The 144,179-nt window shown below is 40.2% G+C and overlaps 2 protein-coding genes across 3 annotated transcripts in view; one reads left to right on the top strand and one right to left on the bottom strand.

Moving 5' to 3' along the window:
• Positions 1–47,106: 47,106 nt before the first annotated feature.
• LOC148014335 (uncharacterized) lies at positions 47,107–88,144 on the bottom strand. Of its 2 annotated transcripts, none has more exons than XM_087666206.1 (7): positions 86,883–88,144; positions 85,037–86,444; positions 48,864–50,460; positions 48,686–48,769; positions 48,235–48,610; positions 47,659–48,126; positions 47,107–47,473 (listed from the first exon to the last, which is right to left on the bottom strand). In XM_087666206.1, the coding sequence occupies exons 1-7, from the start codon at positions 87,853–87,855 to the stop codon at positions 47,361–47,363; spliced, it is 5,019 nt and encodes a 1,672-aa protein (XP_087522332.1). In that variant the 5' UTR covers positions 87,856–88,144; the 3' UTR covers positions 47,107–47,360. The 2 variants fall into 2 exon arrangements, with proteins under 2 accessions (XP_087522332.1, XP_087522331.1); XM_087666205.1 differs by having other exon boundaries at positions 47,109–47,473; positions 48,864–50,469; positions 86,883–88,143.
• Positions 88,145–140,832: 52,688 nt separating this feature from the next.
• LOC148014334 (uncharacterized) overlaps positions 140,833–144,179 on the top strand; it is a 3,876-nt gene continuing 529 nt past the window's right edge. The window contains exons 1-2 of the mRNA XM_087667104.1: positions 140,833–141,252; positions 141,871–144,179. The exon at positions 141,871–144,179 is cut by the window's right edge and continues 529 nt beyond it. Of these exons, the coding sequence (XP_087523230.1) occupies positions 141,178–141,252; positions 141,871–143,604 (1,809 nt within the window). The 5' untranslated portion in view covers positions 140,833–141,177 and the 3' untranslated portion in view covers positions 143,605–144,179. The remainder of the gene's footprint in view (positions 141,253–141,870) is intronic.

The raw sequence follows: 144,179 nt of genomic DNA, 5'->3' as shown, positions 1-144,179 counted from the left end.
CCCCTTCTTATGATAAGCATACAAGATGCACCCCAAAAAACTAATAATAGCACACAAGAATGCACCTAGCAACACTAATAACTCCACCTTCAATAACAATGAAACTACCACAATAAGTTTTCATAGACTAATCCCCATGATAATTCCCACATTATGAATCATGACAACATCATGAACTTCTACGAGGGAGGCGCCACATGCGTCGCTAGGTGTGGTTGGGGGCCACATCCCAACTGCACCTAACCAGGTATGTGGTGTTGCTAGACAAGAAGCTCATTTTGAACACTATAAGGAAAAACAAGGGAAAAGAGCCCTTTTCCCACATGGGAAAATGTCAAAAAGTTTGTATGTGCAAGCATAAAAGATGTACAGTAAAGCTGAGAACGATGCGAGGTGGACCCTAGAAATTAGAATTCACTTTGCTATGACATCAATGACACTTACCCTCACAATGAAGGAAAACCAAATATCCACGACCAACACAAGTGGGGATGATAACTCATAGACTACTAGACTTAAAAGTATTACAACTTTATGAACTCACTTTAATTGGCATTATCTCTTCATACAATAGAAACACAACCATGGAACCAAAAACACAACACAAGAAGGTGTGAAGCACAATGTATGTGGTCATGCTAATTTATAATGTTGCTTGGATATAAAACTCTCTTCAATTGCACCTTTGGGTTAGGTTTAGGCAAACTTGTTGCCTCAATGACTATAGAAAGGAATTGTTGCTTGGAATCCAACCTAGTACATCCTTTGTACTCGCACACCATGTCAAATATGTCTACTTTCTCAACCCATAGCTCACAAACTATAACATCAATATTACTTAAGTAAGAACTTAACAACCGAGCCTTACAACAAAGTGAAGTTCAATGGTTTCTCCCTTACCTCTCTATTCAAGGTATTAAACAAGCTCTTCTTTGACACAAAGGTATGCTCTCATTTTTTGTAAAAGTATGCACTCTTTTGTCTTCCCCTCTAAAACTTCATCCTCATGCCTCTCAAAAATCGACCTCCATGCTCCTCTTAGTCCATGCTCATCACACACATCACTATCCTCATGCTCCACCACCTTTGTCTTCTCTTTGTCACATTGGGGTTGTGTCTCTCTATGAGGGAACCCACCATTTGAACCTTAGAGGGTCCTCATTCTAATAGTTAACCAATACTTCATAGTTCCATGAGCAATATCATCCAATCCCCCCTATTAGAAACAATGGAAATGGTGGATAGTCAACCTAATAGTAATGTAACGCTCACTTACGAAAGGTATCTTTGCAATCAATCAAGGTGAGAGTAGCTACACTACTCTTGGTTCATAGAGAGTGGGAAATATTTTTAACTTCCACGATCTCAAAGACCAATACTCTACCATACTCAATTCCCTTACAATAATGTTGCCTAGGTTCTATCTAACAAGAGGCGATCATAAACACTTGGCTCTAATCCTAGCAATGTAGAAAGCACCCAACTAACTAGGTCTACCCATCTATAGAATGAGGTCATCAAGACCTCTACCCTCCCATTTTTCACCCACTCACATAGTGTTCTTTACTTATTTGATTACTACTATACTATATTTAACATACATATTCCTTCATTACATCCTTAGCACTAGTTTATTCAAGCAATCAAGGATGCACAAACACTCCATTTCTTAACCAACTAAATAAAATTTTATTGATATAACAATCTTTTTAAAAATTTCCAATCAACATAGCTATACAAAACATGTTGGTAACCTAGGACCTGGCCAATAGCCCACCAACAGTCTCCCAATCCACTGCTAGCTATATCCCTAAAGGGACTATATACCTCGTCCTAGGCAACTAGTAAGGTGATGAGTTCGCTAATAAAAATCCTCAAACCTAACGCTTGACCCGTTTGCTCCTTCAAGGGACTCACACACTAAGGTTGGTTACATACCTTGCATCCACTATGTGAGGTTTTCTCACAAAAATCATGATGGCATGGTCCATACCAATAGTGGGGCTATCCTACTCCAAGGCTAGATGAACGCCTCAAATATAATACAATTCATCATACTAATAGCCCTCTTGGACTTCACAAGCATAAAAAAGGAGTCAATATCTAGAATCAAATCAACACAATATTTCCATCACAAGTAAGCACGAAAACCAAGTGTCTTAATACACCTTTCTAGCATAGAAACAGACATTTCCAAACATTAAATTACTAAATTAATATGAAAGCAATAGAACTTGCACTATGATAAGCTAATTTTGGGGAGTAGGGATGTCATTGCCAGACGAAAATGATTGCATCAAGGACAGTGGATTTTGGTATAGTTTTAGTGGTGAGGGTAAGCTTGATGTCTTGCACTCCTCTCCTCAATAGTTCCTTCTTCAAACACTTCTCTTACTTGAGTGTGATTGGGATTAGTGTGCATTGAGTGTTGCGTTGGAAGTTGAGTGTGGAGGGTAGTTGTGTGCTAGGGGGTTCAAGGGTGTCTCTTGGGGAGTGAGGGAGATATGTTTTCCCCTAAATGCAAAAACATAAACACTATCTCAGAATTCAAAAGCATGCTCCAAATCTTATGGGGATATGAAGGTCAAAATGGCCCAAAAATCCCTAAATAATATGCTTTTCTACATTTGCATATAGCTCATGCAAAAACTCCTACACATGGGATAGACTTGTAGATGGTCATAACTTTCGATATAGAACTTGAAAGTTAGAATAGTTCAAAGCACTCAAATCATAGTGATGAGCTCTACAATTGTATCAAGTGTTCAAATTTGTGTCTATGGTCTCTTGTGGCCATGTATTCAAGGGCCTTTTCCCATTGCCTTTAGGATCCATTCTAGCATATCCATCAGTAGATGTCAACATATCTAAAAAGCTCAAGCTTATCACACTTCTCTTCTACATTCTTTTTAAGAGAGGTTTTTGAGAATTCATTCTACCTCACATCATTGGATGATGAAATGGGTTGTATAAGAGCAAAATCAAAAGATAAACTAGGTTTTGTGTCACTCAACCTTGGATTAAACCACATGAAGAAGTTAGGGTCGTATTGAAACAAAGCATAGCTATCGATTGTGAGTAAGGTATAAAACATAGGCATTGACATCAAGTACCATGCTTCCTTGTTCTAACTTGCTAGCCACATTTAACTCTTTCTAAATAAGAATTTTGTCATACAAGGGATGCTACTAGGCAGGTGTAGAAAGCTTGACACCATCGACAATTGATAGCACTCTCTAAGGAGACAGGAGCAACATATGTGGGATCATGCATTGAGGTCTAGAGAGCCTTTCTTTGCTCTACAATAGTCATTACTTGGCTAACAAGTTTAACTACCAAACTTTGACTAGAATACCATCTCTTTGAACACACTTCATTCTTTTCCATTTTGTTATAGTGCTTCTTGTCTTTACTTGTTTGTCTCACAATGCTTAAAGTATAGCTCTCTAGATTTAGCTTTTGGCATACCTTTTATGAGTTACTTGACAACAATTGTGTAACAAGAGTAGATGTGTTGTTGTTCATCCCATGTTGCTAGCTTTTCCAAGAGTTTTGTATACTCTTCATTTGGGTTTCTAGTGTTAGCATGTATGTATGCACATGTGAGCAATGTCAGATGGTTATCTAGCTATACAAGTCACTTCATGTCTGGTTTATTAGTTTATTGTTTCACTATCATCTATGTCATCTCTATGAGATTATTCTTAGTGTGTTTAGGCTTTAATTGCTTTAGAGGTCCTTGACGTGATGAGGATGCTTTGTGAGGCAACAATCTCATTGTGCTTCTAGTTGTAGAGTCAAGATTCAATTCTACTAGTGAACTAATAGGGGCTTATTCCTTTGTCGATGGGGAAAGTTTTATCACAACCAAAGGCTATGACTGTTGGGGTCTCATCTCAAGCTTGGAAATAGCAAGTAGCTAAGTCAATGTTGTGTACTTATGGCAGTCAAGAAGGACTGCTTGGTCAAATTAGTAGGTTGATCAGGAGTGGGCATATTCTTGGCTATCTTTTGTGGATTTAGTTGCTTAAATTGAGCAATTGTTGGATTTCTCGGTTTTATCAAGGCATTGAATGCTATTGACTATGATGTCATCTGTATTGGCAGCCATGTTTGTAGCAAGGTCCACTATTGAGAGTCTAAAGTACATGGGAAGCAACTTTGTAGGTGGTTCTAATTTAGTGTGGCATACCTAGTGCATACTTTTACTTGACCTTGTGAGAGGGTTTGTTTGGTTGTCATCCATCATTGCTACAGGCTTTGGTGTAGGGCATGTTGGTGGTACTAATTGGGGTTATGTCCTAGGATGGGCGTTAGTTAGAACTAAGTTTGCATGCAAGTCATGTCATTGCTAAGGGTGCAATTTCTTTGTATTTAGGCTCCCATTTTTTATCATATGGTTGCAAATGATGGTTTGAGGTACTCTTGTGCTTGATGACGATGAAGCACTCTTAGATGGGGCCAGACAAGTTGTCGCACCGTGTTGTTTTCTACTAGAGGAGAGTACAATTGTGAATACAACAATAGGTTTCAAGTGGTGCTAGATTGAGCAATTGTGCACTCCTTTTGCTTGGATGATATTGTGATGGAAGATGGTGTTACAACCTCTTGTGAGGATCGATCTATGTGGCTATGCCTATGAGTTTTGTGGGACTCTTTAGAAGCCAAATCTAGTGACTATCCTCGTAGTATCCATGTGCATGTAGTAGGGCCTTGGGAACCCATCATAGCTTTGCATGTGTGCATTTATCATAACACTGATCTTTTGTTTGGGTTTATGGTATGAGGTTTGAGCTCTAGTATTTCCCATGGACTAAGTTTTTAATGGGTACAAATTACCCTTGGGAACTCATTTGGTTTGGTGCTCTCTAGTTGTTCTCAACTTGCTTATTGGTTCCCTTTTTCTCTTTTAAGCATAGTTTATGTCATTTAATAGTTTTTTTACCCCTTGCATTAGAGTTGGTGCATGATGTGGGCATTGGTGGTGCCACAACTTTACAGAAGCTTGAGTACCCTTGCTGAAAGCTATTATCATCTTGACATTTGCTAGGTCAAGGTAGATGCATTGGTTCTCATAGTCAATGTTATAGCAAGTTTGTGAAGGCTATTCCCAATAATGTTTCCTTTTCCACCCCCTCAGCATTCATTAGCACATAGAAAATTATCAGGAGGTTCTCAATCTTGATGGTAACCATGACCATGCATTTTGCAAGACTCCTTCATCAATCATTGAGGAAATGGTCTTTTTGGGTAGTGATTCTCATCCACAAGTAGGTTGGTACTATGGGGTCTTGATCTTTAGGGTCAATCTCTATGGTGGAGACAACACGCATAGCTGTGGGTGGTAACAACATGGGAGGCTCATGTTGTGGGTGCACTGGTAGGTAGTACTTCTTAATTTAACTTCCATTAAAGAAGCCTATTCCTTTCCCATCTGAGGTTTTGAGCTCCATGTTGCTAGTTCTATTGATTTGAAAAAATCAAAAGGTCCAAGTCCTCAGAATTTCATTTTTTGTTTACAACCTTTAATGAATAAAGCAACAATAAGTCACCCTTTTTGAAATCACATTGTTTAACATGTTTGTCAAACCAGGTTTTTCTTTTTGGTTTCTCATAGATGAGTGCATGCATGGCTATGAGTTGAGTTTGGGATAGTCATTCCAACTCTACCAAGTAGTTTGTCTATGCCTCCTTTCCTTCCCATCTTTTTTGTACAACAATCCTCCGACTTGGAACAAAGAATTTGAATTGTAAAATTGCCTCTATCCCATAGGTAAACTTGAATGGTGTTTTTTTGGTTGCCATTTTATAGGCTATCAATAGGTCCACAAGACTACCATCAACTTGTTATCCCACTCACTATATGCGACTGAGATAGTCTTCATCAATACGCTTCCAAAGATTTTATTCATTGCTTAAGCTTGATTACGAGTTTGGAGATAATACAAGGATGATTTTTGATGGATTACTAGGAAGGTAGATAGAAGATGAGTAGTGACTTTAGTGATGAAATGTGTGCCTTGATTGCTTACTAGCTCAATGGGGTAGCCAAACATTGAGATCACTTTCTCCTAAAGAAACTTTGTTATCATCCTAGCATCATTTTTCCTAGTTGCTCAAGCTTCAACCCATTTCATGAGGTAGCCAGTGTGGTTGGCTACGATTATGTATTTAGCTTGTGAGTATTGGTTTGCAAGAATACTAGGCCAAATGAAGTTAATTCCCCATTTTTTGAATGGTTGTCATGCTATTACTAGTTCCATTTTTTCCTTTTGAATGGGTACCTTGGTATCTTGACACTCATTGCAATGCTTGACAAACTTGGCAACATCGTGAAAAAGCATAGGCCACCATAATTGAGAATGACTTTTTGTTTGGTTATGTCTCCATTGGAGTGTCCTCCTATGATTCCCCCATGTGCCTCTATGAGTACATCATGCATCTCATATTCATAGACACATCATCTCAATAAGCCATCTTGTCCTAACTAATAGAGCTAACTAGCAATTAACTAATAGTGTTGAACCTTCAAAATGAGTCACCTTCTAAATTGGATGGTCTAGAGTTCCTTTTTTTGGGATTTGAATTATATCATTTGTCCAATAGGGTGTAAGGTCTACTTTATAAAGCTCTTCTTGCTAGAGATCTTGAAGAGATGAGCATCATGTAAATCATCCATGATTCCTTACTCAACTACTTATCTAGTGGTTATGAGGGACATGTGGTTGGCCATGTAGTGCTATTTACCATTACACACTACCAACAAGAACTCAAACTCAAACTACAATGTAGCCATTTGGTAATTCACTTTGTTGCACATGGATTGTTTACAAGGTAAAGCAATACTTGATGATCTACAAAGAAGGTGAGTGGCATTCAGACCATTTAGAGACCAGTAATTTTATATCAATAAACTAATGACTCACTTTTCTTTAAGTGTTGATGATGATCTAACATGGTCATGGGACCATTTAGAGACCAGTATTCCAAGTGTATCACTTAATGGGGCGATCAAAGCATTGTGACAGGGATATCTGGTACAAGCAATACAAGTTATGAAGGGGGAAGGAAGTGTCTGCCAAGTGTAAGAGCATATACAAGAACTAAGGAGTTACACATAAATGAAGATGGATTGAGTTCTAAGAAGAGGAAGTGCATTAGCATTGTGTATATGTATTAATCTGTGCATCTGAGGATGCTTGGGAACGTTTACTTGTGTGTAATGAGCATTGCATTCATTTGGGGTCATCCTCTCCCTTACAAGTCAAGCTTTAAGGTCTTTTCTTTCATAAAGAAAGACAAGAGAGGTAATTCTCTCACTAAGAAAGGCGAGAGATGTGATCCTCTGGAAGTGAGGAGAGAAGTGATTTTTCCTTTTTAAGATCTAAAATGACACAAGCTTTTGTGTGGAAGTCAATCTTAAGGTTGAGGCCCAAGGTAATCTAATGAAGTCTCCTTATCTATGGCTCAAGGTGGTTGCATGGACCATAAGTTAAGAATAGATTTTAAAAAGTTGCTTTTCTTAAAAAAGATGCGGTGAATTCATTTTTAAAATATATTGCGATAGAAAGTTGATCTCTAAAAATGGCTTGCGAGGATTATCGGAAACGACGATATCTACAACTTTTGTGTTGGATGTTTTTCCATCCGAGCAACACACAAAGAGATATTTCAAAATTTGTGTTGTAGAGTAGGTCCTGGAATAGCCACATCTTCCATGAGGATCAACCTTTTCAATCTTGGCACTCAAGTCTCTCTCCAAGAAGAGAAGCTCTTGGAGCCTATAAAAGGGGAGGCTCTCCTTGGGTGTGGAGGAGGTGAAGGAAGAATCACTTTGCATGCATGCAAGAGGAGGAGAGAAGGCAGTTTGAGTCTCACAAAGTGCTGCAAAAGCTATGTTAAAATCAAGTTCCAAGAGGAGACCCCTACACATATTGTGTAGGAGAGAAGGTGCAAGTGCTATAGAAGCTCTGCTGAAATCAAGTTCCAAGAGGAGACCCCTACACATATTGTGTAGGAGAGAAGGTGCAAGTGCTGCAGAAGCTCTACTGAAATCAAGTTCCAAGAGGAGACCCTACACATATTGTGTAAGAGAGAAGGTGCAAGTGCTACGGAAGTTTTCGCAATTGTGCTGAAATCAAGTTCCAAGAGGAGACCCCTACACGTATTGTGTAAGAGAGAAGGTGTAAGTGCTGCGGAAGCTCTATTTAAATCAAGTTCCAAGAGGAAACCCCTACACATATTTTGTAGGAGAGAAGGTGCAAGTGCTACAGAAGCTTTGCTGAAATCAAGCTCCAAGAGGAGATCCCTACACATATTATGTACAAGAGAAGGAGAGACTCAAGAAGGATTAAAAGGTGCAAACTTCCAAGTTGTGCAAGTGTTAGCCAGTTGTATACTGTGCAAGGAACCGTGATCTTGTTCCCAAGATCTATAAGTTAAAAATTGGTTTATGTGTAATGGAGGAGTTTGCTCCTTGTCAATAATGTAACTCCACAAGGGGGGGGACTGGCCCATCTTCCAGTCCCTAGTGTGTTGTCAATCTCTCTCTCTATCTCTCTCCTTTTACATCTTTCTTTTCTCTCATCTGTTCTCTCTCTGCGCCAGCATAATATTCACTATATATCTTTTAAGTACATAAGAAGGTCAAGCGTGTATCTTGAATCTTATAACAATGGTATCAGAGCAGGTCTCTTTGCTTTTCTCAAAGTAAAGGTGATCATTGCAAGAAGAAGATAAAGATGGCAATTGATGAAGTGCCTAGAAGTGAGCAATTACAATCTCAATTGACAGAGTATCATAGCTTGTTGGAGATTCCCAAAGTATGGCAATTGATTGACAACTTAAGGGCAAGGGAAGAAGCTACTTATGAGGACCGAATCCTCCAAAAGATGGTGATATTGAAGGAAACACCATTGCATCAATTGATGGTGAAGGTGCAAAGCATCCAATTTTTGAGAAGCTTCTTGGAAGGAAGAAGGACTTTCGAGTCAAGAAGAGTAAAAAGACCTCACCTCAAGTGAGGCGGATAAGGAGGAAGTCATCTCCCTCAGCACAACCAGCTACTCCCTTGATTACTCAAGTTCCTCCTCCTGCTCATCGTCTTTTAGTTCCTACTCTCTTGGTTCTAAGTCTTGCAAGGTCTTGCAGACCCTAGATCAATGAGTTTTGATACTCTTTGATCCAGGGTCCATAGATAATTTTGTGTCAGTAGATACTGCTGAAAGGCTACAAATTCCACAGGATCTATTGGGAACACCAATTGAATCAGGTTTGGCATTTGAAGGACTTACAACCAATTCTACTCCTATCCAAGGGAAATTGAATCTTAGAATTGGGGATTACCGCGACCAAGAATCTTTTCTACTAGCACCCATTGGTAACTGTGATGTTATCTTAGGTATGCCTTGGCATTACAAGATTAGATCTCTTCCCGATTTTGTCAAGAAGACCGTGGCATTTCAATTCAAGGTCGGAACATAGTATGCATTACTGATGCTGGAGATGGCATGTGCCAATCATTAGTCATGTTAGCATTTCTAAAGAAATGAAGAAAGTTATTTCTATGTACATGATTTTTGCGAGAGAGTCAAAAGAAGCTAATTATTCAAGGGCACTTGATGCCTCTAATGAACACACAATACCAACTAATGCTTCTAAGTCTCAAACTTTAAAAGAACCCCTCTCTTTAATTGATCAAGCCAGACGTGATTTTGTTAAAAAATATGAAGATTGTTTTGGTGATTCACTCCCAGTAGAGTTACCTCCTAAGCACCCGGAAGATCACACAATTGATCTTATACCATGCAATTCACCACCTAACCAACTACCTTATAAAGTAAATGCAAGTCAACAAGAGGAGACCCCAAAACAAGTAATCGAGCTGTGGGTTAGTTCAACCTAGCTCTTCTCCATACTCCTCTCCAGTCTTACTTGTTCAAAGAAAGATGGTTCTTTTTGTATGTGCATAGACTACAGACCTTTGAATAAGATCACAATCTAGAATCGTTTTCCTATCCCAAGGATAGATGATATCTTGGATAAGTTGCAAGGGGCTAGTATCTTTAGTTGCAACCATATACGGATAGCACCTAAAGATGTTCATAAGATAGCTTTTTGTACAATGTTTGGACTATACGAGTTCTTGGTCATGCCATTTGGTTTGACTAATGCACCTGCCACATTCAAAAATTGAATGATGGAGAGGATTTTCAAACCTCACTCAAAGTTCATACGTGTCTTCTTTGATGACATTCTAATATTTTCACGGTCTAAAGAAGAGCACAAAAAACATCTATCTATTGTTTCTCAAGAGCTTCACAAGCATAGACTATAGGTCAATGCTAAGAAGAGTGAAATTTTCCTTTTGGAAATTCATTATTTGGGCCATATTATTTCTCACAATCTGGTGAGAATGGATCTTGAGAAGATTTGAGCCATTGTTGAATGGCCTACACCTACTTTTGTACATGAAGTCGGAAGTTTCTTGGGCCTATGTTCATACTATAGCAGGTTCATACGAGGTTTTGTGTATGCTGCATCTTCTCTACATGACCTTACTAAGAAGTAAATGCCTTTTCGCTGGGGATCAAGGCAACTACAAGCCTTTGAAAGAATTAAGTTTCTTGTGACTCAAGAACCGTTTCTCATAGTTTCGGATCTTCAAAAACCTTTTGAAGTTCACTGCGATGCTTCTGGGGATTGCATTGGAGCTGTGCTTAACCGTGAGCATCATGTAGTAGCATTTGAGAGCCGACGCCTCAAGGATCATGAGCTACATGCTCCAGTATATGAGAAAGAGCTTATGGCGGTGGTACATGCTCTTCAAGTATGAAAACACTATTTACTTGGTACAAATTTTGTTATTAAAATAGATCACCAAAGTCTAAGATACTTCCTCACTCAGAAGAAGCTCTCAAAGAAACAAATGCGTTGGGCAAATTTCTTATCTATGTTTCACTTCCAAATCCTTCACACATCTGTAACTAAGAATGTGGTAGAAAATGCTCTATCACGACGACCTCGAGTGAATGCAATCACAATTGTTTACCATAATGAGTTCATGGATTTACCCAAAATGTATGCAATTGATTCTGACTTCTCAACCATATGGGATTAGCTTAAGTCGATTACACCTTACTCGATTCAAGATGGTTATTTGTATCATCATCAAGAAATTTGTGTAGCATTACCATTGTGACACAAGGTAATGGATGAAGCACATGCATCCCCATATGCTGGACATAGGGGTATTCTATGAGTGCAAGATATGCCAAAAAGTAAAGTATGACATGCATAAACCACTTAGTCTACTGAAGCCATTACCTATTCCTACTGAGCCTTGGGAAAGTATAGCCATGGACTTTATCATGGAACTTACTCGGACACAAGTAGGCAACAATGCAATCTCAACTATCATTGATAGATTCAGTAAGCAAGCTCACTTTATACCTATGCGAAAGACAATCAAAGCCGATCATATGGCTAAGCTATTCATTGCTCATATTTTCAAGCATCATGGCATGCCTAAGTCCATTATAAGTGATCGAGATCCCTGCATGACCAGCCTCTTTTGGCAAGATCTCTTCGAGAACCTCGGGACTCAGTTAAAGATTTCATTCTATCATCCTCAAATGGATGGGTAGTCTGAAAGTGCTAATTCTACTATTTTGGATCTTTTGAAATCCTATGTCTCTGATAATCAAAGAGAATGGGAAAAGTATTTGCCTTTAGTAGAGTTTGCATACAATAACACAGTGCACTGTAGTACTGGTAAGGCACCCTTTGAGATCATCTATGGTAAGCCTCATTTACCACCCATTCTTCTTACCAAGGATAATATCTTTGCAGCAGATGAGTTTGTTAGAGACATTGATGCAGCTTTCACTCAAGTAAAAGTTGCTATCCAAAGGATACAAGAGAAGCATAAACGCGAAGCTGATAAGCATCGTCTCAAGTTGGGACAACATGTTATTCTTAAGTTTGAGAAGACTCGCTCGAAGAAGAAGAAATGTCAAAAGGGTAAAGTGGTTAAGCTTTCTAATAGCTATTATGGCCCTTTCAAGATCACAGATAAGATAAACGATGTGACTTTTTGTTTGGATCTACGAAGCCATTGGAACATTCATAATTCTTTCCATATAAGTTTGCTATGTCCCTATATTGGAGAACCTCCAATGGAACCAATCAAGGACGATTTACCTGACCTAGAAGAAATAGAAGAGTTCCTTGTGCCTGAAATAATTTTACACCATCAGGACAATACCCTAAGGTTAGGTAAGGTATTATAGAAGTATTCGGTTAAGTTTAAGAATTATCCCCCATTGGATGCTTAGTTTATGACTGAGAGAGAACTATAAGACTTTCCAGATCTTCTTAAGGACTATGTATCCCGTCTACAATTGAGGTCAACTATTTAGAAGCTAGAGGGATGTCACTAAATTGATTGCTTATTACACATTCTCTATTTAGTAATTTTATATCAATAAACTAATGACTCACTTTTTTTCAAGTGTTGATGATGATCTAACATGGTCATGGGACAATTTAGAGACCAGTATTCCAAGTGTATCACTTAATGGGGTGATCAAAGCATTATGACAGGGATATCTGGTACAAGCAATACAAGTTATGAAGGGGGAAGGAAGTGTCTGCTAAGTGTAAGAGTGTACACAAGAACCAAGGAGTTACACATAAATGAAGATGGATTGAGTTCTAAGAAGAGGAAGTGCATTAGCATTGTGTATATGTATTTATCTGTGCATCTGAGGATGCCTGGGAACGTTTACTTGTGTGTAATGAGCATTGCATTCATTTGGGGTCATCCTCTCCCTTACAAGTCAAGGTTTAAGGTCTTTTCTTTCATTAAGAAAGATGAGAGAGGTAATTCTCTCACTAAGAAAGACGAGAGATGTGATCCTCTAGAAGTGAGGAGAGAATTGATTTTCCCTTTCTAAGATCTAAATTGACACAAGCTTTTGTGTGGAAGTCAATCTTAAGGTTGAGGCCCAAGGCAATCTAATGAACTCTCCTTATCTATGGCTCAAGGTGGTTGCATGGACCATAAGTTAAGAATAGAGTTTAAAAAGCTGCTTTTCTTAAAAAATACATGGTGAATCCATTTTTAAAATATCTCACGATAGAAAGCGGATCTCTAAAAATGGCCCGCTAATGTTATTAGAAACGATGAATCTACAACTTTCGTGTTGGACATTTTTCCATTCGAGCAACGCACAGAGAGATATTTCAAAATTTGTGCCGCAAAGTAGGTCCTCGAACAACCACATCTTGCATAAAGATCAACCTTTCCAATCTTGGCACTCAAGTCTCTCTCCAAGAAGAGAAGCTCTTGGACCCTATAAAAAGGGAGGCTCTCCTTGGGTGTGGAGGAAGTGAAGGAAGCATCACTTTGCATGCATGCAAGAGGAGGAGAGAAGGCAGTTTGAGTCTCATAAAGTACTGAGGAAGCTCTACTAAAATCAAGTTCCAAGAGGAGACCCCTACACATATTGTGTAGGAGAGAAGGTGCAAGTGCTGCGGAAGCTCTGCTGAAATCAAGTTCCAAGAGGAGACCCCTACACATATTGTGTAAGGTGCAAGTGCTGCCGAAGCTCTGCTGAAATCAAGTTCCAAGAGGAGACCCCTACACATATTGTGTAAGAGAGAAGGTGCAGGTGCTATGGAAGCTCTGCTAAAATCAAGTTCCAAGAGGAGACTCCTACACAATATGTGTAGGAGAGGAGGTGCAAGTGCTGCAGAAGATCTACTGAAATCAAGTTCCAAGAGGAGATCTCTAATCTCTACACATATTGTGTAGGAGAGAAGGTGCAAGTGCTGCGGAAGCTCTGCTGAAACCAATCTCCAAGAGGAGATCCCTACACATAAAGAAGAAGAGACTCAAGAATGATCAAAAGGTGCCAACTTCCAAGTTATGCGAGTGTTAGCCAATTGTATACCATGCAAGGAACCGTGATCTTGTTCCCAAGATCTACAAGTTAAGAACTGGTTTATGTGTAATGGAGGAGCTTGCTCCTTGTCAATAAAAAAACTCCACAAGGGGGGGACTGGCCCATCTTTGAGTCCCTAGTGTGTTGTCAATCTCTTTCTCTCTCTCTCTCTCTCTCTCTCTCTCTCTCTCTCTCTCTCTCTCTCTCTCTCTCTCTCTCTCTCTCTCTCTCTCTCTCTCTCTCTCTCTCTCTCTCTCTCTCTCTCTCATTCTACATCTTTCTTTTCTCTCATCTGTTCTCTCTCTGTGCCATCATATTATTCACTATATATCTTTTAAGTATATAAGAAGGTCGAGCGTGTATCTCGGATCTTATAACACTTAACCAAAAACACCATATCTAATCCTTCTTGCTTTGTTGTTGATAATTCATTTCTGCATCCGTGATGTTCAGCTTGCAAAGCTGACTAAAAAATGCATAGTATGTTCACTAGGTTGGCATAACAATGCTCACATGGGAAATTTTGAAGCATCAATGTGCACGTGAGGGTGATTAACCAATTTGGGAATCTTAGATATCGATGCTAAAGTTAGAGATTGTTTAAGATTCTTGTTGGCCTTCCTCAGTCCACTCAAACACAATTAGCAATTTGTATAGGGGTTGAGGAATCAACACATAGTCCAGTATGGCCAAGGAAACATTACACTTCCTTGTAGTTGGTTGGAGGTGGAAGATCCTCAATTACCTTGATTTTTGAGAAGTTAGTAGCAATCCTACTCCTTGACACAATGTGCCCTAGTATGCAAGTGTGTTTGATCCAAAATTGGCACTTTAGGGGGTTTAATGAGAGACTATATTGTTTGCATTTCTCAAAGATGATGCAAAGTTTTTCCATGTGTTTATTTTAGTTGGTATGAATACATGGGTTGTCAATGAACACTTCTAACCACTTCTTAAGCATGTCTTTGAAGATAGTACACATGAGACATTGAAAGGTAGTTGAATCCAAATGCCATGACTGGTAGAAGAACATTCCCCATTTTATAGTGGATGTCATTTTGTGTTTGCTGTCACCTGGGTGAACTTGAAAACCCATCCAAGACACTATATGCTCTCTTCCTTGCCACTCTCTCAAGCATGTGCTCAATGTAAGGCAAAAGGTAGTTGTCTCTCTTTGTTGCTACATTCATTTTTTTGTCATTAATACACACTCCAACCTTTCCATTTTTTTAAAGCACCATCACAATGGGTGATACCCAGTTAGTGTGCTCAATCTCATTAATGAAACCCATACTCAAATGCTTGTCAAATTCTTCTTTTACTATGTGAGCATACTTAGGATTCATATTGTAAGGCCTTTGCTTCACTGGCATAGCATCTGAAACCATATGGATGTTACGAGAGTCGCAATGCTTAGATCAATAACTTTTAGCTCTTCCATGGACCACACAAACACATTGGAGAATTTCTTTAGGAGATAGATGAGGTTGATCTCCTTCTCCTCAGTTAGGTCATCATTTATCAACAGAGATAAGGGCTTGTCCCTTCCTCTGGCCAGGTTGATGACTTCCTTGACCTTGGCATGTCCCTCAATGGGTTCATTGGCATGTCCTTATCTCTTGGCTCCTATTAATACCACTATTCAATTGCCTTTCTTAAAACTCATGAACCATTTTGGAAGATCATGGGTTTTTTCTTGTCGTTCAACTTCTGAGTCCTTGGACAATTTCTTTTTCCCTTCTTTAACCTTTTGTGCCGTAGGTGGATTAGGAGGTTCCCTTTAGTATGTCAAGTCCTCGAGGGTTGTGGAATCTCAAGGTCACTATTGGAGCTAACCTTGGATTCAAAGTTAAATTTACATCCATTCACTGAATGAGGGAGTTCCATTAGGTAGCTGGAGCTCTAATGCAGTGCCTATTTTTATACAAAGTTGTCATAGTCAAATACCTCTAGGTGTTCTAGCCAAGATTGGTCACAATCTACCTTAATGACTCCTTTTTCAATCCATAGCACATTAGTCTCCTAGGGCTAAAAGTCCACAATGATATTCTCAATCATTTGCCTCTATGTCATAACCAATGGTATCACTTTGTCATTAGCCATTTCACTCTCAAAGTCACAATGTATGTATTCATTGTCAAAATTCTCTCATTCAAGGAGCTCGTCCTCCACTTTCTCATTGGTTTCTAATTTCTCATTGTCTTTGAGTAGGGCCCAATTGTATAAGAGGTTTAGGTCATGTAGCCGAGTCCATTTTCATTTTGGAGTTTCCATAATATCTTTGAGATGTTTTAGATTAGCCATGGGGTTGTTAGCTAGTTTCTTAGGCAAATACTCAATGATCCTATTCAAATTCTAATGTGTTCATTAGAACATATATGGCATAGGATGTGGCCTCTTGCATGAGCTTCTCACCATCATGCAAAGAGGCACTAAGGGTGGGCCATTGCTCTTAGGTGGACCATCATCGATAGTCTTGTTGTAGGTGCTTACTTTCTCAATAGCCTTCTTGTAATCATCCTCATCATTGGAGAACGACAAGTTGATGGTTGCAAGTATGTGCATCCAGTCACACTCATCCTCTAGATAGGGAATGTACTTGGCCAAGGGCTGTAGTTGGGTTTGCTATGTGATTCTCCCTTGAGCACTATAGAAGTGGCATCATCTAGGTTGATAAGTGAGGTCTTTCAAATGTCCATTTTCACTCAAACCACTTCCATTCTATTCTCAAAGAACATCAATCAATTGCCCCGATCTTATGTTTCTCTCACACTTCTCAACTAGGGTCTTCCTAGTAATATGTCATAATATTCACACCCTTCATTACAATGAAGTTCATTGATAATTGAACTCCATCTATCTTGATTGGCCAGTCGTTCAACACTCCAAATGGACATACTTTTATTCCATTAGTGAGTGTCATATTGAATTTGGCTATTTGGACACTCACTCTTGCCCTTGTATCCATGATTCCTTTTAGAGTTGTATACCCTAACACCACGACTGAAAGGACAACATACATTTTAGTTCTCTCCTAGAAGGCATTAATTTGTAAGGAACTTGGCATTATCACACTTGGAATATCATTGTTAGATTCTTGTGCTAATGTTGGTTGTCCTTACCCCTCAACTTCACTTGAATGTACTCCATATGCCACAATTTTGCCTCATTAGTTGTCCCAAGCATAATGACACCTAAGTGGACACAAGGGTTGCAAGAATTCCCATGCTGACATCATTGGCTTTGTCCCTTCTTGTTAGCTAAGCTTCCGTCCCCATGCCATGTTGGGGTATGGTAGGCTTTGTCCCTTCTTTGTTGTAAGTAGTCCCACATTGGCCATGTTGGGGTATAGTAGGCTTTGTCCCTTCTTTGTTGCAAGTAGTCTCGCATCGACCTCATTGGCTTTGTCCCTTCTTGGTAGCTGAGTTTCTATTTTCATGCCATGTTGGGGTATAGTAGGCTCACCTTGTTGTGGTTGGTCATGAGGCTCATGTCATTGGCTTGTTCACTCATCATATGTAAGTTGGAGAGGAGGGTGGCTTGGGTCAGGATACTCTCCTAGCTTAGCATTCCCCTTCTTCTCAGTTTTTGGAGCTAAGTTTTCGGCTCTACATCTAGTCCTTTTCTCCTTGATGTTAGGTGTAATGGCACTATTACTCTTCAAATTGATCTTTTCTTAAGATCCTTTCTTATTTTCCTTCATGTTATTCTTGTGAATAGACAAACCGTCTACATTGCTAGGCCTAGGAATTGATACTATTGCTTGTTTGGTAGGTACCCTAGTCATCACATTTACTAGAATAGTTATTGCTTCATTGCCTAGGGATTCGACACTAAAGAGTCCTAGGGGCACTGATGGCATGCACGTGCCACTCGTTGATGCTTTTGTCATAGGGCAGTCTACATACAGATGTGTAGCCCAACACTCAAGGCATCTCAACTTGGCCTTGTCCTTATTGGCATGTTGCTTTTTAGGGAATCAAGAATAAATGTGTCTAGGATGACCACAATTCCAACAAGTCATCGATTCTCATGACAACATTCCTCTTGATCCTCATCCTCTTCCTTTACCTAATGTCATCACTGGCCTATAGTCCATAAGAATTAGGCTCCCCTCTTTGCGGTATGAGAAATAAGGGTTTACATAGGGCTCTTCCTTGAGTGGCTATTTGATATAGAATAAGAGAGCATCGCTTTATGGTAGTGTTATGATTGGTGTAGGGGGTTTAGGTATGCTGGTTGGATTAATTTTTGCCCAATGGTCTTTGTTCATTAGGTCCTAGAAGAGCTAATGGATCTCCTCATCCAAATTGAAATTGTAAATTCATTGAATACTATTGCTTATATAGTTCATAGTAAGGAAAGCATTGTGGCAATTTGCAATGGACATATTCATGCCCATACTTTCCAAGTTGATACATGTCCTAAATTCTACATCCTGGACACTCTATTAGTAGGTGGTTACCTCCATAGTGCATACATTGGACTTTAGGTATAATAGGTCTCTACAAGGCATCTTGAAGCTTGAGTATTTCTAGGCTGATATTGGACATCTATTGAAAAAAGTCCACTCCCTTGTCCTTGTCATGATCTTCAAATGTTGCTTACTCACTATGAATAGTAGATCTCTCACAATGAATTTTGAGGATACTTGTCAGCTAGATAGTCTTACCGCTCCTGTTTTTTTACAAGTAATCAACCCTTATAGCTTCATCAAATATGTTTGCCAATATGTCTCTTTGCAAGCTAGAGTTGCTTACTAGGGCTTTCTACAAGTCCTCATTTTTTGATGCCATCACTAAAGATGGTGGATAGTGCCCTTGATGTAGGTCATTCAACAGGGCAAGGATATGTTTCTAGAGACTTTGCACCTAAGTGACATAGTCATGGATCTCCTCTTTGTCCTTTTGGCTCCATTCTGAGCTTAACAATTAGGTTATCCACATATCCTACCTTTGAGAAGCACTTGATGAACAAATTCTTTAGGGTGTTGAAATCATTCTTCTGAATGTTGTCTAGGCTAGTATACCATTATGCATCCTCTTTGTTAGTTGTTCCCCTAGCTAAATCCAAAATCTATTGGACTTGAATTAGGTTGTTCTCCTTTCTATGTCTATCCAACCTTTGGTTTTGTGTGAATCTAGCACTTGTCCAATGAGATCTTTTCCTAGTTTTCTCTTGACTTCTAGGTCAGCCAGGATCTACTATGTGGCTCTTCTTACATGTTCTATCTGGGAATGTTGGTCATAGAGTGTGATAAGTTGTTGGATGTTTGTGGGGAACTCCATGGCATCAAACTCTAGGGTATCCACATTAGAACTTAACCCAAACATGGTTGCCGGCTATTCTTGGTTCACTAAGCTCTCGATAAAGTTGATAAGCTTTGATAGGGAAGTGGGGGTTCCTAGTAGACTTCTTTAAAAAGAGATAATACTCCTATTGCTTAGCTCAAGAGTTCATGAGGTTGCAACATCTAAAGAACTAAGTTTGGTCTGCTTTGTAGCCCTTGATGGCTTTAGGTACATTCAATCCTTTCTATTTTTTTGTGTAAGGGGTGGTGTTTGTCTCTTTGATGTCTTTTAGTATGTCAATATATCTTTGTGGGTTTCTCATTCCTTTCCCTTGAAGTAGTTGTTTTTCTATGGTCTCAAGTTTATCAAAGTCTTCAACTTAGATCTCAATCAGTTCCCTCTTTGTGTCCCTTGCTTGTTTTGTTCCCCAAATTGCTCAATGTGATCAAATGGAGATGAAGTTTTGTCTCGAAAGGGGTATGACTTGGGTCTACTTGTGATGTATTGACTTGAAGCGAATTCTCTACTAAAGACAATGGTATTGCACTTGGTGTACTCCAAACAAATCTTGTTTTGTGATGAGGCACTTGATGTACTAGAGACAATAGGAGTCTCTAGGTATAGATAGACTTGCCTCTTGCGATTTTGTGGATGGAGACGGTGAGCCTAGGACACTTATGATCGCCTCAAGAATGTGCCTCTTAAGATGCTAAGATGATGATAGGTACTATGACTTGAAAGGACCTTATGGTGATGAATCATCTCAATATATTAGTGTCTTGGATTGAGAGTAATCATTCAATTTTTGAGCTTGAATATCCATATGGAAATGTGCATGACTCATGCTCAATGCCAAGAGGGAATTCCTCACCTTTGTGAAGTCCACCAACCTTGCTCTAGATGCAAATGGTCTATCTCATGTGAATGAAAAACCGAGGTGTTTAGCCAATCTTTTATGATGGTTTGTGAAGTGGCATTGCTCAAGGTCATAGTTTTCCTATGATTCTACAAGGTCGCAAGTTATCCCCTTCAACCTTTGAGTGGGTTCTAAAAAATGACTCAGTGATTTCTAGTGTCAAGAAGTAAATCATTAAGCCACTTGTAAGTCGCCCCCTCAATTATCAAAAAGGTAAGCTGAGTATTAGACTCAAAAAATTTCAATAAATATACTAACATGCACGCACAAACCACTTTCTTTGCAACTCAAATCTTACCTCCTCATACTATGCCCTTTCTGCACCCTAAGGGGGACTAATCAACACTGCATGAAACTATCTTTGTGTACCATGCAACCCCTTGAGATCCTATCATTGGAGACCCTTAATTTTCAAAAAATAAAAAGGTTTTTGGATTGCTTTATTTGTGTACATTGATGGTTAAGACAATTCCAAAAGGTTAGTCACACAGACAATTGATTCTACCAACTAATCATAATGCTATACTAGCTAGTTTGGTACCCTCGTTCCCTTAAATGAAACTTACGACACCAAACCAATTCTTAGAAAAATTTCAAAGATTTTCTTAGGAAATTCATAGTAAATGAAAAAGATCATGACTTTGAGCATTTCATAGATCAAATCTCTTGAAAATAGCCTAGAATCGTTATCATTGATGACTAGCTAGTCATACTACCAAACTAGTTCTCATGCATATTTTTTGCAACAACCATCAAAATTTTAAAATGTTAACACTTTCTCAGAGATTTTTGAGTTAAATTACATCAAGGCCTAAATAATTCTTGGTCTAAAATCAAGGCCTAAAATTACATCAATGCCTAAATCATTCTTGGTCCAAACAATCATGCTCAAATACACCCTTTTGTAACAAGACTATACTCACTATGACTAATGGTTGGTGCTTTATGTATCCTTGACCAACAATGGGTCACTTGATGCAACACAAGGTGATGAGTGCTTTCAACGCATGGATGCACTTACCTTATATGCATTTGAGAACAAAGATTTGAGCCTAAGGTGCTTGAGATGACCTCAAGTGGGTGAGTCTTAAGATAAGATAATGATGAGCACTATGCTTCGAAGAAGGGTTTGTGGTGATGTATCACCTCAATGTGGTCTTGTCTTGGCTAAGGAGTCAACACTCAAGTTTGAACTTGAGTAAGTAGGCAGTAAGTGTATGTCTCATACTCCATGTCAAGAGGGGAAAAGCCATACTTTTGCAAGGTTTAAGAGGGCTTCAATTCTTGCCCAAGTTACTAATGATCTATCTTGTGGAATTGGGAAAACATGGAAGTGATTTCCTAGCCCTCTAAGATGGTCTATGGAGCAGTGTAGCTCAAGGTTGTGATCACCCTATGATTCCTGCAAGGTCGAGATCACCCCCCAAATCTGCAACAGGGTCACAAGTTACCCTCTTTAACTCTAGAGAGGAATCCCACGAATACCTTAGTAATCTCCAACATGAATAAGTATATGGCTAAGTCATGCATATGTCATCCTATCCAAAGCTGAAAAGGCAGGCTATACACTAGACTATGTCTAGTCTCTTATTATTACCTTGGTGCCGATTAGTGCCAATCACATAGATGATCAACATGGATTCATGGCTGGTCAAAACCTACAATTTGTTATAAAAATCCACAAATTTAAGATCAAATAAGTACAAACTATGAGCTCTAGGTAGCCTCCACTAGCTCGCCAGTGCCTCAAAGAGCCCCGAACAAGCTAGCAAGTGGAGGAAAGTTCCCAATCAACCCAAATCACTCAAAAATTTGAGAATTTCAAATAATGAGATAAATTTGATATGTATGCAAAATTCCTCAACTCAAACAAACTCAACTCACTGACTATGCACCAAACTATGCCCTTGGGGAGCTAGTCAGCATCATCCAAAGCAAAATTCTTTATTAAACCTAGAAAGCACATAGATACATCACTTTGAAATATCCAAAAATCTAGTGATTTATAGGTTTTTGGCCTATTATGGCTGCAATTTTTTGATGGTCCAATCAATCTGCTAATCAAGAGTCTCTCAAACAATCGACATCACTAGCGAGTTAAGCTAGTCGGGGACCTTATCTTTGCCAAACCTTTGAATATCTATCAATTTATCAAATTTCTACATATATTCAATGAAAAATTGAGAAAATATTAGAGAATCCTAGCCATGATCCTATCACTTCAAGAGCAATTCAAATCACCTCTTTATGAGTCCGTTGGCACCATCAGTCATGGGTGAATCAACATCTGTGATTTGTTCAATAATACATAAAAAATTCCAATTTTTCTTAAAATTTCTCCCAAAAGAATTTTTAGATTTTTAACATTACTTGTGCCATTCTTACTCTTCCATAATTCGCCCAAACAATGTAGTTGTTTGTTAGTCAATGTTTGTAGTTGTTGTGGGCACTATCGCTTCTACAAGCTTTTCAAAAAGTCATTAAAAATATAGTAAAATTTGAGCTACTATGGAAAATTAACCATATTTTAATGCTTCATTCAAACTCTTTTTAGCTCAACACACTCATACACACAATATCTTTATTACGAGTTTGCTAATATTGACCGTACCTAACTAGTTGCAGCCAAACACCTCACCCAAGGCATGCTTGTAAAGTGCATGATAAAAGTGAATGAAAATCAGTAAATAACAATAAAAAAATTACAATTTTCTGATTTCCTACTCCATGATGCATGCCAAAACTCAAGAACACGTGCTAGTGCCTGTTATGTAAGAGATGATAGTTACTAGCCAATTGGTGATACATTGTTTTTGCATTTTCAATATTCTTTATGAAGTAAAAAAGAAAATTTTCCTAATCTACTCAATCTTTTGAAAATCCAATCCTACTAGAAGAAGGTGAAAAAGCAACATACAACCACAGATTGACTTTCCTTCCAATCTATCTTCCTAGCTATGCCATGCAAGGTTCGTCTCATGGCAAGAAAGCCATCTTGCTCGAGCTTGGCATATTCCACCCACAATCTATGGTCAAAGACTCAACTAAAGAGATTCTATCTGGTCATGGCAACAGAACCAAAATGTAGTTCCACTTTGCCTATGGGCCAAATCTAGATGGAAGTACGCATATCAAAGATATCCTATCAAGCAAGCAAAATGAATTGAATAAATGGTCGAAGTGAGAAAACTCACCAACTATTGTAGTCTAGGCATTTTTTAATGATCTCCCAAGCTTTGATGATCCCTTTGACCATGCGCTTATAAGCTCCACATCCTTTGATCCCACAAACTCTACATAATGTTGCAGCTCCTCGCTAGTTCCTCTAAGTTGAGCAAGCTACATATACACATACACATATGCTCTCTCGTTCACTCTCAAGCCCCCTCTAGCTCTCATGATCTTGTCATAGACTCGCTATCTCTCTACCTCTCAAATTGGGAAAACCCAAGAAGGAGAGAAGAGAGTTGGAAGAGTTGTAGACAAGAAACAAAAGAGAAAAGCTCACAATCCTGTTCAAGAAACACCCCCTATCTCATATAATAGCTTTCATGCACAAAGAAAGATCTTGAGATGATAGAGTTGACACAGAGAAGGAGAAAATAGATACATTGTTGTTTATTAGTTGTTGGAATGCTTACACTAAGGTTTTTTCAACCTTATATATCACTTTTTGGATTTTAAAATTTAGGTAGGGCCTAATTCTCATAGGTGCCCACTACTTATAGCTCCTCTCAAGCCCATCTTCAGGGTCCTAAGACTCATCACACTATCTAAATTTTAAGAAAAATCATAACTTGCTCTAGCCACATGCCATTGCATGGGAGGGACTTTAGGAAAAATTAATTTTACACCCTTGCCCTTTAGGTCATGTGATATTACAATGTTAGCACAATCCTAAGTGCTTTTCAAATTTTTAATTTTCTTGAAATTTCCTTGATGCCCATCTTTGATTTGCTTCTCTCTTTTCTCCTTTTTTTCTTTTCTTTGCCTCTTAGCCTTTTTTTTTTTTGCTTCAAACTTGTAATCAATTAACAAATAAATTTCCAATCCAAATGTGAGGGTGGAAACAAGCATTAAACCACAATTTCTACAATCACACACTGCACAATTTCTAGTAATACCCTTTTTAGTGAGCCAAATACTTGCAAATCTCTCATAGATTAATTAGGGAAAGATGACGATATTCTTAGGGCTTGTTGTTTCTTTAGATGTAGCAAAGTGTACCACTATGGTTGTCACTCTTGATTATCTAGGCACACAAGGCCCAAAGGCTTGACTATCACTACTAGTTAGCACCTCCACTCAAGTTGTCTCACCCTCTAGTCAAGTACTCACATGTTGATGTTGAAATGGAGAGAATATGATATTTAGGTGGTAAGGTGTCCAAATCTTACTCTAATGCCCTAGAAAATTGGCAAAAATGCATTTATGGCTTCCTTGCATAGTTGGGATCAAATTGAGTGGCAACTAGGGTTGTGCTTGGGCAAGCAGACCCTTGGCTTCTATTGGGGAGCTTATGATCTTTAGTTTAGTCACAATTTTCCACAACAGCCATGGGCATAAGAGAGTTCCTAATACTTGGCTAGATTGGGGCTTGATAATGAGATGGGGTTATGTGCTTTTATTACTTTGTGCTTGTTTGGCATTATGTTTAGTGATACATCCAAGTGGGGGATCTCCCTTCCTCTAAGGCTTCAAACTAGCCCTACTCAACATGCTATGGACTTGCACTCAATGCCCAACAAATTGTTTTGTATGGTTGTGCTAGTGTATAAGTCCCAAGATACTCATCCAAAATAGCGTTCCAAGTGGGCAGCCTTAATAGTCGTTTAGTGATGTGTCAAGCAACTCATTTCTATGTTACGAGTGGTATACATTGCTATTTTAGAATTTCCCGATTGGAAGAAGTAATATTATTGATATTTGTTCTTCCAAGGTATTTGAATTAAGCCTCTGAGTTTCCCCTCCCTTTTATAGCTCAATGAATGGGTATTATGAGTGATTGAAATCCTTCTTACATGCTAATTCATGGATGTGTTGTTCCTTGCTATATTTTCATTATGTGCACAATCCTAGGGCATAAAGGTGTGGGTCTTGTTTGGACACTTGTTAGCTAGACTTGCTACCCACAAGTGCTCGATTTGCTAATGTCCCAAGGGTACCTAATGCATGCACCAAAGGATTTTACAAGGGTGCTTAGCACTACTTTGAGTGGTCTAGTTCCAAGACTCTTGATAATGTAATCCTCTCACCCTTTTCTCAAGTTTTATTGCTCAAAGAGAAGCAAGAAAGCCAAAGTTTCAAGTTACTAAGGTTTCTTGCATAGGTTGGGCTATAAGAAAAGGGTTTCTTGCATATTTGATCAAGGTCAACAAGCTAAATTTGCCTCCCAAGGAAGAAGAGGCATCTTGGATGATGAAGGAAATTTGTAGATATATTCTTTGAAGAGTTGAAAGATCTACCACCAAAGAGGGAGGCCAAATAGGCCGGGGTCATGTGGCTAATTGGGGGCCAAAGCCGATAGGTTGGCAAGAAGCATTTGGGGCCAAATAGGCCAGGGTCGTGTGGCTAATTGGGGGCCAAGGCTGATAGGTTGGCTAGAAGCATTTGGGGCCAAATGGGTGGCCAAGTGAGGCCACCCACTTGGACCAGTTAGCCCTAAGGGTGAGATGAAAGTGGGTGTTTGAGCCTACAAGGAAGCAACCAAGGCTAAGAGACTATGATGAAGTAGTTGAGGTTGGCCAAACTTGGCCCACATTCAAGTGGTGAGCCTTATGTGGCTACATCCAAGCAATGAGCAAGTGGATATGTAGAGTAGGCTCATGTGATATGGGGTGGCCGAGTGACATTTAGGGTGGTGTAGCCTTGTTTGGATTGAGAGATATGATTGACATGATGACAAGCACGAGGTCAATATGATTTGGGGCGAGGATGGGGAGATATGGATAGAGAGAGATCATGAGCAAGGCACCATACACACATAAGAAAAAAAACAAGATGATCTCCCAATGAGAATCGTGGCTTCCATACTTGTTCATAGCAAGATATGGAGTAGAGGATGTCTTTGCCATAGCGGAGATATGCATTTGTCGCCTACTCCTCCCTCTACAAGTACTTGCACCACATCTTCTTCCCTTCTCCTTCTCCTTCGCTGCTCTTCAATCTAGAAGAGGCACTTTCTATTCCATTGTGACTAAGTTCTCAACTTTATGCCTCCACATAGATGTATACACATCATACTTGGTCTCTTCAACTTTAGCTGCAACCATTTTTTTGAAGATTCTTCAAGATCATTGGCATCTTGGTAATGCCAAAACAGAGTATCAATCAATATTACAAAATACTAAATGCCACAAAGAGATGCATTCTATGTAGGCTCCCAAACATTTCTCTTGTTTTCTTCCCAAATTGACATGCTTCACAAACTTTATGCAATATTATGACTTAAAATGTAGGCAAGCATGAAACCAAACCCTTTGAGATTGCATGGATTTTAGTCTTTGTACATTTGCACCAATATGTTTGTGCCAAATTTCAAAACCTACAACTAAACCTTTTCCTTACATAAAGCATTAATGGTAGGAATTCCACCATCCAAAGTAAATATATGGCCAACTCTTTTTCCTTTTGCAATTAATTTATGCTTACATTGAAGTCCTCTACCAAATAGTCCTTTATGTTGAATCTGATCTACAACCCTTCCACCAAATAGTCCTTTACATTGAATGTGATTTGCAACCCTTGCTCTACTATTTGACCAAGTAACCCTTTGTAATTAATGATACATGTAATAATTCAAATAAACATTTTTTCTAACTATCATGTAATAACAATAGAATTTTCCAATATGTGAAATTAGTTGGCATGAATCATTGCTCGTTTCTACATAACTTAGAAATATCTAAGTTCAACATGTCTAAAAATATGGTTTCATATGCCAAAGTCAATATAGTAAACATCATCACGTGTTTTTTTTTTTTGGTAGCAACATTCGTCATATACTACATGACAAATAACCACTTGTTTTGGTCATCATTTTTCTTTAATGATGATGTAGAATTTCCTTATTATAATCTACTACTTTTGATGCCCTCTTTCTTGTCATAACAATGGGCTATAATATGACTAGTTCATCCAGAATAATGATAGGCAACGCTAGAGTTATTAGAACCTCTACTCTGTGATTCTCCATTTTCTCTAAAGATCCCCTTGCCATTATAGTTCCCATGAACTCTTGAAGTCATCATATCACCAAATTGTTGAATCAATCTATTTTGTGGTTACGACCAATGCTTCGGCCTCTAAAGGAGGGCTGACCTTGTTTCCAATAGAATGGTTGGACTTGTTCACTAGTTTTTGAATATTCACCCTACATATTGCTCTTTTCAATATCATGAGAGATGCCAAGTCATCAAAATAAAGAAATAAACTCCATACATACATAAAAGCAACAAACCATTTCCAAGCCTTTTCATTGTTAAGGCAACCAAGCCATCATCATTCTACATTGCATCAATAACTATAAAAACATCTGCAATGCTCCTCATTTTTAGTACATCCTCATTTAGAAATAACTTCCTTCTTCAAAGTACTAAACTCTTGCTTGAGTTGGATCTTTCCCGCCTTTATGTTTATAGAACATATAATTTCAAAGATGGTCCAAGTTGCATCCGTAGTTCAATATTTTATATATGCTCAAACATGTTATTATCAAGTCTACATAGACAACCAATGCACCACTTTTTTATCCTTTGTATTTTATTATTTTCATGCCTTTAGTAAATTTGGATTTGGGTGCTCATTTAGCTTTGACTCCTTTTCTTCAGAGTAACAAATTGGTAAGAATCAATGCTATTGTTGTAGGCACTAAACAATACCTTATTTGGGATGTTGACTAATGATGAAGCCACATGGATATTGGATGTGCTCTTTTATTGAGCTAGATATTTATTTGGATGCTCTATGCATTGGAGTGGTTGATACTATTGTTATTGTATAAATTATTTGATGCAGTCATTTTCCCGATGTTGTTTGTAACAACAAGTGATCTAACAAGGACAAGACAATGATGTTTGCTATCATTGGACTATGCAGAATCTCCTCCTTTGCCTGTGCTACAACTTCGATTGATGCTAGCTCGGGTGATTTATTGCTAATTATGCAAGTCATGAGGTTGCCATGTGATCTTTGGGATATTGCAAAAAAGAAAATGTTTAACAATCACATGGGCCTTCTTTTTCTACTATTAAGGAAGAATCATATTGAATATATTTGCTATTTGAAGGACATGTATAAAAGGAGAAAGAAAGAAGAGGAAGCAAGGATTAACTTATTGGAGTAAAAAATGACAACTCAAGATATTGGGTCTAAGCCCAAGGAGTTTGAATCTAGCTTTGGTCCTAGAAAGTTCCCATCTTAAAGTTATAGAGAACCTCAGTCTCGTGGTGGTTAGCAATCAAAAGTTGAATGATATAGATGTGATGAAAAAGGTCACATTTCCTTGAAATATCAGTCCTAGGAGGTTCATGGGCTACAAATCATTGTGTAGAAGATGTAAAGAAAAGGGCCACCTTACAAAAGTTTATGCCAGTCCCAACCCCTACAAATGCCAGTGCTAGTAATAATTAGCTAGAAGTGCAAGAACCAATATCCAACTTAGTAGAACTAGCAATAGTTGCTATCATGCATGCTAAGAAGAAAGAATAAATAGCTCAGAATGTCCCAGAATAAATAGCTTAGAATGTCCTAGAATAAATAGCTCAGAATGTCCCATCAATAAAGACTCTGAAGTTGAGACTCCCAACAAAGCAATAAAATAGTACAGTATAGTGCAAAGCACACCAATGCTATAGAGGACTCCAAAGATAGTCCAAGAAGTGGACTAGGAGGTCCAAGAAATAAAAGAGTTGGAAGTGCCTCCACACTTGGGTGAAGAATGTGGTAGCCTATAATGGATAAAATGGGGATTGCCTCGTTCCCTAGCTTTTTGGAAAATCTAGTGGAACCTATTAAGGAGTATGATTTAATCAAGGAATTTGTCACATTCAACCCAACTTTATATTCTATCAATTATTGATGTTGTCCCTTATTTTTCCAAAAAGATTCAAAAGTGTTCTCATAAGAAGATGTGGATTGCAAATCTCCAATTCCATGATTGTACAAAAGACTAATAAAGCTCTAGACCTTGAGTTCTCACCTATGCCAACACGGGGTTTGATCCATTGATGCACCATCAAATGGATACAATGGCATACTCCCTCAATACCCCTAGAATTCGTTGATGTTCTAATGGGTGTGGATATGGGTTTTCAACCAATTGAGAGGTGAAGTTTGAGGGATGTTGTGACACTTGGAGTCAGATATATTCTCATTCCCATGTGCAACCATGGGACATGTCTCTTTTCGACACATCATGACACATTTTGTTCTGTGCACTACACCATAAGGCTCCCTTGCCTTCAGTTCATACATCTATGGCAACACGAGGTGGGATCCATTGATGTACCCTCAAATGCATACAATGGCATACTCCCATAATACCCCTAGAATTTGTTGATTTCTTGATGGGTGTGAATATGTGTTTTCAAAAAATTGCTAGTGGGTAGAGTGAGTGATTCTTTTATCATTCTAATTGAGTGACCTGTGAGATTGAGTGGCTCGCGTATCAATGACAACAATATGACTATTTTTTTATAGAAAGCATTTTTTCTCTTTCTTGCATTCCCAATCTAATTTTTCCTCTTTTTTTCCTTTGTCCCATGTGAGCATCCTTTTTGGCACTATTGGCATTTCTTTTACATTCCAATCCTCCTTTAGGTGTCTTCCTATCTATTTTGTTTTTACAATATCCCTAGTTGGACTTTCACTCCTTCCTAATTTAAATTTTACTTTTTTTTTCTTTAGTTCTATGATGTGAATGGTTGATTATCGCTTTAGACTCAAGTTTTGACCCTAAAGTCTTATTCATCCCTTTAAACTAGAATTGTTTTCTATATACGTCTCCTAGATTTGGATTCTAGATTTTAAATTATATTTTTCCTTTCTTCCACTTTGTAATGCAAGCAACAATTGGCATGCTAGGCCCATTTGTAGGATATGGCTCTCAGTGGCATGTGACCCTTGAGATGATGGTTCATGTGTGGATTTTTTATCTTTCATTTTTTTCCTTTGGAATCATGATGTCACATATATTTCCATTTCACCCCTATTGAGACATTCATGTGTATATTTGTTTTTCCATGCTCATCGATTGTCCTTGAACATTTAAATAATTGATTTAATTATCTTTAAAACAAAAAACCACCTTCACACATGTTAACAACAAAGACAACAACAATACAAGCACATGTATGAGGATCACAAGCCAACTTAACAAATTGCTTAATCATTAACCAAGAAAGGATGCTCTCTCTCCAAAATTATACATTCTATATGAAACACCCCTTCAAAAATGACTAACTCCCTAGACCCTCTTCACCCCTGTGCATGCCTAATGTACCTACCCTCCTCTCTTTCACCCCTATTGGAATCATGATGTCACATATATTTCCATTTCACCCCTATTGAGAGACATTCGTGTGTATATTTGTTTTTCCATGCTCATCGATTGTTCTTGAACATTTAGATAATTGCTTTAAATATATTTAAAACAAAAAAAACCACCTTCACACATGTTAACAACAAAGACAACAACAATACAAGCACATCTAAGAGGATCACAAGTCAACTTAACAAATTGCTTAATCATTAACCAAGAAACGATGCTCTCTCCCCAAAATGATACATTATATATGAAACACCCCTTCAAAAATGACTAACTCCCTAGACCCTCCTCACCCCTATGCATGCCTAATGTACCTACCCTCCTCTCTTTCTCATCTCCATCTCCATCTTTACCATCTCGTTCATCCTCCTCCTCTTCTTCTTCTTCTCTTTCTTCTCTTTCTTCTTCTTCTTCCTTCCCTTCTTCCATAGGCTCTTCTTTCTTCTTCCTTCCTTCCTTCCTTTCTTTCTTCTAAGGTTTCCTTCTTTTCCTGTTTCTTCTTCTCATTCCTATGTTTCCTTGTTCTCATGTTTCTTCTTTTTTTTCCCCTTTCCTTTGTATTCCCTATTGCACCTCATTCCCTTCCTCTCTCGTCCACCATCCTTCCACATTCTTCCCTCCATCCGTTCCACCACCTTTCCCCCATCCCTCCTCCTCCACCACCCCCCTCTTCCTCCTCCACCTCCCTCCCTCTTCCCCTCCTCTCTCTTCTTCTCTCTTCTTTTCTCCATCTCCTCTTTGGGGCATTGTGGGCATTCTTGCAGAGTAGTTTCGAGGGCACATTGTGTGTTCGCAAGGCTAATTTCTAGCTTTTTAGATTCATTTCAGTTGTTCACATGCAATCATGTTCTACGTCTTTTCCTTTGTGGTTGCTCACATGCTACCACATTTATGTTTGTGGTGGGTCTTTGGGACTACTCAAATGAAGCCCCCTATGTGCCTTTCTTGGAGGTTCATGTGCAAAAAAATTTCCACAATCCTCTAATAGCTATTCTCACGCGAGATCTTTATTCATGGCTCTTTGTGGATTTTATGTTGTTCTTTCTACACAACAATTGTCTTCATGGTCTTCCAAGCTATTCTTCATGCATATGCCATGTTTCTGTGTGGTCTGCATGCCTTGTCTGTGACCTCATATACTATGGTATCCCCATTTGTCACTAAATTCACACCTTAAAATTGATTACTTACCCAAAATTAAAATTTAAACAAAAAAACCCAACAAAATCAAAATTTGAAATAAAACACACACACACATCCCTTTTCAATAAAATAAAAAAGGAAAAATATCCAAACATACATAAACTTGTTTATTTATTTAAAAATAAGGAAAAAAATTGCATTAAAATCAACAAACATCACCCAAAAACATAATGTACCAATAATAATAATTAAAAATAGAAATAAAAAATAACAACATTCTCACACTAAAATTATCGAAAAATAGTACACAAATAATACCCAAAAAAGGGAAATAGATACAAAAATCAAAATAGCATTAAAAGCCCAAACTAGTAACTCCAACCACCAACATCCCATCCCTTTATTTTATTCCACAAATCCAAGAAGCACAAACACAAACCTAAAGTCCACACACAACCCATATTTCTTTTATAACAACAACAACAACAACAACAATAATAAAACTAATCCTCAAATAGAAACCCAACAAAAAGTATAAAAACTACAAAAACCCTAAAGATATGACTTTAGCCTTCTCTATTTTCATTTTTATTTTTATTAGTATTTTTTATCTTTTTTAACAAGTGGTCATCTATATGATAGTTAACTCTCTCTTTCTTCATGGACATGTGGGCTTGTGCTTATAGCTCATTTTCCCTATCTTTTTGTGCCATCAGACCTTGAGAGTGTGACTACACACCTATAGGTTTATTTTTTGTTTCCTTCCTCCATGAGCACCATAATACACAATTAATTTTTAATAAAATAAACCCCCATCATTGCACCACAAAATGGATATTGTGCAACCCATTGTTAACATTCATAAAATTAACCATTGCCCTTGCACATGCACTTGGCACAAATAACCCACTTAATTTTTAATTAAAAGGAACCCCACCGTTCACTTTTGTACACACATGCATGCTTGAGCATATTAAGTTAAAATTAAAATAAAACCATTGCCATCATGATTGCATGCACTTTGCACCAAAGATCACATAATTATAACAATGGCCTACATTTTATGGACTGGTACAATTGACTCTGAGTGGTGTGTATTAATGGTAACAATAACTCATTTGGCATTAATGGGCTAACTTTAATAGTAAACCAATGTTAAATTTTCACTTAATAAAGAAACCCATTTACTCTAGGCACTCACTCTATTGCCCCTTTTAAACAAACAAATGCATGAATGTGGGGTCTTTGTGTCATAGTGGCTTGTTCCTATTTTGCCTTTGTTGGTAGCTCTTTCCTACCTTTCTTATCCATCTATGTTCCATTTCTGTCATATCACCACTATTAGATGTGTTGGTCAATGTCAAAGTTTGTTTGGGTGTGGTGTGGTGTGGTTGATTTTCTTTTCTTTTGTATGCTTGATGCTTGGGTGCATGTTTTTCTACACAACATGAACTTATATATTACAAGTCTTCAAGTAACTTCCCAACAAAATCTCTAGAAGCTTCATAGGCTGTTACTTTAGACCCTTTGTCTTCCTCTTGACCTGCATCAAAATTTTCCTATACATGGCCATCTTCATCCTCTTCATCTAAATATTCAATTACCAACAATATTTTTGCATACTTTTCCTTGCATATCTCTTAGTAATGGAAGCACATTGATTTAGCACATTTTTAACATAAACCTTGAGCATTCAATTTTCTGATTTGGTCACTAGTTAAATGTCTAACTCTACTAGCTTTAGACAATATTTTGCCCACATCATCACTGTCGAGATCAGTAATAGATCTATCATATTGCTGTCCATGGTGCTCATGACAATCATATAGTTAAGAATAAAATGATTGCTGATCACAATCATACTTCTGCCCATGGGCATAATGTTGCCCATAGGAGAGTGACCGTCTATACTAACTACTGTACAAATTCAGCAATGATTGCATTAGGTATTGTTGGACTAGTGCATTAGCCATAACAATCGATGCAAGCAACATATTTTTGTCTTGTACATGAGTGAGGCCTTCTTATAAAACAATATTATCATGGAGATTTGTGAGAGCTTCCAGAATACATGGTTGTACTTACCAACTGATCAATATGAGATGTTAACTGCTAGGCAAGTGCTTGTTATATCCTAATTGCACCTACCACTTCTGCTCTCATCATGGTTTCATTCAAAAACCATAAGTGCATATGCTAAGACACCAATTAGATCAACCATTTGAGCATCGAGTTTGTGCAATAAGTTTCTTCTGTAATACTTACAATTATATTTTCCTTATACAAATTCTAAAAGATCATTTTTCAACACTATAATAAAGAGAGATTCAATCTCCATCATTTTGCTTAGAGCGTGACCTACAACATTGTATCAGCCCTTATGATTGTGTAACTTGCAATCAAACTCTTGGAGTTTAACTCATCTAGCCTTTCTTTCCTTAATATCCTTTTGGATAGTAGACCATATGATACTTTGTTGATCAAATAGTACCTCAAAGCATAGCAACATACAAATAATGGCACCACTTTTTCAAAGCATAGATAATTGTATACAGCTCGTAGTCATAATTAGAATAATTATGTTGAGCCCTCTAGCTTTTTGCTTTCAAAATCCACAAGTTTATCCTCTTCCAATAGCATATCCCCATGGTTGTGGCATTACCACCAATTTCCACTACAAATGTTGTGTGGATTCACACTATAACTTGTATTGATGAAATAGCAATAGCTATTTTGAGCTTATAAAAACTACATTATTGTTTCTCACCCCACAAGAAAATCCAAGCTTGAGTTTTCAATTGTTTTGTCATAGGAATAATTATCTTAGCATGATATTTGATGAATTTGCAATAAAAGTATGCAAATCTAGGGAATATTTCTAGCTCCTTAAGGTTTGTAGGATGAGGCCACTATAGGATAGTATGGACCTTGTGTGGATCCATCCTAATATCTTCTACAAACATTAGATGGCCAAGATCGTAAACTTCCATCTTGAAAATCCAAACTTACTTTCCTTCACATATGGTTTATGATTTTTGAGCAATTCAAATATTCATTAAAAATTTTATTAATATCTTCTTGAAAACAATTGTAGACAAGGATATTATTAAGAAAAACAATGACAAATTTTCATAAATATAGATACATGGCATATCCACCATAAATGTCATGAATGTTGCAATGTAAGGTGCCTCCTCTAGAACCCAAAGGAGTCCTCTAATAGTTGACAAAAGCTCTAACTCTATATATGACACTATTTAATCTCCCCTTGAGAAACAATAGACTAACTATATTTGAGAATTAAGTCAAAGGAAATCCAAGATACCTTGAAACCAATTTTAGATGATATTTTAATTTTTAGAAGGGAGCAATTTTTATATATTCATATAGTGTGGTAGTATACCTTGCTAACTACATAGCTCAAACAAACCTATTGAGGAAAGCAAGAGACCTTAGTCCTAATGATTGAAAGTCTATGGTTGGCTAGACTCAAAAAGTTAGGTAATGTTCCTAACACTACATAGAGCTACTACTTAGATAAAACCAACTTAGTATAATCTTAGTTGATTGAAGCAGTGTTTTGATCCTAATGGCCATGGCAATTTAAAAGACAAACACAGTCTCTTTGAACCAAGTGTTATTATGAAAAAGACCATACTACGTACACTATCAAGGGATCCCATCTACTTAGATGATGACTTCACCAAAATGCAAGTAGAACATAGATGTGCATGTAGGCAAAAAATAGTTCAAGGTAGAAAGGAAGGCAAAAGGCAACATATAAATATAGTTGTGTCATCATTAATGGCAAGGTTCTTGAATAGGGATACCTGTCCTATGAGATAGATGCCTCAAAGATATGGATGACAATGTGCAATTGTAAGGGGTCACTTTGGACACATCCATGGAGGATGGAGGAGGTGATGATAAATCACTACTTGATTATGATTACAAAGACACACCAAAACCCCAAAAGAGCACTGGCTAGAGTGTAGGGATATGTTTGGGAGTCCACCCACAAGAGCTGCATGAGATATCAAGGTACCACTTGAGGACCATGGGGAGTAGTAGTATCGATTAGACAAGAGCTATAGGATAGGGTTAGGATCATGGCCCCAAATCCAAAGGCAAGATACATGTTGGTCAAAGTGGAGATATCATAGAATTGGATGCTATATATTGCCCTCTATTACTTCCCCCCAAGAGGATCGAGATATGCCACTAGGGAATCAGTGCAACATGAGAAAGAGGGAGATGGAGGAGCTAATGAATAGTCTCCCTTTAATAAAAAAAATCAAATGAAATACTACACTAATCCATGCTAGGTGAGATCCTCTCAATGGGGTATTTTAATGCCAAGACACAAAGTAAGTGATGTAACACATATGACTTTGAGGATCCAGGACAATTCCGAGTGTTGGATGCAAAGGAGGTAAGCATAGATAGAGTATCACCTGACATTGCAGAAGAAAACACTGGATATGGTTGGTACCTATACTAGAGCTAAGGACAAAACATCATCTCATTATCTATAACAGGATGAAGAAGTAGATGAGTTCAAGAGTTCTCACATTCTTCTAACCCATCACATCTAGCACTAGACTATGTGCTAGGATCTATTCAGATAGTAGAGAGTTAGTCATTCACCATTCCCCCTTGTTTGATTAGAGCAAATGACACCTATTTCTCCCTTACATTATCCTCCTCCCCATGTACACAAGTTTCTATAGCCACCTTTATTTGTCCTACTACTTTCTATTTTATGCATGAGCTATCCAACATCTACAACCATCATGTCCCTTTCAAGACACTCACCTCTCACCTCAACTCCATTTTACATTCAACCACCCTTCAAATCTTCCTTTATTCCACATTCACTAGTGGCTTTACACGACATGGGACTATATGGTATGATGATGAGTGTAGGGAGTTGTACAAATATCTCTGGACATAGAGCGGATTAGGAATTATTGCCGAACAAGAGGCTCGCAAAGGTAGTTGAGGAGTTTGACTCAACATAAGAGCCAAGAATAAGAGGAGGCATAGTATTGGGACCTATACTAGTAATTTATGTGCAAAGATGCAACCACAACAAACTAAGGGAACAACAACCACCCATTCCTATACAACCCAAAGATATGGCAATCATATGCAAAGTGGCTACATGGTCTACCACAAGATGAGGCACAATACTAGGAAATATACTACTTATTCATGATCTGAGATGCAACCATAGCCTTGTGTAGACTACATGAGCCACACCACCCTACACCTATTGGCAGCCCAAGGATATGGCTCTCATATGTTAAGAGGTTGTATGACATACCACACTAGCCTCATCCAACAGATCCCCACCCTACCACATCCACTTTCTTCACACAAAATACAATCAAGAGAGCAATAGAGTGTCTACATCATGGATGATCAATGGACCACCCAAGTTTATAGGGCGAGCATTTTATTTATGGTATATGTTAGAAGTGTAGCATGGGAACCTTGAGTAACCAAGGTTGCATGAGGAAAGATGAGGTGTGAATGGACTATAGGGCAAGGCCTAACCCTATCCCATACTGAGGCTATATAAATAGCCTAGAGGTCACTCTCAAGTGTAGAGAGAGTGTACCAGTTGTACTTGTGAGCAACTTACTAAGCAAGATCTTCTTCTTGTACTTGAACTCTCTCTCCCTCTTGTGCACACATCTTTAGGCTCTCACTCTAATTGTCAACACGGTATCAAAGCCATCTCTAATCCATTGAGCTTTCCACAATCACATCTTGGCTTACGTCCACAAGACACTTTCATCTCTTCAACCTATCCTCCTTTCCACCATAGCCAATTCTGACCCACCTCCATTGGAGGAGTTGGTGTAAGAAATGGAGGCCATATCTGCTTCTGATTTCTTTTGAACTCTTCTTCCTTAAGTCCAAGTGCAACATCCTAGTATCTTAAACCTTGACATTGGGCAACCAAGAAGGCAACTTTGGAGAAAACACAAAAACAGATGCAATCTAGACAATGTGAACTTCATCGACCTGGTGTATCCTGCAGAAAGTGCAATGTTGACGAGCTTCATGGGCTTTAATAGCCCCCCCAAGTGGGCTACTCAACCCTAAAAGGGTTCCCTCATATCTCTTCTCTATTGTTCACACAAAGGAAAAACCTAACTATGTACCCTACAAGCAGCCATAGCCAAAAAACTTGAAGCTTGGTTTTCTTCAGTTTTTTTATCACTGAATTCAGGAACAGTTATTATAATCATTGAGACTGAACAAGTTTTAAGTTCATTACAAATCTAAAGCTCAAAACTCAAAGCTTCTTGCCCCAAAGATGACTCTCGAGCCAACATCCAACCAATGGACTCCAACACAAGCACTTAGATACTAGTGTTTTTGAACACTATTGATCAAACCACTAATCATTAATATAGTTAATCTCAAAAATATAAAGGTTTTTAGGCCCTAAGAATATTCATTAATTACTTAACTATCACAATCTCTCCTAAAAATTGTAAGGCTATGTGTTAGATATAAACACATAGACATTTTCTTCTCTTCATCTAATCTATTTGTCTAAGTTCACATCAATTGTTTTCAACTTGATTGCTTCTACTCGTATTGCCAAATTTGTAAATGAATAGACATTTCCATTGCCTTGTGCAATCAATAAGATCTTCCTATCATGGCCTATGTTGATTGAAAGCCTCAATTCTCCAAGTTTGATGGGAGGGACTTCCACCCATGGCAAGTGTTAGTAAAATATAAAATGATGGAGAGAGGCTACTAGCCCTTCATCAAAAGGACCAACATTGATCCATCCAACCCTATGGATGTTGAAGTTGATGAAAAATTCCAAGCCATAATAATGTTGCACCTGGATGAATCCTTAATTCACCATATTGACCAGCTTGCAACTACAAAAGAGAAGTGGGATGAGCTCGAGAAATTGTATGGTGCAAGAGGGAAAAATTCCAAAATCTTCTTCAAAATAGGGTTCTTCATCTTGAAATACAAGCAAGGAGAAGACATGGGAAAGTTTGTTTCCCACATGAAGGGTCTCATGGCTCAATTAGATTCAGTTCAAGCTTCGATTTGTTGAAGAGATGCCATTTGCAATACTCTTGAAAGCCGTTAAGAAAAGTCTTTTCAACTCTTGTCACTACTCTAACAAAGGTACCAAATCCCACACTTGAAGGTGTCATTCAATCTTGTCTAGATAAGGAGAAGAGAAATAAAAAAGAAGGCAACATCAGCTCAACATCTACCTCAACAACCCCATGACAACTCTTAGTCCATATTGTGACTACTAAATGCTCCTTCTGCAACAAAAAATGGCATATTGTAAGTAATTTCTAGAAAAAAATATCCCAAAAAGATGAAGTGCAACAAATGTAAACAACTAGGGCATATCACTTGTAAATGTCCAAACCCTCCTAAACTTCCCAAAGAATCGGAGGCCAACTATCTCTCCAAAGCATTTGAGGACCAAGTTTTCTAGTATCTGGTGTATCATCTTTCCATAAATATCCTTGTAGCCTATTTTATAAACACATCCCATTGATTCATTAAGAGGGGGGACCGTTTACATGCTATGTAATCCAATGCCATCTTGGCATTGAGGGGGGGGTATTAGAAGTGTAGCATGGAAACCCTACCTTAGTAAGCAAGGGTGCCTGAGGGAAGGTGAGGTGTGAATGAACTGGAGGGTAGGGGAAACCCTAACCCTAGCCCACATTGAGGATCTATAAATAGCCTAGAGGTCACTCTGAAGTGTAGAGAGAGTGTACCAATTATACTTGTGAGCAACTTACTAAGCAAGATCTTCTTCTTGTACTTGAGCGCACTCTCCCTCTTGTACACACATCTTTAGGCTCTCGCTCTGATTTTCGATAGTATAGACACCATGGCTCTTCTCGTTCCTTTTACGTTTATTAACTAAGCCCTAGCAAAAGGCTTTTCGAAGGAGTGGACCGTGAACACTATTATGCCTATCCAAGAATCTCAAGATTCCTTAAATCTAGGTAATTACATGACCATCTTAGTAGGTCACACACTAACTATGATCTATGGAGCAGTGCTAGAGGCAAAGCTTAGCGCATTTGTAGAGAGCGAGGGTTTGAGAGCAACAAGAGAGGCCAAATTCAAATGAGGCTTCTTTACACTTGACCATATCTTCACTCCAAGGACCACAATGGTATAAAAAATGAAGATGAAGAAGCTCTACTATTGCTTTCTAAATTTCCATAAAGATTTCGACAGAATTCCACAGTGTAAACTACTACCAAGGTTGCAAACATTAGAGATCCCATCAAACATGATCTAAAGTATTTATGCATTATATAAGAGGGTCATTGGTTGAGAGAGATGCCCATGAGGACTATCAGACATGATCTTTAGTACCATAGGAGGGAACAATGACTTTTCTTGTTTGCCCACACTCTTTGGACCCTACATTGATGAGATAAAGGACTACATCACCCGAGGAGGAGGAGATGGAGTGGATACAATAGGTGCATTAGCCTCCATTTCGTTTTATGTTGATGGCATTGTATTGGTCTATATGTCATAGGAGGGCCTACATTGACACCTATATGACCTTCAAGATGTTTCTACATGTGGATTGACAGTGAATCTTGGGAAAACCAAGATTTTGATCTTTCACACACCAATCCTAGTGAGGAGGAGATCAATTCTCACCCTAGGAGCTAGATAGATAGAGGTAGTAATATGATGTAATACATCATTGGATAGACCCCAAGCAATTATACCTAGAGGTTTGTTGTTCATCTTCTTCCATGCCTTTGTTTAAGGCTAGCCTTTTGCAACATCTTCCTCTTTAGCACCGTCATCTCCATTATCTTCCTCAAAGAGACCCCAGAGGTCTTTCTTCATGAGATGGTACATGGTTTTCCCCTTCCAAGCGTGAAATCCTTCACCATTAAACTTTGCTATTTGTTCCAGTTCAGTCATCTTAGAAGGAGGTCTTGCCACAAGAACACTCGGGTGGTGTCTGTCCTTTTACAGTGAGATTGGGACTTACAAGGAATTTGATCAATAAAAAAATTCAAATCATTACAAACTAAGAATAGTCTTTTGAAGCAACTAAAGATGAGTTACTCTTAAGCCAAAAAACCCTTAAGTACCAAGAAGCACTATTTGAGTATCAATAGATACTAGATCTTGATATTGGGCTTGATGTTGCTAGGTAATTTTGAGCTTCCTTAGCACTTCCAAATTTGCACTAGACTTTACAGATGATGTTAGAGTGACCAAAATCACTATTGATGATGGCAATGAGAAAAGAACAAGGTTGCCAAGCTTTTTCAAATTTCTGGCTATGGCTTCCTCTAGGGGTTCAGACATTCGATTGTTCTTTCGATTGGTGCAGCTTGTAGCATGGATCATGTGGCAAAATATTTGATGGGTAGATGGCCCATATAGTAAGCTTCAATTGCCCTATGCTTGCAAAGTAGATTGCACAATGTAGGAGATGGTTCTCTATACGATCTGAAAATGGCGCAATTCTGGGCAGCGACGTCAATTTTTTGTAATGCCAGGCTCCATAGGTAATAATGTCACACTTTGATGTACCAGGCAAGAGCGCAGGGAGTTGAGGGATGTTTCTTTAGAAGGGAGCTTGAGAAGACATAGCATGTATATGGAGATCTAGGTCCTCCAAGGTGAGTGGGTGTAGGTTGGCTATGGTGGCCAAGAGGAGATGTGTGAGAATGAAGTAGGAGATGAACTCATACACTTGTCCTGAGCTGGAGGTGAGCTGTGAGAAGTTAGGGGAGTAGGAAGAAGAGTAGAAACTGAAGCTAAGCCATGCTCAACTAGCTCTGATACCATGTGAAAATACATGGATCTAGAGCATAGCACTGACTGTGGAGGACAAAAGTCGATCACAAGACTCATAGTGACATAGACAAGAAGAAAAACTATTGCTCAAGTGAATTAGGTTCTAAGATATAGGCTTGGACTCATAAACACAATCTTGAGCTAACCATGACACACACAGAATAAAGTACAAAGTACAAAATAGCATTCTCTAGAAAAGTGAACCAAGTACATGTCTTTATAGCTTTTCAACTTCACTCTCTTCACTGTGCATATGGGGTTCAGGACATCTCTTCCTAGAGCATACATCATTTGTTACTTCTCAACACAGTTTGCCACAACCCCCATGATGCAAGAGACTCTTTTCTAGACCATTAGTTTTATCCAAAATATGACTACCATGCATTCAAACAAACTACCTAGTTGAGCATTTGAGGCTTTTGAGCCCGCCCCAGTAGGATATGAGATCTCATGGTATATTGAAGGTGAATTGTGGTTCATAGGATATGGGATTAGCATGATCACCTCCCCCTCTTCCATTACAATCCTTACTCCCCCTCCATATACCTCCCCCACTTAAGAGAGGAACTTATTCATGTGTCATAATCTCTATCTACTACACATAATACACACATGGATCTCACCCCGGCACACCCCCTTTCCCATGAAGATGTCCTACTACAAAGATCACTTCATGAGGACCACAATAGATCATTTCACTATGAGACATGGATACCTACATATCAACATGCCACATGACATGTGGATACCCATTGGCCAACTCATGGTTTCATCTCATCAACTCAAGATCAAGGCAAGGAGAGTGGCTCATATTCCTCAATTAAAGTGGATATGTCAGCTATGGTGACAATCCAACAAGCCAAGGATATCAAAGTAGCACGCCAACTGTGGAGGCAAGGATACCACACACAGAGGCTACACTAGGTAGAGATGGAGATTCACTGACACCATGACCACTACTTGGCAAACCTGGGAGACCATACCAACCCTATACTATCTCCTCAAGGATGTACGCCATACACTACCCCACCTATTTCAACTATGCAGAGCTAGAGATTATATTGCATTTTCATACCCAATTACACAATTAGATGTATACAACTCCACATACCCCCCCCCCCCCTTATCCATATTGTATGCCAAGTATCCTCTCTCGCATACTGCTTTAGTTTGTCTTTGTGTTATATATCACCATCACTCACCACAGTTTACTACATCACACTTTGATATATAGTGACGATCATCATTATACATGGTTATGTCTCATAGGCATACTTTGGCCTAAGTAGACATTACCCTTCCCTCCCCCCCTCCCTCTCTCTCAAAGTTCATTGAGAAATTGCAACACAATAACACTTTCATCACAATGTTGAGAAACCAAGTCATTTAGTACATTTGCCCTACTTCATTCCTATTTTGGTTTCCATTTACAACCCCAAAAAAGGCTTTATTTGGATCATTATTTAGTATCAAGGTGCCACATAAGCGACTTCAATCAGCACCACTCAAGAGAGTTGGGACACCACTCGAGATAGTCTGTGCCTATAAATATAGCATTGACTTCACTCATACACCCCACACATTCATTCCTTCTGACACTATCACTCTTCCATATTCTCCTCTACTTTCTTCAACCTCTCCACTACCCTTCACTCGCTATGAGGACATTATGATTCATGGCTTCTACATCCATCTCCACTGACATTTTGCAACGTGCCTCATCTAATGTTAGCCCTTCTCATTGGGCATCATCACTAGGCTTAGTTTGCAATAGATTCAAGCCATGTACAGCAAGCTACAATTGATTCTCTATCTCCCTCAGAGACTTAGCGAGGGATTTCGAGGGGCCTCATCTTTCTTCTTCAAATGAAGATTCCATTCCTTTTTCTTCCAAGGGGATTCTCTCTCCTCCTATGATTCTTCACATACCTCATAGTCAACCCTTCACCTTGTTGGGGTGGTTGACATCGCTATGCCACATCACCTATTTCATCCCCTATTTCCTCATCTATTTACTCCTCTCTTAAGCATTGTCACCCAAGATCTACAGGTTCTTCCTAGTTCAAGCTTTGGATGTTTGAGCCATGGCTTGGTGGCTAGGCTTGCATATACCTGTTAGCATGGAGTAACAGAGCTTGTGGCTTCTTTCTTGAGGTTGAGTTTTGGGTTCTATCAGTTCATCATGTCTACTACTCTACACTACATGTTACCTTTCAAGTGGAACACTAGGATCCCCGGGTTGCCTAAGAGGGGATATTGAAAACCTCTCATTTCCCTTGCTTCATTCCTAGTTTGGTTTCCATTTAGAGCCTCCAAAAAAAGGCTTTATGTGGATGATAATTTACTATGAGCGTGCCACTCAAGAGAGCAAGGGCACCACCCAAGAGACTTCAGTGTGGGCACCACTCGAGAGAGTTGGGGCACCTTTCTCCATCCTCTCCACTACCCTTGACAAACCATGAGGACATTATGGTTGGTAGCTCCTACATCCATCTCCACTAGTGTTTTGCAACCTATATCATCTAATCTTATCCCTCCTCACATGGCATCATCATTAGGCTTCGTTTTCAATAGACTCAAAACTTTTGCAAGCAAGTTATACCCTCTTTATTAGCCCTAGATCAAATATCAGAGTATTTCCTTCACTCCAAAAGGGTTACCTAGTAGTCGCTTGTCTACGACCAACACATAGAAATCTTCATTTTTTCTTGCATTTTTTCTCCAACTAATTCCCAAGTAGTTGCCTTAATATCTACCATCATCTCAAAGAGATTTCAACATATCCTTCATCTATGACAGCTCCTAAGGAGTGCATGTCACTCCCCTTACATCTAGTAGTCATTTCCTTCATCGTCTATATTTATCTTCATTGTCCTACTACCGAAGGAGGACATCTTGCTCAAAAAAGACAATGCAATCATCTTCAAAGCTTCGACTCAACTGTATCAAATTGATTCACTTAACATGATTCAGTGATTCATCATTCATCTTCCTCAATATTTTCCAAGTCTCTCTTCTCTCTGTGTTTGTCATACACTCACTATTTCTCCCCACATATCCTACTCTCTCTCCAGTTTACTTTCACAATAATCATTTTTGGACACAATCCATCAATCCTATCCATAACTTGACACATTTTTTTTCTCAACAATCCATTGCTTTCATTCTTGTTTCAAATGCCTAGCTTTATTATTCTTATGTTACAATCCCACAAGAGCCATAAAGCCCCATGCAACTCTATTGCCTTTTTTTAGCCTTTGGACACACACACACACACACTTTCTCTCTCTCACTCTCTCCAACCCTAATCCACGTGAGCCATAAAGCCCCATGCAACTCTACTGCCTTTTTTTAGCCTTTGGACACACACACACACACACACTCTCTCTCTCTCTCTCTCTCTCTCTCTCTCTCTCTAACCCTAATCCACATGCAAGTTGTCTAAGTTACTATAATCTTTTCACCTCCCCCTCTAGTGCTAGGACATGCACACAAGAGGGTTCAAACTTGAGTCATTGTCCTATCTAGAAGATATATCCAAAGACTTTCTCAACAATCCTAACAACATCAAGAACCAAGCCTATGGGAGCAATGCCTACATCAACAACTTCAAAACTAAAATGTGTGTATTTGGCTAAGCTACAGGCAATGTTATCTAAAGGGGAGATAGCAATTAATAAGTAGATCGAATATAGACTCGAGAAAATGATGACCAAAGTACAATAACAAGGCACATAAAAAAATCAAAATAAAGAAGAAAGATTTAAAAGTGTATGACAAATACAACTTCTTCAATAGTTAATGAAGCTATGTTATAAAAGAATGAATCTTATGCACATCTAGTAGATGTCCATAACAAGCGACATAAAGAAACACAAAAAAACTAGACAATGAAGACAAACATGAATGTGCACCATCATATAGGCTAGCCTAACCAATGGCAATACTCAAAAGCAAGGATTCAATTGTATGACTCCATGCACATCACCAAGTAAGGAAATGATACAATCATACAAAACAAGGTGAAGCACTAGCAATCAAAGTGTTTACATTGAGCTAAAATGTGACTATGAGTGAGCTCACACCAACACAACTCAACCCTCTACCAAGAGAGAGCCAACCAAGATGAAGGTAACGAGGAAAGAGGGTGATTTGACAATCTATGGAAGAAACAATGTCGTCATAAAGGAGTTCAAAAAGGCTAAGCATTAGGTTACTCTCGAGTCAATGATTTATGTAATGCCTTTAGTAACTTCAACAGCTTGTTTTCATTTGGTGCCAATGGCACCCTGAAGTGAATTGTCACTAAAAACTTAGGTTATTTTGCCCTATGCTCCATTAAGGCACCTTAGAGGACAGAAATATACTTTTCTTATATTTCTCCTCTCTTTCTTAACCAAATGACTTAAATCTTTTAGCATAGACTACCAAACCCCATAAGTTTGTCGCAATTTGATTATCCATGCGATTCTCAAATTTACCAAACCTTCACCTTACGATGGTTTTAATTGCCACAAATAGACCAACCATATGAATTTAATGATTCACAATTCCAACTGCTTTTGAGTAGTCCTCACAATAAGGTGCTTACATATATATTAGTCAAAATCTGTACATGTAAGAACATGTATGTGTTATCTATACATTTGTGTATATATACATACACATGTAGAGTGCAAACCCAAAAAGAGGTTGAAAACCCCATTGTAAAGCACAAAGGTAACAAGACTGTAAATGCAAGTTCATTTCAAAGAATACCGATGAAATGTACAGCTAGTAAAATAGGCATGTTTATGCCAACGTACATTATGTGAAACCTTAGAAATTTTATATTTTATAAGGGATACAAAACTGCTTGGCAACAAGAAGCAGAAACACAAGATACCATTCACTTTGGGGTTTTCCACTGCAAGAATGTAGAGTGGGGGGTAAATCTATACTGCCAATAAATCTATACATAGGCTTGTACATGGACGAAATCAAGATGTGTAGGCACAATTGACAAATCTATTAATCCATGAAGGAATGTATGTCTGACCATATGTATATTTATAAGCATCCACACAATAATATTTTGGCAGTGTGGACATGCAAGCATTTGCATGTTCAGAAGCTAGAAAATGGAATGCTTATACACCACAATCTGTTGGGGCATTTACTACTGCATTGTACGCGGTCATCCATTCAAACATCCACCACACAACACGTTCTGCCTAAAATATTTGTTGAAATTAGCTACTTCAATATTACTGTTAAAAGAGGGTAATTTTGTCCGGAAAAAGCACAATCGAATTCAAAACATCATGCCCGAGTTTAAAAATGGGATCTTAAGCAACAGGTACCAACTTTTTGCTGACTAATCGTCTCATTAGTATGATTCTTTCATTTTGACCTATAACTAGAAAGAATAAAGAATGAATTGAATTGAATGTTTCCCCAAGTTCTTGGAACTTGGTGGGAGTTAAAAAGCTTCAATTTTCCCCCAATGTGAGTTAATGGCTAAAAAGAAACAAACAATATATCCCCAGTTATCAATTTAAGGGGCCCGTAAATCAACACATGCAAGTGAAATCAGCATCCTTCAAATAATGGACCTAGAGAAATATACATTTGACTACTCTGACACTTCAAACGGTCAGAAAGGCCACAGATACTGAAGCTACTCAACAGCACATAATCCCTCTGGCACTGCTGCAGTATAGCAACATCGACCTGTGGGTGGGTAAATTTGCACAAGTTGTCACAGCATATACCATGCAGGCATTTGAGACACACTCTGCCCAAACAAAGACTCAGACATCAGAACGGCCCTGATTGAGCCTGGCCTTAAACATTTGCGCTTAATGCAAATTCACAAGGGATGAGAAGCAGGAAGGGCATAAATAGCATCAGAAGAAAAAATAGTGTCTAAATGTGTATTTTCAGAACCCTTTTCAGGACAATTCTGAGGTCTTGACTTACCTTTCATGCCATCTACCTCAGAGTCTCCTGCTGCTACCAAACCTTCTTTCCCCTTGATGCAGTTGTTTGGAGGATCAGAAGCTTCTGAGTTGAGTATATCAACTTCTCGACTATGAGCCTCAGAATCCACTCCCTGAACTTCTAGGGTCTCAACATTTTCAACAGGACGGCTCTCTGGATTCCCATCTGAGGACCTCAAAGAAGAATTAGTAGCTTGTCTGGTGGAAAGAACTTCTAGGGCCTCAACATTTTCAACATGATGACTCTCTGCACTCCTATCAGACCACCTCAAAGAAATATCAGTGTCTTGCCTGGTGGCAGGAACTGATTCCCCATCTTTCTGTGTTACATCAGCAATCTTCAGACTAGTTGTTATATTGATGTCAACTTCAGCTTCCCCTGAGATAGCAGGGGCAAGACTGACATGCAGTGCAACTGGCTCTGCCTGCAAACCCTCTAGCTGTATCTCTGTGCATCCATAAAACAATGTTAGACACTGAAAATATCACCAGTTTGTGGACAAGCGCATCTAAGACTCCTATAAAACTGTAAGCATGTTTTTGACAAAGCACTCACCTCCCAGGACTGATTTTCCTGTGATATCTGTCAGACTAGCTACAACATCAGCCTGGATACCCTCTTGTTCTAGGCTGTCGTCTGTGCTGGTAGGCCCTTTGCCCTGAAATTGCCAAACACTTTCATCTGCTCTTGTGGACAACGTAGCCTCTTTTGGCAGTTCCACATCATCAGTCACAAAAAAGTCAGAGTCATCTTTTTCAGGCAAAACGTCAATCAAGCATTCAGGATCGCCAGCTTCCACATCTCCAATAAATTGTCCTTCTAAACTTGGCATTTTAATCATTGGTGAATCTATTGGGAGAAGAAAAGAACCAACTAAAGACTTTTGTACACGGTTCTGTTGAGCTGGCCTGTGATAGACCTCTAATGCTTCCTGCAAATAGAAAAAGCGTAATGAATCTCTTTGTTTGAAAAAGTCTGCGTTGCAACTTCAAGGTACACTGCAAACCTTATATGCACCATCTCGTAAAGGTGGAAGTAGTACAAGATGAGAATTGGCAGTTGTAAGAAGATCCTGTGCTTCAGGATCAACCTGTTCCAAATAACAGGAAAGTACTGTCAGATTCTAGATGCACATACATGTTACCAAATACAAGCACATGCAAGCAACCACAACAAGAACTGACCTCAAATTCCAAATCCTCATCAACAGATTCATGAGAAATACCACTGCGGTTATCAATTTCTGCCTCTTTGATCTTTGCTTCTGATGGTGGTAGCAAACTGAGGTATTGTTTATACAAATCACTTCCAGCTAACCTAGGAGATACATCTAAACTTTGCAATAACATCTGCATCCTGTTCCTGGCACGCACGCTTGACTTCAAGCCAGATTTAGAAACAATGTCATTGGACTGTGGAGGGAACAATTCACTTGCCCCCTTAATCTCCATTTCCTCCTCTTTAGCTACTTCTATCTGCTCAAGATCCTGGTTAGACACAGAAAGTCCCTCTCCAGGTCTGCTTTTGTTTAGAACTTCCCTCTGCAGATGTGGGTTATTGAAACCAAATCCAACTTCACCTGCCTGGCTTTGCCAAGAATCAGGAGTCCTCTCCCACCCTCGTGCAGCCAATGCAGGAAAACCTTGGTCCCATTCTGGTAATCCAAACCTTTGTCGTTCTTCAAGATACAATCCCTGACCCTCCCACACCTCCAAAGGGCCAGGAATCGGAAAGCGATTATCATCTGCTTCTGCGGACCTATGCCAACCCATCACATGCCCATGACCAGGAGCATGACCTGGATAGCCAACTGTTCCATCACTCATGTGAAATCGACCAGCAAATCCAATGTCAGCTGAGGGCCTTCCACTGGTGCGACCAAAAAACGGTGGCACTGGCACCTGCTGGCCCATCCCAAAAAACCCTCCTGATCCATAAGGAGGAAACATGTTGCCAGGGCCATGACCCTGATTTTGAGCATTCCAATTGCCCATTGCGACCCCTCTCCAAGAATCACCTGGTCCAAGCATTTCGGACCTTCTAAAAGGACCCCCTGACTTTCTGTCATACCTTCCAGCATCCCTAGGACCAGGGCCTTCTTCAAAACCATGGGAAGCTGTACCCAGAACAGCAGGATTGTCAATACCTGGCCTGAATGGAGGAGGAGGAGGAAGTAATCCCGATGGACCAGGCATGCGGTTTGATGGTAACATTCTGTCAGTTGATAGTCGACTTGATTGTGGACCTTGGTATAAGCGCTCGCTTCGCTCTCGCGATGCTTCATCCAATCGCCGAAATTTTGTAGGGCCCCCACCTTGGAAAAAGCGACGGTGATCTCGTTCAGGAACAGCACTATCCTCAGAAGGTGTAGAACCTCTTCTCGATGCTTCCTCATGTCGCGGACGCCTAGGTGATGGGGACTTCTGAGAGTCCTGAAATTTTTCTGGGCTCCATGATCTTCCTCTTTTTTGATCAGGATTTCGACTTTGGGATCTGGGTTCCCAGCTTCTCACCTCTTCATCAACCACATGTTGCTGAGGAGCTGAATCTGTATGTTCAGTCACTCGTCGGCTTCTCTCCCGGGGCCGCCTGGTGCCACTGCTGCTGCTTACACTTACACTTGGTTCAGCCCTACGTGCTGCTTTTTCATGGACTGAAATATGAGTTGGAGATGGTGACCTTGGCGTCACATTGAATGGGGAGGCCCGCTCTTCCAGGCTTTGTTGCTGCACCTTACTTTCACTTACAAATCCACTTCCCTCAGCTACTCCAGTTGCATGCCTGGAACCACTGAACAAGAAAAGGCATAAGGTTTATTCTATTCCAAAAATCTATCCTTAATTTTCAACTAGCATCTAAATTCTAATGCATAAGGTAAACACAATCAATGTTTGACACCTATCCAGGAAACATTCAACATGATACAAAACATTCTTCATCACAAATGTGAAAGGTTTGTTTCACTATTGACTCTGTGCAATTCTAGGCAAACTAAACAATGATGACTCACTATGTGAACACTTCCAACGACAGATAACTAGTATCAAATCAGCACTGGCAAACAAGTGAAAAGCTATGGGGGGCTGTTGGGTATGGAGCTTACAAGTACACACAAACAAAAAGAAATAGATTGATAATGATAGATGATAGATGAGATATGTGGGATACAAGTACAAGTGATAGGGCCTGAATATATAGCCTAAGATGAGTAGCTAACCCTTTGGCCCTTATTTAATGCTAAGTGGTGTAAAAAGTGTTCACACCTTTGACGTGCACAGTGTGTTCACACAGGCAATTCAACTAAAACAAAATTAAAGGGTGGCAAAGGAAAATTGAAGGACATGGAATCCATGAATCCTTGAGTTGCTACACCTAAACCCCAAAAATGCATCATGTGTCATGTTAACCTCCTCCATAAGACTCCCTTACCATGTGGGCTACTTAAATATCTCTAACTTGCTTTCCTAGTTTTCTATTGTACCACTGTCCACATGCACTTTGGTGCTTACTACAAGTAGCTCTCTTCATCTTATGTAACCCCCTTGCCTCCTCCCCCCCCCCCCCCAAAAAAAAAAAAACAAACAAACAAACAAACAAAGGGCACCTCAATATCTATGCCACTGTACCCTCCTCCTCAGGTGCAAAATTACATGGATTTTTCTCTATATAAACATCCTCATTTAATCATCATTAGCCACCTTACCTTGGTACTCATAAAGCTCATCCATACATCAATCCATGCCACAATTCTTCAAACTTGAAAAGCTACCACCAAAGTTGGACACACACACACACACACAAAGGTGCCCAAAGGTGATGAGAGGCATAGTATGCTTACTTGCCTCCGTATAGGAGGGCTAGGGGAACCGTCCTTCCATCTTGAATAGGGTTGTGCATAACCTGATCTAACACTAATTATAGCAAGCATAAAGTTCACATAAACTGAAAATGCAAATGTTTACTACATCTTGGACGATGGACACCCTATTGGCCCCAAAACTAGTGCCCCTAACAATATATCTTTAACTTGTATTGTAAAGGTTGAAGTACACTGAGATCCATCCTAGTCTCCTTCAATCTTCAATAATCTTGCTGTCCATAGCAACCAACAGGTTTTCAAACCAATTTGCCCCTTGGTTTGCTTGGGGATCGGCCTTCAATTTGCTCCTTGGATGACAAATTCTGCCCCAAACTTAATGTTGGTTGGCTGGCCTCTAGAAATTCTCTAAAATCCCCAAATTTCAGCTACTTAATTTCAATTATTGTGCCCTAAAGTACTCTTCCCAAAGTGGTTGATAAACCCTAATTTCTGCTGTAAATTACAGTTTAGCAACAAAAATTCTTCAATTGCACCCTCCTGGGACTAAATTTGATTGAGATCTCTAGAGGAAAGCTGTGAATTAGCTACAAGAATAGATGAAGAGAGAGAGAGAGAGAGAGAGAGAGAGAGAGAGAGAGATTCTTCAAAGTTTTCAAGGCCAAAATCAGCTGAAATTTAATGCTGCCCCCTGCTATGAATGGCTGATTGACCGCAACCCACCATCAACATGAGCCCACATGCAGTCATCTACCCTTAAGGACCCCAAACTTGCTGTTACCTGCCTATAGACACTCCACACGGGATGTCACCTGCCTCTAATGGCCTCCAAATCAGACGGATGCAGCTCTTCTCAGTCGCCTAAGCCAACAGTGGCTGAAGGAAAGAGAAAAGAATCCCACCCTCTAGGGCACCGAGGATGCAGAATACTGGCAGAATAAAGTTTTTGAAGAGCCTCGGTCCATGCCCAAATACAAGTGCCAACCATTGTGGCGAAGGCGCATCTGCGACGACAACGTATTCGCATGGATGGCCTTTTGTAACACTCTCCCTTCAGAGAGGAACGGCCCTGTCTACAGCTCATAGATGAAAATCAAGAGCTCAAGAAGATGCAAAAAGAATATGACCTACTGATCATGCAATTCGAGGATCTAGCAACAAAGATAGGGCGGATTGAGCAGGGCATGAAGGAGTTTACCGCAAGGGAGGAAGGGAGGAAACAAGAAGAGGAGCATCACTGCCAAGAAATGGAAATAATGACTGAAAGACTGAACCTCGAAAGAGAAGAATGGGAGCGAATGAGCAGAGAGTTGGAAGATCAGCAGGAGAGGCTCACAGCCTTGGTGCAAAGACAGGGAGAAGGCATGGAAGAGATGAAGAAGAGGGCTGAAGAGTGGGCAGGCCAGAATGAGCAAAGAGTGAAGACCTTGGTGCATCGCCTAGCTCTGGTGGAGAAAGAAAAAATCCTAGCGGAGGGCGAAGCAGAGCAAATCTTCTTGAACACCTTGATGGATGCCACTCATGAGGAGGAAGGGGAATCCTTGAAGGCAGTAAAAAAGAAACTAAGCATAGCGCGCAGAGCCCTGAGAGCAAGGCTACACATGCCCTCCCAGCCCCTTATAGTGGGGCTAAGCCCGACAGAACAACGTAGGTATCTGCTATCATCCGGCCTAAACCCCTAGGAAATTGATGCCTTAGGGTTCGTAGAAGGGATGCAATAGCAAGAGCACCGAGGGAGTGAGACAGAATTGTACATCGACCTAAGCGAATTCGAAGAAGAAGTGGTTCCACAACCCCCTTCACCCCATCTTGAAGGGCAAGGGCAGCCAGCAGACACATCCGCGGAGAGGAAGACCACCCTGAGGGAGAAGAGAAGGAAGTTGGTGGAAGAAGCTAGACAAAGATCGAGAGCTAACCCTACGGCCTAGCCCTCTGTACCCCTCCCCCCATGCCCAAATGACATGCCCCCCAGTTTTCATATGGAGCTCATACTTTGGGAGAGACACGAATAGGAGAAGCAACCCTTCACCTTCAGCCTCCTCACCCCCCCTGCCCTATGCAGAGTTCTTGCTATCACAAAATGCCTGAAAGGCCTTGGACGCATATTCCCCACCATTATCAGAGCAAAGACACTTGAGTGTCTTATCAGTTTGATTTTCAACCAATGCCAAGAACTTGTTAAACTTGTCAAGCACTTTATCCTTGCTATGAATAGGATAAACCCATATCTTTCGTGTAGCATCATCAACAAAGGTGACAAAATATTTCTTTCCCCCTAAAGATAATCCTGGCATCTGACATACATCTGAATGTACTAACTCTATAGGAGAATATTTCAATGAAAGACTTTTTATGAGACGTCTGTGCATATTACCATAAATACAATGATCACAATGCTCAAAATCAACATAACGAAGACAAGGCAAGTAACCCAAACAAGAAAGCACTTTCATTCCTGTTTGACTCGTGTATCCCAATCGGCCATGCCACAAAGAAACGCTTGGCTACTTGGTCACGGCAACAACATGATCACTCACACTAGATACATGGAGAGGAGACAAAGTATCGCTTTTACAACCTCTAGCAATCACTCTAGATCCCTTACAGATCCTCCATTTTCCATCACCAAAGGTAGTATGAAAACCATCATCATCTAGCTGCCATGTGCTTATCAAGCTCTTCTTGAGCTAAGATACATGCCATACATGCTGAAGTGTGAAGACAGAGCCATGCTGAAACTGCAACTGCACACTACCAATACCTGCAATGTCACATGTATGGTTGTCCCCAAGATGGACAACACCATGTCAAGCCCCTATATAGGCAGAGAGCCACTCACAATGAGGGGTGACATGAAAGAAAGCGCCTAAATCGAGAATCCAAGTATGCATGTCATTATCTGTATCTGCAAGTAAAGCATGTACACCAAAGTGTGAAGAGATCAAAAGGACGTGATGATTCCCACTGTCACTGTCATGAGTGACTACATTCACCTCTTCAATTTTGACACTACTCTTCTTGGGTTGACCCTCTTTCTTCTCCTCCTTGCTATCATCTGTCTTCTTGTCCTTTCCTTTCTCTTTCTTCCATTTGTAGCAATCACGTTTAAAGTAACTCTTCTTACCACAATAATGGCATTCACCATCTTTGCCACAAGATTTACTGCGTCTTTTACTATCAGATTTGCCTTTCTGTTGTGATCTGCCCCTAGTATGCAAAGCACTAGAAGACTTATTGGATGCATTGTTTTGCCGATTCATTTCTTCCATGAGTAGAGCACTCTACATCAGCATACAAAAGAATCGCATTGGAATTGCTTATAGCAGTCCTGAATATAACTCTCTAGAAGAGTGCAAAGCAAGAACGTAGCCTTAAATTCTTCATCAATCAAGAACTTCAAGACAACCACCTGGCTGAAAATGGAGTTAAACTCACTTAAGTGAGTAGACATTGATGTACCCTCTTTCATACGCAAATCCATAAGCTTTTTCAGCCAATACACTTTGCTTGCAACACTCTTTTGTGCATACAGTTCTTCCAATGGAGTCCATATAGCATATGCGGAATCCAAACCTTCAATATTAAACAGCAAGGCATTAGAAATCGATAGCTCGATGGTTGAGTGTGCAAGCTCATTTAACTCATTCCAAACTTCCTATTCCATGTCTGCGGGCTTTGCCCCTTTGGTTTTAATCAGCTTTGCCTGCTTCTTTTGCAACAAGATATTGTAGCACTATTTTTGTCAAACTGCAAAGTTATGTGCTCCTTCAAGCTTCTTTATGTGCATGAGATTATTGCTGTCATTGCTGCCAGCCATGATTTTCAGCCCAAATGTGACCAAAAAATTCAGCAAATGCAGGCCCAAACTATCACACAAGTGACCGAGGTACAAATAAGTACCAACCAGCAATAAATGACCACTTAGAAGCAAAGATTTCCGATCTGTAATTAAATTTTCAGAAGCACCAAACCATGTGCTACAGCATTCCACAACTGATTACAGCTGTTCCAAGGCCATATACATCACATTACATGAGAAATCCCAAATTTTAGCTGCAATTTCTGTTGTACATGTACCCACGGGTATAAAATTTGGCACGCACGGTCAAAAGCCCCAAAATTTTTGTGCTCAAAGCATCAACCACACATCTGCATTTTCTCTATCATGCATAGAACAGGCCAATTTTGCCAAAATAGAGCAATTTCAGCAAAACCCCCAAATTTTCCAAGTGTTGGATGTCCAAATTGCATGGAATTGAACCTGCATGTACATAAAATAACCAAATGGTGCACAAATTGCAAAAGCCCCAAATTGCACGGGGTCCAATGTGCATCAATGTCGAGAAATTGGGTAAATTTCAGCCCAATTTTGAATGTACATGAAAAGCCCCAAATGTCAAGGACAAAATGCCACAAATTCCTGCAATTTCTGAGACAGATATCACTGTTGTGTCTTGCTTGCACCAAATTTGGATAAATCCCCAAAATTTTTAAGTCTTGTGTGCACTAATTTTAGTGAAATTGAAAGAATTTCACTAAAATGTGAAAAGCCCCGAAATTCCCGGGCAAATGTGCACCGATTTTGCAATTTCTGAGTCAGATTGTCCAGTTCTGCATTAAGGTCCCCAAATCCAGAAAAAGCCCCAATTTTCTAGGCCTAAATCTGCCCAAAACCTTGACTATGCCTACACGTACGAACGCCCGTCAGTAAACAAAGGGCTTGTTCACAGGGAACCTTTGAAAAAAAAATTAAAAATTTTGCAAAGGAAAATGACGAATCTGCTCCCGTTGCTAATAGAAACATGACCTATTGACCTGCACGAACTCCGAGAAGTGCGAACGCCTTAACGACAGCTCTGATACCAATTTGTAGTGACCGAGAGGCATGAAAATCGAGGCAATCAGTGTCCATTACGCACAGCGAGACAGAGAGTGAGAGAGAGTAGAGTAGAGAGTGTGCACTAATTTTAGTGGGTACAATGACGAGTGTACCTCTTTAGGTTTTTAAATAGATATATATGTGTAAGTACGAGTGCTAAGGGTGTGTTCACAACCGAGTAAATTAAAAGGCACAAGGGCCTTTATTCCCAACAGCTACTGGCTAGCAAGAATTTGGAGCTCCCAATCAAGAGAGAAAAGACATTAGACATGCTATCATCTTCAACTCAGCCCAACAATGCACAAGGCTCGTATAAGGTTTGGGATATGTTTCATCCTTCTACTCTCTCTCATGGTCACCAGAAACATGTCACTGCTGAAACGTTTCACTATACAATTGAAATGCTTGGTCGTTTCACTCCACAAATATGTGCCAATCATTACTTAATGTTAATCTACATTTTCAATTGTTTCACTTAGGGAAGGCCCCAAGATGAAAGGTTTCAAGGCTGAAATGTTTCAAGGTTATCTTGCTCTCTATTGCTCCCACTTATATACAAGCATAGGACCTAAGTTATCGTGAAGTCTTCGACCAATACAAATATGCAAATGTGGGGAGAGCAAGTGGAAGATCTTGATCAAGTACTTTCCATCATTTACATTCTATTTCCAATGGTTTGCTTAAAATTGCATAATCATATTTACAACTCCCACCCACAAATTCTTCCACCTAGGCTTCTATTGAATCTTTTTAATTTACCTATTTTATGCACTTGGAAGTGGCTACTCGTGTTATCATGGTCCTAGCTTCTATGCAAAGTGCATCAAGTGTCACCATGATTGGATACTCCTCACTCACTTTCCCCATCCTTAGGTAGCTCAACTCATGGAACACCCCCTTGTGTTTGATGCACCATTCCTTTCTAAGGAGACCACTAATTTGCCCACCTAGCAATGCTAGGTTGGCCCTTCCACTCATATTCAATAGCACCTTACACTATTGCAAGTTCCTCAAGTTGTACATTGACCCACCTCGCAAGATCCATCTATGTCTAGTGGGCACTTTCCGGTGGTCTCCCAAGTGTACTATGTTTCTTACCTGTCACTCAACACTCTCTCCTATTGTAGTTGCTACAAATCCATTTGTCATATAGGGGTAAAACTAGGTTTAATGGTACTAGCTACAACTTGGTCTAACTTTAAGCAACATATGCTTGAGTCTCAGGACCACTACGAACTTGTCTTTGGATTAAAGCCTATGTTTGATCCTAGATAGATCCTGGACAAACCCACCTCAATGCTATCGAGCAATGAAGAGCTTACAATGCTACAACAAATGTCGAGTTGATGCAAGGGTTATTGCCTAAGTTTCACTCTCAGCTTCAATATTTTCTACTTGCATCTTACAATTGGGTTCATCTCACTGACGGTTGTTGGCCCAAGAATGGAGTAATTGTGCAAGTGAGCGTGGGTGCGCACGCACGAGAGAGAGAGAGAGAGAGAGAGAGAGAGCATAACTCCTAAATCACAACAATGAATGAATGTACTCAACTGAATGAATCAAATAAAATAAATAATATCCACACTATATGTGCTAAAATGCATGTCTTTGAATAGAAAACCCTAGGATTAACCTACTAAGTATCCTAGGAAACCGTAGCATTAAATGTGCTAGGTGTACTAATTGTCATAAGTGACAACTAAGTGCAGCCACAAAGCCCAAACTAGGGGAACAAAGTACATCAATGGATAGCCCATGGAGTGCCCAAAAACCTCCCTCCTATATGGCTTGATAAATCTAGAAGAACATAGCATATCCTAAAAATATGTAAGGTCATGTTTGCACATATTCATCTAATGGACCAACCTATGGTTATACAAAGAATAACATATCATGTTTTAAAAAGTAACAAGTCCAAAGTTTACAGAAAAGCTTGGACCTTCGGTTGAGGAAGAACCTGCCTTTAAAAAATATGTCAATTTTGTCTTTTGAACAACTAGCCCAATCATGATATGTAAATTCATGCATATGCCATAGAAAGTGAAGCATCAGCCTGATAGAAAAGGCCGAAATTCTGAATGACTTTACAGAATCTGAAAATGCCCTTCACGTCTTGCCAATATGAAAAAAAGAGTTTTGCATGAACATGCTTGACTAAGAAATTGCAAACTGTGACAATGATATAAGGATGCCCCCCTCAATAATGGCAAATCAGAGGCCCAAGAATAATGAAGTACACCAAAATTTGGGATACTGAATGGGTGCTGCAAATAATGTTGAAAGGATTCAATTTTATCAACATTGGTCCCAATAATAAGCAGACCATCAAGATAAAGAATAGAGATTAGCAAATTTGAACTGTGATGCCATAGAGGAGCGTGTGCCATAAGAGAATCACGTGCTGAAAGAGCATGATAAACATCACTTTCAGCAAGCTGCTGATCATAAGAATCAACCCTATAGAGGCCTTTGGCTAGTACCATGTAATATGATAGACAAAGAAGATATGTTATCATATATTGCACACCATGGGCCAATGAAAACAGTTGCAATGGCTGAAATAGATAATAAATTCTTCTAAATACCAAGCACATAGAGAACATCCTGTAAGAACATAGGAGTGCTAGAAACTGTGATACCTTGCAGGTGACTAATGCCTTTCATAGCATATAAGGCATTGTTGGCATATATGACATTGCCCCTCTTAGGTACATAAAGAGATGGAATGAAGTAGTTGTCTATCTATTGAAATAATTGTCTGCTAGATGACTGTTTCATCCCCCACATCAAGATGAAATTGCTATCTCCTTAACAACTCTGCATGCCGAGACGAGCCACTACATTCACTAAGACCTCAAACTTGTATTCAATGTCACAATTCTTGACTCAGCCTATCACAAAGGGCTCAAAGTTTCATAAAGTCATTCTCTTGTGGCTCAAGCACCTCTGATACAAAGTGTTTGTAGTACCTCAACTCCTTTCCAAGTTTCCCCACAACAAGCCCAACATAGAGCAAAGGCATTCTAATGTTGATTAGCCACAATCTTAGAGGCCAATCATCCACACCATCTTGATAGTGGATGTTTTATCTTGCTACGGGTGGATATAATTTCTAAAAGCAAAAGTTTAAGTCTTATGTTTCCATGTGGATTCCATTAGTCAATTAAGTAGGTGTTCAAAGAGTAACAACCCATTGTGATAATGGTGGAGAGTTCATCTCCCACCACTTAATCAAATTCTTGCAACAAGATTGCATTCCTCAAGTTAACCTCAACCAACTCACCCTCACAGAATGAAATGGTCGAGCACAAGAAGCAAAGAAGTGTGAAAGTGGCCTCGCTATGTTGTTGTAGCTGAACTTCAGGAGCATCTTCAGTCAAAAGTTAACACTCTAGTATACCTTTTGGACCGGAGCCTGAGCGCAAGAGTTCACGGTTCCATGTAAGACTTCATTCAAGTCATTCTATGGCAAGAAGCCATCTCTCCCCCACCTAAGAATCTTTAGACATCACACATACATGTACAAACCGAATGATAAGCTCACACCCAAATTAGAGCTATTGATCTTTGCAGCATACACTTCCAAGGCCAAAAAACTACCAATTTTTTGGATTCCAAATTAATCATGATTCACACTCAAAGAGACGCTTTTGATGAGAGGAACATACTTAAAATCCCCATTAATTAAGACCCCTCTCTTGTGCCTAATAAACCAAGATCCTAAGCAACTCAAAGAGACGTTTTTGATGAGAGGAACAAACTTAAAATCCCCACTAATTAAGACCCCTCTCTTGTGCCTAATAAACCAAGATCCTAAGCCCATTAAGGAGCTATCGTCTTCACAATTCCACCCCAAGAGACCCATTATCTCACTAGCATAAGAAAGCTATATGAGATTTGAGGGTCGTTTCTATCGGCCCATCCTTGGATAGCCCACTACGATCTATCTAGCTAAATCCATCTACATCATTTGTATATCTTTATAGGATTAATTGCATTGCTCAACAAAATACATAGCAAGAAATTCTCAAAGACCCTACCTAGCTAGCATAAGACCATGGAGCACGAGCTTGAAAACATTGATCAGAATGATACTTGGACCCTCATAGATTGTCTAAGTAACAAGGTTATCGGGACAAAATTACCGCATAAGCTTTAAAGTGGATGGGGTTCTAGACAAGTATAAGGCTCACTTGGTGGTGCAAGGGTTTTGCCAAAAAAAAATGGCATTGATCATAAGGAGACCTTTCGCATACCACTATCTTACATTCATACATCTGCTATTGAGCTTACTTGGCCAACCTATCCGATGGATATAAAAATCACCTTTCTAAATGGTACCTTGGAGGAAAAGGTCTATGTGGCTCAACTACTAGGCTTTGCAATCCCAAGCTATGAACAAGAGATATTTCACTTTGCAAAAAGCCCTTTATCAGCAAAGCAAGTGCTTAGATCTTGGAAATATAAGATCTTTGCGATCACTTATTCCAACACTCCACGTATGACCAAATTTGTACATCTTTCATGATGCACCAAGGTTTTGTTACATAGAGCTTTATGTGGATGACTTGATCATTACCAATTCAGTGACTCAAAACATAAAAGGCAAATGGTTTATATGGTAGAATTAACATACTTTTTGTTGTGAGGGTAGTTGGTGTGTACCATGTTCTATATAAACAAGGCCATGTATGGTGTATTCCCTATCTTCTTTTCTATTTTATGAAGAAACTCTCTTGAGCTTTTCTCCCTATTTGCGTCTCACTCTCTTCATATTACACCTCTCCAATTTCCCAACAATTCACATAACAAAGCAAGCTCAACATGCAAATACGTTTTCTTCTCAACCTTCTTTTTCACTATCATCTTCACCTTCATGAATCAAAGAATTTTGTTGTTGTTCCACTAACAAATCTGCCACCCTAATTGTCATCTACAGCATTAGTATCGCCACCTACCACATCTTCAAATCTAATGTCACATCAATGCAATGTGTCAAAGTGTGACAAGCCAACAACATCACAACTCACACCCAATCTTTCAATCGCTTGCTGCTGTCTGAATCACAACCAGCTTATTGCTCTCAACATGCTGGTGCAGTGGTGAAACCAGCCTATCTTCTCGAATAGGGTGGTTTAACCTGATTAAGCACTTAATTGCAGCAATCAGCAAATGAACATAAACTGAAATGCTCACTTTACCTTCATAAACTTGGACAGTGGACACCCTGCTGGCCCCAAAACTGACGCCCCTTTCGGTATTTCTTTAATTTCAATTGCTAAAGGATAAATTACAAGCCGAGATTTCATGATCTCCTTGGCTGATTCAAAAGCCCCTTGCTGTTCCAATAATCAACAAAGCATTCAGGCAAATTGCCCTTCACCCAAGACTTGCTCTAATGGAACCCCAACTGGTCAAATGCTGCCCCAAATTCACAATAGATGGGCTGGCATCTGAAATCCTCACAATTCCACGAATTTTCGGTGCTGATTTCAGTGTAAAATGCCTTTGACTGATGGCACGGGTCCCAAGGTGGCTGCTAAACCCTAATTACTGCTGTAATTTAGGGTTTACAGCAGTAAACTCTCTGTTGTCCACCAAATTTGACTGTACTCTACTACCAATGGCTGAGAATTACTGAGAATGCTTGAGCATAGATTGGAGGAGATGAGAGAATGTTGTAGAGAGAGAGAAAATCAGCTGAAATGTATCTTTTGATTCATAGCTCTGATGACAAATCTGATGGCACCAACAACTTCAAAAGGGGGGTAAAACACCAACTTAGCTAGCGAACCCTCCTCTTCTACCGCCGCCTCTCTTGAGGCGGGAGAGAAAACCTGCTGCCCCCTGTCCTATCGCAGCGTGCGATCAGTCGTTGTCGCCTCTCAGAGCCAAATCTGATCACCTCCTCTCCCTCCACCAAGCTCAAAATGGCTGCAATTCAGCTTCCACCACCCTCCAACAACCTTCTCCCTAGTTGCATGGGAAAGTTTTACCAAGTGGCAGCCTTCCTAATGCATTTTAGCCATTAAATTAATTTTTCAGAATTAATTAATTCTGAAAATTAATTTCAACCCTTTTGACCTTGCCCAAATTAAACATGCCCATCTGTAATGAAATTGGCTAGGCCATTTGCAACTTGGAGTGGTTCCCAACCTCTGTTGACCCTTAGACTAGCATTAATTAATTTATTAATGCTAGTCCCTAGTATCACCACTAACACTTAAAGGCCAAACAATTGTCCTAGGGTCCAATCTAGCACCAGCTGACCACCAAAACCCAGTTGGCATAACTTAACACAACTTTTGCCTTTAACACCCACTGCATCCTCGGGGTCCTTAGCCCGTTCCCATGAAATAACTGCCATGTGCATCACATGTACTAAACAACCTTGCACATTTGATTAATAACTTAATCAAATGTTACTAGCAAGATTAAAGCATCTCAAAATTTCACGTCCCCGTGACAGGTGGTCAACAAGGTCATCATTTTTAATTCGTTGTTTTCTCTTTACTTTTAGCTATTTTTAGGGGTTTGACCATATTTAGGGTTTTGCCACTTTTTGGCTATATATAGGTGGCTTAACCTCCCACTTTCATTATCCATCATTGATCCTTCGTGATCAGACAACCCTCCTCATTCTCTCATCCCCCTAATACCGTCTAGCACCCATATTGACGCGTAGAGTTGCGTATTAGGGCTGACTTAGATCCTTCAACCAAGACACAGAAGGGATAATCTTTTGTCGAGAAGGAAAAGAGCTTGGTTGCCTCTCTTGCTACTTTCTAGTGCTAGTGATGCGATCATCCCTCATGACTCTCTAACGCCACGGAGGTAGAGTGAAGGGGAAGAGCTTGGCTCCCTCTCTTACAACTTTCTAGTGCTAGTGATGTGATTCTCCCTCATGACTCTCTAGTGCCACAAAGGTAGAGTGAGGGTGGTGAGGTGGGGCAAGTTAGCCTCGTCTATATATACAAGAGCAAAGGATCCAAAGAGGGACTTCCCTTCCACATCAAGAAGTGTGGCAAGTTTTGAAATCCTAGAGTTGGGATTGAGATCTAGATTTATGATGGGCCATTACTTAACAAAGAGTGGGATTGGCTCCTAGTCGAAGCTTACGTGAGGGGACACTTTCGAGGTTAAATCAAAGGTGGGGAATCCATGGTCATGTATTCTCAAAGGCATTGTTAACAGGATCACCACGCATTCTACTACAAGGCATTGTTGTCAAACATAGAGACATGCTATGATTCTTCTCTATTTTCAAAAGCTGGTATAATCAACACTATCATTAGGTTCTCTCCAAGGCATCTGGTGGAGGATTGGCAACTCATTGCTGGAGTATCCATGGTTTTTTTGTTTGATGGTCATTATTGTATGTTGTATGAGCCATTATTAGTGTATCTTGTATTACACCAAATCACCCATGAGCTAAGAGAGAATGTTAGTACACTAGCTAGCTCATGAGTAAGTTTGGGTGTGGTTTAGTGAGCTAGGTATGTTTTTAGGGTTTTTTGTCGTTTTTTAATGGCCGACCAGCATTTACTATTATTTTATTTGTTGCCCAGCCTAATCGAGATATTGGCATATTTTATGCATTTTTCTAGTGCCTATTTTTGCGGTTGTTAGTCATCATATTATGGTTGAGCAACATTTTACTATTATTTTATTTGCTAGCAAACCTCATCTAGATATTGGCATATTTCTAGCTCTTTATTCAATGGTTCCCTCCTCAATCATTCATTCACTTGCAGTCTTCCAAAGTTGGTCCTGTTAGAGAGGGACCCGGTGCGAGTGCTCGCTCAATAGGTGACTCACTGTTGTATGTGACTGTCTCACATTTGGTATATTGATTCCATAGTGTTTAGTTAGGTGTAAACACCTTCTACACCTTTCAATATTTAATGAGGGTTAAAGATCTAAGGGAAAGGCAGATCTTTGCATGGCCTTTACATTATGCAATGACTACTTTCCCTCTTCTTCAAGCCACTCCTCCTTGCTGCTAGCAAGGCCTTTCTGTGCCCTTCAGTCCTTGATATCTAGCCTTAGCAAGAGTTGTTCTTGGCACCTTCAAAATGTGATCACTGTTGTGTACTTGCAAGAGAGCCCTACGCGTGCATGCATGCGTGTGTATGTGTGTGTGTGTGTGCGCACGCGCACGCACGCGCGCCATGGAGCTGCATCCACCATAGCTGCTGGTCTTCTTTTGCGTGCTTCATCACCCAATGGTGGTCAAACGAAGACATTAGGTGTTCTGACATTCTCTCTATTTGTCACTCCATGTGTTTTGACAAAGGAGGCATCTCTTTCTAGAGCACCCATTACAATGTGTTTCTTTTTTTGTTAGTTATAGTGTGTTAGCTAAGGGTGGTTTTCCAGCCTTTTCATTTCTTTTGAGTGACTGGAGGGTGCATTCACACTAGTTTGATGAGGTAACCACTTATTCAGTAGGTGACATCAGTATTTTATAAAATTTATTGTAGCCTTTTGACCTCTATAGGAAGCAGTCAGCCAGATTTGGCATATTTCTGCTATTTATAGCAGAGCCTCAGTTGCTGGTTAAATTTCTTCTCTTGCAAATTCAGCACAGTCCAACATTTGGGACTACTCTCTGACATTGAGTGTTGCCTTCCATCATCAGCCTGATCCAATGCCCTCATTGACGCTTTGACTTGCGTGAAAGAACTGTCCTCATTATATTCAACATTCTCTTGGAGTTCAATGGAGAGATGTCTCTTACATTCTCCTTTTGCTGCAGTCTTTCTCTTCCTTCCTCTCTTCATGTTGTGTTCTTTTGATGTGCACATTCACATGGTATCAGAGCCAAAAGAGAGAACTCAAAGGTTCTACGAAGAAAAGACCACACTATTGCTGTTTGGTATATATTTGTCATGAAGAACATAGATTTTTTGCATTGTTTGGACCTTCTATAAAGTGTGTAGGACATTTGCAACTTCCTTGTGTAGGATGAGCTGATTTTTCCTCTATTAGGGCATCCTCAAAATGCAGAAATTTATTGTGTATTTGTAGGTTTCTTTGAAGAGCTAAGGACTAGTGGCCCTATCGAATAAGAAGTCAATCCATTATTATTCAGATAGGCAGTCTTGCTAGTTAGAACATCACGAAGAGCAATGTGAAGATTGAATATAAGAGCCATGATCCTCATGAGATTGACACTTTGACAGATCCAAAAAATTGGAGTTGCCTCTTTCACCTAACTTCTCCATATGTCTCTAACAAGGTCCCTATTGCAAGTCCCTGTATGGCCATTCTGGCACCATCCGTGCAAGTGCCTATTCTTCCTTCTTTACCTATTGCAAGTCCATGTATGGCCATTCTGGCATCATCCGTGCAAGTGCCCGTTCTTCCTTCTTTACCCAGAAGGCCACCTTGATGGCTCAAGTAAACTTCCTTTCATCATGCAAAGTGGAGTGGATCCTTGATACCTTCTATTTAGGGCATTTGTTACTATCTCAATCCCCCATTCAATGAGAGATCCACTCATTGGTTCTACAATGGACCAAGTTGATCTTTGGGATTAGCTCAACTCTAGAGCCCAATCCTTTCACTTTATGAGGTTGCAAGGTTCGGTCCTTCTGAATATATGCAAACTTCGGACCATAGCAAAGATGTGGACAAAGTTTTCTCTCTACCAATTGAAGACCTTTGCCCACTGCATTACCACAAAGTAAAAACTCTGCATGCTTTCTATTGATGATTTTTCTTCCATGAAGTATCGCATCGACAAGATGCTTTCTATTGATGATTTTTCTTCCATGAAGTATCGCATCAACAAGATGAAGAAATTGTGGATGAGCTTGCATCCCTTGGCAAGACGATTTCATCAAAGAACGTGCCAATTATTCTTATCACTTATCTTCCATCACACAATTGCTAACACTTACTCCATTGTCTTGACCTCACCAGAGCAACCAAAGAGGTATGGGACAATCTTGCTACAATTTTGGTGCTGATATAGATAATTTAAAATTGTTCTAGAATGCAACAATGTGGCCTTCCATATAATACCATCAACTCTCTCAATCTTACCAATCTCACAAAAGAAGGTAAATTTAAAGAGACTATTAATGTTAGCCTGCCTTATTTTTGTTTGTCTACCTATCATCTCCTGGTTGTCTCCATCAAAGTCTAATGTAGACATAGGAGCTCTTACTATGTTTGTCTTAGGCTTTGTCAGTCAGTTTCCAGCCCTTGCCACCTTGACACTGCGCCAGCAGTGCCACATCATCCTTTGTGCTGTGTTCAGCAGCAGCTGACTGCATTTATTGCAGGTTGGCCAGATTATTTGCGGCCCCAATTTGCTGCTTGGCCAGATTTTCTGGTTTTCAGCCATTTAGAGCTGATGTTTATGGCTGGGGCAGATCACTTCTCTTTTGCCTCACAGGTGCTCCATCAGGTGGCTGCAGTCTTCTTCGTTTCCTGGGCGGACAGCAAGCTGCATTCTCTCCATCACCGTCACTGTCGACGGTGTTGTTGCCATTTTCAGTCTGATCTGATGCTCTCACTGACATTGTGGGCTGCATGCAGGGACTGCTCAGTCCTCTTATTCAGCATTCTTCTTCATCGGTGCAGATTTCTTCCTTCATCTCTCCTTTTTTTCGTAAAAGCTTCCTTCATCTCTCTCTCTCTCTCTCTCTCTCTCTCTCTCTCTCTCTCTCTCTCTCTCTCTCTATGAAGCACACACTCACAATTACAATCCTGAAAATTGCATGGGAGATGAGCTACAAAGAGATGGTTACCATTTTTCTGGATGAAGAGCAACAAGGCAAAGACAATGAATTGGTCCCCATTGCTTGTACCAAAAACAAGCTGCCCAAGTGTACATACCATAAACAATTGGTCATCATTGATGAATGCCTCAAAAAGAAAGGGAAGCAGCAAGAGAAGCAACACACCAACTGTCTACCCACCCATTGTCTTTTCTTATGTTTCCTACCACAAGCTCAATCACCCATGACCAAAAGGGGGATTTGTCAGCTATTTTATCCCTTACTGTGTGAACACACCTTAATGTGTGTGTCAAGAGCGTGTATTCAGTTATGAACACCTTGTACACCTCTCAGCATTTAATATGGGTCAGATTTGGGGGAAAGCCTATATGATGAGACCCTAGTTCTTGCACTTTCATCAATCATCTGTCACATCAATCTATTCTAGTTTGTTTTGTGCTTGTAAGAGCCCCCCACAAGAGCAGTCTGTGCAAAATGGCATTTGCCCTTGGCATGTTGAAGTACATGATCGCCATCGAGAAGTTCTCTATCGTTGGCTTCTTGATCTAGAAAACCAAAATTCAACTCATCCTATGGGGGAAGGCACATGAAAAAGTGGTGTCCACCAAAGAATCCAAATATGTTTGAGGAAATCCCCAATCTCATCCACATATTGGCCATCATCACTCTCGGCCTCTTGGACAACTTGTTTCATCATCTCAATCTCACCAAAGCAACCAAAGAGGTATGGGACAATCTTGCTACAATTTTTGGTGCTGATATAAATAATTCAAAATTGTTCTTGAATGCAACCATGTAGCCTTCCATATAATCCCATCGACTCTCTCAAGCTTCACAATCTCACAAACAAAAGCAAATGTAAAGAGATTGTTACAAACTTGAAGATTGCATGGAAGATGAGCTACAAAGAGATGGTCACAATTCTTTTGGACAAAGAAGAACAAAACAAAGACAATGAATTGGTCCCCATTGCCCTTTGTATCAAAAACAAGCTGCCCAAGTGTACTTACTACAAACATATTGGTCAATAAGATGGTCCCAGAAGTGAAACAAAATAAAAAATTAAGTCTGTTCACCTGAGAAACAGGTCGCCCAACAGAAAAGGGCCGCCGCCCAGCTGAGAGAAGGCTGCCCTGTAAAACGTAAATGCAGAGGGGGGTTTGCCTGCAAAAAACACAAGCAATGCAGGGCATGGTTCTGCAGCAAGTGTACCAAGGGATGCCTATAGAAAACACAGACCTGTATGGAGCCACCTAGCCAATAGAATAGCCACCCAACCACCCAGGTGTAGGAATAATATTGCCCAGTGTGTCAGAAGATGCCCAAGGTCAAAAACGAAAATCTGCCCTGTAGCAATAAAGGACAGGAAACAAGCCATCTTGCCCTGTTTGACGCCACCCAAGTGCATGAATAACACCGCCAACCTATCAGAAGCTGCCCAAGGTCAAAAATGAAAATCTACTCTGGTAAACGCATCTGTAAGGGGCTGGAAACAGGCCGTCCTGCCCTATTTGACTCCAAATGCAAGGTCTATAGTATGTATGGAAGGCGCCCAACAAGTTTCGTCACAAACAGCACACTCCTCTTTGAGATCTCCAACTCCCATGCCAGGCTCTGATACCATGTGAAAGTGCGCATCGGAAAGAGGAAAGTGAACACAAAGATAGAGAAAACGCAGAAGAGAGAAGGAACAATGCGATTGCAATGGCTGAAGGTACAAGACTACAACAATCAACCCCAACACGCTGCTCTATGCATTAGTGTGATGCACTAGACAATAGCGAGGAGATAAGAGAATGAGGAGAGTTGGCTGATCACGAAGAATCAATTATAGATAATGAAAGTGGGATGGCAGGCCACCTATATATAGACAAACAATGGCGAAACCTTAAATATGGTCAAACCCCTAAAGATAGACAAAAGTGCCCCAAAAGAAATACACTTATTTGCCCTCCATCTAAAGTGTCTAAAACACATAAAATGATAGACAAACACAATCTCAAAGCTCATAATGTCCTTGTGACTCAAACTAACGCTCACAAGCAACAGATGACCACACAAGACAAGCGACTGCTAACAATCCGTATGCCCAGATGGTGTGGGTTGCTAGTATGGTATGCCAACCCTTGGGATGTGGTTGTGACCTAGAGTGCTGCCAGCTCCAAGGTGGCGTTTCATTGGTATCGATGCGTCAATTTGCAATTGGACGCAAGATACGCTGACATGCACAAAACTACTTTTGCTCACAGAACCGTAACGGCTCACACTTGACTAGTACATCTCTATCTCTTTAAGGGTACATCTCTATCTCTTTAAGGGTGGTATGGGACACTGCTAGCAAAGGAGGGTGCATGAGGGGTTGAGCTAAAAAGCCATCAGCCTCACTTAAACAGCCCCAAAACACGCTTAATTAATGAAGAGAACCTTTTATTTTAAAAAGAAACAAGATCCTACAGAGTTACTCTGTACCACATGCAAAACCCTAATTTCGGTGCCCCCAACTTTCTATAAATAGGCATGCGACGCACTACTCTCCCTCAATCTCGTTTTTGCAGATTTCGGGCCTTTCGGCTTGTTGCCCACACCTCAAACGCGGAGGACATCACGGTCCAAGCTAGCCTTTGCTATCTACAACAATCTGGCACCTGCTTTTAGCCTACCACACACTGTTTAGAGTTGATTTCAGCCTGCTGACCGCTGCTGATGGTCTTCCCTATTATCACCAATTTGCCACGTCATCAACCAATCTATGTTTGCTGTTTGGAGCTGCCGCTTGCACAATTTTCTCTCCTCGCCTCGGTTTTTAGTCTCTCTCCTCACCTGCGTTCTCTCTCTCTCTCTCTCTCTCTCTCTCTCTCTCTCTCTCTCTTGCACTGCCATTTGCATCAGATCCAACCTTCCTTGGCTGCGTATGCTGGTGTTCGACATCCAAAGGCTGTCTTCCTACGTTTCTAGATCTGTTCGGAGTACAACACACTCTCCAACTCATTATCCCTACCCTAATCCTCGAGATACAGGAGTTTGTGGTGCACTATTCACTCTCTGCATAGTGTGTTTGCTGCACAAGCATTGTATATTCAGCAATCATTCATTTCATTATTATTTGTGTTCATTGTCTCTGAGTTACCCTAACCCTACCCGCGTTCCGTGTTATCAATTTGTGCTTTGTCATAAGATTGATATTGTGTTTTTGTGTTTAGAGCATCTCGTCATATGGTATCAAAGCCAAGTTCTCTTTGAGAAACCTTGGACTTGATCGGAGAGCTCATTCGTAGAAGCAAGAACAACAAAAAATTAAAATGACTTCGAACACTAACACACCGCTCTAGACTCCACAACCAAGCATGTCAAGAAACAAGAAGTGGGCCGCCCAACCTGCCCCTACTAGATCTAGCATGGGTGGAGAAGTTTCGGACTGCCATGGAGCCCATTGACCGTACAAGATTTCAGCAATTCTCATCCTTATGCATAGGGCTCAACAACAAATTGAAGGTAAGCCTGAGTTTCCTCTAGATTCGGTGCACAAAACTATTAACCATTTAGGTACGACGGAATCTCCACTTTGGATTGGCCCTCCTCAAGTGGAAACTAGCACGGATTACATACCACTTCCAACTTATTTCTTTTCTCCAATGCCACATATGCACAATGTTGTTTCTAATTCTACAATATTTGATTCTTCTATTCCTCATGGTTCGAGAGATCCTCTTCAAGAAGGGGTAATACGTAACATCTTTTGGTTTGGAAGTAATGAGGAAGACAAATATTCCTTTGAAAACTCCAAACAAGGTAAGAAAAAGAAGCCAAAACTTGTAAGTATCCCTTCTTTTCTTTTTCCTTCAAATAATTTTGTTTCTCGTGGTCATACTGGAGTAGGCACATCTCATTTTGTTGCATTTAATGGACAAAAAGAACCAATGATGTTTCCCACATCTTCACCCATCACAAATCCATTTGGGCTCCCACTCATCCCTCCCTCATCTTCCGTTGCACATTCCTTGCAACCTCCATTGAGTGCATCTATGTTTCCACACCACCCCACACCAAGTGGTCCTCCATTAGGCACAACCTTTAGAACTCCTTTCTTCTGTTCAGATAGTGTATCCGTGATGGCCGATCATCCTCCCACACACACTTTCGAGTTTTCCCCTTCCAAGCATTCTTTGAGCGTGGATCATCTGGTACCACAATTTGCCTCTATGGCTTTACCTAGTGGACCACTTGGTCATTTTGTTGTGCCCCAGTCGACTCTTAGACAAGGCTACCATATCCCAGTGCCTCCACCTCCACCTTCCACACCTTACGGAAACACTTTTGTTCCAATGCCTCCGCACAATCAACACTCTTTGAACATCAGCAACCTATTTCTACCTAACCTATTTCTTAGCCGTCTCCTTAGCTTCCACCATCTTATCCACCACCACATGACACTTATCCACTTTTACTGATACCTCATGGTTCTAGCTCCTCATCTACCAAGAACTCATTCAATGACAAGACTAGTTTCAACGGGTCTAACTACACCACTTGGTCCAATTTGATGAGGCATGTCCTAGACTCCCAAAAGCTATGGGATCTTGTGCAAAGTTTGGAACCCCAACTTGATCCCGCACTTATTCCACACGAGGTCATCCGCTCATGGAAGGCTCGTAATGCCTCCACTTGAGTTGAGTTGATGCAAAAGCTTACTACATGAGTTTCATTCTAAGTTTCCACATTTCGACTTGGCATCAAAGCATTGAGCACCCTTGACAAGCCATTACACGGCTCAGGATACGACCCGTTGCATTAATCTTGACCATGAGCTTCAAATTTTCACCATTAATGATAAGGATGAACTTAAGGTCAAGTTGTCTGAGTATCGGTGACTCCTTACTGAGTTCTCTACGACGGGGACTCCCAAGTACCCCCAGATGACCAAGTCACGCTAGTCCTAAACAAGCTACCAAGAAAATACTTTAACTTTGTGCAGCAGGTCATCTCACAATTCGCTATGCCCACATTCTATGAATTGAGTGTCCGCTCCTGCATTATGCTAGATTGTTCGATCAGTTTCATGAGGCATCTCTTGTAGTGAGGGCACTTGTTGCCACTTCTCAGAAGGGATGGCCAGGGAAGGGTAAGAAACCTCAAATTTTCACTCACCCCTCATCCAGTGAGACCCAAGGGAATAGTCAATCCTCTGTTAAACCACGGTGCCAGATTGTACCTAAGAAGACTAGATATTGTCAACATTGTCCGAAGGTTGGCCATTTTGATGAGGAGTGTCAATCAAAGGCAAGAGGCACATAGCCAAAATCAAAGAATCAGACCCTTACACCCCAGCAAGGTAACCCCCGACAAGGGAAGCACGATGGTGGCAACCAATCTCAAGGGTCATGAAAAGCTCAACCTTACGCTACCATCCATCAACCCTCACAATCGACAACGTTCTTAATGCTAGAGGGCTTGTCTAATTGGTCTACAGAGGCTCACATTGTCTCTTTAGAGACATCAAATACAAGTCTTGTCCATATTTGTGAGTTGCTTCCGAGAAGATTGTCGCAAAGATCCACTTGTCACAATCAAGCACTTTTGCTCCTCCTTGGATTGTGGACAGTGGATCTGCTCATCACATGACCCCTATAGATCACATTTTTCTCACCAAACATCCTGCAACTAGGAGAGTCAGAGTAGAGAACAACTCCTCGATCAACATCCAGGCTTGTAATTGCATCAGTTTTGCCACTGATGAGGACCAAGATCAAGCTACACTAGATGACGTTTATTATGTGCCCCAACTTGGGGTGAAGTTATTGTCTGTTCAGTAGCTTTGTAAATCGGGGCGAGCAATCTTCTTTACATCAACTGCAGTCGAAGTCATTGATGACAAGACTGGTTTAGTCATTGCTCACGGCAAGGCACACTCTAATGGCCTCTATCACTTGATGCACTTTTTTACCGTGCCAACAGCCGAAAACTCAGAGTTCCATCACTTCTAGGCTTTAGCCACAGCATGAGAGCCTTCGAGTACTAAGCATCTCCAGCACTACCGCTTAGGATATCTTGGATACAACCCTCTTTATGAGTTGTTGCGTCGCCAAATGATTGATGGCATTCCCCACCTAAAGCTATCTCAAGAGGTTTGTAAAGCAAGTCAACTACGTAAGCAGCACCATATCCCATTCCCACAGTAGTCCACTCATAGAGTTGAGGCTCCATTGAGATGGATTCATGTGTTTTTTGATAGTGGATGATTTCTCTCAATACATGTGGATATACTTTCTCAAGCACAAGTCTGATACTTTCATATCTCAATGCTTGGGCGTTGCTGGTCCATAACCAAACTCAACGTCATCTAGATAACATGATAAGTGATAGTAGTGGCGAGTTTATCCCCCACAAGTTTTCCGAGTTTCTACAAGAGCATGGCATTTCTCACCAGCTCACCTCTACCAACTCCCCTTCCTAGAACGGAGTCATAGAGCGTAGGAACCGAACAGTCTTGAACATAGCACACTCTATGTTGTTCGCAACAAAGCTTCCCGATCGTCTCTGTGGAGGCCATTAGCACTGCAATGTACATCCTCAACCAATGCCCAACCATGGCAATCCCTCAGCAGACTCCCTACGAGGCATTCTTTGGCAAGAGACCTATCTATTGATCTTTGTGGGTTATTCTTCCAAAGCAAAAGCCTATTGTTTGTTTGATCTCAAGCAAACAAGGTGATCGTCAGGCGGGATGTCGTCTTTGATGATAGGGGAATAGTACAATCTTATGGTTGCATATTCACTTTAGATGCTGGAATCTCTATTATGAATGTTGCTATGTATGCTAAAGGCAAAGGAGTGTTTGTAAACATGAAATATGGCACAAATATATTGTACATGCAAATATGCAAAGGCTAAAATTAATGTAGTCCAAAGGGTTAGTTACAAAGTCGCAAAAGTTTCATGAATTGTGTGAAGCATGTTAGTTTACTAAGTAGGCAAGACAACCTATTGGCTACCCAATGACCTACCAAGACTATAGAGACGATGGTGATCTTACCAAGGGAGCCAAAGTGATTACCCCAGAAAGGGCAAGGCATTGGACCAAGGGTGTGCATTGGTTGCCCAGGGGCCTACCAAGCCCTACAAAGGTGGATGGAATCAACAATGGACTTAAGAAAAATAGGGAGGGATGGCTGGTTTGATTTTTCCAAAAGATTTTGCAACAAGTGAGGGTTTGAAATTAGTTTTCATCATATTGAGTCATTGTGTCTTGAAGTATGGAAAAATAAGGAGATGGCTCCACTACCTTCATACAATAAGCAAAGCAATCCCACACGCTACTAGAATAAGTGCCTAAGGATATTGAAGTGTGTGTGTGTGGACTGATCTTATGGAGAATATGTGAAGAGTTAAAAAAAGATAATGATGAGCTTAGCAAGACAAGCAAGCAAGCATGGAGAAACAGTCGGGGAGAACTGCCATGTGTAATGCCACGAATATGCATCCTTTGCCCAATGCCCTGGCTGCTTTGGGGTGGGACGCCTTGGGGTAAAATAATATATACGTTAAGGGTCTATTTCTCAATCTTCAATTTTGAGTCCGAGAGGCTGACGCACACCCTTGGTCCAATGCCTTGCCCTTTCTGGGGTGATCACTTGGGCTCCCTTGGTAAGATCACCATCGTCTCTATAGTCTTGGTAGGTCATTGGGCAGCCAACATGCATCCTTTGCCCGACACCCTGACTGCTTTGGGGTGGAACGCCTTGGGGTAAAAGAATACATACGTTAAGGGCTTATTTCTCAAGCTTCAATTTTGAGTCCGAGAGGAGGGTTTGGGCTAAAAATGCATTAGCCTAACTTGAACAGCCCCAAAACATGCTTAATTAATGAAGAAAACCTTTTATTTTATTTTTTTTTAAACAATCCTAGAGAGTTACTGTGTCCCATATGCAAAACCCTAATTAGGGTGCTCCAAACTTTCTATAAATAGGCATCCCACCACTCCCCCTCAATCTCATTTTTACAAATTTCAAGTCCTCACCTTGCTACCAAAGAAGAAAGAAGTAACTACTTATATGAGCTAAGTGCTCTTATGACCACTACTATTGCGGGGACAAGTAAACTTTGATATAAAAGATTTAGTCACATTAGATTTGTAATGTTAAAGGAGATGCATGAACAAGGTATGGTTACTCACCTGCTAGCGAGAATAAAATGAAAAAACCATATGAAGCTTCAATGATGGGCAAGCAATAGAGAAAGACATTTGTACAAGAAAGCAAGAATAGAGCAAAAGCTCCTCTAGTATTGACATATATTGACTTGTGTAGTAAGACGTATACACAAGCTTTAGAAGGGTCTTTTTTATTTTATGTTAACTATCAATGACTATATCAAGAAGATGTAGGTGCACTTCATTTTCGATAAGACCTGGACGTGGGAGGATATCGCCGTCCAAGCTAGCCATTGCTCTCTACAACAGTCTGACGCCTATTACCAGCTTACCATGTTATCAACCAACCTGTGTTTGCTGTCTAAAGCTCCCGCCTACACATTTTTCTCTCTCCTAACTTGTGTTTTTAGTCTCTCTTCACCTGCGTTTTCAGTCTTTCTCTCTCTTGCATTGCCCTCTGCATCAAATCCAGCCTTCCTTGGCTACGTGTCCTGGTGTTCCATATCTAGACATTGCCTCGCTACATTTCAAGACTCATTCGGAGTATGATACTCTCTAGCTCATTACCCCTGCCCTAATCCTCACGATACACGAGTTTGTGATACACTATTCACTCTCTCCATAGTGTGTTTACTGCATTAGCATTGTATATTCAACAGTCATTTATTTCATTATTATCAGTGTTCATTGTCTTTGAGTTACTCAAACCCTAACTATGTTCTGTGTTATCAATTTGTGCTTTGTCATACGATTGGTATTGTGTTTTTTATGTTTAAAGCATCTCATCACACGAGAGACACATATTACAAGTGGTATATATGATGACAAGGTATGTTTCTTGTCTGATACTCCTGCTCTAGTTTTGTGTTGGGGGGATCTTGTCTGCAAGGATTTTTAGTGGTTCTAATGATTGAAGTCTGAGAAGCTACCACTCCAAGTCTATGGCACATACATTGTTGGAAGCTAAAACTTTGTAGCCCGAATAAGCATCAAAATTTTGATTGATAGTAATTTTTGTCAATTTAATATTTCATGTTGATATTATCATCAATTTTAATGTTAATGTGATATAGAAGTTATTGTGCTTGTCATATTTAATGTTTGCATTAGTGCTGGCATTATGTTTACTGTTAGAACAAATTTTACTGTTAGTCTTACCTTCATGTCAAGGAGAGAGAATAACTCCAAATCAATCAAGGAAAGAGAAGATTGATAGAATCTCTGGCATTCAAGAGAGGGTAAGGCTTGGGACAATATGCTATCTTGGATTCACACATTCTAACACTTCTGAAGTAGTTGGGGAGAGAGAATTTATGAAACAATTAAGAGAGAAAGGTTGAGGATACTGAGTGAGAGAATAAGAAAATAGAGACTCTCTATGTGCTCTGTGTGTGTGTGTGTGTGTGTGTGTGTGTGTGAGAGATGATCCCTCTGTGTTGTTGCTCAATCATTTGATGGGATAGCAAACAATGGTCTAGTGGGACATGCACAAGGTCATCTAGCAAGACAGCACAAGGCAAAACTATCCGTCAGTTTGACAACTGATAGGATGGGACGACACAAGCCAACAGCTTTGCAATTGAACGCTTCCACGTGATCATCCTCTCAAACATAGTTTTTTTCTTTTTTTGTCTTCATTTTGTTGGATTGGGTTGGGTTTTTCTTTTGTTCTTTTTTCTCTCTTTTTTCTTGGGGTTGGGGGGAGAGGAGTACGTGGGGACAAGGAGGAGGAGGGGAGGGGAGATGGGTAGCAGTTTTTTATTTGATGGGTTGTGTTTTTTGATTTGTCATGTTACGTGGAAGGCAGTCTATATACCTATAAACAACGGCAAAACTTCTCTTATGCCACATTTATTTTATTCTTTTGGAAAGAAAGTGAGAAGAGAGCCTTGTAATAATTTTTCTCATTCTCCTTTTCTTTTCAAACAACTATTCTTTTCAATCTTTGATATTAACAAAATTGCCCCTTGCTTGCTCCACCCAAAAATATATATATATATATATATAGATTGAACAAATTTGCATTAAATGCACTCTGTTTAGAGTCATGTTTACTACAATGCCTTGTTTCTCTCTCAATTCTAATCAGCACTCATTCTCACACGTTTTCTCAATCTTGTTATTTTCCCTCGGATTATACACTCCCTCACTATCAAGCTTCTTGCGGTGTATTTCCTTTTGATGCACACGGTCCTATTGAACCTCAACACATGGAGAATGCGCCTCCTCTCAGACCCAAACACACACTTGGGCAGCATCTCGAAGTTGCTTCTTCCTTCAAACCCAAACACACACTCAAGCAACATCTCAAAGCTGCTTCTTCCTTCAAATTTGATGGAGCTTCGTCACTTTTGGCGATTCTCCGAGCTCAAGTCAAGGACATACAATGACAGTTGACCAATGACAATTGGCAAAGCTACGCACTCCCCATTTTCCGTTTGTGCCCACAACCATGAGAAACCTAATCCCTTTAAAGGGAAGCAAAAGGAATGCAATGAGAAAAACATTGATTCATGGCTAGCCAAATGGACGGCACATTTTGATTTGTATTAGTTTGATGATGCTCAACGTATCGAGCAAATACAAATCAGGTTACAAAGGAATGTGTATGCTTGGTAGGTAGAGCCACACCCCAAGCTAGAGACATGGGTTAATTTTCCGTTTATGCCCGCAACCATGAGGATATTCTCTCTTCAGTTCCAACCTAATCCCTTAAAGGGAAGGAAAAGAAATGCAATGAGATGAACATCGATTCATGGCTAGCCAAATGGACGGCATATTTTGATTTGTATTAGTTTGATGACACTCAACGTATCGAGCAAATATAAATCAGGTTACAAAGGAATGGTTATCTTACCAAGGGAGTCCAAGCAATCAGCCCACACACGACAGGGCATCAGATAAAGGGTGCTCATCAGCTGCCCAAAGGCTTACCAAGTCTTTCAAAGGTGGGTGGAAGACAACTTAAGATCTGCCCAGGTGTGCTCTACACAATCAGATGCCTAGAATATGCTATATTATCAGAATGTGCATGAAACAAGCCACTTGAACAGTGTCCCTGGTAGAAAAATTGTTCACTTGTCCAAGCGCCCTTTACAAAGATGATGAAATCATGCAATGCAAAGGAGAAGGTACAACAGGGAAGGAAAGACCAATATCGAAGATAAGTGCTGAAACCTGTAGAATACCATGAAAGGGAAGGAACCCCCTCTCAACCCTGGATGTCAGTACCGAAGGAGGAAGAGGGGCTTGATGTCAATCTTCTTGCAGTGTCGAGAAACATAATGATGAAGATGAAGCACCCTGACTCGAAGAACAAGGTATTAATCACTATCATGATAGCATCAAGAGAGATGTGGTGCAATCTGCCTTGGGAGGGAAAGCCTCCATGTTTTTGTGTGTGTGTGTGTGTGTGTGTGTATGTGTGTGTGTGTGTGTGAGTGAGAGAGAGAGAGAGAGAGACCAACTGAGTGCAACAAAAGACTGAAGAAGGAACATCATGTACGTCCATCAACGAATCATTGCCAATGAAATGCCTAACGAGGTGAAGTGGTCCTAGATAGAGGTGGTATGTGGAGGACTTCTTACGAACTTGATTGTGCAACCTCGCGTGGTGCAAGAACCAACACTTGAGCTCATAGAAGATCGGCAATCAGGGCAACAAGATAATGTGCTAAATAAAATGTAAGTATTTTTTTAGGTAGCTTGTTTAAGAAGAATGTAGCATGATCGCCATCTGACTTTGGTGACTGGTAGTAGCAAACTTAGCGAAATAATCGTCTATATTCGGCCAACTTGACTTTCACATTATCATGTTCCTTAATGGAAAACTCATGAAGCTAGAAGTCAAGATTTATAAGCAGAGTGCGATCTTGTGCTGCATAGCAATCAATGAGATGATACTAAAATGAGAAGGCGAGAGACCAAGGGTATTGAGGGGGTCCAGGGATGCCCATTACAATCATCCCATGGTGAAAAGCACTCACTTGTGGGCATGAGGAAGACAGTGTGTTAAAAGATGGCATCTCCCTTAACAACATACCATGGTGCAAAGAGGTAGTGAAGTGAGGATAGGTGGAATATGGAGTGAAGAAAGAGAAAGTGCTAAGAGCGGAGATGGAGGATCCATCTCCTAATGTGTTGGATGTGGAAGGGGATTGCAATTTGAGGTTTTAGAATGAAGAAGAGAGGAAAAAGAGGTGGGGATCAAAAAATGGTGGGATAGGAGGGATTTGAGAAGACTGATTTACATGCTCAAATGAAACAAAAGATGTAGATGTACGTGATGAAGAATGTCTCCTTTGAGAGCCCCCTCTATAGAAGTTTACTTATTGAAAGTCATCATGACCTTGCACAACAAAAGGAGAAATTAAAGACGGTTTTGCTTCATACAACTCAAAGGGGTTATATGAACCTAACATTGGACCAGCTAAGATGACAAAGATGGGTCACCAATCCTCCAAAATGTCATATATCCTTCATAATTGAAGAGGTGATCAATCTCACCAACCAGTCCGAATGTAGTAGCAAAGCCAATAGAAAGGGTGTAAACTTGATATACCTAATGCGTAAGTACTCTTCAAACTCCTCTATCATGTAACTAAAATTTGGAACAAGAGAAGAAAATGAAGGTGTGAGGGTGAAGGTGGAGTGTCTCTTTCTTGCCAAGTCCATAATGCCTTCTCAAGGTCTCCAATGATGAAGGAGCCTAATAAGACATTGTGGGAAACGTGAGGTCTCTAAAACATTATAAGTTAGTTACATGTCATTCATGTACCTCGCACAAAACCAAGCTTTCACAATATCCACAGGATACTCTTTACAAGATCATCAACTCTAATACCATGTGAAGATATACTAGGGTTTGCACCGAGGAAACACATAAAGTATGGCCATGACTGCATCACAAAAACTCAAATAGTGACGTGAACTCAAACCCTAAATGCAAAACACAAAAACACATACACAAACACAAACAAAGAAGAAAGAGAACTCTAAATTGAACGAATCAATGCTGTAAATGAAGGAAAGAATGTACAAGAACCTCAAGGGCAGAGCTGTCCAACAACAAGTGGCTCTCATGGGAATAGATTGAGGGAGATGTCAATGTGTGTCATCCACTTGAGATGAATCCCGAGTGCAATAACCTTGAGTCGGAGTGAAGGCTGATGAAAAAAGTGCTGAAAACACAAAAACGACGTATTGAAGATGATGGCAGCTAATCACAGACACCAATGGAAGACTAGGTGACAGTGTAGACCATGTAGTAGCAATTGCTTAGAGCAAAAGCATTCTCCCAAATTAAGGTTTTGAATGTGAGACACAAAAACTCTCTAGAACCTCTCCCCATTTGATGAAACTCTTGATAATTTACATGTTTTGAGGCTATTTTAAAGAGCTAATCAAAATGTAATGTATTCTTAGCTTAGCACGAAAAACTCAGAGATATGCTCAAGAAATGGAATCCATATACCAAACACAAGACAATCACATACGACAGTGAGTCATTGGCTGCATGAGCATTGGCACCCACTCCCCCTCTCCGATAGGGCCTACACTACAATCTGCAAATGATAAATGAAATGACTGTGGAGAAGGAAGCTGAAAATAGCACAAAAAATATATTGTATAGGTGATCACATCGGCCAGCAATAAATGCTAAGATCCCCCATCATAATGACAAATGAAAAATGCCTAAAACAATCAGTAATGCTCATCCCACTGAGGCAGATGCCTAGACTCACTCATGAGCTAACTAGACTGCTAATATTAGATGACATGGAAATGACTTTGTTGTCACATCTACTGTCCCCGAAATATGGCATTTTCTACACTAGCCTCCCCACCTCTCATCTTCAGAGCAATATTGTTTAAAAGGAGAGTCCCCAAGGTTATTGAGTGGGATGCATGGCATAAGACACAAGATCAAGTGGAGCAAAATCGACTAGCTATAATTTTGAGGCTAGCACGTCAAAGAATGGCCAAAAGTCAAAAAGGAGCAAAGTGATAAAGACAAGAATGAGAAGGCCAATGCCCACATTTTGGAAGAGCCTCCTAAAGCCATATCTACCATAGCCTTATCTAGAATCTCCATCTACATTTGCAATGTCCAAAAAACCCCATATGAGGCTTACTTTGGGCAAAAGCTTTCTTTTGCACATTTTCCAATATTTGGATGTGAGTGCCTACATTTCATGTGTTAAAGGAGAAGAAGGGCAAATTACATGCCAAGTGACAAGTCCAAGTTAAGAAGGGTTACTACCTAAACAATGCTAACCCATGCAAGATGGCAATGAGTCATGATGCAATCTTCCATGTGAACACATCCTCTTCTATATATTCTCCCCCAATTGATGCATCCAAGTCTCACAATAACAAGAAAGTACAAGGAGCTAAAAGCGTGACTTAGAATAGTAGTAGGCTGAAGCCCACCCACCTTAAAGAAATAAATTCTCTCATTATAAAAATTTTCTAGTGTACTAAGGAATTTGGATGCATGTAAGGAGACCTATATCCTGATCTATCGCATCATTTTTCTCATGTCACATCCTTACTTTTCTTCTTTCATTTGACTTAAAAGGACCAATTGTTTAGCCTTTCTTTTTATGAAATTTTTGCATTCCTTAGGTCCATCTATCCATCTTTCACACATGTGAACACATGTGAAAAAAGGGTGGAGAGGAAAGTCACAAGTAGGGGGGCGATGAGAAAAGTTTAACAATAGATATCTTCAGAGTGAAACAAAGGAAAGTGGCAAGAATGCAATGGAGTAAAATTACAAAAGCATGTGACAGTAAAAATGACAATTGGCAAGGCTACCAAGCCATCACCAAGAGAAGATAAAAGTGGACAATAAGTCCAAGGATGAAAAACAAGTAAAAAAGGTTGTCAAAGTGACTAATACTTTTGATATTGGGAGAGTAGACCCATCACATAAGGATGAAAGAAACATGGTCAAAGGCCTAACTGACAATGATGATTTCAAATGATGAGCAGATCAATAAGATGTTTTTTACGAAGCAAGTAATAGAAGGGGAAAAGCACCTTGGGAGCTCTCCAATAGAAAAGGAAGATCAAAAACCTACAGAATCGCCAAGATATGGTGCAAGAGATTGATGCCTCACTCTAAAGCTATTCTAGCCATTAGATCTTATCACCACTAAGTGACGACTACCAAAATCAAGACTTTGTTAGCATAGCGCAGTCAAAGATACATCACTTAAGGTACTATTGCACGAAGCACTTAATTCAAATTTGACAAGGTGTTAATTTGTGAATTTTGATGGAAAAATGCACAAAAGGCCCTTACAATCATATCTTTGAAACTGAACTTAATATCATAGTGGCAATGTATTTAAGCAAATGTTTATACCATCATAAGCTCATGATTCAATTAGATTTGGAAAAAGTGTTCGATAGGGTACAATGGGATTGTGTGACGGAAGTTATGATTGTGTTTTAGCAAAACCTTGTCAAAAGTCATGAGTTCCCGTCTACAACAACAAATATATTGCATATTAATGTGTCACCTATAAAAGAGTCAAGTTCCAATGCTATGTACTACGAGGGCAAGGAGCAATAGAAAGGCAAACAGGATTTCTAAGGGCAAGTGGTTGTGGACAACGCTTTTCTATGTTGCAAGCTTTCAAATGATATATTTTGATGTTCCTAAAGCCATTGCCTTAATCTTTTCACTAACTTCAAGCATTGAAGTGATTTGGTGAAAAGTGTTTATGGACAACACTTTTTTATGTTGCAAGCTTTCAAATGATATATTTTGATGTTCCTAAAACCATTGCCTTAATCTTTTCACTAACTTCAAGCATTGAAGTGATTTGGTGAAGGAGTCTACAAAGGGGTTGGAAAGACAAACTAGTAAAGAGGGAAACAAATTTATAGTCTATGGATAGTATTTCAAGAACAGCAATAGTGAGAGGCATGCAAGTGGCTACATCCATGAATACAAATGCTTTGGGGGACCCACAATTCTAGTCTAAACATAAAATTCAGCATTGTTCAAAGAGACAAGTACGCCTTCCATCCTAAACATGGTTTGGGATTCTGCAAAAAGCATTTAATATGGTGGGCACCCCAAGGGCCATGCTTGTTGATGTGAAAAACAAGGCTGGAAGATTTCCAGCAAGTGGATATTTCCAGCACAAGTTACATTTTACTACAAGTCAATATTTCCAGCACACAACTGAAAGATCTGGAAAATGGGATACCAAGAACAACACTATCTCTAACAACCTTACCCATGACTGTCTTCCTCTTGTAAGATATAAAAAATTCCTTATCAATTTACGCTGTCCCGGACTGTTATGATTCCTATGGTTCAAGAAAGAAGAACCTAGATCCCTTGCCTCTATCAGTTGGATAAGATATCCCTTGCCTCTATCAGTGGATATTTCCAGCACAAGTTACATTTTACTACAAGTCGATATTTCCAGCACACAACTTAAAGATCTGGAAAATGGGATACCAAGAACAATACGATCTCTAACAACCTTACCCATGGCTGTCTTCCTCTTGTAAGATATAAAAATTTCCTTATCAATTTGAGCTGTCCCGGACTGTTATGATTCCTATGGTTCAAGAAAGAAGATCCTAGATCCCTTTTTCAAGGGCCTAGGTATCATAATCTTCTAAGCATATGAGATTCAATTTCTTTGCTGCAGCTGTGGAACCGCTCCAATCAGACTACTTTTAGGGGATAAGCAAGGGCAAGCTACAGATGCAAAACCGGATGGATGGAGTAGTCTGTTCAATACCGGCATGTCTTTTGGGCCCTTGAAACTTGATATTATGATTTACCTCAGATGTAATGGTGCATCTCAAGAGCCCTTAACTCTCCAAAGACATGTCAAATAAAAAATTCCTTATCAATTTGAGCAGTCCTGGACTCTTATAATTCCTATGATTTGAGAAAGAAGATCCCCAGATCACTTGCCTCTATCAGTTGGGATAAGATATCCTCTTCCAAAGCCTTCCGGGACCTAGGTATCATAATCTCTCTAAGCATATGAGATTCAATTTCTTTGCTGCAGCTGTGGGACAGTCTCCAATAAGATTGCTTTTAGAGGATATGCAAGGGCATGCTACAGTTGCAAAACTGGATGAATGGAGTCTCTTCTCATATGGTAATTATAAGCTCCAAAGTCCCTTCAATACCTGCGCATCTTTTGGGCCCTTGGAACTTGATATTATGATTTACCTCAGATGTAATGGTGCACCATGCATCCCACGAGCCCTCAACCCTCCAAAGACCTGTCAACGCTCATACTGGAAGGCGGTTATCTCAAATTAAGCTTATGCTGATCATAGAAGCTTTTACCATTTTCAAGAAAGTCAAGTCTGTTTTTGGACATTCAGAAATCAAAACACAGCTACCCCCCCTCTGCTCTCCCTCTCTCCATATCCAATGCTAGGATGACACTATGGTTAGAGAGAAATTTCTGGCCAATACTGAGGGATACTGGTGACAATGCTGGTTTGTCTAATTGTTGAGATCTAACCTTCTGGTCAGTCCCAAAACATTTGGTAGTAAGTTTACATGGCTAACACCAATAGGGTTTCTTGGGATGCTGTAGCAAGCATTTCATGACAACAATAGGTGAACATAACATGTAACCAAACAAGTGAATTTTTGTCAATATTCTCAACAAACACTGCTTCCTCTCTGTTTGTGTATGGTGATAGTTGTTTTTTTATGTATCTCTTTGTTGCCCATATTGGGAAAGAAAACAATATCAAACACTACTGACCGTTCATGCTTCTTGAATTTGATGCCTTCATCCTTGAGTTTTCCGTCCCTGCCTTTGAGAACTTGAAGATCCTCGTCTTTGACTTTGTCTTCCCTTCGTTTGCTGTCATCTCTGCTTCCACTCTCTTTGGTTCCCCTGGATCTTTGATCTTTTTCTCTTCCTTCTGCAATACTCACATCCTGTGGCCGCTCTACCTTGTCCCTTTCCCTCTGCAACTTGCTAGCTCTGTTATCATCTTCCTGATCTCTGTCACTTTTCTGTTTGTCATATTTTCCCTTCTCTACAGCAACCTCCCTGTCAGCCTCTTTCCTTTGTCTGCCATTATCATCCTGTTCTTTTTCATTTTTCTTTTTGTCATAACCACTTTTCTGATCTGATATGCCGTCGCGATCTGCCTTGTCCCTGTCCCTCTGCAACTTGGTAGCTCTATTATCACCTTCCTGATCTCTGTCACTTTTCTGTTTGTCAGATTTAACCTTATCTACCACAATGTCCCTGTCCACCTCCTTCCTTTGTTTAACACTGTCATCCTGTTCTTTTTCGTTTTTCTTTTTGTCATAACCACTTTTGTGATCTGATATGCCATCACGATCTGAGCCCACTCTATGTTTGCCACCTCTTTCTTTGTCATCTTTCAGCTTTTCCTCCTTATACTTATCAAACTTGTCACTTCTGTCCTTGAACTTCAGCCTATCATCCTTGTCCCGTTCTCTTGCCCGGCGATATTCACCTGAATCCTTTTCTTCCTTGTTGGCATCAAAATGTTCTTCACTCTTAGGATTCTGGACTTTGAACACTTCCTCTTTAAGGTTTGCCTCTGGATGCCTTTCTTCTTTGTGCTTACCATCCTTGTCTTTATCTCGCACCCTGCTGTCCCTTGACTTGCTTTCCTTGATTTTTAGGTCTTTGTTATCTATAACATCCCTCTCTTCATCTTTTTGCCTCTCATCCCTGTACTTCTCAACTCTGGGAGTCCCTTCAATTGTTTCTTCCCTGTCCCTGCCAATTTTAGCCTTTTGATCACGGTCTTTATCAGCCTTGCGCCTCAGATCCCGCTCTTTATCTAACTTCAGCTTTTCCTCTTTCTGCTTGTCTTCGGTAAGCTTACCTATCCTATAAGCTTCATCTCTGTATTTGCTCTCACTCCTCTCTTTCTCTGCTGCCGATCCATCATCCTTATATTTTTCATGACGATGCTTTTCATCCCTGTGCTTTTCATCTCTAGAACGACTCTCCACCTTAATCCGATCATCTTCCTGATAATGATGCCTTCTGGCATCTTTTCCTTTCTCATCATCCTTCCGTCTATCTCTATCTCCAGATTCCTCCCTCCGCCGACGAATCCTATTTTCAAGTTCTTTTTCCAGTTCTAGATTACGATGATCATTCTGAAGTACCCAACCTGTACCTGTGGCAAAAGACCAGAAAGCTATTGACCACCAGCACACTTCAAGAAAGTAGGACAAGTTAGCTATATGAAATCATGGAAAACAAAATTGAGCTATGAGCCTTTGACCAAGCAACCCCAGCTTTTCTTCAATTCAAGTTCATCTCAGTGAAGAAAAGTTTCCACAAGTTGAAGATAAAAAACTACCATGTATACACAATCCTCTACTCTCTGTGTTGCGTTTACAGCAGCAATGAGAGAGAATTAATATCACAAGTAGGAACCTAAAAAAACAAAAGATACCAATGCTTTGCCAACAAAAAGCAAATCCCTTCCCCCATCCCCAGTGCCAAGATTTACCCAAAACTCCTGGAGCCTTGAGCTCAGACCACAAGCTTTAATTTCTCCTATTCCAGCTTCAGAGCCCTTGCATCCACACAGCCTGTTATATAAACTTACCACTGCTTCCTTTTTCAGCATCGCTCGTGGCCCTCGAATGCTCTGCTTCAGCAACACCAATGTTCAGAACCTCTTCCACTTTCTTGGCCTTTGGTTGTGCTTCATAAGTCTTTCCCCTTTTTCTTTCTGACTCGATAACATTTGCATCCACTGGAACAACCTGCTGCAGTTGGAAATCTGTAGCAAAGTCCTTCTGTACAGTACCCTTTTCCCACCTTTTAGCTGCACCTGCTTTCCGAGAACTGGCTTTGGCATCTCCGACTGCATCAATCCCTGAATTTGACCCTCTTGCATGCTCTGCACTACTGCCATCAATTTCCACATTGGATCTGTCCATTTCGTTCCCCATGAATTCAGAAAAGTCCCTGCGACGGCTGGCCCTGTTTTTGAGGCGAGTGCTGACATCAGCCTCTACCTGCCCTGCATTTGGAATTACTGCCTCAGCAACTGCTGCTTTATTTTTTCCTTTCCTGCTCTTTACCTCGCTTTCATTTTTCAACTCCTTGATGGGCATGCCATTCCCAAGCTTCGAATTCACATAATCCTGCACCTGGGATCCATCTCGGGCAAAATCAAACTCATCACCCTGGGGCTGTCCTCCATCCCAGCGATCTAAAGAAGAGGGGTTGGAAGCAGAGACATCTGCAGCAGTGCAGAGGTCCGGTGCAGCATCCTTCCTGCGCTTTGAGGCAACATTCTGTGATCCTTTCTGCGAGTCCTGATGACTCTTCCGGCTGATTCCATGGTGAGAGGGGTCTGCATTCTCAGCCATATCCGGTTTCAGCAGGGAGGGGCCTTCAACATGAGGAGGCAGGGGCTCCATCCGCCATGGCGAGCAAGAATCGGGCTCGGGGAGGGGCCCATGGTGGAGGCTGGGCTCGCTGTCAGAGTCAGCGCAGTCCTCGACCTTCTGCTTGTGGTGCTGCTTGTGGGAGCGATGGCGGGAGCCTCGGTTCTTACGTCCGGATGCCATGGCTATGATGCTTCAATCTGCATCCATGAGAGGGACGGAATGGCGCAGGAGCAGGAGGAGGGGCAGGGCAAGGGCCGGCGCAGGGGTTTAGGGTTGGGGCAAATTCCTGTTACAGGGCGGATAAATGGAAAAGGGGACTAACACAGGCACACAGGCACACAGACACAAACACAGAGAGAGCGAGGCAGAGAGAGAGAAAAGAGACACGCTAAGGATGCTTTCTCAAGTTCGAAGACAGAAGGGCATAGGCATCATAGGCGTATAAGGATGCTTTCACACTCCCTTAGACATGGAGCTGCAGTGGATGAAGGAAGGAAATGGATTGTCAGCCCTGCCCATGGCCCATGGCCCATGGCCCATTGCCTTTCAGGCAGGTGCCCGGGCATTGTGTGCGCGATAGATGTAGCGTATCTACAAGACAAAGGAACCCCAATCATGAACAAAACTAGTCTTGCTTGGTCAGTTTCTGCTAAAGCTAGTTACACACCTATCCGGGTTGGTTGTCCTCCAACAACAAAAATGAGATATTTAGCTTTCACACCACACCCGAGCAGGTTTAAATTTATAAAGAATGCTAGTTAGCATGTCTACTGGTGACTAGTGAGTTAGTAAAGCTTAGGTCTTCCTAGTGCAAATAGCACACCTTTTTCGATCATGGGCAAGGTGGTCAAGCCGAACAAAATTGTCATTCACATATAACTTTTTGCTTTTTCTAGCAATTGACAAGTAAGCACGATGCCCCTATGCTATTTGTTGGGCAAGGTGATCGAGTAGGAAAATTTGCCTTTCGCATACAATTTTTTGCTTTTTTTGGCAATCACCTTTCCTTTTGTTGCCTCCATCCTTCCCCTTTGCAAGACTAATGAGTAACTTGTAATGCCAATATTATTGGTTGACGTAGTGATGCTATGAGCGAAAAAGCAAGAGTGATTAGATTAGTTAACAAGATGAATGGGAAAATAGTATGGATTTTTATGAGTGTGTACTGTGCAAAGCTATGCCATGTGACATGTATGGTTAAGAGTTGGCACAGTTCTATCTTAAAATTATAAAGAGGACTGTGTCTTCCCTCATTCACCAAGGGGCAAGTTGTCCTAATGTATATGTTTCAAAGTTTAAGTACTTGTTCATGAAATTGCCTATATATTGGCACTTTATGTGCAGCTTGCTCCTTCCTCGTATTCTCATGCTTGGAATGGTCACTTTATTGCATTGACCTACAATTATTTTGATGCTATTATTCCTTGTTTTGATGACTTTTTGAAAAGCATTGAGAAAAGAAGAATGGATGCTTAAAATGCTTGCAAAATGTGATGAACATTTAGAATGCTAGTCAAATGCCATTGCTCATTGATGGGCACGTGTGACTTGAAAAGCCATCCCTAGTGGTCCAATGTTCATCCACGATACCGTAAATATATAGATAGCGTGTATTTTGATGTGACACAATACAACAATAGCATTACTCATGTCGAAGATACTACTACATCTTACTTGGGAGGGTACCTTCTTGGCATCCTTATTGGGCAAGGCACACATACTCTTGCATGTGAGCAATAGAGGGGAAAGGGGCATCATGGATGACTCTGAGATTAATGATCTTATCAAGGTTGATTCCACCATGTAGAATCGATTATGAGGGTTACACTTAGCACAAGCTCCGTGAAGGCCCACGAAAAGACAATGTCTCTATCTATACTAATATCTAGGACTAAACGACAAGGTTGCCATTTAACACGAACTCTTCAAGGTGCACCCCAAGATAGTGTTTATGTTCGTGCTAGTGCTACAAGATGAAGCCGATGCTTGGCATGAGCTCCTTGGATGCACTTCAAAAGACTATGTATATGTTCGCACTCATGTTAGACGCCCTTAGTTTTCTCTCTTGTGTCTCTAGCTTAGACAAGCATGTGTATATTTTGACAAGTGAGTTCTTCAAGGCCATATTCCAAGTTGTAAACTCATCGATGTAGGCATTCCTCCCATGTGCTTGATTCTTGAGTTGGCTTCGGTCATGATAATAAGACTATTGAGAAAGTATTCGAGTGCACTGCCTAAATAGGGCAAGAACTCAAGTCTTAATCCTCCTCACTATGTATTATCTATGCACTGTAGGGAGGGATGATGGAAATGATAAGAAAAACTTAGAGAAGCTAAAACTGATCTTGATATTGGATACAACAAATGTATGAGTTAATGTGAAATACTTTCTTCGACTAGATTGATCAGACCAATCCTTATTGTTTTCCCCCATCCATTTTTTTGTGAAGTTCATGACATCGATAATAGCTTCCAATTTCGATGAACACATCAACAGAAATTACTTGTGAATTGAACATGTTATGGAAGAACCAGAGCATCTCACAAAAACAAATGAAATCTTTTTTTTTCCCATTGATTGATTCAAAGTATCAACAATATTATTAAAACCGAATTCTATCAAGTTGTTGTGAGAATTAGTTACAATTTCCTCTCCTAAAATTTGCTTGAACTACAAAGCATAGTCATAAATATTTTCATTATACAATAGTCATATTGAAATGGGCTTGGTAAGAGAGGAGAGAGAGTGTGAGAGATGAAGGAGAGAGGCTACAAAGCATAGAAAAAGAAAAAAAGCAATAGAGCTATAGATATGATGGGAGCCTTAGACCATGTGGTGGGATTGTAATAGTAGAACAATAGAGCTAGGCATGTAAGGAGAGAATGAAAGCAGTTAATTTTGAGACAAGAATTGTGTCAAGATGCAAATTGTGTAGATTGATTGTCATGGCCTAAGAAAATGGGTTATTGTGTTGCAACTTGTCAATGAACGGAGAGAGAGAGAGAGAGAGAGAGAGAGAGAGAGAGAGAGAGAGAGAGAGAGAGAGAGAGAGAGAGAGAGAGAGAGAGAGAGAGAGAGAGAGAGAGAGAGAGAGAGTTATAGTAACATCCTTTAAGATATCTTAAAGGTGTATGGGGCAAAGAGAGAGACATTAAGATTTTAGCTCTACAAGCCACTTGAGAGTGCAATTGGCACAAAAACAAAAACAAATACTAAAGCTAAAAAAGTTACTAAACATTTCATGATCCTAGCAACTCAATATTGTGCCTTTCTAAACTCCTCTATGAAGGCTTTGCTACCTTGATAAACTACCCATTTGACCTCTTCTCTAATCATCTTTATCTTGGATAATTCAAGTGGTCATGCTTTGAGTTGTGCTTGTGTGAGTTCATATGTGATCCATGTATTTGTTCATGTGAAATGTTTTGATTGCTTTAATATTGCAATGTTATCTTGCATGTCTTGAAACACCACGATTGCTTAATATTTAATTGCCTAGAAACCTTACATAGTACCATCCAATTAAACCCTTATTCTTTTAGTATTTGCCTTGATTTCGTTTCTAGCATGTATGGCTTGGCATATGCTTTCTGGTCTTCATAGTCTACCTCCTCTTATGTTGCTTCATTCCATGCATTAGGGAGCCCTCCTAAATGAGCATGAAATGCAATCTTCTTTTGCAATGTAGCCTCACTAACTAGTGAATAGATCATGCCTATCATACCTTGCTTATCTGTCTCCTTCCATGTTTCCATTTCCTTATGTAGCTATTCTTGTACTTTCATTGTCATTTCTTTGACTATATCTTCAATCTACAAGAGCTCAAGTCTAACCCTCACTCTTAAGTGTTTTCCTTATAATGTGGAGGGGCCACCAGGGGGTGGGGGGTGGGGACATAATGTGAGACATTGTAGGAATAATGAAGAAATGATTCTTGCTAGAAATATATATGTATAGGCGCTAGAAACGCATGTGGAAAACATTAATTGCCACTAGGAATGTTGATTGTTGCAAGAGGGAGACCAATGAGCTAGAAACATTGATTGCAAACACACAAGGACACACACACACACACACACACACACACACACAGTGAGTCACTATGTGTGTGTGTGTGTGTGTGTGTGAAACATTGATTGCAAACACACAAGCGCACACACACACACACACACACACACACACACACACACACACAGAGTGAGTCACTCTGTGTGTGTGTGTGTGTGTGTGTGTGTGTGTGTGTGTGTGTGTGTGTGTGTGTGTGTGTGTGTGTGTGTGTGTGTGTGTGTGTGTGTGTGTGTGTGTGTGTGTGTGTGTGTGTGTGTGTGTGTGTGTGTGTGTGTGTGTGTGTGTGTGTGTGTGTGTGTGTGTGTGTGTGTGTGTGTGAATGCCTTCAAAAGGCCAAATCAACCCATGAGATTAAAATAGATACATTTGGTGTTCAAGGAACTATCAAGTTTCCAATGATTTCAAAAGGCCAAATCAACCCATGAGATTAAAATAGATACATTTGGTGTTCAAGGAACTATCAAGTTTCCAAAGTGCAATAAAGGAAACATCTAGCTAGGAGATAATAAATAACTACAAATACTAAAAAAGCACTAAGCATCTAATACAAATGTTGAATTCATACGAGCATTAGTATCATTCCAATATATCTCTCATGGGTCTATCCAATATGGATACATTAAAGCATTGAGTAGAGCTACTTGATAATATGCCAATATCATTTGTATCCTCTTGTGGTGCCTTAAGTAGGGACATGCATATGTGGGTTGTGGGTACATGCTCTATGTCTCTCCATCACTCTATCTAAGATGATTCATTGTGGTGGAATCGGGAGTCGATGTGGGGTATGCTATGAAATCTCGAGTGTAGTCGTAGCTCTTAAAAAGTTACTAAGTGTGCATTGAATCCCCAAGGTGCCTCCCTTGAGACTATAAGAGATGATGTCTATGTCAACATAGCTCCAAAAGGAAGAGTCTAAGGCCATTTTGATCCAAGAAATCTGTCACCTTGGATAGTGGTTTGAATTCCTCTCGAAATAGACAATGGAAGCACGCTTCGACCTCATAATACATTGAGCACTTGCATATCTGGCAATCTCTAGCTCAAGCTGGCAAAGCTAATAGATATTGCTCTCTAGGAAAAGAGAATCTGCTCCATAGCATCTAATCTTTATCCATATATGGTGCAAGGATGTGTGAAGTTGACCAATGGCACATGATACTCCATGTGATTAGTGTGTGTCCATGTATCTCAGCCAAATCACAAAACCATCAGGGGATATATGTACAAGATGTTTTCCCTAGATCCTAGCTGCGCAAGCTGAGCATCAACTAAGTCATGCTTGTATGTAGCTAAATAATGTCCATCCTGATGATCATGTTGAGCTCCCCTCAGTTGATCCCTAAGAAGGGGAGTGAATGCTACATTGTAGAGGTGGAAGGTGATCCATCTAAGCCCATGTAGTTGCAACTATGTCTTTGTCTAAGCATACTAACACTCAGTGTCATCCTATAATACTAGTTGTCTAGATTTCTCTAGAGCAAGACTAGAGTATCTTTGCCTTAGGAGGCTCCAAAGCTTGTGTTTGAAAGTCAATATCTGGAAAAGAGCCTTAGCCACAATAGGTGGTGCTCCCATCTCCACTTTGACTATCTCATGTAGTACCAAGGACTTGCTCCTAATCACTCATCATCACTAGGAGACTCTCCATCTACATAGTAACCTTGGTCTTTCTATGGTTCAACGTGAGGTCTCTCTCATGGCAAAAAGCATGTAGTGTACCTAGGTGGCACTGCAACCCCTTTAAGGCATCTGAGGAAAGCATAATATCATATGCATATAATAGTAAAGGTAACAATACTCCCCCAACACTAGGGCCATCTCCTCCCAATTATCAATATAGTATGATATCTCATCAATGTATAGCTCAAAGAAAGTGAGTGAAGGGGGTAGCCTTACTTCACTTCAAGAGAGTTGAAAATATCCTCAAGTAGCTTGCACCTATTCAGTGATTGATTCATACAAGACAAGGACACCCCACTGCACCTCAACAAGGACCCTCAACTCCTACAATCTTTGCATAAGCCTCGATTGTGGCACTATATCAAATGCTTTGCAATAGTCCATAAAGCAACAATAGATCCATCTCCCATGTACCCTAGCCCCTCAATGATGCCTCAAAGCACAAGGGCATGATTGAGCGTGGAGTACCCAGACAACATTAATTTTAGTCTTTGCATATTTGCGTGTCTAATACATTTGTGCCAGATTTCAATGTCTGCAACTAGACCTCTGCCCTTAGCATACATAGTAGCATTTATAACAAGAACTCTAGCATCCAAACGAAACATGCGACCAACTGTCCTTCTTTTTGCAATCAACTTGCATTTATTAAAATCTTCCACAAAAGAGCCCTTTGCATTAAATCTAGCTTGCATCCCTTGCTCTACCATTTGATTAATAAATACCATATTCTTTGTGATAGATGGCACATGTAATACACCTGACATCCATTGTTTGACAATCATGCAAGGAAAGATAGACTTTTCATATGTGTGAGATCAGATGGCACAAATCATCACATTTATCTACATAACCTAGACTATTTTCTACATCTCTCCAAACCATTCAGCATGGCTGTTAGATGCACCTAAATCAACACACCATACATCATCACTTGTCCCCTTTCCTACAATGTCATTGATTATATGCTATATTGACCAACATACACTTATTTTTATCAACATTCTATCTTTCAGATGATGCATAGTTTCCTTGCTACAATTCAATACTGCAAATGTCATCCTTCTTATAATAACAATGGGTTGCAATATGACCTATTCTTCTACAATAGTAACAACCTATGTTATGTTATCCGCCTCTTCCTCTAGATCTCCCCTTGCCTCTAAATTACCATGATCTCCCAAAATTAGCATGTTACCAAAGTGCTTATTCAACCCATTTTACTTACGCAGTCCACTGCAAAGCTAAACTTTGAATTTCTTTATTTTACAAAGGTTTACTTTTTGGCCAATAAATAAAATGTACAATGGAAAATGTTACCACCAACACATCCTATACCACAACCTCTTGAAGCATGTCCCCTTATTACCAAGCATGTGTAAAATGCTTAGACTTATTTATCACTTCTTCCCGATGATTCATATTGCATGTTGATCTCTTCAGTGATTATGAGAGACACTAACTAGTTGATTTCTTCACCCAAAACAAACTCATACATGCCTTATCTAATGAGAAAGTTGATCGAAAGGAACTTTTATGATGGGTAGTTGTTCTTGTTTAGCTTCATAATAATATGATTTTCACTACTCAATCATTATGATAGAACTGGGGGCCAAATAGCAGCAACTCTTTTTCAATCATTCAAGTATCCTTTTTCATTGTGGCTTAACAATACTAACATTTTGCACAACCATTCACAATAAGTGCACACTACTAAACTAGGAAACCTTTTTCATTGATTGCTCAACACTATATACATTCTACAACATATTTGCAAACAAACTTATGTTTTCTTACTAACAAATACCTTACATAGATTTGAAATTCATAACATGTACACCAAAGAATGGTCAACACGACCAAAATCATAACATGTCTTGAAACTATTGTTTGCAACCTTGTTGAACTAAAAGAAGGCTCAAAATGGCCTCAAATGGCCAAGAACATAGGGAGACTGCCCTAAAATAATGATTTGTAGAATATACACTATTTTGCTTGCACAATAAATCTCAAATCAATTTGATATTTTTTTATTTCTTCTACTTTTGGTGCCTCCATAGGCACTATCCAAGGGAAAGAGTGAGAGAATAGGAGAGCCTCTTATCTGTTGCTTGCTTGCTCGAATCCTTGCTCCTCCTCCTTTACTTCAACCTCCAAAACTAACCTCTATTAGTGGTGCAACTTTGATATCATGTTACAAATTAATGGCAGCCTTATGGGCATATTGCATGACCCACAAAATGGCTATTGGATAAACACGATTTAAGCTAACCTTGGAACGGAAGCAATCTTGTCGATCGAGGAAAAGGCCATGACGTGTGGACTGAATGTTTAAATGAATTGGAAAGACTATCTGAAACTCTATTTATTGTCTCACATGCGCTTATTTGTGAAAGAAACAAAGGAAGGCCTAGTTTGACAAGCATGCAAACAACACGATTTTGAAAAAGGTGACTTGGTGTTGCTATATTTGATCAAGGGCCATAAGCAAAAAATGAAGTTTTGTGCATTAGGGCCACTCAAGGTCTGTCAAATTCGTAGAACTAGCCATGTGGAGCTCCAAACACTAGATGGGGGGAGGATTGGCTTCTTCAATGGAAGTTGCATCAAGAAATACTTCCCACTACACGAGCCCCCTATGCTACCACCTATCAACATATGAGATGTGTCAATCACTAAAATTTACTTGGAAGATGAGGAACCTATTGCACCAGCTTATCTAGGCTATGTGCTATGTTCCAAACCAAAAAGTTACTTGGTTTAGTCCTTGCTTCCTAATTGTTCACGATGTCATTCATTTGAACTATTTTTCTTCTAGAATTGTTGTTAGTTTCGTCTCTAGTAGGCATAATTCTAAAGATCCTTGTTACTATTTATCACCCGCTTCCTCTTGTGTTTCTTTGTGCCATCCATGGAGAAGTCCCCATAAACATGCATGTCATTGTTAGGGAAAGAGCTTAGGTCTACCTTAACCCCAACCTCAAGGTCTCACCCTTGCACCATGGGGAAAATGATGAGGGAGATTCGAAGCCGATCATACACATAAAATAGACATTTATATGAAACAAAAAAAGATAGAGTGTAAAATAGAAAAGGGGGGGGGGGGGGGGGGAGGGATGGGGGATTACCTCTAGAAACTAGAAACGCAAAATGTAAGACTTTACTCATGTGACAACTAGCTAAATATGACATGCTCAAATGCGAAAGAAACATAGACTAGTTTATTGATGGAAAACTTGTGATGCTACAAATGAGACTATTGGATGTTGTGCTTCATAGTGCAACACATAGTACTTAAGGAATACTTGTGATGCTACTTAGTATTGATCATTGGCTATTGTGCTTCATATGTGCAACATGTGGGACTTGAGGCTATAGTCTTATTTCTTCAGGAGCTTTGATACATGTGCATTGGTGGCTACCTCTCAGCTAACCACAACATGTGCTCTGCTCAAAATTGTTCTAGCACCTGCCATTCCTATTCAAGAACACATAGACACAAATCAATATTGAGCATAGTGAAGTATTGACTTACCTCTTCACTGTAGTCTTTCTCCAATGCTCATTGCATACTCCGCGATCCAAGCGATGCTTCTTATTTCATCCAAGCTCTCACTAACCTCACGTGCACATGGAGAGTAGATGGACAAAAGGGAGAAGATGGGCAAGAAGAGCTCCTCTCTACTACTTCACTCTCTCTAACTTAACCTCACATGCACCCTATACTCCATCCCTGATCAAGATGGGATGGATAGAAAGAAAGAAGTATAGAAAGAGTTTCACCTCCCTAGTTTCTCACTCTTTCTATTTTCCTCCTCTTCACTCTTTGAGACAGCATGGAAACAGAAAGTAAGGCCAATAAGAGTCAAAAAATTCACACATATGAATAGCTTGTTCCATTCCACTTTATTGATTGTATACAAATTTTCTAGGGTTTTGACCTTGTTGGGCATTCTACCCATTTCACGGTTTGATGACCGGTCCTAATCTAGTTGCATGCTTCTTACAAGGTTCATGGTCCTTCCTAAGATTGAAATTATATTATCTTTTGAAAAATAAAAGTGTGTTAGGAATTAATCTCATTGAAGCTCAAAATTTATGCATCCTTTGGGCAACTTCCAATACTTAAATTTTCTCTTTATAATCATCCTTCAAAATGTGGTTTACATTGCCTACCTCTTAGATGAGTGCCAATCCCTTGGTCTTCAATGCAAAAGATGGATGCTTCATATTAGGAAGGGTCTTGAAGTAGTGGTCTTATGGAGGAGTGGAAGATACCTTAATGAAGAGGTAGGGATTGACCTCCTACTTCTCTTGGAAGGGATGGCTCAATGATGAGGATGATGAATCTACTATGGGTATATTGTTCAAACAAGTGGCCACTGATATTGTTGGATTATCTCCATCGTCTTCAATGTACTTGCAATCAACGCACACTCCTTGGAGGTGTGACTACCTTATTGTGTAGTCTAAAGTGTGCTTGCAAGTGCAACTAGGAGACTACCTTCAAATTCCAAGCAAGCTTGAAATGTTGTCCCATACTTGAGGACCCATTTGGTGTAATGTTTTATTGTGAAGTATAACTTCTAGGATGATAAGCCGTTCAAGCAAGACTAGGATGTCCTACCTTGATGTGCTTGTTGAGATATGCAATCACACTCCTAAGACAGCCTCTTTGTATGGATAGTAGGGCAAGGGACATGCAACAGCCTAGGAGAAGCTACTTGAATCTCATAGGCATAGTGAGAAAAGGGGAACCATCCTACAACTATAAAAGCATGTATTGGACATTGAGTTAAATGATGAATGCTATTATACTTTGTACTTTCGGTCTTGTCTCTTTAGTTAGGATTGTGTTTATGAGTCCAAGCTAATCTATCTTGGAACCTAATTCACTTGAGTAACAATTAGTGTCTTGTATGTCCGTTATGTTTCATGTCTATGTATTCCCCCCACCATAGCTAAACCCTCAACTATGTCATGAGGTTGTGTTATGGGAGAAAGGGCTAGTAGATTAGAAGTGAAGTCAATTGATAGGAGCCACTTTGGGCACATCTAACTTGAGCATCCCTAGCTACGGTGAATAAGTGAGTGCACCTATCTAGGGTGGAGATTTTGATCTCTTTTATTTGTCTTTTCCTTTTCTTTTTCTTTCTATTTTTCAAAATTCTTCATGGAATGGTTGAGGGGGACCTTTTCTATTGTGTTACCATTTGTACCTATAAATATGGTACTAACTTCACTCATTCACCCCACATTCATTCCTTTTGATACTTTGTCACTCTTTCATATTCTTCTCCGTTGGACTTGAAGGGACCTCAAGTTCATGCATGGGAGGCTCGTGTAAACTATACCTTGGTGGATAGGGCCTTTTAATGTGACTTTGTTAAATTTCCCAATGATTTCTCCATCCAAGTAATGCAAACACGATAATGTTCGAGGCCTAAAGATAGGTTTCTCTATCTTATAGCTAGTTTGATAGGCCTATAAAGCTACCATGAGCTTATGATCATAGTTTGAGCTTGAAGTAGAGATAGTTTTAGCTAGCACATTGATAAGTACCTTATTTGTCAATTTTGCTTGGCCATTGCCTTAAGAATAGTAAGGCAAGTTATCAATTGCATGACCAAGAATGTGAACAAAAGTTGTTTAATGATTGCATTTATAAATATGAGTCCCTTGGTCACTAACAATGTCGATGGGGTAGCCAATTTGGAAAATAGCTTGCTCCCATAAGAACTTTGCTAGTGTCATTCTTACAAGTGGACCTAGCCTCTATCCTTTTTTCATATATTCTATGGCTACAATAATGTAGCATGGTTGTGAATGAATATCATGAGCCATGAGGTATCCAAGAATGGCATTGCGACTACAACTGCAAATATTAGAGTGATAATGGATCTTCGACCCCCAAAAATTAGAATGGAAATCAATGCTTCTTAGGACATATTGGACATTATAGGTGCTTAATGTTGAATTACATTATCATATCAAGATTGTTCTACAAGCTCCTAATTGTTCGGGAATGGATTAAGGAATAGATTGGATGATATGTTCCACGTGTACATTAACATACCTAAAATTCCAATTGGAGCAATATTGTGCCAATGAATGAGCATAATCTAGACTTTATTGTTGTCAGTTCTACTAGTAGACAACTCACTAGTGCTGAAATTTAATTATTCAATGACAAAAAGGGAAGGATTGGAAATGGTGTGTATTATTGTAAAGTTTTGACACCATTTATAAGCTATATAGTTTGCATTCATTGTGGACCATCAAAAGCATGATTGTATTTGGTAAATAAGCCTTATATCACATGACAAATAGCTCGATGGCTTCTACTCTTGCTAGAATTTGGCTTCTCAACAATTGTGAAGCATCACACCTTATGGTTGTGACAAGTAGAGATAAGGTAATTGGAGTTGATGATAATCTCCCTAAAGCGCACTTGTTCAAGATTCAAAAGGTTGAACTCTTCTAAGTGACTTGATGCCTTATTGGGTAGATGATATCATCAAGATCTCAGAGAATGGGTCACCTAAATGACCAATCGAAAAGGTGTGACTCACCCATCTACTAATTAAGACTCGGCCCTATCAAATAATTTTCAAGAAGTTATATCAATTAGGGCAAGATGGTCGTTTTCAAAGATGTTGATGCGAACATGAATTTGAGAAGGGCTATAGAAGCACATGGAGAAATTGTAGACAACTACTTTGATTCAAGAACTATGGTAAGTAATAGATCATATTCTTAAGCTCGGATCTCCGACAATGTTCAAATACATGAGGCTCTTTTTCAAACATTATGATGAGTGCCAACTAACAAAATTGGCAATCTAAAAGGATAAAATGAAACTCTTTAGAATTATTGATATAAACACTTCAAAAAGTAGAGTATAGATTTTATGGGACAACACATTAGCCCCATTATGATGTCATGCTTAAAGTGTTCAAAGGAAGTTGGTACTATCGACATCTTTCAAAGACTAAGCAAAGTTTGATGAGGTGTTCCTTCCAATTTGAGTTGGTACTATCGACATCTTTCAAAGACTAAGCAAAGTTTGTTGAGGTGTTCCTTCCAATTCGAGTGGACACATAGGTTGTCTACAAGTATCTCGAGCCATCGTCTCAATATATCCTTGAGTATAGTGTATAGCACGTATTGGAAAGTAGCCAGAGCATTGGTTGAGCTGAATGGCATGGCTATATAGGTTAAGACTCTCTATTTTGTCACAAAGTTAATGTTGTGTCCTATTTCTTGCACTTGGGTATCTAGAAAACCCTCTAAGGAAGTTGTGAGCTTATATGCTTGCGACCCTTTTGATCATTTGATCAATGTATAATAATGGATAATGGTCTCTTTTGGTGGTGGTAATTATATTCTTGTAATTAACACATATGCTTATTTTCCCATTCTTTTGAGTACCATGATAATGGATGATACCTAATCCACATGCTCAATTTTATAGATGAATCCAAACTTTTGTAACTTGTCTATTTCTCTCAAACATGGTGGGAATAGCAAGGATTCATGGGGCGTGGTCACTGCTTAACTGGCTTGGCCATCAAGGTGTCATGGTATCATTTGTATCAATACTTGAGAGGAGGTGTTCTATTGAGGTTCAAGTAATTCCAAGTGAACATATCATGGTATTCCTTGAGTAGATTGATGAGTTGTTATGTGTCCTCATAGCACTAGTGTCCACAATATAAGCCAATTTAGGAAGTTCCCCTTACTCATCAAGGTTCACCTCTTTTGCTTTTGCTTGTTCCTCAATGGTTTTACTAGATTCTCCTTTTTTCACAACAACCATGATAGTTACTCAAATTCCTTTCTTGAACTTCATGAATCGCTTTGGAAGATCCTGTGTTTTTTGTAAACTTTTGGTTTCAGAATTAGGGTTCTCCTAAGTGACTTGAGATGCTTCATGCTTAAATAGATAAGGAGTTTTATATTTGCTTTTTGATTTTTAGGCTCATTTGGTGTCCCTTTTCACATTCCAATATCATGATAGGCACTAGATGATAGTCCATTAGTATGGTGATAACTGTTTATTTTGAGCTACTTTTACACTATTAATTTGTATGCAAATTGAAGGGCTTTGACTCTGTATTATGCAATATTTCTCATAAAAATTTAATACGAATAAGATTGTAAAGCCATATTTGAACTTGCTGAGGTAGAGTTAGAAGTAGAGAGTTGGGATATCTTAGACATGAAATTTTAGGGGAGCGGGAAAAATTGTAAGTGATAGGAAGTGGATGTGGGGAATGATTTTTAGTGAAAAGTGTAAACATTTTAGAGACGGAAAAAATGCGAGTATAATTTACCATGCATACTTCAAGGAAGATTTGTAACTTCCATGTCAATCAATTAAAGCCCTACATTGGTTCTCAAGTTGAGTACTTAGAAAAGCTACCACCTATAGATGAATAAGGCTTAATTCAATACACATACTTGAGGCTATTGTTGGCTAGTGAGAAAAGAAGCTTATAGTGCACTTTGTCTTAGAATAGTTGATCAAATAGTAAGGTTTGCCATTGGAAGAAGCTTCATGGATGCTAGCTTGAGGATTTTTCCTATATTCAAAATGATCTATTGACTAAAGAATAAGCGAGGTAACACCTTTGCTTCATTATGATTGTTCTCTGATAGCTTAGTGTTTTAAGCTATTGTAAACTTTGAATTAACTATAGAGAAGAGCAACCTATGGGGAGAGAGAGAGAGAGAGAGAGAGAGAGAGAGAGAGAGAGAGAGAGAGAGAGAGAGAGAGAGAGAGAGAGAGAGAGAGAGAGAGAGAGAGAGAGAGAGAGAGAGAGAGAGAGAGAGAGAGAGAGGCGAAGAGGGAGCTTGAGCTCTTGCAAGGTAATAAGATACAGAGAATACATACAAGATTGAAAGTTGAAAACCCTAATCTTTCTTCTTTCTTATTCTGCATTATGATAGTCTACTAAGAATTAAGAGAGTGAAACATACTCGACTCAAAATCATAGGAATGGTAGTTTGGTAGTCATCTAGGGATCCGGTCATAACCATCACCGTCTATGCTACCCACGAGTGTGCAACTTCAATGACTAACTATTCCCTAGGTCTACCTCGCAAGTGAAGTGTCTAGTCTCATACCACAAGGATTGATATACATCCTCCTAATGACCCATCTATAGTCTTTAGCAACATTCTACCATTGAGTGAAGCTATCAACAAGACTTGAGGCATGGTCTCATAGCGGCCCCCCTAAAATGGTGCTAATTGGTTCTAGGATGACCCTAGGATGGTCATGGTTTACAACCCTTTCCTAATCCTTGCATAATATATGCATATCACAAAAATATAGCACTTCAATGACAATAAAAATAACTAATTATTCATGAAGTCTTGTGATATAAAAGAGAGAATTTACCTATAAGGTAGAATATTTACACTACTCTCTTGATTGCAGTAATAACAATAGATTTGAAACTTATGATTGTACTCAAAACCTATTGAAATCATATCCATGAGAAAACTCTAACTAGATTGTTTAATTCATGAATCCCTTTTAACAAAAAATACCTAGATAGTTACATGAATAAAAGTAACACAAAATTAGGTGAATTTGTCTATAAGCTAATTTGGTGAAGATAAGATTGAATAATTGTTTATCAAAATCTAGAGCTACATAATCTTTGCTTTACCTTATGTTAAGTACTACAACAACAATGGATCCGAAAGTTAGAACTAGCATCAAACCCTACTGTAAAGATAGCAAAAAAGGGAAAACACAGAGAGGAAGAAATAAAGTATATACACGTGAGGGAATGGGAGAGAGAAAGCAATGATTATCTATCCCATCTTGCCCAAATTGATATTTGCAAATAGATAATAGCAAGAAATAGTATTTACATGAAGGTATACTGAAAAAATAATAGTTTAAAAGAGCACACACACACACACACACACACACACACACACACACACACACACACACACACACATATATATAGCACTTATGCAAACTCACCCAAAATGTTCTCTGTAATAAAAATAATAATAAGGGTTAGGACCAATATTATGTTGTATTGAAAATATATTAGCAAAGCGAGAGAGAGAGAGAGAGAGAGAGAGAGAGAGAGAGAGAGAGAGAGAGAGAGAGAGAGAGAGAGAGAGAGAGAGAGAGAGAGAGAGAGAGAGATCAATATCTTCACCCGTTGCTCCAAATGAACTCTATAAGAAAACAATAACAATTACCTAAATCACATTGGGCTTGTATAGGTTTCCTTTTCTATCACTAGGTATGAGAGTATAACCTCTGAGACCAGAGCCCCCTTGGTTCTTACTCGCCATTAAGGAAGAACCTTCCTATACAGATAATCATAGGTACCTTGGTGGTGGACAATCGCCTTAGGTAGTTGAAAATGGAATCCTAGTAGTTTTCATTCAAATAATAATCAACTCATAACTCGAGTTCAGTCTATTAGCATGTGAATGCATATTTTTAGTATTAAGATATCTTGATTGGTTTTTTATTTACTTGAAAACTAAGAAAAAAGAAAATCTAATTGTTTACCAATCGCATTTCACTAAATGATAAAAGGTATTTGAGATGCGGATAATTCACAAGGAAATTATGTTTCAATATAATTTTTAGGCCAACGCTATAAAATACAAATTTTCTTGACTATTTTGATGGTAGTTTGAATAAAAACCATTCTAAGATAATAATAAACTCAAAAAATAAAATTGTAAAAAATTAAATGAAATTTATGGAATAAAAATATATATTTTCTATTTTCTTGAGATTTTTTACTAATTTAGGAAATATCCTAATAAGAGAAATTAATTTTCCACTTACAGTCTAATTTATGTTTGACTAGTGTTATTTATCTATGATTTTCAAAGTTTTAATTAATGAATTATATTTTTTTTCTAATTTAGGTAAGTTAAATTTAATCAACTCTAAAATTATTAGTTTTTAATAAATTAGTATATATTTTATCGGTATGATTGAATACTTTAATGAATTTCACAATATTACAACATTAATGAAGAGAATATAAGTTTAATAATAATTTATGATATTTTTTAATTTTTATATAATGTGAATTATGATATAATTTTTTAAAATAAAATTATAAACCTATGTCATATTAACGATCATATTTTCTGCATTAGGATGGAAAAAGGTCCCGCAATGTCGAAGCATTGATGTGGGGCCATGGTAGTAGAGAAAGGAAGCTAGAATGATGACACTTGTAAGAAGGATTCTCTCTTTTATTCTCACTATCACTCTTAAGAGCATTCTCTCCTAAAAAATAAGTAGAAATTGTAAAAGAGGGAGGGGGGAGTTTGTTTTATTAGGGTCTTTAAAAAGTAAAAACATTCTCTTTAGAAAGGGTAAAATTTGTAACTTGTTTTCTCCTCCTCGAAATTTGAAAGGAAGAGTCCACCCATTTTTCTAGGAAAAATAGGGGGGGTTGTTTTTCAATTAGGGAAGGGGGGAGAGGGGATACTAAGGTTTAATTTTCTCTTCCAATTAGAGAAATCAAGATGTCCTATCTCCAGAGAAACTTGAGATGATCCATTTGGAGAACGGATTCCTCCATCTAGGTCACTGCTTCTTCCGAGAAATCCTTCCATTGGATTGGATATTCTCATAAGGTGTGATTTCTTAATGGTTTTTCTTATTTTCAAGACTCTCTTTGATTGGACCTTGAGTATTCCTTGAGTTGGCATCACAACTTATTCTTCATCAAGGACATGAGTGGGGTTGCGAACATTGGATTTTAGCAAGCTTACATGAAATACATTGTGAATCTTTAAATGAGGAGGTAGTGCTGATATGTTCTGTTTTATGTAAAACTAAGGATTGAAAACTACATATAATCAACTTTATGAGTACTCATATTTGTAGTTCTCATTGCACTCTTCTTTTTTAGCTATAGAACATCTCAATCTGATATTGTATGCAAAAGTTATGGCCAAATTACAAAAGTACTATTATAACTTTCCATGACTTCTACAACATGCTCTATAGCTACTCAAATTTGATAGAATGGCTACTTCTTAACTTAGCAAGCACTCAATAAGGCTCAACTAAGCCTTAGGAAGCTTCTCAACTAGCTTGGAATAAGTATTGAAGGTAGGGAAGCCAATTCATATCTTAAACAATTTGAAATAGGGTTGATATAAACGTTGTAAGTCGAACTCTCTTCCCGGGCTAAATGTAATGTCCCTGAAGCTCCTCAAATGCCCACTCTAATACTAGTTAAAAGGTGAATAGAAGGTAGATGTAGAGTGGAAAGCAAGAAAAGTGCAAGAGTTACAGAGGTTCAAGCAAGAAGGGAGAGACCAATGTGTGAGAACTCCAACAATCACTAATGTGTGGCTTGCCCTTCTTATTCTATTTGTTACTAAAAGAATAAAGAACAAAGTGACAATGATGGGCGGCCACCACTTGTAGTGTACATGTATGCAAGTTTGTATATAAGTAAATATAGGTGGTTAGGTATAGACAACCCTAAATCCCTAATAACTTGGTCATAAATATATTGATCTTAATAGATATTTCAATTATATAATTTACTATGGCATTAACCCTAGGTTCCTTGAATGGGAATATCTTGATGAGCTTCAGCTCTTCCATCCATTGAGTTAGCTTTACATTAGTCTTGACGTATGTTAGCCTTTCGGTATCAAGGCCAATGAGTATCCACATAATATCCTAGGGGACAATAGAGAATTTTGAAGTTCTTTATAAAGTCTTCCTACCAAGAGTAGTCCCAAGAATGCAAGGCAAATTGATACATAGTGTGGAAGACTAGAAAATCATACCATGACTCATTTTGAATGTATGTTGCAAACGGTAAGTTAATTTAAAATACACTTCTTTTCAAGGTGAGATTACTTAGAGGAAAAAAAGAACATATTGCATTATTTCATTATTTATATACAAGGCCTTTACTCATCAGAAGCCATGTATCTCACACAAGATCAACCATGAATTTTCTTTAAGAAAGCAACGCAATACTTAGGTGGCTCACTCACAACATCTAGGGCTAAATACTTCAAGGAGATTAATGAATCCTACCACTTGATACCTAGAATCTCAAGATCGGTGGGAAATACAATGTTGTTGAGTTGAATGACCCAAGTAATTCTTCTATAAGTCCAATTGAGCTAAAGTTATGGCTTCACTCTCATGGTACTTGATAGGGCTAGGGGGACTAGGGTAAAAGGTAAAAAGTCAGACCATGTTGAGCCTTTCATCCCAAGAAATCCTCCACAGCCTACACTCTAGGTAAGAACTTGTGGGTCATCAGTTTCGAAGAACCAAAAGACTTCAATAATGTTAAGTTTTTCAAGGATCTCAGCTCTCTTTACATCCTTCTCAATATGTCTAACTTTCTTAGAATCTATCAAGTAATTTCCATCGAACAATTTCCAACTCTTACCTTGGATTTTTAACCGTTTAGATCCAAGGATAGCCTTGAAGGTAAGCAAGCAATGTTATGTTGAAATCAGGAATTGTTTGATTCACAAGCGACAATGTATATTGCTTGAAACACCTCATGGCCTAAAAGTTGATTAAAGAAGCCCTTAAAAAAAATCCCACCTTTAGTTGGTTGTCCACATGAGCTTGTTTTCAAGTTAATGTGATGATTCATATTACAAAAATAATAATTAATTATTTAATATAATTTTTATCAATAGAGTATTCTAGAATTTACGCTCTAATATGATGTAAAATATACTTGACCCAAAATTGTAGGAAGGGTAATTTGGTAGTCATCTAGAGATCCAGTCCTAGTCATCACCATTTGTGCTACCCACAAGTGTGTGGACTTAGGCAACTGGGTGTTTACTAGGTCTACTACTTGCAAGCAAAGTGTTTGGCCTCATCCCACAAGGATCGAGCTGCAAGTTCCTAATGACCAATCTACAATCTCTAGTGGCATTCTAGCATTGAGTTAAGACGGTCAATATTGCACGAGCCATCAAAGATTCAAGGCAAGAAAGCACCACACATGGCTCAATGAGAGTGAGAAATGAGAGGGAGCTAAGCATTCACCCCCTTCCCACCATAAGGCATAGTCTTATACTAATCTCCTAAAATAGTGCTAATGGAATCTGGGATGACTCAACCCTAGGATGGTCACTGTTTATGGCCCTTTCTTAACTTTTGGAAGAGGCCACCTAGCTAACTTGGTCCACCTAGCCATAGGATCGTTTTATTAAGAAGATTGTCCACCCGCTTCCCATTTTTATATGTTGTCTATTTTAGTTATCTAGGAAAATATGCTAGTCATTCTATTAAATATATAAAGATAGCTTCCTTAGTTAATCTTTACATAGGATTTTTTATTATGTTCTTAAATATGAACATAGAGACATTCTTTTAGAAAGCATGATATTTACATTATTATCATAATTATTACAACTTCTCCAAATAGCAAAACCAACCCAAAAATTGAATTGCCATCCTCCATTGTTTATCTCGATCCTTCTAGTGCTAAACCACATCCGGCTTATATAGGTTTCCTTCCTATTTGACAACAAGATTATATGCTTTGACTAGAGCCTTGTTAGTTCTCACTTGTCATAAGGTAGAACCTTCTTATATGAGACAACCATACATACCTAAGTGGTAGTTGGCCACGTCAGACAGTTTATTAGAACTTCAAGATGAAGAGATTTTGGGCATCAACTTTGGGGATGGCAAAACACCTTAATCTCATCCGATTGTTAAAGGCACCTATGCCATTAGAATCATTTTCAAGGTTTATTTTCAAACAAAATCATTCAAGCAAAAAATTTGAATAAAAATTTCATTTTAAGACAAATATTAAGATAACTTTTTCCATGAAATCCCAATAATTTTTATTAAATAATAATCAACTCACAACTTGAGTTTAGTCTATATGCGTTTGAATATACATTTTTAATGTTAAGATATCTCCAATGATTTTTGGACTTACTTGATAAATTTAAAAAAAAACTTAACAATTTAGTAGTCGCATTTCATTAAACTACAAATAGGTATTGGAGACATGTATAATTCATAAATAAATTATTTTTAAACATACTTTTTTAAAGATTTTAATGGGTTCAAAAATAAAATTTAAGAGATGTTTTAACGATTTTATAGAATATAAATATGTTTTTTCTTATATTTGAGAATTTTTAATAATGTAAGAAATATCTTAAGAAAAATTAATTTTTAGCTTTTAGTCTAATTCATTTAAGAATTATTTTGTTTATTATTCATTTATTTTATTTTTAATAATTAATTTTAATATTATGATAATTAAGTAAGTTAAATTAAAAATTTCAACTCTAAAATTGTTAGTTTTTAATCATTTTCAATATATTTTATCAATATGGTTTAATAAATTGGATATAAATGGAGAGCAAATAAGTCTAATGGTAGTTTTTAAAAAAAATCAGTTTAGTTTTTGAATAATATGAATGATTTAAGAATTTAAAAAAATAAAATAATAAACTTGCATTGTATCAAATGTTGTATTTTTGGCATTAAGGGTGGAAGAAGGTCCCATGATGTTGATACATTGATGTGGGGCCATGGTGGTTGAGAAAGGAAGCTAGAATGGTGACGCTTGCAAGAAGGGTGACGGTGCGGTGTCAATGAGGGCTTTCTGCTCATGGTGTAATTTCACTTGCCTCTCTCTCTCTCTCTCTCTCTCTCTCTCTCTCTCTCTCTTCTCAAAAATGAGTTGAATGTGTAAAAGGACCAATAACCATTCACCTCTTTATAAAAACACCAATTTTGAAGATCCTAAACCTCCCGAACTAGAGCCTCAAAAGAGACTCTTGTAGCATGTAGCACCCTTTGAAGCTCTTAACTTTGCTTGCTATATAGCCGTTTTATAGCCTATGTCTTTGTTGTAACTTATTTTTTAATTTTGTAACTTTAATTATACGTAGCCTGATGAAGTGAAGGAAGATCCAGATGTTGATCACCTTGGGATTGAGGAGATTTAATTGGACTAGGTGAGATGGCAATATGTGGTTCCAAACTTTTGTAGGATCAAGAAACTCATCATTCTTGATTTAAATGGATTGCTAGTCAATTGAGGATTTTCAAGAAGAAGAAGAAGAAGAAGAAGAAGAAACATGGATAGTTACAAAATCCACAACCTCCCATCTCAAAGTGTATTGAGTTTACAAGACTGATGACGTAGCTTTGGGTTCATCACAAGTATGATGTTTAGTAGTTTTTGTGGGATCCAAGCCAAATTGCAGATGTGATGGTCTGAGCTCTTGCTCTATGCACAACATTGAGTTCATCATCATATCATGCTCGCCATAGGTTTTTTATGACATTACTTATTACTTTTGGACATTTTTTGAGAGTAGCAATATGAGAAATGGAGTTTTTTAAAGGTGATTTGTGATACTCCAAAGGATATTAGAGATAAGCCAATGTTTTTAAATCTATTTTCTAAAGTCTAGAACAAGTTCCCTCAATATGATGCCAATCACACATTATTGGTTGATGATCATATGTACAAAAACCTCCGCAATGGCTAGGGTAAATGTTAACCCTCAGACAAACAAGGTGGAAAATCTAGAAAATCTAAAGCAAAAGACAAGACCAAGGCAAAAGTGAAACGGAAGATGTAGGTGCACCGAGAAGAATCTAGAAACACAAGAAGTGCAGAAAAGTCCTAAATCAAGGAGAAAGGTGCACAAGGAAAAACACATGTCAACACTTTTGTAAATGAGCACAAGGTGCACCATAATTTATTTTAAGAGCGTCGGGCTCCTGTGCAATTTGTAAAGGTAGATGGGTGGTAGGAAGAAGCTAGGAAGATAGGAGGACAATGGAAGAAAGGGTCAGGCCATGTAAAAAAGGGGATAAGGGGATGACCGCCCAAAAGGGATTTAGGGTTTTGTATATAAAGTTGAGAAGACAATGAGAAGCTCATTCTTGTGTGTGGCCAAAAGTAGCTCTCTTCTTCTTATTCTTCTTCTTCTTCTTGCTTGCTTGAACTTGTGGTTGAGAGAGGGAGTGCGAGGGAGTGAGTGCATGAGGGTGAGGAACCGTGGTGGAGAAGCTCTCCATCTTCTCCTCTCTTCTTGTCTTATATTCTCTTCTCTTCTCTTACTTGCGGCAATGGAGCTTGGAGTGTGGAGCTTGATGATCGAGCGTGCTTGAAGCTTGCACTTGGATCATGGAGCTACTGGAGTGCTCAGGAGAGGAGGCAACTCAATCGGGCATGGAGGTAAGCTCACTACACTTGAAGATAGATAGCGCGTCGGCTATGTGAAAGGTAGCCATTAGTGCTCAGCTTGGAACACTTGAAACAATAAGCGATCCGTGGGTCTTGGTGGTTGATTGTCTCTACATTTTGGTTTTATTGTCAGGACCAACGAATTCAAGCCTTGAGTGCTTGCACGCTTCGAATCGAGCATTGAAGTAGGGTTTTCCCTGAACCGGTGCTCGAGGTAAACAGGTAGGAAGTGAGGGAGTTTGAAGAGGTATTCAATCTCCTTAGCAAGTAGGTTTCTGGTTTTTCTTTATTTGGAAAAGTAGATTGGAGTAGTTAGGTGTTTTCTTTATGATTTTTATTTACATCTAGGTAGGATAGGAGCAAAATAGTGTAAGCACACAATAGGGTTTCTGCTGTTGTATAACATGCTAAAACAGGAAAAAGAAGGGCAAAAAATGAAATTTTGGGTTAAATGCTAGTAAGAGGAGCAAGACTAAGGTGAATGCAAACCTGGGCAAGGCAATAAGAGGCCAAGAGTGGCAAGGGAGACTTCATTTTGCATTTCAGTGATTAGGGAGAGCTTGAGAGAGAGAGAGAGAGAGAGAGAGAGAGAGAGAGAGAGAGAGAGAGAGAGAGAGAGAGAGAGAGAGAGATGCTGATCACAGGGGAGATCGTACGCTTTGATTTTGGTGTTTTTGACCAATCCAGGCACGTGAGGATCTTCTTTATATGCCATTGATGTGATCTAGAAGGTAGATAGGGGGCTATGACGAGCGTTAGGAGAAATTAACCAAAAATCATCACGTTGCACCGTTGGGTTTGCAGTTGGGACCACTGTGTCTTGGTTCAACTGCTAAAGTCGCGGACTGTCAAATTGGGAGCATTGGACTATCCGACTCCACGAGTCGGACTGTGACCCTAGGTCCGATCGGACCACCTGTCCAATTGGACACTCTTTGAGAGTCGGACCATACCCTTTGGTTAGATTGGACCAATTGTCGTCGAGTCTTACCACCTATCGGTCGGATCATGTGGTCTGATCGAACCAAAACCTCACATCCAATTGGACACCCACTTCAATCGGACCATTCGTCCAGTCAGACACCCCATTTATCCAGTCGGATGTGCATAACAATCAGATCACTCTATAGTCGGGACCAACCATAAGACTCGGACCCAACTACCAATCGGACCGCTCTTCGGAATTGGACCCAGTCTAGTCGACGGACCGTCTGATTGGACTATTGTAACGTGTCCACCTGTTCCCTTTCAGGACACGGCTTAGCAGCCCATCGCGAAGAGAGTCTAGAAGGCTCCGCCCGGCACTCCCATGAAATGTTACGGGGTTTGCAATCTAGGACTTCCCGAGTCTGCCACGTAGCGAAAGTATTCCAGCCATTCCCACTTAGGACCGACTTGAATCAGGGTTTCCCCTAATGGTCACTTTCCTAAACGGTAGCTAGTATCGAACCTTGGCGAACTACTTTACGCAGAAACGTCAGGGTCGAAGCGAATTCATGCTGCACTTTGGTTCAAGGAGAATGGGAAACGAGAGGGATGCAAAACTCGACCTCTCAGCCCATAGGGCATAGTCCCATTCCGTTCCCCTAAAATAGCATAAATCGGGATTATAGTAACCTAAACTCTAGGTCAGCGCCCTTGCTGTTCATTTCCTTTGAGAAGAGCATCCTTGAGATCCATTTCGATTGAGAAAAGTTCCCGGCCAATCGGGACCACCCATCCGTAGGACGGGCCCATGGCCATATCCACTGCACTTTCCTCAGGGTTGCTTTAGTTGTCTAATTACCTACTACATTTAATTGGACATGCATCAAGCAGCTTCATTAATTAGCCAGTTAGACACCGGTTCCTTCACTTAATCTTAGTACTTGACATAGAAAAGCAATGTCAAATAAGTTCCTTTTCAACAGGTTATCATATTTATCTTTGGAATACATCCATAAAATCTAGCCAACAAGCTAATCCATAATCCGCCCGAAGGCTATCCAGCAATCCACAGGGATTACTAATCCAAGATTCCGCCCGTAGACTAGTATGCGGGCCTCAAGATCCAATCCTGAGTCACGTTGGCCTCTTGTGCAGGGCTCAGAAGGCGAGGGATTTACGGCCAGAGCCCCCCTGGTACCCAAGTGTCCTCCTGCTCGAAGTAGCGCTCAACAGAGAGACCTCATGCGGCGGGTTCAGCCCACATTCCTGTCACGGCTAACAACCCCCTTGGTTAGGGTCAGGCAGGCAGTTGGGGGTAACTGAAGCTGCCTCTCCCTTCAGGCCTTCAACCTGAAGCATTAAATATCTTTCCATCCTTTAGTTCCTTGAGCAAACAAATGCAAACAGTGCTCCTATACTGTTACAAGCACAATCATTTCCAATGGTCATTTATTTAGCCAACTGCTAAGGAGTGAATCCTTCCCTCCGAATGCATCCAACATTCGATTCGGGATCAATTGCGACTTGGCAAGATCCCCAAGGGTTTGTTTGTTCTCCCTTTTGTCCTTGGGTTAGGGCCATACCTTGTTAACCCAACTTAACCAATATCTTAGGTTTTATACATTAACAATAAATCCTGGCGACCATGTCGCTCCGAATTGTTGACTAATCCTTTGCTTCCAAGCAAATACCTAATTTCCCTTAACTTGGCAATTTTTCCCCAAGAAAGGTGATGTAATAGAATGACTACTCATTCTCGTGCAAGATAAACTTGCGCATGAACTTGCCAACCTCATTCCAAGGAATGGCAACTCTCTTGTGATCAAACCACAAGATCACGCGACGTTGCACAAGTGTCGCATCTATTCCAAGGGATCATTTCACCCATTGAACGGTGTTTTCGAGTCAAGGAATTATGATTAGACAAGAAGCAGGGTTTAGGGTGCCAACCCATTCCTAATTGCACTAGGCGTCCTAGGGATTCCAACTCAATCCGAGTTTTAGCATTTGAACAAGTGATCCTTAGGGTAGAAACCCTAGATCGTTTCATGCATGAGCGTCCAATTGTCCCTACATTCCGTGAATGTGGGTAGGACCTTTAGGTATGAGGGTTTCGACTTAGCAACAAGTGCGAAACTAGGTCGAGTCCTTAACGTGCTAAACCCTAGTTAGCACTTGGGGTATTTATCATATCATTTGAACCATCCTATGCGAATCCCTTGGGGTTTAGGCGATTTAGATAATTCGATCTACTTATCTTGTGACAAGGATGAACCATTCTTAGAGATGTTAACTTGATCTAAAGGAGAAAACTAGTTGCAACTTGTCACAAATCACGTAAGCACACGATTCATTGCTTCTACGTACGACTAGATTCGCAATAACCCTAACTTTTCTTGTTAAGACCAAAATGCATGTTAAATTGCAGCATTACTTCCATTGAACCTACTAGGTCTTACATTCAAGGATCATGCCCACAATTCTTTTTCTAAGCTTTTAAGATTTCATGCTTTAATGAACCATGCAACCTTTCCCTAAATACAACTCTTGATGAATGAAATTTTTCGTACGACAAATGTGCAACAGGCTCTCCTTTCCTAACTACAACGTAGTGAAATTCATGCCAAAAAACTAGAGTTAACCTATTCCAATTTACAATCACATGCCACATGCAAATTCCTAGAATCATTTCCGCGCTCTTCTATTTCCTACGGGTTTAACGACTTTCCCTAATGAATCATTCAATGAAGATTTGTCTAAAGATGTGACATGCGATTAATCTTTCCATGCCTAATCAAAGGTGCACTTTAATAATTTCGACCTTATAAAGATAGGAAATAGGTGTTCTAGGCCATCACTTTGACATGCATGCAAGGGCAACTACTAATAAGGTCGTGAGATGCATAGACAATTTCCGTTCTTTCGTTCATCATATTGGAAATACCAATGACCACTTCATGTCATGAACTAATTATTCAAATAGTCAATTTATTTCCAATTGCATTTAACTAGGCTAGGTGAATTTGACATGCGTAGGTGCTTCCTAGTCCATGAATTTATCGTGCATAATGCGTTACTTTTGCGAGGAATCAAAAATAGTAAAAACCTGGACTTGTGGGCTCGGGGAGATGTCCACATGAATATTAGGAGAAGAACCTCCTGCAGGCGCGATGCGTAATTACGGACTTCCGGGTTGCCTTTGCCCTTACACGATCGGCGAATTTGCTCGCCTTGGTACGCAACCTCAAGATCTTACCCTTCTCCCTTGTACGTAGGAGATACCTTCACGCAACTTCGGATCCTTAAAAGGCCGGGCTTGTGAGACTTGGGCTTATGGGATTTGGGTGTATGGGGTTTGGAGCTTTGCTTGGGGAAATGGGACTTTTACAAGGAAGCTTGCGGAAATGGAGCTTCACAAGAAAGCTTGCGGAAATGGTGTTTTATGCGCCTCTTTAAAACTCGGGTGGCCACGCCAAAATAGGGCTTAAAGACCTGGGACTTTTCCCTCCCCCGTGCGCAGGAAATCTTCCACCAAAATGGGTTCCCTCAAAACCTCGGGGCGGCTAGTGGGAATGGACTTTATAGGTGGCTTGTGTGAAAGGGGCTTATAGAAGCCCCCCTTAGAAGCTTCTTAGAAGAAGCTTCTAAGAAGCTTCTGGCCAAGGACTGATCCGACGTGGAAGAGGGAGGGTGTAATAAGGAAATGCAAAAGAAGATGTCAACTGGAAATTGACGGTTGGTGGCGACGTAGATTATGGCGTCCTCTCAATCCGGCGACGATTGGCTTCTATGGCGGCAACATCTCCCCCCTTTGCTCAGGCGCAACAGGCTACTGCTTGCGATGGCGATGGCAGCTTACCCTCTTCGCCCACTCCCTCAACACGGCGTCTCCTACAGCCTCCCCCTTTCCACCCACTAAGGGGGGGGTTTTATAGGCCAAGGGGGGAGAGGGAACCTCCACCACGTGGGCTGTGCATGCAGCCCACGACTCCCTCATGTAACCCACCTCTCCCACCTAGCCCATCCCCTTCCCTTAGCCACGCATTGGCTGGGGGAAAATTAGCAAAAAAAATTGCAATTAATTGCACATTATCCTCTTAACCCCCCTTCCAAGAGGGTGTTTCCTCGCGGTTTATGCGGTTTTGAACCCCCGGGCTCGATTTGCCAATGCGGAGGTCTCGATTTCTCGCGTGCGGGTTACAGATTATACTACCGGTAATTCCAATACGGAAAATAACCTTTGCACGAGTTTCACGCGGTGTGCAGGAAGTCGGGTTTAGTAATATTTTTAAGCGAAAATATTACAACTATGAAAGTCGGACCATCTAGAATCGGATAGTTCAATTCTGGGAATCGGACTAACAAATCAGAATAAGAAAATACAGACCTAGAGACCATATAGAGCCGAAAGCACATTATAGATCTATCACTGGGTTGAAATCTAGAGCAAGTGGCTCCAAACGTAGCTACAAACGGACCTTCAAATTATGCATGGTGTTTAACGTAACGGCCCTGCGGGCTGGGGAAAACTCCCCCCCCCCCCTCCAAACCCTCGTAGAGTTTGCCCCCTCCACACCTCCCCCAAGTAAGTTGGAGAGAGAACGCGTGCCGTGATATGTCCTCCAAATTAGATCATAGTGTAGTAAGGGCTCTGCACAAGCATAGATTCTCACTTGCAAAACAACAACCAAAAGTCCATACCCGAATAAATACAAATAGAGACCCTAGAACCTCAATGGGCCAATCTAGCCAACGAGGGCAAAAAAGCCATACTACAAAAACATTTGTAGGTTGCATTCCAATTGCATCTAGTCAAAACAAAATGCAACAACATCAAGCTACTGCAAGGATAGCCAGACGTGATGGTCTTGACAATAGATACACCTTGAACAGCACTGCACATACAACCCATGATATCAGTAGAGAATCCAAATCTAGATGTGTAGTTGGGGACTCAAGGGCATGTATAAGAAGGCTTGAATCTATAATCCAAGACCCGAAAGATGAAGACATAGTACCACTTGCTTATCTTAGGGTCAAACTCACTGCAAAAAGAGAGCATAGTGTCAATGCTCTCATCGATGAAGGAGCCGATTTTAATATCTTGACCTATGAAGCATGGACCTACTAGGCTAACCAAACCTCACACCGACTAATGCAACTCTTAGTCCTTACGAGGGACACCCACAAGCACTTATAAGGAAGTATAAAATCCTTGTAACTATTGAAACTGAAAGCTTGCATATCCTATTTCATGTTCCTTCAAATAGTGCAAATTGTGGAAAGGAAACACTCATAGGATGACCCTTCAAAAGGACAACTAAGTGTGAGGCTGATTATGTAGAGCAGAGGATACACTTGACACTATCGGGTGTGAGGATAATCACAACCTTTAGCAAGGGTGACCTCATCCAACCTCAAGGGAAAGACAAGGAACATCTTGACATGAAAGAGAAATGGAACCCAGGAGGAAGAAGCTTGGTGGTGAGAGCTATAGCGGATGGAGAGCAAGAGCCAAGAGAGAGAGAGACTAAAAAGTGGAAACTCCAACAACCACAATGTATGGTTGGGCCTTTCTTTATTCAAACTGTCACTAAAGAATAAAGAATAAGTGACTGTGATGGGCGCCTGCCAACTGTAGTGTGTAGTGGAGGGTATTGTCAGTGTAGTAATACATGAGCGGCTAGGCAGAGGCGCCTTTACCCCCAACAACCTCCCACTTAAAGGTGAATCTACCCCAGTGAGAGAGAAAAAAGAAAAGACAGTACAACATGTACACATGTACAACAGGATGAGGAAAAAGACGCCATCTTATCCAATGCCCATCAATCTCCTAAGGAAGGCGAAGTGCTCGGTAGTGAGGCTCTTTGTGAGCAAGTCTGCAGGATTTTGCTCAGTCGGAATCTTGACAAGGCCAACAGACCTGTCCTCAACGACCTCACAGATGAAGTGATACCTCACCTCAATATGTTTCGTTTTTGCATGGAAGATCGGATTCTTAGCCAACTGAATGACACTCATAGAATCCGAATGCAGTGTAGCCATATCATCTATCATACCAAGGTCTGCAATCAAACGGTCTAGCCAGATAGCCTCCTTGAAAGCCTATGTGATTGCAATATACCCGGCCTCTATAGTAGAAAGGGCCGTACACTTCTGCGCCCTGGATATCCAAGAGATAGCCCCTCCAGCATAAGTGAACACATAGCCAGAAGTGGACTTCCTACTATCTGCATGTCCTGCATAATCAGAGTCAGTGTACCCCACGACTTCTGTATCCTAGCTGCTATAATAAAGACACATATCTGCTGTGCCCTTTAGGTACCTCATGATACCCTTTACGGCATCCCAATGTTTCTTGCTAGGTGTAGCCATATAACGTGCCACAACCCCAATTGCAAAAGCAATATCTGGACGAGTGGCTATCATGGCATACATAAGACTGCCCACGACTGATGCATAGGGAATCTTGGCCATCTCGGCCCTCTGCTCTCATCTGCTTGTGGACAATTGGCCTGTGAAACCTTCACATGAGAAGGTAATGGACAACCAATAGGCTTAACATCCTGCATGTGGAAGCGCTCAAGGACTTTATGAATGTACTCCCTCTATGATAGATAGAGTAGTCCCTGTGATCAATCGCGTGCAATGTAGCATACCAAGTATATGAGAGGCTTGTCCTAGATCTTTCATCTCAAAGCTCTTCTTGAGCTGAGCCTTATGAGCATCTAGCTCCTTATGAGTTAGCCCTACTAAAAGAATGTCATCCACACAGAGTACCAAAATCAGTAAAGAACCGTCACAGGCTTTCTTCATATACAAGAACAGATCCATAGCACTGCGGCTGTAGCCTTCTGACTGCATGAATGCATCAAACTTATGCTACCATTCCCTAGGTGCTTGCTTCAAGCTATATAGACTTTTCTTTAGCTTGCACACTAGGTGTTCCCTGCCAGAGTCTGCAAAGCCCTTAGGCTGCTCAATGTAAATCTCATCATGCAAGTCCCCATGTAGAAAAGTCATCTTAACATCCATCTGGTACAAGTCTAGGTCAAGCTGTGTAACCAAGGCCAAGACTAAGCGTAGGGTGGTCATCTTGACCATAGGAGAAAAGATTTCATCAAAGTCAACACCATGCTTTTGCTTAAAATCCTTAGCAAGCAATCGAGTCTTATATGCCTGCTTGGGGTGTCCAGGGGTACTTTTCAGCTTGTACACCCACTTGCATGGCAAAGCCTTCTTACCCAGAGGCAAGGAAACCAAATCCCAAGTCCGATTCTTATGCAATGAGTCAAGCTCAGACTGCATAGCCCTCTCCCAAGAGTGACAATTACCCCTACGCATAGCCTCATCATAAGTGAGAGGCTCTCCTACATCTGTAATCAATACATAATCCATAGAGGGTGCAAAACGGTCATGAGGTTGTCTATCTCTAGTAGAATGCTTTAATCCAGGCTCTGCTACCTGACCGACATCTTGTCTAACATCAGTATGTCTAGCATCTAGGCCATGAGCATCAGGTGATGTTGCGCGTTGTCTAGCTAGCCATGGAGCAGGTTGAATGGGAGGAGATGGCTCCTCCTGAAAGATAACTCTGCGTACCTCAACCACTTTCTTAGGTTGCATATGCATTTTGTCCATGAAAGATGATATCATGGCTGCGGATCACTTTCCGTGCCTGCGGATCCCATAGACGGTAACCCATCTCTCTTGCATCTCCATAGCCAATGAAAATGAATTTGACACTTTTAGGATCCAGCTTATTGCGTTTATCCTTGGGCACATGGCAGAATGCCTCACACCCAAAGACACGCAAATGATCATAAGAGGGGGGCTTGCCTGCCCATACCTTCTCTACAACCTGAAAGTCAATGCCACTGCTAGCCGACCTGTTAATGAGATGCATTGCAGTAGTAACTGCCTCAGCCCAAAAGTGATGCGGTAAGACAGCCTGGCTAAGTATGCTACACGGACCCTTTCCTGAATGGTCCTATTCATGCGTTCAGCCATACCATTCTGGGGTGGGGTGTAAGGGGCGGTCAACTGACGCTTAATACCCCGCTCATCACAAAACTCCTCAAAAGCACGTGATACATACTCACCCCCATTATCTGACCTTAGGCATTTGAGCATTTTTCCAGACTGGTTCTCTGCCAATGCAAGCCAACGCTGAAATGTGTCTAAGACATCGGATTTTCTCTTCATGGGATAAGCCCAAACCTTACATGAGTAATCATCTATGAAAGTAACAAAGTATTTTGCCCCACCAAGTGACTAACAGGGCATGGGCCCACATACATCTGAGTGCACAAGAGCCAAGGGCTCACCCATGCATTTCTTACCAAACTTTTTATGCGTATTTCTAGTCTACCTGCCATACAAACAATGATCACAAGAATCAAAATGCGAAGAGTCAAAAGGCGAAAGATACTGCAAAGCACGGAGCATTTTCATTCCTTTAAGAGACATATGCCCCAAACGAGCATGCCAAAGGGATACATGGGGAATGGAACCCACATACAAAACATGATACAATGTAGCTCTTGATATAAGTAAGGGATAGAGGTTGCCAGACTTGGCACCTCTTGCAAGTACAAGCCTGCCATGAGTAATGTTCCATGCAGAGTTTCCAAAAGACACAAAATACCCTGCATCATCAAGCTGCCCAGCTGACATAAAGCTGCGAATCAACGCAGGTACATGGTGTATATCATGCAAAACAAAAGAACTGCCAGAAGGAAACTGCAGCCTAATATCTATCTCCAATGCCCATAATGTCAAGAGACCTGTTATCACCAAGACGCACAGAACTAGACATGGTACGATAGGTATGAAACCAATCTCTACAGGGTGTCACATGAAAGGACGCACCCGAATCCAAGAGCCAACACCCCATAATGTCAAGAGACCTGTTATCACCAAGACGCACAGAACTAGACATGGTACGATAGGTATGAAACTAATCTCTACAGGGTGTCACATGAAAGGACGCACCCGAATCCAAGAGCCAGCACTACGCATACATAGAATGTATCTCAAAAGTCTGTAAGGCATCGCTTGAAGAAGCTGCAAGTATATAATCATCATTGGAATCAGTGGCCTACATGACATTAACCTCTTCTATCTTCACACTGGACTTTGCAAGTACAATACTGTGCTTAGAAGAATTTTTGTGCACTTTTTCTTTTCCCTTTTCCTTGCGCTTATCATCACGCATTTTATGGCACTGTGGCCTAATATGTCCTGCTTTCCCACAATAATGACATGTAAGATCAGATTTTCATCCATGGGACTTACTACGACCACATGACTTGGACTTGGACTTCTGAGAGTCCCTACCCTTATGATCATTATCATGCCTGCCATGTCTGCCATCTCTAACGGTCAATGCATGTGAAGAGCGTGAAGCATAATTGTTTCTCTTGTTGATTTCCTTAGTCAGAAAAGCACTCTCAACATCTTTGGTTTTTAGCCCATCAAGCTTGTTTGTGTATATGGTAGTACGGAAGACATCCCATGATTCAGGCAAGGTGCCAAGTAGAAATAACGGGTGCAAGTTGTCTTTGAACTCAATACCCTGTGACAATAGACTCTTCATGATAGTATGAAACCGACTGAAATGAGATGAAAGGGAGGTTCCCTCCTTCATGCGAAGGTCCATTAACTGCTTCAGCCAATACATTTGTGACACAGGACTCTACTGTGCATAAAGCTCATGAATCTTCTCCCATAAATCCCATGCACTCTGATTTTCATCTTCGACAACATTATGATGGACCTCTTCTGAGAGTGACAAAATAATGGTAGACTTGCATAACTCATCAACTTCTATCCAAACATCATCATCCATATCCGCAGGTTTGACACCCTTGAAACGCAAGGGTTTAATCTACAACTTCTGCACCAAGACCTGCCATATTTGGGACTTCCAATACCCATAGTTGGTACCATCCAACTTGGCAATGTTAAAGAGAGCTGTATCTTTTAGATGACTAGCCATACTGTCCCAAATCAAAGCAAAAAAGCAAAATTGCAGGTTGCTGTAATTAGCAAAAAATGCACTAAAACCACTGCTAAAACTGGCTGAAAGGGTGGATTTCACCACGAGAAGCACATGTCCACCAAATATGACCAAGATAACATCAAATAGTAAGCATTACCCTCATAGAAGTGCTTAAAATCTACAGATTTCAGCTTGTTGTAATAAATGACAGCAGTATGTAAAACCGTCCCAAAATGAAGCAATCACTGATACATATGTCACTACAACTGCTAGGTAATAAGATAAATCCAACAATGAGTTTCTAGGGGCAAGAAGGTACCAAGAACTATCAAACCAATAACCTGTCAGAAGCAAGAGACATCTCATAGGTCCAAAAGTCATGCATGTAATGGGTCTCGGGGTAAGAGAAGAGACCAAGCACAAGCATAACTGATAGAGCAAGAGGCTCAATACATAACCATCCAAGATGCATACAAAACTGGCAAACTTGTGACAGAGATAGGTGCCTGCCCCAACATGCGTATCAAATCAGCCCACTATAGACAAACTACAGACATAAAGCTCTCAAGAGAGAAAATGCATGTAATTATCCCATAAGCTCAAGCTCGTTTGTAAATAAGACTATGTGTACATCCGAATATACCAAGAGGCTCCCACTGTAAGTGAAAGTCAAATGCAAAGAGAGCAATCAATGCTCTAATACATCAAATTCATAGCATCAAACATGGAAAATCCCAATAGGGTACATCCGGAGCATAAATTCCAAGCTATCTTAGACCTATAAAGCATAAGCCTGAAAGCATTCAAAGAGCATGTAACTGACAACCAAATGTAATGGCCAGTAGATCCAAAATCCCTCAAATACATCTGAAGATGAAGCTCCAAGTAATTGTCAAGCATGGGCAAACCAAGTCGCATCCATATCTGACCAAGGCATAAATGCAAGAAGCCGAAATGTCAAGCAATGACAATAGGCATAGACCGGTCCAAAGCATGCTAATTGAAGCCAAATGCCAACAACCAAGTCGGAGCTCAATACAAGGTCAAAAGCATTCCGAAACCAAGAAGAAGCATTTGACAACCTCCAAATACATTGGTTTGATCATTCAAACCTCCAAGAAGCACCCCGTATCCATGAACCAATGCATACACCAAGTAAATGAGCTTCAGTCCACTATAGTACAACATGCAATTTACTGTTATATGAAGCTTAAACAGTGCTCAAATCTACTCCAAATAGGTCCCAAAGCATAGACATAGCATCCCATAACATGCATGCATCACCGAGCATCAATAGGCATCAAACAGGCAATGCCAAGAAGCATTAAACAGTAAATGTCAAGCGCTACCTTGTTTTGACAATCATGGGATTGTGTATACAGTAAAGGGCTGAAGGGGGAAGCACTCAAATCGGGCACCGGGAGCCAAGATCCAATGCCAGTGAGTCCGAAGATGATCGGAAAGGTTGGAAAAAATGCCGGGAAGTCGGGGAAGGAGCTGGAAATGCCAGGAGGGATGATCCCAGCCCCCTAAAAATGCGTCGCATTTTGCGTTGGCTGCTCCTGGGGGTTGGGGGATCTTCTACAGTCCTCAAGGGCACTTGGCAATGTCAAGGAGGCTCCGATGCAACTTGGGAAGAAGTCGTTGAAGGTTTGGAAGCTCGGGGAGGAGGCGGGAGATCAAAACATACTTGCGAATGAAGGTGCCATGGCTGCCATTGAAGCTCAGGTTGAAGCTCTTTAAATCCGGGCTGAAGAGAATGCCGCGAAAGCTCCAATGCCTTTGCTCTGATACCAGTTGAAAGGGAAGTGGAACCCAGGAGGAAGAAGCTTGGCAGTGAGAGCTATGACGGATGGAGAGCAAGAGCCAAGAGAGAGAGAGAGACTCAAAACTGGGAACTCCAACAACCACAATGTGTGGCCGAGCCTTTTTTTATTCAAACTATCACTAAAGAATAAAGAATAAGTGACTGTGATGGGTGCCCGCCACCTACAGTGTGCAGTGGCGGGTACTATCAGTGTAGTAATATATGTGCGGCTAGGTGGAGGCGCCTTTACCCCCAACATGACATACAAGCCTAGTAACGAGAGCAAGGACTTGTTGAAAGAGTTGATACAAGTGCATGTTGAATAGAGAGAACCAATGAGCAAGGCCATGCTTGAAACAAGAAGGTCAGGAGATAATGCCAAGGATAGGCTTTGGACTTACAAATATCGTAGAAGACCATAAAAGAAGCCCAAGCCTTATAGACGAAGGTATCGATGGAGAGCCAACATAATGCTCTGATGGATATCCAAAGTGATGCTATGTGCTCAAGGGTATTATGCAGGTAACCAATGGATTTGGGTACCAAAACCCCCTGCTAAACCACCTCTGTCAATTGAATGTATCAAAAGCGAAGAAGCGCGTGAGAAAATCTAAAAGAAAATCCAAGTCTTGGGTCAACAACATTGGAGTGACTAAGCCCGTCATGATTGAAATCAAGAAACCAAACATGACTATTCAAAAGGTAGATCCTCAGGCTAGCATGCTTAAGGAGCAGATATTAGATACAACCATTGAGTGTGCACAAAGACCACTAGCGTCCAAGGAGCCTTTGACTTCCCAAGAGGTTAATGAGTACCACATGCACGATGTTGCTCACGATAAGGTTGATTGCTCAACAAAACAAATGGCAGATCGTCTAGTAGCATGAGCAAATCTTTTGGCTAGTGCCAAGTCCACCTAAGAGTCCCAAATCTCCTACACCCTCTTTCCCTAGACGGACACAGGAAGCACAACAGTAGTCGTCAAGTGCAGTTGCTCAATCCCAATCTCTATCTCCATCTGAGCTTCCAAATGTCCAAGGTGTGGGACATGACAGCACCCCTAATTCTCAACCTAGGGATGTGCTTCTGCAATCCACTGTGGCTAGCTTAACTGATGCTGCACAAGTGAATTATCAAAGGGCAACAAAAGACATGACCACTTCTGATATGCCTAAGGACTTGACACCGCAATCCACCAACAATAGCCAGTCCACTAAACTAGCTGCTACTACTTCCAATCAGGAATCACATTAGTCACAGTCTTTGATCGTAACAATGCCCCTTGCGGAACGTGTCCTTAGCAATTCACCCATGTGGAAGAGGTGTCACAACCAACATCCTTAACACCTCCAGCACTTTCAAAGCACCTAAAGCCTAGGCTTGAGGAGAAATCTCTTGAAGATTTGGCCAAGGAGATGGTGCATCTAACCAATGAACTAGAGATGAAGTGCCTGATGAAGCTTTATCATAAGTTGACAACCATCACACGTGCATACATCCATGTGGACATTGGAAGGCCAACTCATAGCCAAACCCTTGACTTGGGACGAGTAACAACATGTTTGCTCTCGCTATGTAGCCATCACGTTGAAGAAGTCATAAAGGACATTTCAAAGGCCACATGTAGAGAATTGCACTTAATACCCTCACTCTATACTGCTCAATGTGAGGACAAACAAGGAAAAGCTTGAAGTAATCAAACAAAAAGGGAGAGGACCAGGAGACTTTGTGCAGAAATGGTACTCCAACCAGAGTTTGTAGCCAAAGTTGGCCACCGACTAATGACACTTGCTGAGCAAAGGAAAGCCCTTTGGACATCAATACATGATCCCACATACATTGTCTCGACCTCATTAAGAGTATTGGCAATGGTCCATGAGGTCTAGCTTTCTGTCACTGTCCAAAAATATCCCTTGTATGATAAACTGCTTCTAGAAGAAGATCTACACGTTGGTAGCAGGCTAGGAGTAGGGAGCATGGTACTTGATGTTAGGGCATACGTCTTTTGCCTCACTCAAGGCCCTGCAATCCTAGGTCTCTATGCTTTCCATCAATACAACCCTAACTTCTTCAGCTCGTTTTGTCCAAACTTACATGACAATAATCCTAAACAGTCTCTTGGTTCTACACTAGAGTCACCCAAACCTCCTAAGCAAGAGAAAAACAGCTCTAAATACAACATCGGCACTAATAAGAAGCAATGGAGGCATGTTCCAATGGGTAAGGACAAGAGTCTAGAGCAAGCACCCGACCAGGAGCAACTACCAGTGCAAACGGATAAGGGGCTAAACGAAAGAGAATTAGTCGAAGAGCTAGACTCTCCAAGAAGAGAGGCAGTTGTACCCTCACAACCTAGCGAGGCTTTTCAGCAGGCCACAACTATGTCCCATGAGGACACACTAGAGAAAGAGAATGCTAAGGCCCAACATAACACATCAACAGTTAACCTAGTTCAGGGTCCCAAGTCTTCAAAGGATACACCTCCATTGCCCAAGAAAAATAGGAGAAAACAACGAAAACAACGGCAGTTACAAGTGGTTGTAGATGCCAAGAAGATTGAGACCAAGAGTGCTGAAGAGTTGAGGAATGAAGCATCGAGTCCACCAATAAATGAACCCATTGCCATCTCTCTTAATAGCGGTGAAACCTCAAACACATCCATGTGTTGTGATAAGTCAAAGCAACCATTATCATCAACGGTTGCTTGCAATACTCAATCCACCGACAACAGAACTTGCATTGACCAATCAAGAGTGGATACAAGACTGTCACCACAAGTTGACAAAACTATACCATTCACATCTGAGGAGAACCATGGCACAATAACAACAAAACCTCAGGAGAAATATGAAAACCCTGAGGACATAAGCAACCCTAGCATTGACCAATCTTGCTCATTTAGGCCTGAGCCCCTAGCTATGCTAAAGCCTAGGGAAACTCTTAGAACCTTGCATGAGATAGCAACTAAGCAAGCCTTCATAGAACATAGAAGTGTCATAGAGTGCTTGACTCAGTTGGATGCTAAACTCAAATTATTCGTACGTGTCTACGTCCTTGTAGACATGGGCACATTCTCTAGGGAGCAGCTTGAGGAATACTTGCCATATCCACTATCTTGAGAAGAGCAAGAATATCTTAATGAGCACTATGACAAGCTCCTACATGAACGATGCAACTCATCTCTGACGAGGAGGCCGACAAACTACGCTTAATGTGACATTCAACGATGTGCTTTGCCAACCAAATTTCTTAGAGATAGAGCAACTAAAGCGATAATGAGAGGGTCGAAGTCAATTTGAAAAATTTTGGTTTGAAAACCGTGCTACAATGGCCGAACTTGGAGCCCGTCGCAGAGGAGCGACTGGCCAAATGGTGGTCTCAAAGAGACCCAACCTATGTGGCGGCAACTTCCTTTCGAGTACTGATTGCTATTCAGGTTATGGACTTAGCCAGAACTAGCCAAGAAAACTCTTCGATTGATAAAATTCTCATTGAGGAGGAGCTACATGTTGCGAAAAGACTCGGACAAGGTACCATGCTACTTGATGTTGCAAAATATATGTTGTTATTGAGTAGGCTGCCTTGAGTACTTGATGTGTGTGCCAAACTCCAATACAATCCTGAGTTCTACAATTGGTTTTTATCCTCACGAAGTGACATGGATTTATAAACATGTATATAAATATACGACGTATTTTGTGACTATGTATAAATAATATGAAAAGAAGCAAAGCTAGCATACACACACAAGCAATGATAATCAAGCCCAGGTAATATGCATTGAAGTCAACACTATGGGATTCATATAAGTGATGTCTTTTTGAGCTGCACCTGTTCATTATGGTTGAAGTATATAACTTGCACGTACTCTCATGAGTTGCCAAGTGAATACAGGATGACATAGGTCTCTGTACAAAAGTGTTCAATATCCAAGTCACGACAAGACCATCAACCCCACAAGAACCATTATGGAGAAAGTGACAGAAATACCAAGAAACAAAGAGCCTTGATGGAAGCCCCACTCGAAGAGAAAATCACCCCTACAAAAAGCACACATTGCAATTGAGCATGGCCCAAAGCATAGTCATTGGCTACTCTCCCTTTCTTAGACAGACTCTACATTCGGCTCACTGCAGTTGCTACCTCAATTGTTTCGATGTCTCACAAGTTACAAAGAGGTTTGAAAAATATCAAATGTATCTCTTCATCTCAACAATTGTTCCTCTGGTATCGAGGCTAGTAACATAATCATCCTTGTAATATCCATTTTTCACAGCCTTTGGATCTCAACATTTCTCAATCCAAATGAAAGGATGATAGCCTCAATGTGTTGCATTGATTGTATTCATTTTATCAAAAGAAAAGAAAAGAAAAAAAACAAGAGAAAAAAGAAAAAGAGAGAAATCAACAAAAAAGAAAACAAAAAGAAAAGAACAGAAAAGAAAGAAAGAAAGAAAAACACTCACGATCACAGCACATCACCTAGGGGTCCTCAAATCAGGTACGTCCAGTGACCTTGGTCGGCTAGCTCTGTCCCTAGTTCTCTAGCCCTTTACACATCCCCCACAATGGTTCAGGGCACATCAAGGGCATGACATACCTAGGGAGCTTGTCTCGCCTATGGTTAGACTTGTTACAGTGAACTATTTGCACAATTCTTTTTTGCACTCCATCTGAGTAGTACCATTGCAATCAATAGTGGTAAGCAATGCATGAAAGACCATGGAAAGTATACCATTATCTTTGAATAATACAAGTAGCCACCAACTATGAAAAGCTAAGGCGTCAATGAGCTCAATTATGCTACATCGTGTTATCAAAATCGCAAATGAGGTCTCAAGAAGCCTTTGTGTGTACTTCTTCTCAACATCGACAAATTTTTCCACCCCATTGAACCCTTGCTTCATCCACACATTGCTACGAGGAACCAGACCAACAATATTCTAACTACGTAGTATCTAAGTATGCACGTGCACTCACATAATATTTGCATCACAATCTATACACAGTTTGGGTTCTCAAGTGCAAGATATTACTCTCGTTCGTCGACCTGTCTTCCAAACTAATCAAATTATGTCTCGTGGGCAATAAGAAGACTAGCACTACCCACAGGTTGAGACCACATATGAGAGGTTTTTCAATTGCAGGTATTGAAGACTCTAACGAAAGAACCGACATCTCTTCATCAACACTCAACTTTGAACTCTTGTCCTTTATCATCATGCAAGCGCACCAAAGAATCGTTGCTCGCCCCACAGAATCCCTAGAACATCAACACCTATGCCAACCCATGAGTGCAACTCCCAACAAAAACCAGTCCTATCACCAACTTCAACAACCCTATCACCAATCGATCAGACCAACAAAGTACCACCAACCACCTTCATTCGCGCCACCACTAAAACTCCTCCAAGGCAAACCACAGCAGTCTCTTTCACCCACATCTTTAGTGCATGCCCAAGCCACAGAGAGAGAGAGAGAGAGAGAGAGAGAGAGAGAGAGAGAGAGAGAGAGAGAGAGAGAGAGAGAGAGAGAGAGAGAGAGAGAGAGTCAACTAATCTTAGCCTTAGGACTAAAAACACCGTGCTCCTATATACCAACCATTTTCTAAAATTGAAGAGAGAGAGAGAGAGAGAGAGAGAGAGAGAGAGAGAGAGAGAGAGAGAGAGAGAGAGAGAGAGAGAGAGAGAGAGAGAGAGAGAGAGAGAGAGAGAGAATCAACTAATCTTAGCCTTAGGACTAAAAACACCATGCTCCTATATACCAACCATTTTCTAAAATTGAAGAATCACTTTTACTGCAAAAGAGAATAGTTTGAGGTTTGAGAGTCACTCTATAGTTTCCATGTAACCACACACACACACACACACACACAAATCAATAATATTATATATCATTATAGAGGTATAGAATATACTCTATTTAACCTATAATCCACGAATCTACCAAACCTAACTCCCCAACCTACATGGCAGCCATAAACATGACCTAAGGTGAAAAATGAAAAAGAAGCCCCGAATTCATGCGACTTAATATCTTACAGCCTAAAAAAGGATGTAAATTTTGTTGGGGGTAAAGGTGCCTCCGCCTAGGTGCCCATGTATTACTACACTAACAATACTCACGTGCTTGCACACTGCACATGGCGAGCGCCCGTCACCGTCACTTTATTCTTTATTCTTTTAGTGACAGATGAATAAAGGGAAGGCCGGTCACACATTGTGACTGTTGGAGTTCCCACATGGTGAGTCTCTCTCTCTCTCTCTTGCTCTTGCTCTCCCGCCATAGCTCTTGTATGCAAGCTTCGATCCTTCTCACCTTTCAATTGGCATGAGAGCATGGTTGCTTGAGCACTTGAGCATGGTTCGTGACTCCATCAGCATCCCATTGAATCCCTACACCATTGGTGCATTCTCCCGGCAGCCATATCTGACTCCTTTGAGCTCCGATCACTCCCCAGCTTCCCGACCTACTTGGCCCATTGGGGCACCCTCAGGGCATTCCTTCAGAGGTGTTGAAGCATTCTTTTGAGTGTTTATTTCAGTTTGCAGGGTACAACATGAAGGGGCTCCAACCATTGGAGCTCCCCCATTTCATATATTGGCTCCTGCTTGATTAGCTTGACAGGGCTTTGTGTAGGCCTTCTTTAGGCCCTACTCGAGCCCCCTTCCACCCCATTAATGACACATGGACTAGCAGCATACCCAACAACATCAGCCCTGTTTGCACTAGCTTGAAGACATGTAAAAATTTCTTTTTTTACTTCAGCCCTCCCCTGGCACTCATTGGCAGCTTGAAAACGCTTCATTTGGCACTTGGGAACACCCCCTTGATGCTCGGCATTGATGGTTTATCATTGTTATTGAATTGTGGACTGATTAACCTCAGTCCAGGACTATTTTGCACAGTCTACGGGTAGCCACAAACAGTGTTACATCAGCACTTTATGTTTATGCTTGGATAGCATTGGCTATTTGATGCCCAAATGCCTATGGTTGATGTCGGATGTTTAAGGAATGTATGCCTACTGATTTGCCATCATTTTGGGATGATCTTGAGTTGAAAAATACTCTATTTTATGCAGTGAATGTATGCTGGAAACTTCAAGGCTGAAGTGGTTTTGTCAAAGTTTCTTGTACCTATTGCAATCGGGTTATGTATTGGAAGCTTTACATGATGTATTGATGCTTTGCTGTCGACATAGAGCTTGACATTGCTCCCGGATGTATTGTTGAACTTGAACTCTGCCTTGGTTAGCATTTTGGATCTCCGTTTGGATGTACTTTGGCATGTATTGGTCTATGATTTTGTGACTGCCTTTGACATGCTTGATGCTTATGTCACCTACACATGCTAGTTACATTGTTTGGACTTGAATGCTACTAGATTTTCATTTGGGCTTGACTTTGACTCTGTAGCTTATATTTTTGGTCTTGCTTTGGCTCATCAGAGATTGATTGGGATTGTCTTCATGACATTGGATACTATCATTGGATCCTTGACCACTCATATGCTTCGGATGTCTTCTTGACTTATGACCTTGGATACTCTGTCACACTGGTGCTCTTACATGCATTGTTTGAGCTTGGATGCTTGACTGTTACGGCTTTTGTGCCAGTGGGAGAGTTTATGCACGTTGTCATTTGACAGATATTGAGCACGTGGGTTATGTACTTGAGCTTTTGGATACTTGTGCCAGTGGGAGAGTTTATGTACGTTGTCATTTGACAGATATTGAGCACGTGGGTTATGTACTTGAGCCTTTGGATACTTGAGACTGTGATCTCCTTGTGGATGATGTATGGTTGGTATGCCTTGGTTTGTGTAGATGTACTTGGGCTGATTCAGTTTTGTATTCACTGAGCAGACACCGAATTGTGTCAGGTCTTTGCAATGGTATGTACATTTTCCCATGTTGATTGGGGGGTGTACTGACTTTACTAACTTTACTGACAGACTTTGTCTGACATGCTTGGGTGTTGGCTCATGTCAGTCTGACTGTTACATGCTTGGGTGTTGGCTCATGTCAGTTTGACTGTTACATGCTTTTTGATGCTCGCTTGATATTGGTTTTGCATTGACAGTCAGTGGTTCACTTGGAATATTGTTTTTTGCCTACTGTCAACTCTCATTGTACATAGTTGCAAATTATTACAACAAACATATACCTCCAAACTGTGATGTATTTTTCATGCTGAAACATCTTGGTTTGATGTAATTTTGATGGTACTTGGTGGAAAACATCATTAAATACTTGTTTCTCGCCATTTTGCCTTGGTTTTCGTGGTTTTTTGGTCATTTTCTGTATTTTACAAGCGAGCAGTTTTGAAATGTTTGCATTGTTTCAGCTTGCAATATGGCATTTTCTTCTACTGACTGTGCTATCTTCAACATCATTAAGCTTGATGGTACAAATTTTGCCTATTGGAAGAGCCAAGTTTGGCAAGTATTTGTGCAGAAATTACACATAAAGCCACTAAGGTTGAGTGGAGAGCACGTCGAAACTATGACTAATGATGAATGGATGGAGCTTGATGAGTTATGCAAGTCCACCCTCATCTTGTCTCTCACTGGATAGGTGCATTACGATGTGGATGAGGAAGCACAGAGTCCTTAGCAGCTTTGGGATAAGATTAAGAACCTCTATGACACAAGCAAAATCCTGCAAGTCAAATGTATTGACTGAAACAGCTTACGAATCTCCGCATGAAAGAGAATGTGACCATGTCAGCTCATCTGAGCCAGTTTCATGCATGGCATTGATTTCAAAGAGGATGTCACTCCGTTGTTCTTGCTTGGAACTCTTAATGAGTCTTGGGATGTATTCCACACTGCCTCATGTGCTTCTACCACTACTCTAAAGCTATCTGATATTGAGAGCTCTCTTCTATAGGAAGGGATAAATCGTAAGAATTTGGATGCCTCTTGTGTGTCTCATGCTTTGACAGTTAGAGGCCAACATGATGGAAAGGCAAAGAATGACCGTGGTAATGGTCGTGGACAGGGTTCACAGAAATCTTGGTTCAAGTTGCACAGTAAGTCTCGTGGGAGAAATGCAAATTTGACTTGTCGTCATTATGGGAAGAAAGGCCACAATGTCATGAATTGCGCAATGAAAGGTGCAAAGACAAGGGAAAAGAGAAAGTGCAAGAAAAGTCTTCTTATTGTAGCATAGTACCTGCCAAGTCAAGTGTTAAAATTGAAGAGATCAATGTTATGCAGCTCGAGGATAGTGATGGGGATTATATTCTTGTAGCAACTTCATCTAGTGCTTTGCAGACGACAGAGATACACTGTATGTATGCACAGTGTTGGCTGTTGGACTCAAGTGTGTCCTTTCATGTGACGCCTTGCCGAGAGTGGTTCCATTCATAACATTTTATTTCGGGTTCTGTGTGCTTGGGTGATGACAGGTCTCTTGAGATTGTCAGCATTGGTGATGTTAGGTTGTAGTTTCCTTTTGGCAACAGTTTTGTTATGCACTATGTACATCATGTACCTACATTGATACGCAGTCTCATGTCCGCTGGACAGCTTGAAGATGCAGGATATCATGTATCGTTTAGAGACACTGCATGGAAGTTTACTCGTGGCAGGCTTGTGCTTGCGAGAGGTGCCAAGGTTGATAGCCTCTACCCCTTAGTTGTTTCTGGATCTACAATTGATCATGCTTTGTCGGTGGGGTCTTTACCTCATGTATCTCTTTGGCATGCCCTCGTTTGAGGCACATATCCATTAAGAGAATGAAAATGCTTTCTGGTTTGCAGTACTTACTACCCCTGGACTATTCTCATTTTGATTCTTGTGATCATTGTCTTTATGGCAGGCAGACTAGATCTACGCATAAGAAGTCTGGTATGTCACGCATGAGTGAGCCCTTGGCTTTGGTTCATTCTGATGTTTGTGGGCCCATGCCTTGTCCGTTTGTGGTGGGTGGTGTGAAGTATTTTGTTACTTTCATATATGTTTTTTCACGTAAAGTATGGGCTTATCCCACAAAGCAGAAGTCCAATGTATTGGCAATTTTTCAAAGATGGCTTGCTTTGGTAGAAAACCAGTCTAGGGATAGACTAAAATGCCTAAGGATAGATAATGGGGGTGAGTATGTCTCACATGCTTTTGAGCAGTTATGTGATGAGAGGGGTATTAAGTGTCAGTTGACCGCCCCCTACACCCCTCTCTAGAATGGTGGCTGAGCAGATGAATAGGACAATCTAGGAGAGGGTTCGCAGTATGCCTAGCCATGCAGGCCTACCCCAGCACTTTTGAGCTAAGGCAGTTACGATTGTCGTGCGTATCATTAATAGATCGCCCTGTAGTGCCATTGATTTCTAGGTTGCAGAGGAAGTATGGATAGGAAAGCCTCCCTCTTATGCACATTTACATGTCTTTGGATGTGAGGCGTTTTGCCATGTCCCCAAGGACAAGCATAACAAGTTGGATCCTAAGAGTGTTAAATGCATATTCCTTGGCTACGGAGATGCAGGAGAGATGGGTTACCATCTATGGGATCCGTAGGCGCGGAAATTCATCCGCAGCCATGACATAGTCTTCCATGAAGAAAAGATGCATAGGCAGCCTGAAAAGATAGTGGAGATACGCAAGGTTATATTTTTGGAGGAGCCACAAGCTCTCGTACAGCCAGCTGGACAACCTGCAACAACAGCAGGTACTCATGGCCAGGGTGTTGGATAGAATGTTGGGTAGGTAGCAAAGCCTACAATGCAGCGTTCTACTAGAGATAGGCGCCCTGACAAATTTTAGCCCTCGATGCATTATGTCTTGGTTACAGATGTAGGAGAGCCTTTCACTTATGATGAGGCTATGCGCATGGGTGACAGTTACTCTTGGGAGAGGGATATGCAGTTTGAGATAGACTCCTTACATAAGAATGAGACTTGGGATTTGGTTTCCTTGCCTAGTGGCAAGAAGGCTCAACCATGCAAATGGGTGTACAAGTTGAAGAGTACCCTTGGACACCCCAAGCCGACTTATAAGGCAAGACTTGTTGCTAAGGGTTTTAAATAGGAGCATGGAGTTGACTTTGATGAAGTTTTTTCTCTTGTGGTTAAGATGACCACCCTCCACTTGGTTTTGGCCTTGGTCACTCAGCTCGACTTGGACTTGTATCAGATGGATGTCAAGACGACATTTTTACATGGGGATTTGCATGATGAGATTTACATGGAGTAGCCTAAGGGCTTTGCAAAGCCTGGCAGGGAGCACCTAGTGTGTAGGTTGAAGAAAAGTCTTTATGGCTTGAAGTAGGCACTTGGGGAATGGTACCATAAGTTTGATGCTTTTATGCAATCACAGGGCTATAGTTCCAGTGCTATGGATTCGTGCTTGTACATGAAGAAAGCCCATGATGGATCTTTGCTTATTTTGGTACTCTATGTGGATGACATGCTATTAGTAGGGAAAGCTCATGATGAGCTAGATGCTCTTAAGGCTCAGCTCAAAAAGAGCTTTGAGATGAAGGATGTGGGACATGCCTCTCATATACTTTGTATGCACATTAGACGCGACATGCATTAGGGACTTCTCTACTTGCCACAAAGGGAGTACATTCATAAAGTCCTTGAGCGCTTCTGCATGTAGGATGTGAAGCCTATTGGCTATCCATTGCCTTCTTATGTGAAGGTATCACATTTGGCCATAGAAAAATGAGTAGAGGGCCGAGATGGCCAAGATTCCCTATGCATTCATAGTGGGCAGTCTTATGTATGCCATGATAGCCACTTGTCCAGATATTGCCTTTACACTTGGTGTTATGGGATGCTATATGGCTACACCTGGCAATAAGCATTGGGATACCGTGAAGGGTATCATGAGGTACCTGAAGGGCACTACAGATATGTGCATATGCTATGGTAGCCAAGATATAGGAGTCGTGAGGTACACTAACTTTGATTATGTAGGACATGCAGATAGTAGGAAGTCCACTTCTGGCTATGTGTTCACCTATGCTGGAGGTGTTGTCTCTCGGATGTCCAAGGTGCAAAAGTGTACGGCTCTTTCCACCCTTGAGGTCAAGTATGTTGCAGCCACCGAGGCTTGCAAGGAGGCCATATGGTTAGGCCATTTGGTTTATGACCTTGGTATTGATGTTATCCCTACACATCATTCAGATTCTATGAGTGCTATTTAGTTAGCCAGGAATCTGATATTCCATGCGAAGACGAAACACATTGAGTGAGGTATCACTTCATACGTGGGGTCATTGAGGACAAGTCTGTTGACCTTTTCAAGATCTCGACTGACTAGAATCCTTCATATGTGCTCACCAAAAGCCTCTCTACGGAGCGCTTTGCCTTTCTCAAGAGCGTGGGATGAGATGACATCTTTCCTCATGCTGTTGTACATGCATACATGTTGTACTATCTTTTCTTTTTCTTTTTCACTCCTCATCACTAGGGTAGATTCGCCTTTAAGTGGGAGGTTGTTGGTGGTAAAGATGCCTCTGGCTAGCTGCCTATGTATTACTACACTGACAGTATCCACACTTGCACACTGCAGGCGGTGGGTGCCCGTCTCACTGTCACTTTATTCTTTATTCTTTTAATGAAGATGAATAAAGGGAAGGTCGATCACACATTGTGACTGTTGGAGTTCCCACATTGTGACTTTCTCTCTCTCTCTCTCTCTCTCTCTCTCTCTCTCTCTCTCTCTCTCTCTCTCTCTCTCTCTCTCTCCTGTGCAAGCTTCGATCCTTCTCACCTTTCGAATTTATCTAGCTGCACTAAAAAAATGAAACCCCCCCAAAAAAAAAAATCTAACCTAAAAAAGGAACCTAAAAATTGAATTTAAAAATGAATTTTATCTTGCCAAATTTAGAAAGAAAATTTATGCTACGAGTTTTTCTTTACAAAAGCACAAGTTGGTGCTCGAGAAATAGGATCTAAGTTTCAAGAGGCCAATTGCATGGGAAGAAGTTATTACAAGTTTTTCATCCTTACGAGAAGAAGTACAAGTGGATTTTATGAGACCACAAGTGGGCACCTAAAAAAGGATGTGAGTTACAAAAGCCCAAATTCTAGTCTTCATGAGCTAGCACATGAGCATGATCTTCAATAACTTCATCCAAGCCATAAAATGGAGGGACCGTGCATATTCATGGTTTCACAATCATTCTTCACCCATGGGCAACATGCAAGCATTGACAAGCATAAGCATATTGAAGTATTTTAACTTCTTCTTTCTTCTTCTTATTCTATGTCTTAACAATATCCCTTGATTGATTGGATTGGATGGATGGATTTGCATGTGGATTTTAAGGTGTGCTCAATCAATGCTACATCACTTTGTTCATGAGTAGCACATGTTTGATGATGGTAATGCATTCCTAGGTTGGCTCTTCAAAAATATTAATCAATAGCTCTCCTTCATTGATAGTACTACATAAATCTTATAATAGAATAACCTAATTGATTGAAACATGCTAAGATTGAACAACTTATAGTTAGGATGGTTACATGAAAGAAGAGATGACGAGAGCTTATGCATTGTCCAAACATTAGGATTGCTTTGCAAGCGATTTGCATCTCTATGATGCAAAGAAAAAGACATTCTTTGAGAGTACAAAGTTGTCTTTTTTCAAGTTTGCTTTAGTGTGCTCAATTAGAACTTTGGTTAGAGAAATTCAATTGACAGTAAGAATGTTATCGTAGCAACGACCCTGCTTTGAACTAAGGTTGAAGAGGTTACAGATTTTTGGCCATTGCAAGCTGGTTCTCATCCACATGTACTATGATCACTTGTGGTGCCCCAAATGCTTTTGCAGCCATCATAGTTATTAGACCAATAGGGCTAGCCTCAAAGATCAACACTTTAGTGTGTGCAGTTTGCATAAGATGCCTAGGGGCACAAACACCAACACTTAAGGGCTCAAACATGGCAGCTTCCTCGAGAAACATTCTGTGGATTATTAAGTTTAATACTCAATATCATAATTTTTGTGAAATATTTTTTAACTATGACTTTCCCTAGAACGGAAGGTAGAAAGGGATAACAATTATTTTAGGGAACTTCTGGAATCTGTGCCTAGTGGAAAAAGCAACACATGCCACAGAGGGGGGTTTTGGGCCAAATTGCCTAGGCAAGCTAATGAGTGCCTCAACTAGAAATGCTTATTTGAAGCTTCAAACATAGTTCTAATGGGTGCACATCTTTGGCAACTTCAGGCATAGATTCGATGGGGTGTGCAACATGCATAATTTAGAACACAAATTGGAGCAATTAAGACTAGTCCAAGATTTGTGTACAAGTGGAACTAATCTTTAATGCTATGATATATCTAGCAATGACAGACCATGATAAATAATTGTAGTGTAAGACAAACGAAAGCTTTGTAGCTAGCTCATAAAAAACCAATGTTAGAATGCAAGATAGAGGGGTCTACATCACATGCAAAAGGCCCCCATTAGCATGAAGAAGGCTAATAATTCTAACTTCTAGCTAGGTTGCCACAACGCTAGTAGTACTCTCTCATCATGATTTATTTCAACAACTCATGACTGAAATAAGATGCTCCTATTGTATTAGGGTTAGGTCATTCATTCCTTGTGATGCAATGGACAACATGTGAATCCCCCAACAAAAGGTGTTGATGCACAGATGTTGACTATTGCAAGTGCTCGTGCTATTGTAGAGGCTACAACATTTGCACAATAGATGAGAGGGGTTGCATAGAGGGAGAGGGAGGAAAGTTGAAACCTCTTGAAAGAGAGAAGTGGAGGAGGAGGAAGGGGGGAATAGTTATATATATATATATATATATATATATATATATATATATATATATATATATATATATATATATATATATATATATATATATATATATATATATATATATATATATATATATATATATATATATAGAGAGAGAGAGAGAGAGAGAGAGAGAGAGAGAGAGAGAGAGAGAGAGAGAGAGAGAGAGAGAGAGAGAGAGAGAGAGAGAGAGAGAGAGAGAGAGAGAGAGAGAGAGAGAGAGAGAGAGAGAGAGAGAGAGGAGTAAAAAACCTATGCCACCTAACATGTTTTCACTAAGACCTTGATGTTAGCTTCAAGATAAGCTATAGAGTTATAAAAATGATTGAGCATGTGATGTGTTATGGATTGCTTGTTAGTGGTACCCAATGTTGCTTGCTATTGAATTTCAAGTACTTTTGAGGGGTTTGATTTTGAGCCCTATGCTGCCACATAACTTAGTTTACTTTTGAAGGGCTCGATATTGACGACATAAATGTAAAGGATTAGGATTTAATATGAACCTACCATTGGTAATTGGTTATGTAAGGAGTGAAAACGAGCTTGATGATTGAGTTATGTGTATGACATAATGGTTATGGAAGGTATATTGGATCATGATAAGGAGCCCTTTTATACCCACTAGCATCAGTTAATAACATGAATGTGTGCATACATTGACTCTACATCTATGTCGACATGCTTAAGACCTCAAGGGTCCACTGTGTATGTATAAGGTGCATTAATTTGAGATATATTAAGTTACAACTTATAAGTCATCAACCAACTTTTGCAACTAGGTATAAGGACTATGGATTACTAATTATTGCGTTAGATCAAAACTCTTTGCAAATGCGAGTTTGTAAACCCTTGAGGCCGAAGGCTCCATATGCTGTCCACTATCACAAATATTATTCTTAAATAAAGACCTTATTTCCAAGGTTTTGTCTTCCATCTATAACAAGGTATCATCATGTATTGGCTTGCATGCATCAAGTGTTTACCCTTGCCTTCACATAGAGCCAATTTTATTTTAATGGATGTTGATTACATATGTTATTAGTTGAAACTTTTTGTGATTTACATTTTTAATTTTATTTTCGAAATATGGCACACACACACACACACTCACTCTGTGTGTGTGTGTGTGCGTGCGTGCATATGCCCCATGAATGCATTCATGTATATATATATTTCTCTTTCTCATTTAGACTTTGCATATCTTTTGTTTGCAGCATTGGATAGTATCGTTATTAGAGGATGCCACCAGCTTTGCGTCCTCTATTAAAGGAACCAATTCTATGGTTACATAGAGTATGGTTAAGAGTTACTCGAAGACATAATGCTAGGCTTCATAGTCAACTAAAAACCTTCCAATTAGGTCTTTCTTCTTTTAATATTACAGTTGCATTTGAATTAGATGCTTTCTTCAAAGAATCCAAATAACACAAATAGTGTAATAGTGTTCAGAAAAGTAAGCATGGCATAGTGAAACCAAGGGGCAATATAATCAAAGTGATTTGGTATAGCCATCTAACACTCCGTATGAGTTTTTTGCACGCTTGGCAAACATTGATATCTAGTGTATGATTTTTTTTTTCATTTCATTTTCTCTTTCACACAAGTCTCATCCTAACAGGTGATTTGTGCATTTGTTTTAGGAAAACGATGCTTGCAACCGTTTGTTTAAAATAAACATGCAAGCATCACCACTAGAAAATGTCATGGATGCTCCTATGCTCACTGACAATGTCCTTTTATAGAAGAAAAACTATTTTGAAAACTTTTGACGTTTTTTTAAATATACATTATGTTGTCCTTTCATTGAGGCTTTGCTACATCCTAATGATGGTAGCATTATCTGATTGCACATTTGGCTTTAGATTGATCCATCCATCTATATTCACCAATGGACTTACCTTTCGTTGTTGGCGGTCTACAATGTGCTCTTTGCATCATGTTTCGAGAGCATCTTGCAAATTTGATCCTTGCATCGATGTGGAAATATTGAAGGTTGAAGTTCATGTTTTAATAGGTGCAACACACATTTAAAAAATAATTATTAAATGCTGAATGAAAGCAGTTTCCAGCTAGTCTTGGGAGCTTCACAATGATTCACACCGGAGCGGGTGCCGGGCATGGCAGCTAGTATAGAGAGTATGGATAGAGGTAGATAGGATAGATTGCATGCACTTTGCATTTTTAATTAAAAGATAGGATGCATTAAAGCAAAAGAGAAAGCCTTAAAGAGCTCTTTTCAATTAGAATTTAGAAATTTAGGTGACATTGGGGGAAAAAAAAAAAAGCATATCGACCTTTTTTGCTGCGTTGTTTTTACTTTTTTCAGAGAATGAAAAAGGGCAAAAGGGGTGGAGTATTTACTGAGTACCGAACCTACCCTTTTTGGCCTCATTCGGGGATCATTTGCCAGGCGCCGTCGTCGTTTTGCCTTATCCACATTTTCCCCCCCCCTGGACCCAGGTTTTTTTTTTTAAAAAAAAGGGCAAAAAAGAAAATACAAATCTGCAAGATTACAATTTCTCCATACATTTTCCAGTTTTTTTTACCCCCCCGAAAAGGTCTAACAGAGAATGTAAAAATTGTAAAAATAAATTTCCCTCACAAATTTCCACTCTCCCCCCCCACCCAAAATTCTGTCATCACCACCCGTGTTGCATATTTCCTTCTGCCCCTCTCTTCTTTGTCCTCTCTTGGTGGTGGTTTTGTGAGAGCTTCCATGGCGGTGTGATGATGGTGATGATGATGATGAGGAGGAAGAAGAAAAGGCTTGCGTTCCAATAGCAGAAAGATCATCAGCACCAGGCATTTGGAAAAGGAATAAAAGGGAGAAAAGAAAAAGGAGACAAAAAAAGAAGATACTGAAGCTGCTGCTCTGCTTCTCTGCGTTTCTTTTCGTCCGGGACAGGGGACAGTATATACCCATATAGCAAAGGCGCAGCCGTTGCCAAGAAGGCCATGGACCCATTGTAGAGACACGCAAGCGCGCTCTTGGGTCACTGGCCGATGAAGATGAGTCTCAAACCAGCAGACACCGACATCTCCCCTGCTCATCGTCGCCCTGCGATCCCTTGCAAACAAGTTAGGATCTCTCTCTCTCTCTCTCTCTCTCTCTCATTTTTCTATCTTCTTGATTCTTCTTGAACACCAAAACAACTCAGAGTTACTGTCTGTTTTTAAAGATCAATTCTTATTGTCTGTTTCCTTTAAAAAAAAATCTACCATATGTATTCTTTTTGCAGCCCGGTCTTATTACTGTCTGGTTTCTATTTAATCACTTATATACATTCTTGTTTCAGCCATTCGTTATTGTCTGGTTTTTAAAATCGACTTATGCATTCTTTTTTAAATATTTTCTTTTTCAATCTCATGTCCAAGAACTGCTTTTCCCCAAGTATTTGATTGCAGTAGTCCGCTTCAAAGCTCGATGCCTTTGTCTATTATTGTTTGGAACTTGATTATTTTTTGAACAAGAGAGGTGGTATTGAAAGAGAGAGAAGGCTTTTCTGCTGTCAAGATTGTCAATAATGGGGAGAACATTGGTCGGAAATATTTGAGGTATTGGTGAAAGATTTGGAACAGTTATAGATTGGGTTACAAATGAACTTTTTTGGACGAGAAGAATCAAAGTGGACGTGGATGACTAGAGGCATAACCTCGTTCAATAATGATTTATTTATCCTGTGTTTGTTTTTGCAGGAAAATGTGTCAGTACTCCCCTATACAGAAGAGGAAGGGAGCTCAGTGTACATTTCAGAAGAATTAGGGAGTTCGTCAGGAAGTAATGATGGTACCATTGCGGCGCAGAATGATCTAGGCATTGCAGTGACAAGCACGAAAAGAGTTTTTGTTACTAACCACCCCCTTAGTAATCGGACACAAAGTGAGATTAAGGAAGGCATCATTAAGGGTTTTGACACCCCTAATGCCAAGATGACCAAGAAACCTGTGAAGCCACTTGCATGCCCTCGTTGCAATAGCTGGGATACAAAGTTCTGTTACTATAACAATTATAACGTGAACCAGCCGCGTCACTTTTGTAAAAATTGCCAAAGATATTGGACTGCAGGTGGGACACTACGAAATGTTCCAGTTGGTGCTGGTTGTAGGAAGCACAAAAACTCAGCAACTCAGCAAAAGCAGTGCACATCTGGGGTTGTCTCTGAAAGGTCCGCTGCATGTCAGCCTATAAATGAAAAGACTCCTGCATCCAAGACATCTCGTAGAAGTAGTGAAATCACAACTGGGCATTCTACACATCTGAGGTCATGTATGGTGCCTTTAGCAGGAGGTCCTCTTGGGTCTCTGGACAATCAAAGTTCCAGCAGGATGATTAATGCTTGTCAGGATTTGGCTGCAACATCTTCCAACATGCTTGGAGCTACGGCATTCAGTAACTATGGGCATTCTAAGCAGATTGCCCCTCCTATCCACATGGAACAAAAAACTACAGATGCTAGTTACAACGTCTTAGTGGGTCACAGGCCCCACTTATGCAATGACATCACTAACCAAAGCAATGTCAAACGTGAAATAGATACACCGAGGGATGAACAACCTACTGATGAATCAGCATCTGCATCTTGCATTACTAGCCAACCTGTTGAGATTGAAATTTGCGAAGGCAATCTAAATTTGGAATCACCTGCCATTGAGGTCAATGCACAAGGTGAAGTCACAACTGATTTGTGTGGCAAAGCCTATAGTGAAGTACATGGATCATGGCACTATGGTGTCAACTCCACTTGCAATGAGCCTTTCCCTGCTGCATCTGTGGGTGTCAGTTTTGCCCCAGTTATGCCCCAACCAAATCCTCTTTCTTGGAATGGAGCATCGGGAAATATTTGGGCTAGTCTGCCTTGGCCTATAATGCAATCGGCTATGTACATACCACAGTCAGATTGGGCTCGTCCATTGGGTATGCCATGGGGTCCTGGCTCCACAGCTGCTGGAGTCACTCCATCAATATCAGTACCACTAACGCCCACAGTGATACCAACAACTCCTGATTCTGAGATGAGTAAAACTGCACGAAAGCATCGGCTAGTAAGTTCACCACCTGAAGCTGGTGAAGGGTGTCTTTGGGTACCGAAGACCTTGCGCATAGATGATCCAGTTGAAGCAGCACGCAGCTCCATATGGGAGACTTTAGGTATTGGAGATGGACCTAGCTCCCTAATGGGTACAAAGGCCCTACAGTTCAACCCAATGGAAGCAACCGATGAAAAGCAACTACAACAACAAAGTATGAAACGTGCCGCAACAAGGTCTCCAAATTTCGGTGTGACTCATGAACAGCAACTACCCCAACAAGATATGAATCCTGCTGCAACAAGGTCTCCAAATTTTGCTGCAACTGATGAAAAGGAACTACACCGACAAAGTATGAATCCTGCTGCAACAGGGTCTTCAAATGTTGGTCATAGTTGTTAACTGGATAGCCTTCTTACAGCAACGATCTTAGAACACCCTGCATTAGGAGGAAAGGGGGCATTCAAAACCTTGTTGTTCTGCTGCCAATGTGCAGACCAGATTCCTAAAATAAAGGAAAGTTTTAGGCCATTTCAGTTTTATTACCAGAGCTGATGCCATGTAGCAATGAGCATCTAGTAAGCTATACAGGATACAGGTTGACGTTTTCAAATGTATGGGCTTTGAGGTACTTACACATCACTTTTTTTCCTGATGAACTGCAGCCTCTGTTGTGCATATTTTCATTGATGGTGCCTCTTCCCTTCTTTCTTTTGGAAGAAACTTCAAATGCTGCCTCTTTTTAAAAGCATAAGATGCATCTGGTGCAGTTGTGTCACTTTTGAACAAATGTAAAGGTTGCTTGTGGTTTCTTTTCTCCTTTTGCTCAAGCTTGCTCAGTCCAGTTCTGGCACCATAAACATTCTTTGACACTATGCTTCAACAATTCACACAATAATGGTGCACAATCCAGCTCTATATGGAAGCAGACTATACTGATTGGGGCTTGGGAAAGGCTACACTAGGTCTGATGTCTT

This window comes from Lygodium microphyllum, chromosome 25 (genome assembly GCF_053477565.2).
Source record: "Lygodium microphyllum isolate KBCC chromosome 25, Lygodium_microphyllum_v1.1.10, whole genome shotgun sequence".
Taxonomy (NCBI): Eukaryota; Viridiplantae; Streptophyta; class Polypodiopsida; order Schizaeales; family Lygodiaceae; genus Lygodium; species Lygodium microphyllum.
The sequence above is the reverse complement of the archived record's forward strand: the minus strand, read 5'-3'. Positions and strand labels throughout refer to the sequence as shown.

Excerpts from the sequence above, each read along its gene's own strand:
- LOC148014335 (XM_087666205.1), bottom strand. The coding sequence starts at position 87,855 with ATGGCATCCGGACGTAAGAACCGAGGCTCCCGCCATCGCTCCCACAAG. Across the intron at positions 48,611-48,685 it reads TACGAGATGGTGCATATAAG|GAAGCATTAGAGGTCTATCA; the intron begins GTTTGCAGTGTA and ends TTCTATTTGCAG. Across the intron at positions 48,127-48,234 it reads AGGAAAATCAGTCCTGGGAG|AGATACAGCTAGAGGGTTTG; the intron begins GTGAGTGCTTTG and ends ATGGATGCACAG.